The sequence below is a fragment of the Vidua chalybeata genome, chromosome 3 (genome assembly GCF_026979565.1).
Source record: "Vidua chalybeata isolate OUT-0048 chromosome 3, bVidCha1 merged haplotype, whole genome shotgun sequence".
In the NCBI taxonomy this organism is placed as follows: Eukaryota; Metazoa; Chordata; class Aves; order Passeriformes; family Viduidae; genus Vidua; species Vidua chalybeata.
The window spans coordinates 23,312,843-23,457,021 of record NC_071532.1 but is presented as its reverse complement, the minus strand read 5'-3'; the positions used below and the strand labels follow the sequence as shown (position 1 = coordinate 23,457,021).

General features: G+C 41.0%; 2 protein-coding genes across 3 annotated transcripts; both read left to right on the top strand.

Moving 5' to 3' along the window:
• The first annotated feature begins 31,442 nt into the window (after positions 1 to 31,442).
• On the top strand, positions 31,443 to 52,422 carry RRP15 (ribosomal RNA processing 15 homolog). The gene is made up of 5 exons (XM_053937513.1): positions 31,443 to 31,548; positions 34,774 to 35,048; positions 36,823 to 36,920; positions 37,740 to 37,941; positions 51,824 to 52,422. Exons 1-5 carry the CDS (start codon positions 31,482 to 31,484, stop codon positions 51,974 to 51,976), a joined length of 795 nt encoding a protein of 264 aa, XP_053793488.1. The 5' UTR covers positions 31,443 to 31,481; the 3' UTR covers positions 51,977 to 52,422.
• A 13,166-nt stretch (positions 52,423 to 65,588) lies between these two features.
• On the top strand, positions 65,589 to 125,479 carry TGFB2 (transforming growth factor beta 2). 2 transcript variants are annotated; one of them, XM_053937510.1, is made up of 8 exons: positions 65,589 to 65,939; positions 102,477 to 102,640; positions 117,165 to 117,297; positions 117,416 to 117,526; positions 119,262 to 119,436; positions 120,019 to 120,172; positions 121,689 to 121,733; positions 121,966 to 125,479. In XM_053937510.1, exons 1-8 carry the CDS (start codon positions 65,597 to 65,599, stop codon positions 122,122 to 122,124), a joined length of 1,284 nt encoding a protein of 427 aa, XP_053793485.1. In that variant the 5' UTR covers positions 65,589 to 65,596; the 3' UTR covers positions 122,125 to 125,479. The 2 variants fall into 2 exon arrangements, with proteins under 2 accessions (XP_053793485.1, XP_053793487.1); XM_053937512.1 differs by lacking the exon at positions 121,689 to 121,733.
• Positions 125,480 to 144,179: the final 18,700 nt, after the last annotated feature.

Genomic DNA, 144,179 nt, shown 5'->3' with positions numbered 1-144,179 from the left:
AACATGGCTGACATGGTAATGGGAGTGCTGATACTGGAGACTTCATCACTGCATCTCTCTTTCTATTTTTTTAGCTTGCCAAGAGCATGACTAAAAGCTTTCCTCTATCAGAGTAGCAAAATCAGATGATCCTGGCATTTACTGATGAGGAAGCATATGAGGCTACACACAATCAGCCCCAAAATAAACAAAAAATAATTTTGCACCCTTCATGACAGATTCATTTATTTTATCATATCTTCCCAAATTTGGTCTATAACCTAAAGACAGGCAATGTTTAAATATTCAAAAAATGAAGTTCAGGCTACCCTGGCACAATTCTGCTGATCTTTCAGCAACATAATCAAGAGAAGAATGTAGTCTATGAGGTACTCATATTTTTAGAATTAAATAGTTGTTGCCTTAAAATAAATATGATGCCATTTGATGCACTTTATCCAGAGAGTAGAAATATAATAGTGCTCCAAATCAAAACACAGGAGCTAAGAATAAAATTTAAAAAAACACATTTAAAACATACTGTACTTAGTTAAAATAACAGCTAAATGTCAGTTTATCCTTCTGTATAGGAATATCTTTAATGTGAAAAACACTACAAAAATATTTTGTCTTTAGTATAGGGAACTATAGTAACTGTATTTCGTGAAAGGAGAAAAAAAAATTTTAATTAACAGCTGGAAATTGCTTATTAACCTCAAAATAAATTAATTTCTTTATCTGTCCCAGCCCATGTCACTGAGATGGCAATAGTAATTAAAAAACAGATAAACTGTTAAAAAAGTCCATAACAATGCACACAGGCAACCTGAGTTCTTAAGTGTGCAGCGATAGAGATATTAAAAACCATCACACTGATAAGATTCTGCTTTAAAGATGAGACCTCATATGCCAACTTTCAACAGAGAGTGATTTCTTAAAGTCAAGCCATAAACCCTAAAACTGGGATTTCATGGCGACACTATAATTTATAATACTTCTGCAGTTTTCAATTATTCAGATGCTCATGGCCCAACAAATTGAATAATGAATGGAGTAATGAATTGAACCCTGACAAGATGATAACAGAAAATATTATAAGTAGTCAATACACAGTGGAAACCACTTACAGAAAGATCCCTCAAAGAAACTACTTGTTTGAAGGACACATTTTCTCTTGAAATCCAAAAGACTTGCAGGAAAATGTGTGCAGGAGTTGCCATTAACAAAAACTCACTGAAGGCATAAACCTGCAGAACTGTAGTATATTTCTAGTGACCGAACTGTGAATCATAATCATAAATAGACCAGTTATATTTTCTGTGGATGTAGGTTATGCATTTCATTATTGCTTTTTTTTTCCTCCCTGTAATGCCACAGAGAGAGAAAAAGAATGGCCATATAAATTCTTAAACACTTTAGCTGCAGGCTTAGCCTTGGAGGTGTGATGATATTCCACAGATGCTAAAGCACACAGGTCTTAACAGCATTTAATACATTTGCATCCACACTGCAAGCCAGAAACATAAATAATAAAAATGATAAATATACTGTTCAGAAATGGCAAAGGTAATGCACATTTGTATCTCTCAGCTAGTATTTAAAGGAGAAGTGCAGGCAGCCAGAAAATGCCATGTTAAAAAAAAAAAAAATTACACAGCTTTAAAAAAAATATATAAAATCAACCCAACAAAAAACCCCCAACCAAAAACCAGATTCAAACAATGCAATATTCTGCATTAGCAAAGGGATAGGTAGCTTATCCCACATACTGAAATTTTATGAGATACTGACAGTTTCAAATGAATGCAAAAAACTGCACCCAAACTTCATGCCAAAAATCAAAATAAACCTTTTATGGAAGACTGGAAAATACTGGGCTAACTATACGAGAAAAAAATACTGACTTCATTTAGAGTAGGTCCAAACACAAGGCCAGTTATTTGTGGCATGTTTTCCTTGAATCCATGCTTGGTCTTCAGTGCTGGGTCAACTCTTTTACTGGGTTCACCCCAAAGGCCCAAATAGCTGTAAACAGTGTAAAGGCTGGAAATAAACTTAACAGCTCCAGACCCTTTGTGACTGTACTTGTGTACTACAAAAGTTGATTTAGCAAAGACAACTAGAAGGTTTCAGAACCCTCTGAGCATAGCTGATTGGGTTAAAAAAAATAAGAAAATAAAAAGGAAAATGAGAAGCCTGGATGTTTTATATTCAATACTCAAATATTATAGTGGGGAAAGAAGTGTCCTTATTTCTGTCAAGTGCCTATTTCCAGCATTCTGAAGAAAAACCCCATAACCCAGGAACCAGTAGCCAGGTGGCAGAGCACCTCCAGGTGTTCTGTTCCTGTATGGACACCTCTAATGTGCAATGACAGTTCACCAAAAAGCTGCATCAGTTGGGAAAAACAGATCTATGCCTCAATCCCCACCATGGACAGAGCTCCCACCATGTGCGGTTGCCAGCTCACAACCCTCTGAGAAGCTCCCACGTCCTCACATTTGTATGAACTCACCCTGGACCACCTTGGCAGTGGGATAAGGCTGGGTTACAGTACTCACTCAGCCCAGACCACACATGCAAACCCATCCCTGCTTACTGACTTAAAAGGAGGAGTTAATTAGCTCTCAACACCTAGGAGGTCCTGTTTTAGGTCATGGAGAAATTTGGATCTCTGCTGTAATGCTCTAAATCCACAATTAACTACATGGATGGAAGAAATAAGCACATATAAATATGTAAACTGTGTGCATATGATTTTTTCTTTATTGTTTTCCTCTCATAATAGAGGGAAAATTGGTTCTATCTGGAAGTTTGGACTAGGGCTTTTCATTTCTCACTGAAAAGGCAAGCCTGTCTTAAGAATGGATGGGCTTTGAAAATGAGATGCTGTGACAAAATCACAGTAATTACACTTAAAAAATCACATTTTTATTTCAGCATTTTCAGCACCCTGTTGATACTAAGTGACCTTCAATCATACTATAAACATTAAATTGCACCCTTTGCCTTTCCATTTTTCTTCTAAATTTGTTTTTTAATAGGTCTGCCACTGTTCTTTTTCCATGAGCATTTTTTTTTCTAGTATTTAACTCATCAGCTGTGGCAGCTTGCATTGCTTATCAAATCAAATATCCCATTATTGAAATCATTATCTAGTCATAAAAACACATTGATTTGTGTTTACTGTTAATATTTTACAGCTTAAAGCACATTTTCCTCACCAGAAGCATGAGTTGGTGTTCAATTCTGTTGTCCTTGCTCATCCTGAGTTGCTGCAATGAAGCCAATGGAATGGCAAGACTTAGTGTAGCACAGTGGTATGATTCTTAACCAAAGACAGAAACTTTTGAAGAACTTCATTTGAATTATTACTGTCATTCTTAAGCTCAACTGCTACTGAAGGCAGACACGGCCTAGTAACTAGTTTTATACAGGCTCAAATTGTGCTCACCTTCCTTCATTTCCCTTCCCCACAAAGCAGCTGTGAACTGGAAAGACATGCAGATCTCTTGCAAAGGATAGGGGAAAGCTCTTTGCAAAAATTCTGATCTGGAAATAGTCTGTCTCACTTTAAAATGAGCCTCCTGAACAGATATTCAGCTGTTCTCAAAGGGATGCTTCAGTAAAGACATCTAAATTTCAGCCTGGTACCACCAGTATAATTTTGGTGTGCTGGAGCCCTGCTCCCACAAGGTGGGGACTTTAAGGAAAGATTTAAAGTCAGGGATGTAACATTTGGAAAATGTCAGCCAGCTACTGAGAAAAGAGAGAAAAATCACTGAAAATATGTATTTCTGAAGCAATTTCACTGCTAGAATTTTTTTACAGTAGCATTTTCTTCAGCTTGGACCTGTGATATTCTTTAGAATCTTTGGCTTTTTTTTAATAGATTGCTTTTCTCCCAGAGGAAAAGCAACTCTAAATCTTCATAAGTGGTTTGTATTCCTCACCCTTTGTCTGGTGCCTTTAAGAAATTAATTTCCTTCATGGAAAAAACATCAGTCCTATGTGGAGGGTGAAGAGCCCTGGGCAAGGCTCTTGTCTTTATTTACTCTGAGACACTGGAGTACTTCCCCTACAGAGACAGGCTGAGAAAGTTGGGGCTGTTCAGCCTGGAGAAGAGAAGGTTGTGTGGAAACCTCATAGCAGCCTTCCGATATCTGAAGGGGCTACAGGGAAGCTGGAGAGGGACTCTTCAACTGTAGAGAGAGGACAAGATGGCTTCAAACAGAGACAGGAAACTTAGTTTAGATATACAAAAGAAATTCTTCATTGTGAGGGCAGTCAAAATTGGAACAAGTTGCCCAGGGAGGTTGTGGATGCCCCATCCCTGGAACCAGGACCAGGCTGGATGGAGCTCTGAGCAACCTGGTCTAGTGGAAGGTGTCCCTGCCCATGGCAGCAGGCTCAGAACTAGATGTTGTTTAGGGTCCCTCCCAGCCCAGCCCACTCTATGATTCTGTCTGTATAGCCTGTGGTGTCTGAGCTTCCATTAAACAGTTTGGGTTAGAAATGACTCAAAATTTTAATATAACGGTAATCCCACACATTAGAAGTAATATGAAAGACACTAAACAAGGGTGATATTTTAATTCTGTTAAGATTAGTGCTCCAATATTCCACAAACATGTTGGGCTCTCTAGACAAAAGACATCTTGTAATTGTAAAATTCCTATTTTATTATAGTTCCAGTTAGTTCTGTACAATAAATCTTTATCACAAAACCTCAGCTCCTGTTAGGCCTAGCACAGCTCGCTGCTGGTGTTTCAGGACACACATCCTGGAGCAACATCAGAGTGGTCCAGTGGTTCTCACCTCCCTACACACCACAGAGAAACATTTATGCTAGTAGCTTATGCAGATGTTAATATATGGGTTATCAGCATAAATCCACTGTTCAGTATAGGAAAAACCTCTAATTCACCTACCAGGTTTCTAAAAGCTTTCTAAACTCCAGCAGCTCTGGCTTCTCCAAGACCTAAAACATTAGATGAGTCCAACAAATCAGACAGGGGCAGCCCTGCTGCCAAATCCTAGCTATGTGAATTCCATATTTCTCACTTGCCTGAGTGCCTAATCCAGCTAGTTTAGACATACATTGCACTCCTCTTCTCAGCTGGCCCCAGGGTGCTGCACCATGGAGCTCGGCATGACTGTGCTGACAAAACAAATACCTCCTTTTCTTTTTTGATGGGGAAGTACTGCAAAGCACGTAGGTATCATCATGAAATGAAAAGGCTTGTTAAAATCAGATGTTATTTAGCACCCCTTTCAACATGTTGACTTTCAAATTTCAGTGAGGAGAGTTATCAATAGCTGTGCTGAGAAAGGAGGGTTTTGCTGCAAGTACTGAAGAAGGATACGCGCCCTTGCTCAGAGCCAAACACTGAGGCAACACCAGTGGTGACTCCAGAGATGAGCAGGGGACTCTAAGGAGCTCACTTTGGTTGAGCTCACCCTTGCTTTGATCTCTGTTTAATCATCCCTATTAACTATTTTTCTTTTACTTCAAGAGCTCCTGAAGATAATCCAAAGGGTGTAGGTCATGTTGCTATTCACTGAACACACACCCATTGATACTCACACAAGAGAAACAACAAAATCAGTAACAGCAACGAACTTTGGGTGCAAAACAAATGGAAACACGGGTTACAATTTGACATGAGGTAAAGATTCACTCCTTCTTCTACAGATCCACTCTCAACCCAAGTATGTTCCTTATCGTATGCCTCTCTCTTCCAACAGTCTTCCATACTTACTGTGAATAACAGTTCCTGCAGCCTTCAAAACAACAATGATTGTGTGGCAAACCAAATTTACTTATGCAAAAATATTAGGATTTTGGGGGCTTTTTTGGTTTAGTTTTGGGGGGATAGACACAAAAAGACACTTTTTGTAAATACTAAATGTGTCTCTAAATAGATTGTTTTTAGCTGCCTACATACCTAATATGATTCAGCAGACCAGGCGTCAACTTCTTGGCCAGACCAGACCTTGGGGTCCTTGCCCCTCAGTGGTGAGAAGATATGCCACTGTCCCAAAAGTAGTGTACTCCCCTGGAAGTTCCCTAACCTTCATTCAAGCTTAAATGTCAAATAAACCCGCTACTGGTATTTTGCACAACTATTACTATCATCACCATCTAACAACCTGATATATGTAATTTATCACAAATTTTAAACATTTCTGTAGGAAGTTCTGCTTTATGTTATTGACACATCACTGGTAAAACTTGTTGCTTTCATGGCAGAATTAAAAAATGAAAACTCCAGAAACAAAAAGGCAAGCATTATTTAAAACTGCAAAAATTATTAAAAATATTGCGTTAATGTATATCTAATAGTTAAAGAAAAATGAAATGCTAAACTATGTTTTATTAAACCATAGCTTCTATGATATCTTCCATAAGATTGTCTCATGCTTCATTTTACTAACTCTGAAAATACTGCTGAAAACAGCTAATAAAATAGGAAGCAGTTTGGGTTTTTAAAATCATCCTTCATAGTTAAATTTACTAATCCAGTTAAAACTGCTTCACTTCAAAGCCTAATGTGTAAAACATTTTTATCTCACATGCTAAGAAAGACCAAGTTGAAGAACACTTTTGACTTATAGTCAAACTTGATCTACTAAACACACAGTGTTTAGTAAACACTAAACACTACTAAACACTCAGTGACAGCCTGGTTTGGAACAGATTTCTTTATTTTTGGAAATCTAGTGTCACTCAAAAATTACTTTAACAGTGTGTACATACCAAGTCAAAAAATATTTTAACAGTGTGTACATACCAAGTCAAATGTATATATACAGTCCTGCTGGACTCAGTGGGATTCAATGTATTTAAACCACTGCACCTATGGAGCATTTTGCTGGATGAGAGCTGTACAACAATATCAACATCTGGATTAAAGAATAAGCACCCATAAAATTCATAACTATATCAAAATTTTAGCATGGTTCTAAGTGCTTTAAGCACTTAGATAACATTATGGACAATCACTTATATAACATACTTGGACAATCACGTATGGGGAACACATACATGGCATTTAGGAGTAAATGTGGTTGGAATCTAGATGACTGGGAAGGGGACATGGAAATCTGATGAACAACAAACAGTGTTAATTTTGGAGACAAAACCAAAAGGAAATGTGAGTGCCTCCAGCTTCACTGAACACCACGTGCTGAATGTGAACACCGCAGAATTCTCTTTTCTCTCTGCAAATGGACTATCAAGACAGGGAAAACATCCTTGTCTTAAAAGTCTTAAAAGTCACTCTCCTAGAGCTGAAAGCTCTCTGTGTGGCAGAGCAAGTATTTTGCCCTTTGCTCTTTACCCATCATTTCACACACCTGTGTCTGTCAAGACCTTCTCTTGTCATGGAGACAAAGCCCAGATCTGAAGGACTCCAACCTGAAGAGAGAAGACCCCCGTGATTTCTGTGGGACTGGGTTCTGAACACTTAACATCCTCCCTCACTGCTCTCCAGGAGGTCAGGCTTCTGGAGAAGTCAACACAACATGCAGCCGCGTTTGCACATTTGAGAGGTATTTTTTTAATAGTAAAATAAACAAGGAAGGTGGGGGAAAGCAGAGCAAAAGCTTCCTCTCTGATCATTAGTGTAAACCCACTTCTTGGCACACTATGGGAAATTAGTAGCTTTTAAGAAAGGGCTTTTAATTGCTTAATCTAAGTAATGTGGACAATGGCATACGTGTTTTATTTTAGGGTCTATCTAGCCCACTCAGAAAATGTAATGGACCTAATTTTCATTTAGTATAGGTCTGTGCAGTTCCTAAAACATCTAAATGGCTATTAATTTAATCAGGTAATTTAACTATAGCTCTAGAAAAGGCCACCAGCTAGTTGTCACGCAATGATTATGAGGATGACATTTCTATCCCATGATGCCAGAGGCAGACTTTGATACATCATTTTCTTTTTGAAGGTTAAACTCAGATAACCTGCCTTTGGCATTTAATTAGCTACATATTAAACACTCTTTTAATAATAAAATGATTAAAAATTTTATTGCTTCTCAAATGAGGCCCTTTTAGATAGATTTAATGACTTGGTTAGAGCACTGTAGTTTGTGAACCAAACCTTAGTTAGACCAGTATATAGTATAATGATATGCTTTACAGCTTGCAAAATCTGTATTTTATTCAAATGACTGCCATAATCATTTTGGGTAAAACTTATAATGCATTCTTCTGTATTTTTAAGTCTAACTGTTAAATGTCATTGAAAAGTAACTGAGAACCAACTGATTTCAGGATTTAAAGAAATGATCAAATTCAGGTAGCTACATTAAGCTGCAGCAGGATTAATGTACTGTATTTTATACAGAAATTGTTTATCCTTTTAAAAATCATTTTTTCACAGTTCAGTATCTCTAAATAAAAACACCTCATGTTCACCTAGCAATGATAAAAAAAGCATGAAGTGGATGACAGTCTTCACTCTTTATTTGGTATAAAAATGTAAGCAATTTAATGAAAACTGACACCAAAAAAAGATAATATTTTTCCATTCCTGCATGGTAATAACAGTGTCATGACTGCAAAATAGCTGTAAAGATAATAATTCCATGGGCTGTGCCCACAGAGCAAATAGCACTATAAGGCAAAGCAAGTACATGGCATTTAAGAATATATATGTTTTATGTCTGTGTGCATATAGATTTCTCTCTATACTTAAACCAAAAAAGCACCTTATCTACAGATTAAGGTAATTATTAAAGCTCAAATTTTTGCAGCCAGAAGTTTGGCCTGCCAAAATCTCATCACCTTCACAGCCAGAACTAGGTCATCTCCTCACAGGCAGTTAGTTACTGGCAGAGACACATAATGTAGGAGTCAGCCTACCATCCAGTCCCCTTAAAAGTGGTCCCTCAGGGAAGAAGTACATTGTCAGGACAGCTGGATAAAGAGGGAAGTTCATCTCCAAGTCTGTCAACCTAGCACTTTTCATGGGCATAAAAATGAAGGAGAAAAAAACAAGAGCAAACCCAATGAAGAACTGAAAAGTGATATCTTTTAAGTTGTACTGCCTTGTTTCCAAGTCTTTGAAAGATTTCTCTGCTGGAAAAAACAGTCTGTCCTCAACATCTACTCAACTCCTTTGTAACAAAGCTGGAGTCTTTATAAACCTGCACTTTAGTAGCAGGAAGGACAGATTATTTCCTTCCCCAGGTTCTATTTGAGAAAGGAAAAGTGGGAGGCAATCAGGATTGTGGTTATGCCCTTTTAATTTTCAAATGCCTTCATCCCTAACCAGATGTAAATTAGGATAATCTACAAGTTACTATCCTTAAGACTAAGCTGAGATGCCACTGGAAGAAGAAATCTACTTCTCCCTGTTCTTCCCATGTTTCCTGTAGCAGAGCAGGCACGCACCAGTGTCCTTCTCACCACTGACACCCACACAGTTTAACACCTCGGTTTGACACAAGACACCACAAATCTATAGATCAGGGCAGGTGTTTGTGCCAGGGCCACGAGCACGTCACCAGTGCCCTGAGCAGCCTCTCAGGCAGTGGATACCTGTATTCTGCCTCCGTGGTACATTGGCCTGGCATGTCCCTGGAATTTGTAACCACCAGCCTACCTGGGCTGTTGGCTGACCCTGGTTGCTGCTGTTGGACTCGATCTGCTCCTCTTGTTCAGGTACTGTGGGGCTGAGAAATTTCTGCCTGAGCTTTTCTCTCTCTGTTACCATTTCCTTTGGTGTCATCAGCCCTTGGGAAGCAGCCTGCTTCTGCTGCTTCCAGGCAGGTTGCTGGTCAGTACAAAATGTTGGGCTTTAGTTTTGTGGCTTGTTGGGGTTTTTTAGTAGGTTTTAGTAGTGGGTTTTGTTTTGGTTTGTTTTCTTTACGCCTGGCCAGTCTGACTCCTGGAAACTGTTGAGAGTTCCTGTCGATGGTTTCATGCTGATGTATGGACATTCGTAACATGCACCCTCAGAGCTTTTGTAGGCTAGACCTTATTTCAATGTTTAAGATGCCTGCATGCCAAAGTATATGAAATCTGTAAAAGTGTAAGAAGTGCTCTGCACCTCACTTGGTGCTGGCAGCACCTAACCCATGAGATGAGATAAAACTTTAAAGTGTTGTCCTGATAACCCAAAAGTAGTACCATATACTGCATTTACATTTTATAACCTAGACAAAAGTGTTGCCTCAGAGGACCACCACAGAAATGTCTCTAGTAGATTGTAGTGATCAAAGAAAAAAGACCAGATTATCTGCTCTTGGGCATCTTTACAAAGGCAAATGGAGAACATGTGAAATACCACCATTTCACTTCACCCACATGTTAGTAAAATGATGTTAAGCCACTGGGAAACAGAGCCATGTACCAAGAAGTAAAGGTTTTGGAAGCTATTTCTTCTCATACATAGCAGATGTTGCTTCAAGAGACAGTTTATCACTGGGGAGATGACACTCACATTGTTGCCTTTGCACCACCCTTTTGTGAAGTGTGGAAGAAAACATCTCTCAGTTTGTCTTCAAGCAGGTACTGATTCCCTCTCCAGAAGAGTGATAGTAGGGAAGAAGACAGGCCAAGGATTTTCTGAAGTACCAGATCTACAATCATGTCAGGACCAAAAAAATAAAGTAGTCTTTTTAGTCACTTTTTTCCGTATAATCCGTTTTAAGCATGTCTTCCAACACTGCTATTCTTTCCAAGATGACTTTAGTTATCTTGCGTCTTTGTTGTGGAAGTTGAACCTTTCTTTTCAAACTGCCTAACTCTGCAAGCTATTGTTACTTGAAAGCAGAGCAATAAAACAAGCAGCAAATCTGCCTTAAAATACAAATTCCCTCTTCCAGTCATGCATGTGCCTGCTCTGGGATCATGCCCACCTTCTGCAAAAATTCCTAGGCATATCAGCTTCCATATTCTCATTTTTCTTTGTGAATAATGGCTATCTCTTTTCTTATGTCACACTTCTGTGCCCAGCTATTCCGTTTCTGCTTTTTCACACAGGAAAAAGATATGATCTTAACATCACGGGGTGATGCTCCAGCGTATTATTGTGCTATGCATCTATGCTGCAGGTGAACTAATGAGTGAAGAAGGTTCAGGCAATACTGTCTCCTTTTACTCCTGTTTTGAAACTATGCAGAATTTTCACTCTTTGAGTTCTACAAAAGGACTTTCTAATGTAGTGGATTACATGACCAAGGACAAAATCGATGCTGAAATACAAATTTTTAGCCCTTCTGTGCCTCTTGCAGTGCCCATCAGGACTAGTCAACATGAAAACAGGTCAGAAGCTGTCCTCCAGCAATGCCACCAAGCTTGGCTAAAAGCCTGAGTGCAGGAAACTGCCTCCCTGCAGTGATGGTCATGTTTCACCCAATTTATTCAAATATATCTGTTATAGGTAAGCCAAAGGATTGTATTAAGGGTGCCATATTAATCATTAAGCCAAGGTAGCCACTTGTTGCAATGAAATAAAACTTTTTGCTTTCTCCTGGGCATGTGATCCCACTCTCCCCTACACCCTACAGAGTCTGTTCATAACACCAATAAGCATCTAACTTGGCAAGGAGGAAGTTTTCTGATTGCACAATCAGCAGAGCTGGCTCACTCGGGGATCTGACAAACCCCAGAGCTGGCCTAAGGGAACAAAACTGTGACTGGGACCAGGATGGTCTCCTTCAACAACAGTGAGCCTTTTGCTGTCATCAAATTATATCCTAAATAGGAAATGAAACACAAAAACCCTTCTCCAACACTCCTTCAATAGAAAGGTAAAACACAGCTGTAATTTGTTGAGAAAAGGCAGTGATCCAACTTTGTAAAAACCGTAGGGTAGTCACCTAACAAGACTGTAAGCATTCCAGCATCATCACATGATACTTGGTGACACAAAGAGAATTGGACCTGCACCTTATACTTTAACTCCAAGCTGCCTGCATAGTAGCAAATACAAAGTGGATCTGAAAACAAAGTACACTGCACTCAGAAACTGCAAGAATTTCAAATATTCAAAACCACATTTCTAATTATTATTTAAAACCACCCACAAAAACAAAACCCAAAGCTCTGCATGTGAAGTTATAAGCTCATCCCGTGATTAAGAACTGGCAAACTAAATATTTGTAAGAGCAAGGACACTAAGAGCACTGTGCCAGCAATGATCAGAAGTACAGCACTTGAGGATGATGAGATGTTTCCATACAAAAGCTTGATTCAAAATATAATGGGGTAAATGAATCTTTCCTTTGACTTCAATGGCCTTTTTGTGAGGAGTGAAGTGTCTGAATTTAAGAGGCAGTTTTTTTGCTAAGATAATTAGAAACAGAAAATAAAGCTATTAGGATTCAAAGTTTACCTCCAAAAACCATATGAATTTGGAAAAAAAAAATCTTTGAAATCCAAGGATTGATACCCCATCATTTGCAGAAGTTTATCTGGGTTTGTATCTCATTTTCTATGGATAGAAGTATCCGCTTCCTACTCTTACAACACTTACCAGATTTATATCCGCTTATGTTTTTTCTTTAGGAAAAAGGAAAGTAGAAAGTAGAAGGTGGTGAATGCCACAATGAACTTGATACACTTGATACACTTATGAACAAGAAGTCCAGTGAAACTATACATATAGTTTTAGCCTTCATTTGGTACCTAAATAAATAGAAAACACACAACTATAAAGAAAATTAAACAATTAAGAAGACTTTTATATTCAGAAAGATACATGGTTTGACCAATAAAATTTTGACATAATTGTTTTAAAAATATTTATTGTTTAAAAAGTTAAAGTCACACTACTAGTTTAGCATCACTTTTTGTGATTTGATATACCAGAAGTCAAGAAAAGATAGTACAAATACATTTTTACATTTCAGTATTCTTCAGCTCTGAAACTAACAGTAAATTTTAGTGGTTTTCAATGTCTGGGCTTTTTTAGATACATTTTGGCAAGTTGTTATGCAATTTGCATTGCTTTTTCTTTTAGAGAATGGTTTTGTGGCCAGAGCTAGAAAGCTGCTGACTGATAGTTCTGAGCTCAGAAGACAAATACGGGTTTGGAGTTCCACATATTTATAGCATGTAATGCTTCTGGCAGAATGAAAACAAACCCAAGAAAGCATAAGGTTGTTAAGTCTTTGTCATGTTTTAACCCCAGCCAGCACTCAAATCCCACACAGTTGCTCGCTCACTCCCCCACCAGTGGGATCAGGGAGAAAATTAGAAGGGTAAAAGCTGGAAAATCCATGGGTTGAGATAAAGACAGTTTAAGAGGGAAAGCAAAGAAAACACAGGCAAAGAAAAAGCAAGGAATGAATTCACTGCTTCCCACGGGCAGGTAGGTGTTTACCATGTCCAGGAAAGAAGGGCATACCCCATCACTCTCCAAAATCACCTGAAAAACAGAGCATCCCTTTTATATGAAGTTCTGTCTCAGCCCCTGGTGGCCATAACAGCTTCTATGAGTTAAAGGATCACCGTGAAAATAGGAATCAGGATGTGTTTTCTTGGCATGACTCTATTTAACCCCAAAATTACTTTTTCTCTTCAAACTGGGTGGATGGATTCTATTGTATACTACTTTATTTCCAAATGAAAACTAGTTTATCCATAAGGATTCATATTTAAGTTCATATTACTTTTTCTATTCTGTGTATGAACTCAGAATTATGTGTACAATTTGTTCCTGAACCTAAAGCCTCGTGACCAGAGACAATGGAACAATATACTTTGCTCCATTCCACCATATGCTTTGGCCTGTGCCAGAAAATACCTGATCCTTTTGTTTTATTCCTGGCTTAGTGTTCAAAATAGTAAAGAATTGATCACTTGTAAGTGTTTTAAATTATTAGGTATATTTTGATCAGACATTTGTCTCATACAAAATGATGAAAGACCAAAGTTGACTGCCTTTGTGGCAATAATGGCCCAGGAGCATCAAGGAAGTGATTCACTTTCTGCTGATAACCCCATTGACCAGTCTTAACATCTCTTTACCTCCAACAGTAACTCCAAAGAGGAAAGCTTCCCATACAGGTTACACATTCTCACTAGGAGTCGACTGAGTTCAGCTGCTGTGCCCAGCCACACATACAAGATGCAACACTGCATCTTTACTAAAACTTCTTTGCCTGTAGGAGTCCCTGTTGCAGAAGAAAAGTTCAGTGTGTCCAGTGGAAGGGAGAATTTGCTCCACCAAGGAATAAATTACTGGTGCAGAAGGCCAAAACAGAAATTGCTGCATTTATATATATATATATATATATATATATATATATATATATATAGACTTCCCACAGACATGTACAGTTCTTCCTATGTAGGGTAACATCAAGGATTCTGGCTTTTAGAAAACCAAGTAAAATTCAGCTCTGCCTGAAAACTACTACCTGGAAAGCACAGGAGCTTTGCCTTCCTTATGTGAAGTGCATGAAACACTACTCCCTGCCCACACAACCCCAAACGCCAAAGCTGTTGTTTCTCTGCACATTTGCTGCTTTGCTGTCTCCCCTCAAGGGCAGAATCTCAGGGGTTCCATGTAATTTGTATGAAAATGTAATGCTTTCCAGCTCTTTCATTTATGTTATGCAAAGTCAGGATTCTCCTCTCCAGAATTTAAAGCATACCCAGTGAAACTTGACAGGTAAGGGAGGGTAGGTGGAGAAAGGTCTTAGAGGTCTGCAAAAGTGAATATAATTTACAACGCCTAAACCCATAAAACCTCATTAAATATGTAGAGGCAGCACACCTAGCAGGAGAGGAAACTGGGTAGGGCTGGCCTCAAGCACAGAGGATGCGCTCCACAGAGACTCCCCGGTGACCTTCAGTGGGGAGAGGACTGTGAGTCAGGAGCTTTCCTGCACACTTTCCTGCTCAAATCTTGTGGGATGGATGCTCTCTAGCAAGGCAAGCTGCTGGGAGACCTCTCCATTCACCCTCTGCCTGTGTCAGCAGTGGGTGAAGAGTGGGATCTGTGTGTATATTTGTCCATTGTGCCACTCCTTTGCTGGCAGGGATTGCTGGGGTGAACGACAAATCATTACCTATGGCACTACATTTAAAACCATTTCTGTGAAGTGCCCATGATTTTTTTGCAGTTTCTGCTGTAGATCTGCTTACGTAGTGTTTTGAGCATATAGGTAGGGCGCAGGAAATGTAGCTGTCCTGTGAACTGTGCTCCACCACAGCCCAAGAAAGCCCATCATTGGGCAGAACTTACCCTTGTCTCTCATTGAATTCTTCCCTAAGTCCTCTCAAACCAATTATAAAAAGAGCATTATTAAAATGCTAAGTCCAGGAAATGTTCAATATTAACAAATAAATTTTTCAGACAATTGCTGGTTTGGCACTTTCCCAAGCATGTCACACTCAGTCTACAGATGGAGCCCATTTCCACAGTCTCAGTAGGAACAGAGGGTCTTTAAAGACCCACACAGACAAGTACAGAGCCAGATGCTATACTTCATGTGTTAAATCATATGTCCATTGGTCAAAAAAAAGATAACTATTTCCAAAGATTTTTAAATGCCCAGTGTTCTCTAAAAGGAGGGCTAAACACATAATTTACTATGACACCAACTGAAATCCATCCTTCTCCTTCTGGTTCCTAACCTTCTTTTTTCCCCTCTCTCTCCTTTCTGTTTCAGTAAAAAAAAAAAAAAAACCAAAAACAAAGAAACCCCAAACTATTCCATCTTAAGCATGGCACTCAGCCTCTCAGATTTACTACGAATATGAAAACCAAATGCTCAAAAGAAATGTACCTGGCTCTATGCAGGTCTCTAAAACACAAGATGCAGTGAAAGAGCTGTCACAAATCTTACTGCAAGTATAAAAAGACTCTGGGGTTTTTCCTTCGCATGCTTCACATCTAATCAATTTACAGCCTGACAGTATTCCTAGAAAACCTTCTTTCTCACTGTATAAAGGCCTGGTATTCAAGCATTTTTGAGTGATAATTCAATAGGATTAAATTACACTCATGTGACAGCTCAACCTCACTAATGAGGTACATTTCAGTAAACTGTTGACAGAACTGTCTGGAAGGCTTCTTTAATTTACCAACATGTAACAACATGGGAAAAGCATTAGTCAACTAGATGAAGATGAATAAGCACTGGGGTCTGGGGGCATTTTGCATTAACACATGACAATCTAAAAGTGTTTTTGTCATTTGCTCTTTTTAGCCCAAGGCAGCCACTGAATAACTGGTACCTGTTAGTGTGATTGACTTACCAAAGCAACAGAAGGGATTATATTTACAAATATCTGTATAGAAAACAAGCCAGAGAAATGTCTTTCTTCTTAAAAGATAACAGTTGTTCTGTGGGAAGATGTCTTACAGCTACAGCCAGGCTGAAAGAACATTTAAAACTCCTCAGCCTGCCAGCGTGCTACATCCATTATTTCATTTCAGAGGTTCTTTTAAGACTATAATTTTTTAAGCTTGTTTAAAATACATCATTCCATAGTGCTGTTGACTAGCAATAGTACATACAACTTTTACTAAGCAGAATATGTAAAAGGAAGCGTAAAGGAAGCAGAGACAAACTCTGTGGCTTCAAGTGACACAAAACTCTTCCTGTGCACCAGTTTCTGCACATAAACTGCTACTAGCAGCCTTCAATAGAAGCTGGGGGGTACTTAACGAACTGATGACATCATTAAACTAAGGAGAGACTTAGGGAGACTAAAATGCAAATGAAAGCAAAGACAAAATGCCAGTAATTTTAAATGTGCAGCTTCCTGTAGACGTAAATCAGTGCAGGTGATTTTAAAGATGTGAATGAAAAGTATCTTTCCCGATGCATTCAACTAATGTATCTGCTGCATTTATAAAACTAGGAAAGTTAAATACTTGCAAATAGCATAAGAATTAAGCAAAGTACATTGCAGTATGACTGATGGGAAGTGGTCCACTGAAGGAAAAGTCTGCCTTTCCATTTATTCAAGTTGCATATTCAGAGTGTGTGTGTGTGTGTTTGTGTGTATTTTATTCTGTTCTTCTTTGGTATCACCTGGTGCAATGCTCACAGTTCTGTGAGTTTATATCTTTAACAGGGACTGTCTGTTTCAAAAGAATGAAAACTTTTCTTGATAGAGGGGAGGAAAAAGACAACTGAACCAGAACACAAGTCTTCCAGTGTAGTGGAAACAAGAAAAGCATCCTAAAATAAGACTGTGGTAGAGGACAGAGGGGCAGCAGGAGATCTTGTAGGCTTACCAAAAGAGAAAAATTCAAAGACTGAATTCACTTGAATGGGGATCAGACACCCAAACCACACAGCTGTCTGGTTATATTAGATTTGAACAATATGAAAAGAAGAGAAACAAAAGAGGCGTAAATGAATCTTGCCATGAGTAAAGTTGATGAGGTTAAGTGATAGATAACCATTGAGCCTTTTAAAAGATTCATCTTTTCCCACTTGGATTTGTGCTAGTCTGCACAAATCTGAGGGCTACAATAGCCTTAATTTTTTCCATCTGTACTGGCTCTACTACCTGAAGTCACCACTTCTTTCATATGTTCCTTATTAAAACCAGACTTTATCTCACTAAGGTAACCCTATTGTCTGTGACCACAAAATGAAAAATCCCAAGTTCTAACACCAGTGAACAGCCCTCCCCAGTCTCTTCAGCATTACAAACTGGTAAATATGACTGATGAGAACAAAAAGGCCTACGTGGGTAACACCTGGGGAGTGGCATACTTGCTGTGGTCTCATGCTGAGTGTCCCTGTCACCTCCCAGTCACTGACACACCGACACCCCTGGCTCTATACAGCAGCAGGTACACAGAACAACTCAGGCACAATATTAAGGACAACCTTAAAAGTGTAGAGTAACCCACATTTTGATAGCTTCACACAAGTTACTTCCTACAAGAATAAAAGTACTGAAGGTCTGGTGCTGGCAGCTGCTTCTGTCCTCCTCTGCAGGCAATCCTCTGCACTCCTTCCCCTGTGACCCTCTTTCTTTCCAGCGGTGGTGCTGGTGTTTTGTATGGGCTGTGCTCTCTTTCACAGCAAGTAGTGGGGAGCCAAGAACTTTTGACTGCATTTGCAAAACTGTTTTAAAAATGTATGGAGAAATGTCTCAAATGACAAATATCCAGAAGAAGGAAGAGGAGAGGGGGAAAGTGATTCTCATGTATAAAAGAACTTGCTTAAAATTGTTTCTGAAGAACCTTGCACCTTGCAATCCCAGTGATGGCTGATTGAAAGCACTGATGCCACAAAAGTAGAGTAGAAAAACAGATGCGTGCTGTGCCAATAACGTATCTTTTTTAACAGTCTGAGTCTCTGGGGCTAAAAAGGGCTGGTTTGTCTCTTCCTTTTTTTCCTCAACTCAGATGCAAGCGTATTTATTATGCAGCAAGCTGAAACCTTTTTGTCACAAAAAGTTAACTTTTTTCCATTGAGTTTTACAATTTCTTGGAAAGGGGAAATACACTGTTTTCATTACTGCAGTGCCAGAGTAGCTCACAGTCCTGGTGCATTCATCATCACAGAATTACTTGAAGGACACTATCACCTACTCTTTGTGCATGGCAGAACCTGAGCTCAGAAGCTGGTGCATTCAAATTCAGTGACTTGCCCAACATTACATAAATATCTCTGCCACAACGAGGACCTGAACTTGGGCCACCCAAGGCTGTCTATATGGAAAAATCAGCAATTCATAGTTTTCTTTTTGGACAAACCAGCTTCTGAAAATACCTAATTCCCTTCTCAGTTGCTTCTTAGGTCTACCAAGTGCCTATAGCTACCACATGACACCTTGAATAAACCTTAGGATGATATTATCAGGCTTATTAATAAGTCTATTGATGGCTTTAAGTGCTTTTCCTGTTCTGCTATTTTATTATTAATAATTTTTAACTATGGTGTAATCAGTAAGTGAGACTGAAAAGGCTGGTGTGTATTGGTGAGCCAGGGAAAGGCTAAGAGCCCTAGCATCCAAAATACCAAGTGAAGTAATTGTCTAGCTTGTTGAAAACACAGTGATTTTTTTTTTTTTTAAGCACAAAACCTTCCTAGCTAGTCACCAGTATCCTTAGGAATAATTTCAACTGGTTTCCAGGGGAAACAGGCAGGAATCTTGTAAATTCATTCCTGCCCTGACCCCATACAGAAAAGAACTACAATTGTAAGGAGAGGTTCTCTTTCAGAGACTAGAGGTCATAGGTTTCCTTCCTCTTCCCTTCTAGCAAAAATACTTGGAATTAGTAGGACTTAAGAAACTAGTCTGATCCTCTGCAATGAAAAGCATCTTTTTTCATATCCATCTCATGTGTTGCCAAAAATACGTAAAAAGAAGGGAAAGTTAAAACACTCACTGCACTCTCATTTACTTTTGAATGACAGAAGGCAGCTGCAGAGCATACATGAATCTAAACCACTTCCCTTCCTTGATGAGGCATTATTTAGGGACATCCATGGGTTATGAACTATGTTGTGTTTTACCTCACATCTCATGACTTTCTCAGATACAACAGATGCTTCTAGGGAAGTGAGTGTAGCTGAATAGCACAAAGATCTAAATCCATGTAGGATTTAGGACTTACAGAGTGTAAGTACAGAGAACCACAGAATATTCTGAGCTGGAAGGGATCCACAAGAATCATCAAGTCTAACTCTTAAGTGAATGGTCCACAGTAGGATCAAACGTACAACCTTAGCACTATTAGCTCTAAGCAACCACATGACAGGCATCCAGCAGAGGATTCACCACTGGGTCAAATTGACACTTCTCTGGCACGTGAGCAGCATGATTAAGTTTGTACTCAATACAGGGGAAGAAAATGGTCAGGGCAGAATTTGAAATAGGACACTGGGGTGCCAGAAAATCTGGTTTTGAGTGCTTCTTCCCTGACAGCACCAACAAGCACACAGCCTGAGCTTGCTGGCCCTGCTCAGCCTCTCCAGCTCCCTCAGCAAACTCCACAGGGCACACAGAGCAGAGCTCAACAGCCTCCCTTGCTCCATCCTAGAAGGGAAGGACAGCAAGGCATCTTCTTGACAGTTTTATTGTGCAGTTCTAGAGCTGGATCTTGGGGCTATTTTCTCTCTGTTGAAACATACATGGGTTATTGATTTACTATATGCCCATCACTGTCTTGATTCTTTTGTTCAGTCAAGAGTGCCACAAGTCAGTGTCCTTTTTTCAGGACTGTAACACAAGCACTTTACAGGTGGCAATGTCTTCAGGCAGCGATATCTGCAAATCCTGCACTTTCTAGTCCACAGGCAGTGCAGGCAACTCCATCCTGTCCTCCTTGGTTCCAGTTCCTGGAACTCAAATCCTATCTTTGCTGACCAAGGGTAACCTCTGGGGCAGAGATGATGGGCTGGGCTGGAGTTGCAGTACCTGCACATGAGTCAGCGGTCCAGGGTGGCTCCTGCCTGCAGGTGTGGGCCTGAACAGCAGTGGAGCAATGACCACAGGTAACACCCACCTGGAGGCATCTCACAGCCAACAAACAACTGAGCAAATAGCTCAGGTCCCATCTTGTCCTTCAAAACATGTCCTTATTCATGTTTGTGCAGCACCACCTAACATAAGACAGAGAAGAGGCATCATCCCAAAAAAATGATAACTGTTCTAATAGGTACAGCACCTGTCCCAAAAAATCCACATTGCTTGTTTGCCATCCATGGCCTTGAGTTGCCCCAAGAGAGTAGCTGGGCGGGCAGAGTATGGATGTCCTGCTCCATCTTTCAGCTCAGGGAGAAAAGCACACTCTGAGCTGCTACTGCTGCTATCACTCTGCTCCTGCAGCTTGGAGCACTGACAATTCCAGGTCTGCTGCCCTTATCTGCTACAAGATCTGCCAGCCAAAAGATGACACACACGTCTTGTTATGACAAATTGCTTAATTACAAGTTTGGTAATATGTAATACTTTGTATTTGCAGCTATCGTTAAAGCTGAAGAAAATGAAAAAAACATCCATTACCCTGAGAAAAAAGTCTACTCTTACCATAAATTTCTGATAAAGAAATGAAGTAGGTTCAAGTTTAATCACACCAGCAGTAAATCAAATATCAAATTTAAAACAACGAATTACAACGAGCCTCCTCACAGTCACTTAGCATTGATAAATTAGTAATGTAATATTAAATTATTCATATCTTTTTTTTTTCCTTAGGACTATAATGATATACTGTACACAGCACTGATAATTTACTTAGGCTGAGTCCATTCATTTAATTATGCTGCTAAACTTGGTAGGCCAATTGGTCATCATGAGAGTTTCCAGGCAAGCTAATCACAAATATATAGAACATGTCCCTTATTGTCCCCAGCGGCTAAGTGCTAAAATGCTATTTAGTGCTCAGAAGGTTAATGTCCTGCTTATGTAAATTGTCCAATTTAACATTCAGCAGCAGTATCATAAATTCTGGCTCCAGGATTTCATTAAACGTATGTTCAAACTAGTTGACCTTAAAGGTTAACAAGCACAAGTTAAACAGGACAATTATTTAACTCGCTTCTTATCAAGAGACTGAAGCGCTCTAGCCATTTAATAGTTATGCATACTTCACAATTAGAATTCTTAAAAGGTCTCTGATAAAGCAGCAGGTCATGAATTTTCATAAGGATGTCAGATAATAACTATTTATCTGCACTTGTTTTTCTTTCTTATAAACTTAAACTTTGATCTTAACATTCAATTAGAAATGATTCCACAGAGAAAGACTAGGTGACTCAAGGAGCTTGTCTTCACATTAATTTGAATCTAAATTAAACTTTAAAAACATTGCATCCATATTGTCTCCTACAGAAATTAATTCAGAAGTTAGTGACCTATTCTTCATGCAAAAACCACTTCAGCCTTTCAGCATTAGGCAATCGAAAACCACTGAATGCCAAATTATTACATCAGGTTAACAACCGCATTTTAATGCAAATCATACGAAGAAAACTCTCCCTATACATCATAAAATAATTTGTATCATACACAATTAACTTGCCTCGTGCTGTGTTAACCAAAGATGAAGACAGATTAGCCGAGATCATTTCTTTTTTACACTGCCCTATTTCTCATACAGTCTCTTTTCCAGAGGCTTTGGTGAAATATGAACAGCAGCAGCCCCTGGAAGTGGCTGCCACAGCCACCGCTACCTATGGCAGCAGTGATGCATTGAGAGCAGCTCCTCTGCTGACATTTCAAATCCCAAACACAACTTCTAAATGCAACAGGATCAAGTCATAGCTTCAGGGATACATTAAAACAGTAAACATACATGAGAAATCTCTGGAGCTGACAGTAACTATATTCCAAGGAAGTCATAAGAAACCTCTTTTATTTTTTTCCAAGCTCAAAGGTACAAGGTGATTTCACTTTCAGATAAAATAGAAACTACAGTTTTATATTTATAAATCATGCAATTGCTACAGTATTTTAGAAAGAAAGGAAATGCAAGAGAAATTTAATGGTTATTTGAGAGAAAAAAAGTATTTTCCTTTTTCAATATGATCATGCTTTCACCTAGCTCAAGGATCTTTTGAGAACAAAATTTTGTTCCTGAGGGTGTCTGCTGAAAATAGGATCGCAGGATATTTTAGAGCTAGGGCCTAATTTTTTTTCAGTAAATGCATATAAAAAAATGCAGGTCAGGGGGAGTAAGTCCATGAAGATGGGAAATTGGCTACCCATTTTCCAGTATTCTATTTTAAAAGTTTTCTATCCTAAAAGAGATCAGAAAGCCACACTCTTTGGCAGTCAGGACAAATAGTCAAGAATAAAGTTATGTCATCTAAGCCTTGAGGGGAAGGGACTAAGACTGAGAGTGCTGCTACTTGCAGTACATTTAAACAGCCCAAGGAAGTGCAATATATTCTAATTTTGTGAAATTAGCAGATTACTTTGGCTTGCTTTGCCAGAGTTTTGTTTCCTAAAAGCACTGTAATTTAATGATGGCAAAGCAGTACATGATGAATACTCATTTGTCTTTCTAAAGGTTATTGAAAACCTTGCAGAAAGAAAAGAATTTTCTAGCATCCTGAAAGTGACAGCTTTTTATGACCTCATGTGTGGTTCCTTTTCCAAACTTCATCTTTTGCATTCTGGCTTCAAATTCTTCCTGAAAGAGGACATAAATAAAAATGAATGGCTAATGGACTAAAAACACTTATGATCAGGTTTTCATAACGAACATTATTAATGGCTTCCTTTGCACATGCACTGACATATAGTGCAATACTCATTTCTAAAGTAAGATTTAGAGCCCTATTTGCAATAAAAAGCTAACAGATGCAAATAAAAAATGAGAGATTCCATTACACAGCTACACACAATGGATTTCTATTAAAGATAAACAGAAACATTTTCTTCTAAAGGCAGAAAGAGCTTCATTAGAAACTCACACATGTATGTAGGATTCACATTTGTCTTCTCAGACATGGGTGTTTATTTTATTGCTATCAACAGTACTGAATTCTTGGGTCTGGTTTTGAGTAGCAATGGACACACACATCCTATTTTGGCTCTTCCTAGAGTTGAATCTTCACACCTCAAAAATCAGGTTGACAGTACACAGATCATCTCCAAATGATGCAAAAAAAACCACCAAACCCACCGAAAAAACACCAAGCCACCCCTCCCCCCCCGCTAAAAAAAAATCACAAAACCAACTCCAAATAAGTGTATATCCTTCTGCCAGACTTCTAGTCTTCCTCCCACATCACACCACCACCACCTATTTCTTTTTAAAGGGCAATAATGAGACAGAAATTAAATCCAGAAAAGAAGACGGACAACTTGAAGTTACTATTATATAAAACTCATCAGTCTGTCCAATTATTGGTTAAGATCACCACAAATCCTCTGCTCTGGCTCTTCACAAATCCAAGATTTAGGTAAATATTTTTGCTCCTATTTAGAAAGGCAAGTAGTTTTTCCTGCTGCCACCATGGGACCCCAGGCAGCCCCATTCCTGCAGAACAAATGAAGATCCTGCCAGCATGGGGAGGTTCACTCAGGCAAGGAGGCTGAACAGCCCCACAAGCTTGATTTACTCCACAGTACTTACTCTCACAGCAGACCCAAGAACATTTACAGAACTCACTGTTTTTGAATTTAAAAGTAAAGCTTATTTCTCTGACTTCAAGTTCTTTCAATAATTTCCATAGATCCATTCCAAACATCCAAACTCATTGCATCAAAAGAAATTCAGGGAATTCATCTGCAATAATTATTTCTGTTGGAGCTGCAGTAAAAAAAAAAGCTATTTGAGTGTAGTTTATGTCAGCATTCAGATGAAAACTGAAAGAGTACTTCTATAACAGGTTTGTCCATTAGCAAGTCCATCATTAAGGTACATCCCTAGAAGCGTATAGGCAAGAAAACAAACTTAACAAACAATGACTAGTAATTATGGTTTTGCACTGGCAATAAAAATACAGTATGTAATTCTATTTTGCCTGGACACAGTGAGGGATCTGCTACTGAATTTGGGGAACCAGGAATGCACTTGTCTTTTACTAAAGCTGAAAGACTCTTAAAACACTTTGAAAAAGAATCCCAATGTCAATTGGGAGGGTGCCTGTTGTTAGAACACAGGAAAACTTGATGAAGACAGATTGGATGATGAATCTCTCCAGCAAGTTTCTTAACAGAATGGGCTTCTGACTTGACAGAGCCACCTCTTCTGTTAACTTTAATTCAACCTGTCTAAACTCTCATTCACTGAAGAGTTTAGGTCCCTCTAAATATGCCCCAGGCCTGGTAAGACTCTTGATAGATCTCACCTCATTTAAATGAATCTTAACTATTATTGTTGGCCAAGTTCTCATTCAGCTGAAGGAGTATTAACTGAATTCACTGATTCGTAGATGATTTTCACTGTGAGAAGAAGGAAGTGGAGAAGGGGGAGGAATTGATTTTTAGGAATAAATTACTTTGCAGCAATACATCTGAATGCAAAGTTTAGTTCCATACATTCAAAGTGCTCTTGTGACCTTATGTCTAGGAAAGTTCAGGTTCCTAAAAGCGTACCATTACTTGAAAATCTGAGAGTATAACAGGAGACCAGTTGTAAACCAATTCCCATAGTGTTTCAGTTGTCAGGAGGAAAAAAAAATAGAACTTAATAATTGTACAGAATATTTGCTAATATGAGAATTATGGTTTTTCATCAGCAATTGGGTGCAAGTAGGGCACCCCACTAACAGCTCTTCTGCCTGCAACCTTGTGTATTCAGGCTTCATCAAGGTAATTACACATAGGCTTAGTAAGCACATTTTAAGAACACATGGAAATATTTTATATGCTGAAAGGTCACAGGTATAGAAGCCTTGCTGAAGAGGGGCTTAGAAGTTTTTTGAAGCTGGATTTTTTTTGGTTGTTTGAGGTTTTTTTTTACTGACTGGTGTAGGATAACATGCATCAGATGGTATTGAAGGGAGGTGTATCAAAATCTGATATTAAATGAAGTGCAAGAATTCATGCACTTATTGATCTTGTGCAAACAAGTTTGAAACAAAGGTCAAGTCCAGCTAAAACCCAGAATTTTTCTGTTTTAGGGGTTAAAAAAATAAATAATGAAAATTTTAAGATAGTTTAACATGATTTTTCTTTGGCTCTTACACCATTATATGAGGGTATTATCTCATCCTCCTAAATTATCCCAGTACAGATTTTGCTTTGTAGTTACAATACTATTTTTGGCTAACCCTTCTGCATCTCTATTTTATAATGACTTTTATGGCCAATGTGAAATCACTGCAGTGAGGCTTCAAGTGGTTTTGTGAAGACTGTTATAATAATAAACAAAGTAGATCTGGAAATTTTTACTATTTGAGGTAGTAATTAAGTATAATTTACAAATATTTAGGTGACAAATAGATAAACCTTTCAAATAAAAAAATATATAAACTTCCCTGAGATTATTCTGTAGTAGGAAATTACTCATAATTAGTCACCTTACAGAATTATCTTTCTCTTTTGTTGCTTTATTACTTGTGTCCCTGCATAACCCTCAGTGCATACAAGCTAAGTCACTTTTCTGGCACCCTTGTCCCACTTGGAGGTTTAATAGCGACTTGGCCATTAGGCATTTGGATTTTCTTCTACTACAGACAGGCTCAAGCCACAATCTCTTCTGATTCCCAGGGAGCAGGAGACAACTTTCTGAGCTTACCTAAGTTTTTCTGATTTTTCATACATACAAGTTTGTTCTCTTTACAAATGATTACTGAGAAATCTTAAAAATTATCAGCCGTGATGAACATAGCTGAAAATAATTTAAATGTAAAAAACTCCATCCCTGAAGCCTTAAAGATTTGGATACAATATTCATTTACCATCTCGCTCTCCCACATGCCCTCCTTGACAAGCCCTTAAACATTTAAAATCTATTCAGAACATAAACCCACATTTTTGGGGATAAGCTCTTTTTCTCAGCTGCTCATTGCAGCTTCAGCCAACTCCTGTGATGCAGGTATTGATAAAATGGAAAAAATCTGATACGAATTCCTAAAATTCCAGTTGGTTTGTGTTTTGAACTTGATTATGTCAGGTAATGCATCACTACCATAATCCATTCCTGTGAAATATTAGGAACAAGAATGATTATTGAGGGTGAATAAATGAATGAATGGAGCTGGGGAAGAAAAAACACAGAAAAATTTAAGATTTAGGTACATATTAGGTAAATTAAGTCCTTTTATCTCTTTTTCATTTTCTTGTATTGTTGAGGGAGAAAATAATAATTGCTCCTCAACATGACACATAAACTTACATATCTGTCAAACCAGGAAGCTGTTTTTCAAATGGCACTGCAGTATTGGCTGAAAGCTGATATATAATAATCAACAATCACACACAGAATAGATTGTGTCAAATAATAGGGATAGTTTCAAATTCAAGCACTTTAATTTTGGAAAACACAGATTTAAGATTATCCATCATCAGTTTATGCATACACAGGGTGCAAACCTATTGCGATCAGTGGCAAGATTTCATCATTTCTTTTTAGAATCATTTCTCAGTCCATGATCCTGAGCTTGGGGTTTTTTAATGTACACAAGACATTTTGTCTTTTCTGTTTTTCATTGCTGAGGTAGCTAACAGTTGCCCAAGCACTCAGCTAAGTCCACAAACATGTTTATGTTTAAAACTACAGGCATAAAGGTTTGCAAATGTTATATTTACCACACTGTGTCTCCTTCCTAAAAACATTAAGATTTACTGCACTGGTGTTTGTGAGGCTCAGGGATCAAATGAATTCACATGGAAAGAAATAGAAAGTTTCCATCTGACCTTGCTGGGAGCTAGACTAGAACTTCCATGAGGTAAAAACATTTGCAGAGGACCAGGTAGTACTTTATTATGATTTATTAAATGTCAGTTTATATGAGTTTTATTGAATATGAGATTAAAGCACTAGTTATTATATGACAGCACGGTGTTCTGTGATTTACTCATGAACTGCTCTTTTTTTCTTCATCTGCAAATACCCTGCAGAGTGGAGGGAAAAACATGGCATCAGCTAAACCAAAGAATTGGAAATGAGAACAAACACGTTTAAATCTTGGGGCACTGAAGAGTTTTATCATGCTCATCTCCTATCTGGGGTTATTTATCTCTCTTAATGCAGGAATCAGACTATGAATATGACCTACAAAAGTGGCAAAGATTTTAAACTTTATTTACTGGCTTGGAATTCAGTCTTCATTGAAACAGAAAGGGCAATTATTTGGGGGATATGTACGAGTCAAGGCAATTTGTTCAAAAAAAGGGAAGAGGAAGAGAGTGGTAGCAGCCATAGGAGAAAGCTGGAAAAGAAAAAACAGCTGGAAAGATCTGAAACACCTAATGTTCAGCTGGGATAATATGGGCTCAGATCTTAGGAAGCTGAGGATAATGGCACATGAACACATGAGGGTTGCTACAATTCTCCATTTTCATGGATGCCAGTAAGAATTTCTAATACAGATCAAGGGGCTACATTTGTAATTATCACTTTTTTTTTTTTTCAGTTCTATTCTATTGAAATATAAGCATGGAGAACTTGATCCAAAGGCTGGAGACAGTAGGTATCTATATTTACGTCCACACCCATGCAATTAAGCCAAAACTGGAGTCCTATCTTAAAGGCTTTTGATGGCCTGCACCGAGGGTATTGAGAGGCTCCACTCTGGGATGAAGATCACAGCTGAGAAGTACAGCCTGGCTGAACTTTTTTAGGAAGGCTAATCCTGTCTGTCTAGGCAAGAGTTCCTTTGCACAGAACGAGGCAAGTCTGTGAAGACTTTCCCACAAGAACTAAGGGTAGTGCCAAACTTTTACTGCCTTGCTTAAGCACAAGATAAGTTACTCTGTCCTTATTCTCCTTTATACAAACCCACTGCACATTTCCCCGTGAGTCTGTGCCTTTTGTGTTGAAGAACATCTGCAAACTTCCTTCCTAGAGACAAACTGACAACAGACTTAGGCAGACGTTGGTCACTTTGTTGCTGGGATCCACAAATTCATTGTACCTCTAGAACACACCAGGACACAGGAATTATACAACTCCAGAGAGAAACCAAAGGGAAGTTTTGTCTTTATTTGTTGTCTCTTAAAAAGACAGACCATGAAAGCTGGGGTTATTCAGCCTGGAAACGAGAAGGCTCCGGGGAGACCTCTCAGTACCTGAAACGGCTTAGAAGAGAGCTGGAAAGGAACTTTTCATAAGGGTGTGTGGTGATAGGACAAGGGATAGTGGCTTCAAACTGACACAGGGCAGGTTTAGATGAGATATTGGGAAGACATTCTCTACTGCGAGGGTGGTGAGGCACCAGCACAGGATTCCCATAGAAGTTGTGGATGCTCCATCCCTGGAAGTGCACAAGGCCAGGCTGGATGGAGCTCGCAGGAACCAGGTCCAGTGAAAGGTGTCCCTGCCCATGGCAGGGATCTGGAACTGGATGACTTTTAAGATCCTTCCGAACCAAACCATTCTATGATTCTATGAATTTGCTGCTGCTATTTCTGTAATGAGGAATACACAGAAACTGCTTCAACTGAGCTTTATCCCACTATTGTTGATATTTAAACTTTCAGCCAAAAAAACCCCAAAAAAACCCTAACATATTTAAAATCTCAGGGAAAAAAAAAAAAAGTTAGGATTGCAAATTCCTGCACCATCCTTTTTACACTTTTGGATTGGCTTTTTTCCTGATGTTGGCCCTGGTGCACACACAGATAAAAGTTTTGTGCACTGTTTAATTAGCCAAGGTTCAACTATAGACCTGTACACACAGCTTGTGCCTCTGCTGCTCTTCAGCCACAGTTCTTACTGATAAACTGGGATGTAACTGCTGCTTTGTCTGGTTTGGAAAGATTCTGTAGTCTGGTTACATCTCCAGCATTCCTCAGACCACAATTTCAACACAGAAAACATTCGGACCAGAGTGATGGGAGACAATGACAGTCATTTGAAATGAGGTTTGGCAACAGATTTTCTGACAAATGCTCTGGGATAATGCTCACGGAGAGAATTGTGCTCCCGGAGATGTGACTTGTTAATTCAGTCTGAGGGAAGAAGATTCAGAGCCGTCATTTATTGGAACTTAATCTGAAGATTTTGACATACTTCCAAGACAAATAGGCTACCACGAGTGAGACATGTTCAATAAGGTGTGTATTGTAGGAAATGAGGGCTGTAATTGCCATGCTGAGAGGGCTTGTTGTCTATGCAGTTTAATGACCTTCCCCTCGCAGTGTCCCTTCCGACACAATGTGATTCAGAGATGAATCATGGAAAGGGTCTTTATCATCACACAGCAGACTTGACCGAATGGTTACTGCTTATTATTGGTGGGCAGCATAGGATTTGAGCCTCACAGAGTAAAACATTAGGAATTACATCTCCTGTAATACTTGGGCCTCTTCATTAAACATCATGGGGGTGTTTGTAGTTTCCTTGCTACTCTGCAAATCACTGCAGTGGCCCAAGTTTTTCAGCACAAGTTTTCTCTTTGCTTCTAACAGTGAGTTAGACTGAAATTTGTACCAGATAGCTCCACTCAGCAGCACAGATTACAACAGAAACAAGAAGTCCAATCCTGTTTGCCCTTAGCACTTAACCAAGACATACTTACTTAGTCTTTTTAATATTTCTTTGTGAAACAATTTCCCCAGTCATGTCAGAATATCTGTCACCATTTTCTGACCTCTCTCCAGCTTCTAATTTTCCGACCTGATACTGAGGCAGGAAAAGAAATTTGCTATTTTGGCTGCAATCCAAATCATTGAGGAAAAAAATGTGAAATGACAGACGTGCAAAGACATAGGTCACTTATTGTACAGGGCTGCAACAACTGAAGAAATACTTACAAAAATATAGGGTGTAGAAATTAAACAACCTTTATAAGATTTTAAAACCTGAAAAATACTGAAGACTATACTACATGTAACAATTTCCCCCTGTACTACCTATATTCATAAATGTACTTTGCAATGTCCCTGGTTATTTCTACTGGACTACTTTTGGGCTCCAAGGAATCCTGGAGCTTCTGTCCCCCAGCACATTTTATTGCTACAAGAACAACAGTTCTTGATAATTAATTTTTGTGGGTTTTTTTAGTTTAGAGCGCTTTTATGTAAGAAGTTGCCTAAGAGTTTGTGGCATTCAGTTCTGGCATTCTAGGTGGTGCTGTTTTCAGAATGTGCTTCTTACAGATGCACCAAATGGAGTGATTGGATGGTTGGCAGTGTTACAATCCAGCCTCAAAATCAGAGTGCCTGTTTAGTGGTTGTGAAGTGACAGAAAATTAGTGTTATTGAGACTTCTCTTAGCTAACATAGAGGAAATTTTGTTTTCCTATAGGTAGTGGATGGTTTGCTCTTCCAACCAGCCAGTGCTAACAGCAAATACCACCACTAAGAGAAAGCGATTTCAGTACATCAACGGGAGTTTGCAAGCATTTCCAGCCCACTCCTTTTGGGTCTTAAAGCTATGTTTGAAAGCGTGGCTAAGTTTTCTCTGGTTTCTCTAAACTTTTCTGGGTTCACCAGCACTGTGGTGGAGCCTTCAAATTCCTCTTCGCACCAGGGCTCCTCTATATATACACATACATACAGCACTAATTTATGTTTATCGTTGCCACGTCCATCCGCAGCGGCTCCCCAGGGTGGAAGCGAACAATCAGCCTGAGCTTCGCTGTGCTGGAGCGGGTCCCAGGGTACTTTCCACGCTCCAGGTGAGCGCAGCTCTCCCGGCACAGGGAGCCCCGCGAGGCTCCGATCGGGGCCTGCCTGGGGCTGACCCCAGCACGGCGCCTCCAAAGGCTGGAACAAAGGCTCTGCGCAGGGTAGGGCGGGACAGCAGGCAGGGTCCGGGGGGCTGGAGGGTCGCTGCCAGCCGTGTTTGCTCTATTCCCGGGCCCATTTCTGCCCGCCCGGAGCCCCGGCCCCGCCCCGGAAGCGCCGCTCGCCTGCCCGGAACCTGTGAAGCCGGAACGCAGCTTGGCGGCGCGGGCGCCGGGCCGGAGCGCGGCACTGGGTGGACCGTGGGGAAGATGGCGGCGGCCGTGGCGGGCCCACGTGGGCGCGGGGCCGCGGACACGGACACAGACACGGACAGCGGTAACGGCAGCGGGAGCGGGGTGGGGCCCTCTCTTCTTCTGAAGCATCGCTGGCCGCCGCTATAGGCCGTCTCTGACCTTGGAGGCCTTTCCTGTCTGCCCCGTCCGAGCCCGCCGGTGGGTCCTTGGCCCTTCATCTCCCCCGCTCCGGACCCTGGGCCGAGGCCGGCGGCGGTCGGCGTGGGGAACGGGAGCTCAGGCCCCGGCCCGGCCACCTGCTGAGGCCGCTGCCCAGCGGCGTGTCCCGTGGCTGCCATTCCCGCGGTGCCTGGTGGCTGCTCCTGCCCGCCCTGCGCTGGCCCTTGGGCTTTTCCCACTCAGCCCGCGAAATACCGCCGGCAGCTCCTTCATTCCCTAGGCCCACCAAAACAGCTTTCGCTGCCCTCTTTCTTGGGAGACCGAGGGGAGCGACTGTGCAGAGCTGCACGAGTTCCGTGTCTGTGCGAGCCAGGATCTGCTTCTCCCCGAAGGAAACCCCTGGGCCGCGCTCGTTCCAGTGATTAACCCTTAACGCGCTGTTCTGCACTCGTTCTCGCCTCCTTGCGCGTTGTGAAGGTGTACGTAACCAGTTGTGATCCCTTCTTCATTCTATTCTGTGACTGGATTTCTTCTTTCCTTTGTTCTGGGAGGAGTCAGGGTTGTGGCCATTTGGAGCTGTGGCTCCAGCATTGGTTCTGTTCGGTTTGAGCGTCAAAATTGAATCCAAAGGGGAGCGTTGTGTGGGAGCTTCTTTCAGAGCTCATTGCTGAATGTTGGCTGTGTTTTAACAGTGTGTCGACACCTTGATCACTGAGCGAGTTTAAAAGAGTGAAATAGAGAGATGTGGATGTGTATTTCACAACATACATACACACACACAGAAACAATTAGAACTTTTTATATTGAATTTATGCCAGATATCAGCCTTTTCTATTCAGAATAGGGCCCCGGGTCCTACTTCTGATTAAGTTAATCTGGTTTAAATTATTTTGAAATACCTCTTCTTTATCTCATGCTGTTGATTGGTACTCTGGTGTACTAAAGAATAAATTATGGCTGGTAGTGGAAACCTTGTTAATTTTTCTGTAACTGTTGAAAGCAAAATGTTGTTGGTAATATTCTCCTATTTTATTGGCAGAAGATGTTATGTAAAGGAAATTATACATGTTTTAACAAATTTCATTTTTATAAGTCTGATCTGTTTTTAATGGCTAACTGCAAAAGTTGGTCCTAAGCAGCGTGGGGGATTCAGGCTTGGACTTTTGGTAGTTGTTAGCTTTTGTGTGTGTGAAAAAAAAAGTCACAAGCAGGGGTTGACTCCTTGTTTAAAAGCTAAATAGCAACATCCTAGCATGGACAAGGCCCGGGGTGAAAACTTGACCTTATTTTACTTGTAGGAACAAGGATGTGGTTCCTACATGTAAAACGTTACAGGCAGTGGTTTGAATTTATTTTTTATTGGAAACTCAGAATATGGATACAAACATCTAGAAGGATATTAAGGGATGAAAAGGATACCTTTAAGTAGTTACTGAATGTGTTGAGAAAACTTGCCACTTATAAGTTTCCAATTTATAGTAAGGGCTGTTGGAAAGCATCCCCCTAATTTATTTTAAGTGGAGCATGACATAGCACTGTGTCTGCCTTGGTGGTAGTAAAAGTCATACTTTTTAGTATTCAGTAATTATTTCTCTTCCACATTTGTTTTGTAACCACTGCCTCTCACTTCTTTCCATCAGGATAACTGAATGCTCCCCAAGCCTCTAAACATGCCTGGGCAGTAGCGGTTTTGTTTTAAATTGGTCAGTGCCACTGTTTCGCTGCTATGTTGTTTGTTAGGTTTTTTCTGGTTTAAACAGGCACATGGAGAAGGCAGAATAATGAATTAGTGTGGCAGCAGAGTATATGTGTATGGTTGCTTAGTAATTAAATAGACAGTTGATTAATGGGGAATATCGTTAATAGCTGCCTGCATGGTTTTATGGAGAACAGATCTTGTGAAGCACTCTGGGCTTCATTCTCTTAATGGTTTGGGTGATAAAGGTACTTCATGGGATATAGGAGTGCTTACAAAGTGAAGCACTTGGCCCAGTAGTACTGTGATTTAACATTTAAATTTTCCTTTTTAAGGAGTTTGAGAGTGGTAGATGGATGAAAGTGAGTCACGTGGGGAATCTGGGACTGGGTGGGATCAGAAACCAGCTTCCTTCTGTTCAGCACTTGATTTTGCAGCCTTGAAAGTTGTATATAAGATAATTAATTTAAAATTTAATGTGGCACAAATATTACTGGAATAGTAGTTAATGGTGGCAGGACCTTGTGTATGCTCTGCTTTTGATTACATGGTGAAGTGAAATAACCCAGAAGCCCATTTCATTCTAGTTAATCACCTGCACTGTTAAAGACTTCTATTGTTGCGGTTTGACTCACTGAACAGAGTAATGAGGACTAACTCTTCATGTATTTGTTGTGCCATCAATTTGGCTGTTTTCAGCTGTCTTAATTCCAAACTTTGGTATTGTAACTTCAGTTCCTTCTTTTATTTTGAAGGGCTCATAGGGGTAACAAAGTTTGACTTTGGGGGTGTTTTATTTGTATAACTGGAGCAGTTACTTATCCAGAAACTTCAGTGCCTCTGGTTTCTTTTGAGCCTGACTACTGTCTTGATGCTGTCTCCAACAGAGCAGTCTCCCCTGGGTTCATTATGCTTAGGTAATTGTATTTTTGCTGGCAGTGTTCTCTCTGAGCAGGTTTTGCTGTCATGTAAGAAATGCCCCCCAGCTTCAGTTTCATTCCTGTGGCTGTTTGCAGTCAAACACCAGATGTCACTGTTGCAGTTTCTCTGTGAGTGTGTATGTACATATGCACACATATTTGTGTGGATAGGCATTTATAAGTTACACTTTTTAAACTGGAAAATAGACACATTTTCCCCCCACAATTACCGGCCCTAAACATAAAAATATTCAATAATATAATAATAAATATCCAAGGCCTCACCTCTTTCAATCCCTTTAAATCATCACTGAGGTGAGTAAGAACTTGCACTGCATAGTTTCTAATAAATTCAATATAATGGTGTGTGCCTGCTTGAGGAATTAATTGTAGCAGCACATTTACAGGAATACCTCTCTCTGAACTTGGGTAACATTTACATGTGAAGCAAATGGCACTAGTGAATGATTCTTACTAGAAGCAATTCCTGATACTTCTTCTTGCTTATTTTTTATTTTTTTCTTATCCCTAGGTTCTGAGTTAAGCTCAGAACTTCCAGAAGACAGCTACTCTTCGGGAGGTGAAGCCCTGGATGGTGATGATGAAGATGAAGCAGCAGCCCCTGGCAACGTGGCTGAAGAGGCAACAAGCTCCAAAGATGGCCCAAGTTCGGGATGGGCAGACGCCATGGCAAAAGTGCTCAACAAAAAGATTCCACAGAATAAGTCCACCATCTTGGCCAAGAATAAAAGCCTGGAGAAGGAGAGAGAGAAAAAAAAACAGGAGAGGCAAGAAAAGAAGATGAGGGTGAGAAAAAGATGCAGTATTCCATGTGCAGTGACTGTCAGATGGGCTACATGCAAGATAGTCTCAGAGCACTGTCCCAGATTTCTGCTGAGGCTGTCTCAGTTTTGGAGTCTTTCCTTCACAGTGATCTTGAGTAGCTTAATTTATTTTACTTTCCAGCCATGCTGTGTAAGGTTTTTTTCCTTTACTGCTTCTTCTGGGTCATCAGGCAGGCTGAACTTTGGCAGCAGGAGTGTTCCAGTCTGTCAGCTTAAGGTGTTTTCTTTTTTGAGGGGGTGAAAGCAGCTACTTTAAGTTTGATTTTCTAATTGGCATTGTTAATTTGGGGTGATATTCACTTTGTTGGCATTACAAATTGAAATCATTCTCTACGACAGAAAGCGAGAGGGAGAAAGAGAAGAAAACTGCTTCCATTTAAATTGTGCTGTGACTTCCAAAATCAAGGCCTCTAGGTTGAGATTGCAGTAATCATTGATGTGGTTGTGCATTGTTGTTTGCTCCCCATGTCAGTGCCCTAAATTGCTTCTGGTTCTGAAACTGATGTGAAGAAACCAAACCATGTTGGCAAGTAAGTCATTTGTTTGTGCCTTCAGTGGAACTTTTAATTCCAGGCTCTGATTGATTTACCTTCAGGCTAGAAATACATTAATAGTTCTAATGTCTCATCGTACCAGTTCTGTTTCTGTGGGATAACCAGGTTATTCACCTGACAATTTGGGACATGCTGCAGTTGGGCCATGGCTTGCCTTTTAAATACAGAGAGCTTCAGTACAGCATCTGCACAGTTGTGGTTGTTCTAAATACCTGCTGTCATCCAGTAAATATGTGAGAATACTGGAAAACAGAGATGGGCCACAGGTCCCTAAGGTGGCTTGTTTACTTAAGAGAAACTTGAAAGCAATTTGCTTTTCATTGATTTCTTGCTGATGAAAGGTAGGATAGGGCAGGTCTTTTGATCAAAGGCCAAAATATGGTCATAAACTCAGAAATTCGTAGTAGTCTGCCTGGAATTACAAAGATAAGGACTCTGAAATTCCATTAGAGACTTCTTGCATAAAACAGATTTAATGGAACATCACTAGGCCTAAAACACTGTTAAATTGTTCAGAGGGGAAGAAAAACTTACTCCTAGAGCGGAGGTCATGAAATACAGTGGTCTCCTATTGCAGCAGAAACAAAGCTGATGGTTTTGTGTCTGCTGGTAGGAAAAGGGGATCAATTTGGTTTTAAAATGGAGAGCCTCCAAAAAAATAGACAAAAAGCAATGCTGTATATGACTTGTTGTCTGGTGGACACTTGGTGCTCTTCCTTTGTTAGAGTTCTGCCTGTTGCACTCTTTGCTGAGTGTCACTTTGGTCACAAAGCCATACCGGGACCAGTTCTGTAGGGGGAAGTCAAATTCCCAAGGCTCAAAATGTGACATGCCAGTCTTGATGGAGCCAGGATTTTACTGTGTATAAATTTCTCTGTGATCAGCTTGTGAAGTCTTGGATTTGACGGTGGTTTTTGAATAATTTCCTTGCTCAAGGCAGTCAGTGTGAAAGCATCTTTTTCCTAGGCTGTTGTTACTGGAAGCAGATGACTCTCTGAGATTTCAGTGTGGCCCCTGTTGTGTCAATACAAGAGACTTGTCCAGCCCTGTATTGGAGCTCCTCTTACTTTCAACCAAACTGAACTTTGCAGATACTTTTTTTCCTCCTGCTACATACTCTATCAGATCATGCTGCATTCTCAAATGTCCATGTTGTTTCACATAACAATATTTATAATGCAGCTCGATAAAAAGCGGGAATGGGAAATGATGTGCCGAGTGAAGCCAGATGTTGTCAAAGACCGAGAGAAGGAAAGAAATCTTCAGAGAATTGCCACAAGGTAAAAGTTTTTCTGAATACTTTCCTTAAATATATGTGTATCAAAAAGAGGAGGAAAAGGCCTGTGCAGGTAATCTGTTTCCAATCAGATTGAACTCTTTAAGAAGTGACTAGCAGGAGCCGAGAGATTTATAGACAGGTCTGCATTGTACAGTATCAAGTTCAACAAAAGATTTCAGAAGCTTTATGAAAGAGTAAAAATTTAGATGGGAATCTAATGTTTGCTTAGCAGAAGTGCTTTGTTGGATCCCCTCATTTTGTTAATTTAATGCCTTAAAAATGCAGAACAGTTGTTTCTACTGTTCTGGTGTGTTTGCTTCTCCACAGAGGATTCACCAGATCCACGGCTGTGAAGTTCAGCTGCCTGTTCACATTGTGTAGTTTGGTGTCACAGAACTAGTTGAACATTTTAATGTGCTGCCTTACTCATTCCTCTGCCCTATCCCCCTTCAACTGCCACTAAGAAACTTGCCTGAGTAATTGAATAACTGATTTTAGGACAAATAACATTCTCCCAAGGGTGAAACATGCTCAAGGATGAAGCTGATCTTGGTGCCGTGTTACCAGGCTTACTTCAGAGTCTGAATAGTAGATTTGTTTGTTACGGGTTCTTAGCAATAAGTATGGAGGAGGAGTAAAAATTCAAAGTCCTTTATGTTGTAGTAAATGTTACTTCTTAACCAAATCGAGTTCCAGGTAACCATTTTGGGGAGTTAGAAGCCATCTGGCATCTGCACTGATTAGCTTTAGTAGGGGGTTCATTTTTGTAAAAGGAACTTGAGCTAAAAGATTTGCTTTGTTGTCTTTTTCCCTGTCCCAGAGGTGTTGTACAATTATTCAATGCTGTCAGGACGCACCAGAAGAAAATGGAAGAGGAGGTGAAGAAAGCTGGGAGCTCTGAGAGGAAGCGTGCTAAACTGATGTCTTCTGTTTCAAAGAGAGATTTCATCGATGTTCTAAGAAACATGGAAGGGGCTAAAGGAGTCAAGAATCCTGCTGGAAAGACCACTAAAAGTAAACAGGTAGGCTGCATCTATGAGAAAAAAAACACTTACAAGGTACCTTCTCAATATAATGACTCTCTGTTAATGTGCCTGCTCTTCATAAACGTCTGACCCAAATGGCCAGGATGTTTTAAGACTTGTGGAAGGGAACAAGTAGCTTTTAGCCTGTTTTCCCTGTCTTTTGACTATCAAAGTACAAAACACTGGAAGCTCTTCTGATAAGACATGGAGACTTTTATGCAAATAACTTGGTTTAGATGTGTTTAAAAAAAGATTATGAACCACTAGATTTTATCTTGTATTTTACACCAGGCATGGAACAAACTGCTAAATTATGGTGGGTTGTGACATTTGGAATTTAGCCAATAATAGTTAGCTCCTTGAAATTGTTAAAGACCTGGAGGCTGTTCATCTTACATGGTGTATTCGATTGTACTACTTTTGTGTCCCCACAGTTTGGTCATGTCAAACTTGCTTCCTTTGGGTGATTATGGTGTCTGAAACTGAAGGACTTGCCATACAAAATGAATACCACAATAGAATGAAACACAGACATATTAAACCTTATATGTAGGCTTTTCTTTCCCCGATTCTCTGTGTGCATTGGGCCTGGTATGGCTTCCTTGCTCTTGTGCTGTTTTGGAAAGAAATACATTCCACTTTTTCCAAGCATGTTTGAGACACAGTGTAGTTGGATTTGTCCAACTCTCCATCAGTTCTTTCAGCTCACCAAGTAGCTCAGGGTTGAAAACAAGTTGCTCAGACACACTCTTTCTCGTATTTCAGAAGCTGCATGTTTTTGAAGCGTATTTGTGTTCAGGTTTGAACTCTGTGCTTGGTGGTGGGTGGAATACTGCAGTTGGCGCAGACACACTGCAGTTAACTAAGTGCTTTTCCGTGCCAGGAAGAAATACTTTAATCAGTTGGGAGACAACAGTTTGTCATATGTTTTTTGTTTGTGTGCACTTGGGGAACATGCTGAAACACTGCCTGGCATGGAGTGTTCATACAATTTTCATGCAAGTGCAATATTAAAGTATTTTTTAAATTCTTTGGATAATGAGAACAATTTAGCTTGGTGCTGACACTTTATTTCTCCTTAAATAATTCCAGCTTGCTTATTTGGGTGGGGGTGCATGTGTATGTGTGTGGCTCTCTTTTTTTGGTTCATTTGTTTGTTTCTCCTCCCTTGGAATTGCAGAATATTGGAACAATGGCAGTGCCAACTGCTATTGTAGTCAGCATTGAATCAATATCTGAGCAAGAACTAGGACTTTTGTTTTGTGTCACATTGTAGCAGGGCAATTTTTTAATTACTAGGTCAGAAAACACAGATTGCAAATGTTTCTATACTAAAAAAAAAGTTTTATTTTGGCAGCATCAGTACTAGCACATTTCCATTCAAGACCTCTGGAGATGCTTTAGATGCTGGCTTGTTAGTCTTGGGTTTGAGTATCAATGCAGGTGCTGCTTTCACACTGCCTGTGCACAAAAGCTGGGGTGGGGATCAGGGTTTTTGGTTGGGTTTTTTAATTGCATGTCTGCCTAGACAGACCACCCCCCCTTCCTCTCTCCCTTATTTCAGTGACTCTTCAGCCTTTGCTTCAGTGACTCTCCATTCAATTTAATACTGAACCAAACTCTTCAATAACTCTTTTTCAAGCTGTTCCTCATCTGCTTTATTTTCTCTTGAGAACATATCTTACTCATTTAGCAAGCTCTCCTCCTGGTAGTTGTTGAGGCTTGAGGTTGAGGCCAAAATCTGCTCTTCATTCTCTTTCTCAGAATTACACAAATATTTAGCCACTGAAGAGTTCTGCTGGCCTCCACTGTTATATCTCTGCTTCTTGGTTTTTGAGAGTGTTTCAGAGGGTAGGAAGCCTGGATGAGGCTTTTCAGTAGTAAATTCCTTGCAGCGGGTTTTCAGCAGATTGTTTGTGCCATCTGAAAGCTTTTGTTTGTTTGTTCTGTGGGTTTGTTTTTAGCAGTCGAGAGTATAGAGTGTATTCATTTTTAAAAAAGGTGTGGGGGGGAAATACATTTATTTATCTCAGCAAAAACAATGGAAGAGATGCCAATCCCAAAATCCAGGCACTCTGCCATCAATTAAAAGGCAGTCCAGAACAATAAAAACACTACTCCACCCACATAAAACAAGCAGTCAGCAAGAAAAATAGCAGAAAAAAGTTTTACCAGTGAAAGCAAACCTTTTTTGACTCAAGCCTTGTGCTGTGACATGGGACTTGACTGTATTTTGAGAATGGGTGAAAGCATTTTCTTGCTCTGCAGGAGTTCTTGAATGCGAAATTTGCTTTGTATTTTTAAAAGTTTGACAATTTCTTTCAAGTGTCATTTCAAGTGTCAGGGGTTGTTGAAAAAACCCTTTATAAAGCTCTGTTGATTGACTATTTAGCCAAGTATATTTATGTGTGAAAAAATAGAAATTAAACGCTCTGTAAAGGCCACCTGCAGCAGTATGATTTCAAAGTAGCATGACCACTTTTTAAATTTTGTTCTGTATTTCCATCAGCTTCATATGTTCCTGGGAAAGGCAGGTAATGTGTGCCCCACTAGAACATTGTTCACAGTCTTGTTTACTTTTAGCCATTGGCCTAAATGTTACTTGGCATGTACCTACCAACATAACTATGAAGGAAAGACTGTAAGGCTGTGTAAGTTTTCCTGTGCCCTTCTTGTGAAATTGTAGCCCTTCTTGGAGTTCTGTGTGCCCAGCTGGGAGTAATTATTTTTCTGAGCTGGAGCCAAAAGCTTTGCCTTTCATATCATTTGCTGTTTATCAAAGTATTTCTTAATCCTTGCTGAGCCAGCTGACTTGTGTAATATTTTTTCCTGATTTTTTTCCAAGTTACTGTGCATGATGCTTGCCTCTGGGTAAGATCATCTAATTTCTCTCCCCTCACCACCTTGTCTGAAGACTTGCAATGTGGGAGAAAAATGTAGTCATTAAAAAAAAATTAAAATCCCACTTGTTTGTGTTCAGATGGGCTTTTTAAAGTTTTGGGTGGGTTTTTCTAGGAATCTTTTACTGGCAGATATGAGAGGTTTCAATTTGTTCAATACAATCCTTACACACCAGCTTTTCATTTCAAGATGTGTTGGTCATATCTTCCTGTAAGACACTACAAGAAACTTTATTAAACTATAGGTTTAGAAAGGGTACGTATCAGAAGAGCTGTGTTTTTTCAGGCCTGGAGGCTGAAGGAATTTTTATATCTATAGAATGAATACAGAAGTTGGTAGTGGCAGTAAAGGATTCCTTGTAGGAACCTTTTGTTTTCTTTAGGTCCTTAATACAGGGTGCTCTTAGGAAGTACCCTTGCTTCCAGGGTTGAGTGCAGTTTCTGTTCTCTTAGAGTTGCACAGATGTCTTGGCTGATGCAGGTCTTGAAATCTTAATTGTAAGAAAACAAGGAAATTATGAGGAAATTCAGTTACTCTTGTCGCTTGCTGTGTGTCAGTGACAATTGCATCTTGACTTACCTCTTGTGATCTGTGCTGGTCCCTGTCAAGCATTTTACTGTGTGGTAAAACATTTTTTTAGTGACACATAAACAGCTGGCATGAAAGTTACAGATACTCTTTATGACAAGCATAAGCTGCACTCATTGACCTTACATTTTTTATTAGGACTTTGTAGCATGATTTTGCTTCAACTTGTAAGCTTTCTTAAACCAGATCTGTTGCAGAGCATTTCAGTAGTGAAAGTAAGAGCAGGATTTCCTGGTCTACTTAAGTAACCATGATCCAAATTCTGCAAGGTAATCTCTCTGTAAGCTAGGCTGACTACATGACCCGGAGGTACAATTTGCTTCCTGTGTTGTGATGGCATCTGGAAAAAATTGGTGTGTTGGTCTCAAAATGGTACCTATTCTAAAATAAATTATTGATGGGAAGGAAGATGAGTGGAGAAGAATATAAGTGCTATTTCATAGCAGCTATTGCTCATATGGGACTTAAAGTGCTTTTCCAGAAAAGTTCCTTCTACCTCAAGCATATTTTATAAATGCTCCAAGTATCTGGTAACTAATTTGTAAGGACAGTGATTAGAGTCAGACTTACTATAGATGTTTTCTTCTGTTCAAAAGACTTTCATTTAAGCTGTAGTTTGAAGGTTGTTCAAGGGCAGGAGGAATACTATGCTTCTGACTTTGACCACTGTTCTTGCTGGCCACTGTTCTTGCTGGGATACAAGGAGTGCCATGGGGGCTTTCATTTTTTAAGCTAAATGAGGGTATAAATTGTGCTTTCCAGCTTAAAAGTCTCATTAGTTTAGAAACTGAGAGTGACTGCCTTCTTTTCCTTGCAGCTTCTTGAGTACTGACCATCAGCTTGGTCTGTTTCTTTCCACTGCTTCTGCAGTGTAGAAATAGGCAGGGTGAAAAAAAATTGTTTTCATTCATGTACCTCTTTGGAGTGACAGTAGTCTGAACAGTTGCTTCAGCCTGCATTAGGAAATTGTTTCTGAAGTGTAGATGAAGGCAGAGATGACTTCTGGAAATTTGGTAAGGTGTATCAACACCACTTTTAATCTTAACAGGAAACTTCCTTAGGTGACAATGGCATTGCAGAGTAGCAGAAGTTTATTACTACAGCTGTTGTGTGCTGGTTTTACAGACCTAATTGAAGGAGTAACCAGGCATGCATGTATTCCAGCAGATTTGAGGGGGCAGCCAAGTATTAATTTAGTTCAGCTGTAGCCAGAGTAGATGTATTCTCCCAGTTTTAATAAATGTCTTCCCATCACATGCACAAAAACTTTTAATTTAGATTCCTTTGGATCCTGCATTTTTATCTGTTTTTCCTAACTGTATGTACATTCTCTTGAAGGTCACCCCATATATGTTTGGAGCTGATGCTTTTAATGAAGTCTTTTGGTTTTGCACCAGCAAGTTGCTGACAACTAATTGTATGCTGTATTCTTAGGAATATCCTTAGGGATAAATGCAGTGCAGCCTACCACCAGTATGCTATATCCTGTATTACTTATGTTCTTTAACGTAAAGGGTTGTTGTGCAGTACTAGAGGTTGTTGAATGGTGATGTTTTTACTTTAAATCTGTTTAAAAGTTGTATTAACTTACAGAATTTGGGTCATCAACAGGATTGGGTTGTCAAGTTCAGTTCCCTGACTGTTGTCATAGCAGGTAATGCACATCTGTGTTAACATGGGAATGTAGGACTTTGTCCAACATTTAAATGTCATTTAATGACATTTAATATTTAAATGTCAATTTAAATTTGTCAGTGTTTCAGTATTTAAATTTGATTGACTAGATGTCAAGAACTTGACACACTGTAAATTCAACTCCATATAAGACAATTTAGGGTCATGTGAAGGGCAGTATTTTACTAGCTTACCCTTTTTCCTGTGGTTTTATACTCAGATATCCCTTCCTGTCCTCTTTATCAGATATTTGATCAGAAATCAGGAAGGAAAAAGGCTGTGATTTTGCATTTTGTTCCCATCTACCTCTTTTTTTATCCTCTTCCTGTTCTGTGTTCCTGACAGGTTCTTTCCCCCTGCGTCTGAGGGCCAGGCAAGTATCCTGTGCCTAATGCAGGAGCAGCCCTGACAGCTGTTCCCACAGAAAAGCCAGTTCCCTGTGTGTCATCATGAGTCACTCCCAGTTCAGCTGAATGCTGCCTGCTAAGATGCAGATAGTGTGTGATCAGTGAGGACAGATATCTTAAGAGAATTTGGATGCTAAATGCCTATTGCATCTTCTGAGGTGATGACCTGAGGTTTGGGGAGGGCCATCTTGCAGATGTTTATAACTTGTCCAGATCCAGGCAAATGATCATGGAGATAGCAAAAGATATGTTGCCAGCTCCAAAACACATCCTTGACTGATTTTTAAGTTTAAGAAGAACGAATGATGCAAGGTTTTAACGGGTTCCTGTAGAAAATGTCTTTTTCTTCCTTAGAGCTGAAGACAAAATATTTTAAGTTTGTCTTTCTGTGAAAAGGAATGAAGTGGTTATATTTGAAACACTGCAAAATCCTTCAGCATGAAGCAGTTGAAGTTTGGCAATTTTTTAAGTGAATATAAACAGGGACTTGTGATTGAAATGTCAGGCAATGCTGAGACAGTTCCATCTGTCATATTTGAGAGTAACTTGCCTTGCTATTTGTTTATTAGTGCATAGGACACTATGATGTGTTTTGTTTTCCCAGAAGATGTTGCAAGGCTTTTTTTTTTCAGTAAAACTACGTCTAAAACAACCACACATGAAAAACTTGTGGCATACATCTTCTTTTGATCTTCCTGTGATTATACAAAGCACAAAGAGTCAAATCCTATTAGACTTTTATCTGGTAAATCAAGTTGGAAGCCTTATAAAAGCAGCTCTCTTGGCTTTGTTCATAACTCTTATAGGCAGGGCAGTGTACTTAGAGAAAAATACATCTAAACATTTCATAAAGTTTTATAGAAAAATGTTCTCTTGAAGTAAGAAGGTTTGGGTGGAGCTTGTCTATCTGAATAAATTTGTTTCCCCCATCTGAGCATTTGCTATTGGAAATTACCATGAAAAGTGATTCCTTTACTTTGAAGTTTTATTAAGGTATAAAATGTTGTGATTTCCAGTGTGTGTGTGTTATAAATGACCTCTGTGGGTACGTACTCATCTGTTTATCTTGGTCAGTGGACTTCAGGAGTGGTGGATCAAACTGTTTTCAGCTTGCAATGGTTAGAGGGTTGATGAGTTCAGTAAATTTTTTTTCCGTACTATGGGAAATCCTGGCCAGTTTTTAATGAATGTTTCTGAAATTTACTGAAAGATTAGCAAATGTACTTTTTAAAACCTGGTTAGTATTATGAATTATACTAAAACTGCCTCTTGGAAAGGTCTGATGTCTTTTTGGTTTGCTACTGAACTTTGGACAGTGGTTTTGCAGGTGGTCTGTGTCATTTCTTCTCCACCTGCAGCTGTTGGAAAAGCCCATACAGAAACATAGACAGAGATGTGAAGGTCAGAAATGCAGAGAAAGGGTAGCCAGATGTTTTAAGATAAGGGATTGGGATCCTGCGTGGTTTACATCTTCCTTCATCAGGTTTAAATTGCTTTTAGAAAGCACCCTGGGAGTGTTGAGGGGTATGGTCTGTTCCTTAATGAGCTTGCCACTCATACATGGCAATGTGAGGGTAAATTACAGGAATATAAAATCAGAGAAATTTGGACTTGGAGACCTCTATGATATGTCACAAAAACCATTGAAGTCAAAGTAAGGGCAATGACTGTAGGGAGGTGAAATCAGACAAGATGCTTAGCAGACATGAAAACATCATTATTTCACATTTAATAATAAAATTACATAAAGGTTAGTTCCTTGTAGACTCTCTTTTGGTTTTTTAAATTCCTCACCCTCCTACCTCAAAGTATTGTGGATCCTTACACTTCTTCTGGGATGCAAATTGGAAATCCTGGCTCTGGAAGAGGAAGCTTTTTACTCGCCCCACTTTCTTCTCATCAGCTGTTCTGTGAGATGATTTCTCAAGTGCTGGAAGGGATAGGCATGGTCATTACTGTAGCCTTTATTGTTTGAGACAACCTTTTGGGACTCACCCCATTATACCTCTTGCTGAATCGTAATGAAAAACAGTGGATGATTTTAGCATTGTTTGTTGGAAATAATTTGAGTGATATTCATATTATTCAAAAAATTGCAAGCTGCTAATTTATTGTTAAAAATCAGAAATACTCCAAACAGTTGCAGGTCCGCAGGTCTTACTGGGCCAGCAGGCAAGCTTTTATAACAACTTGCAGAAAATTTTAGGTACCCAGCTGAGATAGTGCATAAGTGTCTTTCATAAATGGGTGACATGTGAGAAAAATCTGTTGTGACTGGAAAATATGACTAAAGTAAACTGTTGAAATACATGAGGATGTGACTTCTGAGGGATAGCACAGAGGAGGCCTTAATCTTGACTGCATACTTTTTTTACTAGGCACTCTTGCTGTATCTGTGTATTTTCCAGGTACAGCTTGGTGGTTCAGGAGCTGTGCAGCTTGCTCCTGGTGTAGCATGCCCATGCTATACGTCATGCTCATTAAAGCATGGGAAGGGAGTCTTGATGCCAGTATGGCCAAACAGGTCTTGCAGCAGCATGTGGTGGAATTCCTTGTGCAGCACAGGGGTTTCTGAGATGGCTGCTGTTGATGGCTAGAGTACAGCACAGGCTGAGGAGTTCCAGAGCGTCCTGTGTGCAGAAGGGCCCTGTTTTAAGCTTGAATTCTTTAAATATTTTTGCTTTTCCTGACAGAAATGATAATTTATGAGGTTTCTGGTGAACCAAGCCTGAGGAAATCTGTTCTCTCATAAACATTTTCTGAGATTCTTCTTTGCAACTGAGCATTTAATAATGATGCTTCTGAATGTTCTTCTTTGCTTAGGCCCACGTTTATATTTGTTTTTAGAAATTCTGTAATTGAGTTCTGACCCCTCCAAAGCTGTGCCACGTTTAAGCCTCTACATGCCAACCCAAAGCATTCCTTCTCATTCACACATCTCCAGTTGTAGTAAACCCTAAAGGAGGATGTGAGGATAGGGAGATACCTCGTGCAGGTCGTTAAGCTCTGGGTGGTCTTCTGGCTGTGCTCAAAAGGAAAAATCACCATTTGTTGTGCTTGTAGTAATAATTCCAGTGTGTTACTTTCAGAGAAGTTTGAACAGGAACAGCAGGTCTCAAAACACTCTGTAAAAAAATTTCATTCTTATATTTATTTACTAGAATTGCCAGAGCAGATTGTGGTGTATATGAGAAAGCTTGTGATCTGAGTAAATCCCCTGTGCCACTGTTGATACCCACACAGTGTAGTGTCACTTCAAGTAAACCAAGGCAGTTTAGTTCAGTCACTCTAATTTCTCATTCAGAGAGAGAATGCAGATGGGTATTGAATAACTCTCACCCTAAGGAATAAATCATTGTGCAGAATTATACTGCAGCAGAATAGATTTCTGTTGTGCAGCTCACATGTTATGCAAGCTTGAAAATGCTTCCCAGAGTGAGTTGCTGTGAGAATTTAAGTCAGAAGTTCAAGATAATAGCAGTGCAGGTTGTATTCTCAGTTTGCACATTTGTGGGGTTTTGGCTGTTTGGGATCAGGCTTACGTAGAAACCTTTCTTAGAGTCAAGATCTTGCTGCAATTCAAATCAGATGCAGTTGCAGGCAGCAATAATGATCAAACCCAAGTATGATTTTCCTGTTAAAAATCATTACGTTTTGTTTTCTGCTTCCATTTCTACTTTAGATACTTTGGCTGCAGTTTTTTTCATTTCTTCTCAGCCTGAAGGAAATTTATTTTTTTAGTCTGTGAGCTTGCATATTGATGAAAATGAACTTAGGAGAAATGATTATTCGGGTGTTCTTTGCTTTTCATTCCCTCCCCCTCTTCTGCCAAGTGGGGGTTTTATTATTATTATTATTATTATTGTTATTTTAAATTGAGATTTAACACAGCTCAGTGTATGCCTGTGCTGTTTGACTGGGGTTTTTTGAGCTCAGTTTACACGGACTTGCTTGGGGATGAGAACCAGAATAGAAGCAGGCATTCAGAGCAAGATGCAGGCTGACAGGGAGAATGTGTTCTGGCAGTCACGCTTTTTAACTTCTTCATCATGACAAAAGCTTTGCTGTGTCTCAAGGTCTTAAATGCTTGTATTGAGCAAAACAGAGGAACCTGGGGAGGCAGTTCAGATTAATTAGACACGTTAGAATTGTTTTCTCAGTGCTTAAAGTTGTTGCTTGGAGAGATATTTACATAAGAAATTCTTTCCTTGACAGGTACAAATAAACATTTACTGTAGGTGATGGTAAAGAGAGATGCCCTGCAAGCTCTGGCATTTCATCTTATACACAGAGCAAAGGCGTGGGGGTCCAGTGTGCTGGTTGTAATCTCTAGGTCTGAAAAATGGTCCTGTGTTAAAACCCTGGAATGCCTGTCTTCTTCTGGACACAGCTCTCAGGGAATCTCTACAGTGCTGTAGGTGTGTTTGTTGCTTTGCAGATGCAGAAGCTGGAGTTGCTCAAGTGACCCAAGCTGGTGGACAGTGGAGTGAAATGCTGTCTTTTGTCTGATTTCAGGGCATATCTTTTAATGTCATTACTTACCAGTTAGCACTATAGATTTTGGTCTGCTTGAGTGTAAGGTTCTGAAAAGCTCGGGCAGATATCATCCTGCTTCAGAGGGGCTGAGAGGATTGATCCCACGCCTCGGTGTCAGTGCTGTCGGCTGCAGCTCCAGTGTTGAGTTTGGCAGGTCTCAGTTGAATATACTGTCTTGTCATTTACCAAGAGAAAATTTAGTAGCTTCAGTTTTTTGTGGTGGAAAATAAATTAACAAAAACATGGAGATTTCTGACTTGATCTTACAGCTGCTGCTGTTACCACAAGGCTTTCATAGACCAATTCCTTTAAAAGCATCCAGGAGGCAGTTCTAGCCTGGATCCTGCGAGGGCCAGCCGCTTGTTCTAAGTGACAGGACTAAGCTTTGTTGGAGCTTAGTTTGGAGCTCTTTTTGGTGGTTTTATTAGGACTTGGCCAAGAATTTCAGTTCATCTTGTCCTGGTGCAGATTTTAGGGAGTATGTCTTCAAAGCAGAATTAGTTTAGGAAGTATGTCCCCACTACTGAGCCCTACTTGTGAGAGACTTTAGCTAATGCTGTGATAGCCTAGCAAGTAGGCAAGGTTTTTTGGTTTCTTTTAATTTATATGAACTCTTTTCAACTGGACTATAAGTCCAGCAGAGCAAGTATCAGCTTTAGAGTAACCACAGTGCATGCTTTGGTCTGCCTTATTTCAGCTCATGATAACAAGTTCATCCCCAGCAATTAGTAAAACAACTGTGACTCCTGAGGTATTTTACTAATTGCTGCCTCTCGGACTTTTTGAAAAAGGTTGCCACACCCTTCTGGCAAAGAAACCCCAATTCCAATGTATAAAAGAGGAGAGGAAAAAAAGCAACACGAGAATTTTTCACTCCTTGCCTTACTGAAGGATTCACATTATGTATCATTACACTCTGTTGTTTATATAGCCCGCTTTGTTTTCATTTGGGGATGTTCAAAGGGGACTTCAGTGTTGCAGTGAGATGTGCATGAACAGCTGACTGAGAGTTCAAAAGCATTTGTGTAGATTGAAAGTTGGTTTATTTTCCACGTGCCAAGAATCAGTTTTGTTTTATTTAGATGAAACTAGATTACGGCATTGAAAACCCAACTGTATTAACATTCTTACATAAAGCAAGTTGGGAAGTGATGTTACAGTTCAACTAATTGTTAATTATACAAATATTCTCACTGCATATTTTCTTAAGACTTTGGGAATGTTTTGTGATGCAGTAGATTTGAAGAGTTTTTATTCTGAGGGGAAAATAAGTAGTAAATGAGTTAGGAATGAAGATACTAAATAAGGCATTTTCTTCACTTGGAGGCATGCTTAAAATTGATTAAATATTTGCTTTCAAGCATTTAATCTTCATCTTTGAGGCATGAACATGCTACCTCTGTCATTTCTCCTTTGGGCTTGATGTAAAACTCTATTCAGGCCTTTGTGGTGCCTTACATAAAGGGTAATGCTATAGAGGATCAGCATCCCTCTTTTGTTAAAGTCCCACTTTTGTCCTGTTGTTCCCTTGACATAGCCAGAAAGAAGCTAATGGTTGCTGAATAGTAGCTTGTGATGAATTTGAGGATTGAGCTTTTCAAACTCTGAGCCTGCAACTGTCATTGCTGATAATAATCTACTCCTTCTGTGCTGTTTATAAACCAAAACAAAATAAGAAAAAAAAAATCCCTGTTCTGCACATCTGGAAAAAAAAAAAAGGAATTCTGTTGGGTTTATTATTGAAAACAAAAAATGTAGATTGTTTTGTAAGAAATATGGGATGTTTCCTTCTAAGTATTTCAGATTCAACTTTCTTGAATTTCACTGCTCAAATATTGATTTATCAAAGATCTGGGATTAAAAAAGAAAGAATTTGTCGATTTTTGTGATTTTTTTTAACTATTCTCTACTCTGCAAAGGCAAACATGTTCAACTGCAATACAGTTAAAAAGGAGGAAAAAATAGTTACCCCCTCCTTGCATCCCAGAACAGACTACCTGTGTTTGCACTGTCATAATACAGATGAATCTCATGTGAAAATTTTAAGGTCTGCCTAGGGGCCTACTTTATCTGTAGCTCTTTAATTCCAGGTAATCGATTGCCCCTTCAGAGGTGATTTTAGGTTTACTGGGTGTAAGACTTGAAGTAAACAGCTGCAAGAGTGGTGAGTGGTTAGGAGGCACTACCCATGGGAAAAGGGGAATTGTTGGATGGGAGTAGCCATTAATGAGAGCATCTGTGAAGGCACAAAAGCAAACCCTAAACCAAAACCCAGTGTAAACATCTTGAGGAACAGCTGTAGAGTTTCTCTTTATTTGAGCTGGGCCCTGGCAAATCCCTTTTGGGAAGAAAAGTGTTAAGACTTACCCTGTTTTTGTGAGGGCAGTGTTTGATGAAGAACTGCAGAAGTCACACATAGCATTTCTGCTTTGATTACCTATTAAAAAACACATACCTTGTTTGGCAGATGTTTTGCACTCAGATAACTTCTGATGGTGTGATAGGACATGTTTACAGTAATGGACTCGCATTCTTCTCTTTTCTCATGCAATCAAATTCTATATGCTGCTCTATCCCAAATCTTGATTCTCACAGGTTTCAGCTTAAACATGCAGTGCTTTCACATTCCTAGATTCATGGCAGAGAAAAGGTGTGGACAGATGTCTAAGGTGATCATACATTTACTGCAGGTTTTGCATCCAGTAGGCAAATCTTGTCCACAGAGGATGCTGAGGTCCCTTCTTTGGAGCAGGGGAGTGGGGAAAGCTCCCTGGGGTGCCAGTGTTAACTTTATTTTCAAAGACCCTGCAGAGCTAAAAGACTGTTTTCAGTGCCCCTACTTCCACTTCGGTAGGACAATTTTTTGCTTGCCTGCTGGACACTGAGCCATGCTGTTCGTCAGAAATGTTTTGTTGCTAAGGCATAAACACTGAAATAAATCGTTCCTCAGTACATGGAGCAACTTTCGGTATTTTCCTGCGGAAAGGATGCAAGCATAGCTTCCAGCTGCTGTTTGAAAGTGTTGCCACAGGATGGGGCTGTTGCACTGCCCAAACGGGATCTGTCACCTCCGGGAACCGCGAGTAAGCGCTGCTTCCAGCGCTAAGCTGAAACCGCACTCCCGGCCCTTCTCTCTTTGTTATTCGCCAGCCCACGCAGTGGGCCTCGCGTTTATTCACTTCCAAGAGGTAGGAAATTTGGAGTAAGGTGTTGTTGGCTTACTAAGAGTAGCTCAACTTTGTTTCTTTTAGAGGCAGCTTTGTACCATATGACAAGCCCAGGTAGTGAGGTAATAATTCACATAAAGGGGATTTGGTTCACGTATCACCAAATATGTTAAATATTAAATTTGGGGGGGGGGGTTAAGCCTTTATTAAATCCATATTTGTGTTTTAGAAATGTGCCAAGAAGTGTTCTAATGAAGCAGCACCTGGGGGTTAATAAATGATATCATGAATCCATTCTGATTGCCAAGAAAGATTTTAATAAAGGAAGCCATGCCCGGGGTTGACTGTTTCATCCATGAGGAATAATCGTTTTGTTTCCATATTTCTTTTGGAAATTTATTGGTTGGTTAAAACAAGTTTGCATTTTAGCATCAAGTCATTTTTGGTGGTTCTGCATGTTTCTGTACCATTTGTACAAAGACTTGGCCTTCAGTTTGCTGATTGTAGGAGATGTTATTTTGATTGCATGGAGACCTTGCATCTTTTACTACCTTTCACATTTATCTCATTCCTCTGGTCTTTCTTCTCTTCCTGTCAAACATTCAGGGTGAAGTGAAGTCTGAAGAGGGGCCAGAATGGAATATACTGCGTGATGACTTCATGATGGGAGCATCTATGAAGGACTGGGACAAGGAAAGTGATGGAGAGGGCAACAGTGAAGAAGGAGGTGGTCTGAAACAAGAAGATGACAGTGAATGAAACTGAAAACCATTCAAGATAATGTTTTATCTTCTTAAGTTTGTTTGGATAAAAAGTCAGCATTCTATGAATGTACAACACTTGGAGGATACCTCTTTTAAAAAAGGAAAAAAAAAAGACTTACACAACCTTGGAGTGTTTTCTCCTCCATGTCAAACTTTTATTTAATATAGCTCCATTTGCTATACTGAAATCCTGAAATATTTTCCAAAACAAGTATAATTTTCAACATATTTCCAAAGCATTTTGTGCAGTCAAAATAGTGGCACTTGCCCAATGAAAGATAGATTTTGCCAAGGTCATTAAAAGTTTACACATTAGTCATGGCAATTGATGTGTTAGTGTGCCTGCATTTCCAAATCACTGCTGCACTTTGAAAAGTTGTTGCAATTTGCAGTAGAAATGGCTTACAATAAACACAGAAATGCTGTCACCTTGTAAAGTTATTGGACTCCTATAGAGTCTTTACTACTTTGGTCAGAAAAGATTCTGTAGATAATGAAGGAAAGTAACCATTAATGTGATAGTTCTGGTCGTGGAACATTATTTTGATTGGAGACAGCTCTGGAAACAGAATTGTAAAGGCAGAGACTTGACCCTACTGATAGGGTTTAGTATTTACATATATTTATACATATTTTTTTTTCCATTGCAAGTCTGAGATTGTATAAGCTAAGAGTCTGGTAGGAGAGGAATGGACAGTCATTGCCATTGGTTTCACTGGGGAGAGAGAGCATTTCTAAAAATACCACAGAAAATGGTGTTCAGTGTTGCTTCATTTGTAATTGTGGTGTTCTGGCCTTTTTCAGTGAGGAGCCAGAGCTCCGAGATTCATCCTGTGGGTTTAGTCAGCTCTTATGCTAATTCCTCAGGTGTGCAAAGGGTCAAACCAGAGCCCTTCCTCTTAGTGTAGGCCATAACAGTAAAAAATTTGGAAGTCATCTGTCAGGATAACACAATTGCCTTTGTTTAATCTATAGCAATTTCTCCTCAGTAGTTGTTGGCTGCAGAGGTGCAGAAGCTAATACACACAATAATAAAATATTTTATGTAAGCATATGCATACAGAAGGAATTGTGTGGTGATAAGGGTGTTCTAAATGAGAGGCTGGTGTTGAATTCTGCTGCCTTTGCTGTTCCAGACTGACTGTCTGATGCTGTGTCATTTGTTTAACTTTGCTATCACATTTCCCCATTTGCTATGTGAAGAAAAAAGCCTTGGGGCCCATTAATTGATAGTTAAAATACACGGTACTGTTCTGTCCATTTCTACAGATGCCTTACAGACAAACCTTTCTTTGTACCTGCTTAAAGGCAAGATATGATTAGGAGCAACTTTGAAATTTTCAGTCTTCAGCATGGAAATGTGCAGTCGGATTTCGATTTTCCTAACAAAGGCATTGTTTGAACTTCGTGTGTACTGCAGGATAAAAAATACGAGTACAAAATGGCAGAGAAACCCATCCCAACAACTGGCAATCATTGTCTTATGCCTAGCCTGGTCATCTGGTATATATTGTAGCTTAATTCTTCCAGGAGAACTCCAAGCTAACAGCAGAAATGTTTAGATTTTCAAACTGTTTTGAGTGTTAAACATATTAGATATCTGAGGAGACATTCATTTGTGGCCTGATATTTATTATCACAAATGAAGGCATACACCCAAAATACCAAGTGGCAAAACCACAGAAGTTTGACGTATGGTTATCCCGGCTTCTGAAGGCTTGACATCCGTACAGCTGTGCACTGGGAGTCGCCATCTCATTAGTGCAGTGCAGAAACGTGCTGCAATGGGGCTTGAGTCCATGAAGCAGCATAACATTCTAACCTGACACTGCTCTCTCTCTACAGAGTTCAGCTGCTTTCTGTGGAAAAATTACATCAGCACCCTTAAATCTACAGTTTTTGAACTAGAGAACTAGTTGTTCTCTAGTTTCATATCAGTAGTTTCTTTCCATAATCAAACTTCTGGAAAATAATCTTAAGTTTTCCTTAGGAACTGTGACATCATGAGGTGATTATTAAAATTTCAGAATGCTTTCCAGATACTTTTAGAATACTTGGGTGTTTATTTGTGCATTTTTGGAGTAATATTTTGAATGAAGCACTGAATTGTCTCTTGTGTGCTTAAGAAAAATGTGGAATCTGTCAATATTGCTAAAGGTATTTTGAGCTTCCATTTCATTTAGAGTGTATAGCCTATATGGGGAGAGCACTTCTTGCCTTTTAAAAAGCATAGTACTTATATTTTTATGTATAATGAGTAGTTATTTAAATTTTATACTGTTCCTTGTCTTTGCCTTGTCCCTTCTTGTGCTATATGCCGAGAAGCTCCGAGAGTTGCTAAAATTGCTAACTACCTATTTTGATTTTAGGCTGCTTTATTTCACAAATTCTGTTTTTGTTGACTAGAAGTTCAAAAGATCTTCTTTGGCCCAGGCATCTTCTAGTCTCTTCTCTGGGCTGCCCCACCCTCTTTTTCAGTAATGTTCTTCCTCTTCAACAGCTACCAAGAACAACCTTCAGCAGCTTTTCCCAGCAGAGTGCTTGCTCTGTTTTTCCTGCTCCCATGAATATCTCTGCTCAAGCAAAGTTGTGCTGCTGCCCTTCATTCCAGAGAGCATGAATCATCCCAACTTTGTATATTTCTGTACCTATCTATATAAAGCCAATAAGGATGGGGTGGTTCCAGTTTTGTTAGGCTTCAAGCCAACTCCAGAGTATGTAAAGTTTAATATTCTATGGGTTGCACGCAAAGCAGGAGTTTTGTTTAATAAGAGAAGGCACAGGGTCAGCTCTTCCCCATGTCTTTTGTCCCCTGGTCTAATTTCTCTTCACATTAATTGTGCTAACTCTTTTTCAGCAAGGAAAGCATGAGTTGGCCTATGGAAAAAAATAACTGTCTTGACCCTGCTTTTCTTCAGCCTTCTGGTAGGGAAACACTTTGGGAGTGGTGATGGAATATCCTCGTTGTGTCTGATGCCACTATACCACAGCATCTCTGCTGAAACCTGGAGGGAAGAGCTCCCACTTCTGCAGCTGTGAGACAGATTCTCCTGCGTTCACAAGCTGAGCAGAACAAAAGAGCTGGAAGCTGCTTCCTAGTGAAGATAGGGCTTTTTTTGTCTGATTTGTTTTAAAGAGAGAAATTAATTGTTTGGAGGCCATAAAAGTTTTTTGACTATCTGATGCTTCCAGAAGAAGGTGATCTGTAGAGCTGCATCTGTTCAGAGCTGGCTCAGTAGCTGTCTCCAGGGAGGAAGGCAGAAGTCATCTGGCACAAAACACTCTGCACAACTGAAAATGACAAGCTTCTCATTCTTATGAAATGAGTCCTGGCACAGTTAATAAACACACAGAGCAGTCATCAGTGTTGTTCACTTCCAATCCCTGCAAATTGCTCAATGATTTCTTCAAGACTTGCTGAGGTAAGGAGTGAGAGGGCCAGGAGAAGGCTTGAGGTAGTGGAGGCTCAGGATCATGTTACACAGATTGGGTCCTTGTGCTAAATAAGATGTTAAACTCGGGAGTCTAAGACCTCAGACACTGGAGAGTGAAGAAGTTCTTGATTAACAGATGGTGGAAGACTGTACATTTCATTTATTGCTGTTCTAAAGCAGGGGCTTCTAACCCCTTGCAGCATGTAAACCTCCAACGTTTCACCTCTGTAAGTGATCTAGCAGATAAGGGCTTTTTCTTAACCATTCTTCTTCAGACTTTTAGCAATGGCTGATCCTTCTTAGACAAAGCATTTGTTTTCTAATGCATCTTTTTCAATTGCTTTTCTATCTTAAGGGACATGTTAAAAATGAAACTCCAGTCAAACTGAATACCTTCAACACGAAAGGTCCTTTTGTTTGTGTAATGCTCCATCCCTTGAAATTACTTATTTTTGCTTAAATCCATGTGTTTAACCTGTTGGATACAAAATTGTTAAATTAATTAGGGTACTTTCATCAAGCTTTTGGATGTGAAGTCATGAGCACAAGTAGTTTCCAAGAGGCACTTTGGAAGGTTATTTTAGCAATACTCATAAAAAGCATTATTTCTTCACAATACTACAGTTGGTTCAATAGCCCATTCTCTCATGCCAGTGCATGAACTTTTGGAGCATCATTTTCCAACATTTTTCTCGTGTTTCTTCACTCTGTTTTCAGTAAATGTGGTGATGTTAATTGTGAACTGCTAACCAGGATCAGACTTGCATTGAGGTTTTCATACCAATAGGATTTCTTACAGACATAGTGTTCTCAGAAGTAGCTGAATAATTAATAGAAACAGTTCACTTACAAGAATGGTTAAGCTGGTTGCATTTCTTATTGGAAACTTCATGCCATAATTAAGAAATGGTTAAATATCAAACCTGCTGATGTTATTAGTTCTTAAGATCAAAGTGTTGTAGGTGTATGTGATCATAAGTAGAAGGTATCAGGAGGTTGTTTAACTTAATTTTAAAATCTGAAGTACTTAAAGATTCAACTAGCCGCTTATGAGCCCATTATAAAGTGCATTATGAATATAATTGTGGAGACTGTGACTTAAGGCCTATGGCTATTCAATCACTCTATTGCTTTGAACTTTGCTTTTCTATCCTGATAAAGGAGGACATTCTCATCTTGTTCACAACAGAAAAGCTTAAAACTGTTGCTTGATTCAAGCAACAAGATAGTGACAGGCTTTCCTGATTATGTGGATTTTGCATTGACTTTCAGGTTGAGTACAGTTTATCTCAAGAGGATTTTCTTTGGTTTTTAAGTGATCCATAAATTGCAAGTTTTGTGGGCAGTGAAGCAGCCTTTAAATTAGGGTACCCTATATCCAGCGACAAGGGCTGGCCTGTGTCCATTTCAGGAAGGGTGCCTGAGGTCAGGCAGCTGAATGAAAACTGTCACTGGAGAGCTGGGCCCCTGAGCTGTTGGTAATTGAGCCGTGTCCATACCTGCCCATAGCACCTTCCCAGTCACACCTCACAGGGCTGCTTGGAGGAGAAGGGCAATCAAACACACATTGCCAGTCTTTGCACCACAGGCGACTCTGCATCTTCACTTATAACCCCAATGAGTTTCCAGAGAGGTTCACATTGCACAGTACTGCAATATTGCTGCAATAGTGTGGTTTTAGACAAAAGGTAACAACAGTTACCTGTGTGGTTTTGTATATGGTGGATTTTTTAGAGGAGTAACATATGTAACAGTACCTGCTGAAATTTGGGACATCTTTATGAAAGAAATACTCCTTAATTAAGAAAATACTTCATAAAATTCTCAAGTGCCTCTTTATGACTAACAGAAAAAGAGTGAAGATTTTTCAGAACCTCCAGACAAGATCCTCAATTTAAGGATGCATTACTCAGCCAAAACAATGTATTAGACCCAAATATAAATATACTTCCAGTGTGAACATTGATCAAATTGGGAGGATGATACATAGATACTCTTTGTTGTGGATTGTGTTAGAAAGGGACCAGTCAGCCCTTGCAAGATGCTGAACATCTTTCTGATGTTGTAGCACTGCAACCAGCAGGTCAGACCAGGATTGCAAGTGCCACTGCTGTTCTTTCCATCTGCTATGTTTTGCCTTTTTTTTTTTTTTTTTTTTTAACTGCTGGACTGATATTTTAATTTTTAAAAATTTTTTTCATTGCCTAGAATTAAAGAAGTGGAACACATCTTATGTGAAAAGATAGTTCCAGTAAGAAGCGAAATATGTGTCTATGTCAGTATTGTGCCTCCCAAACACAATTCTTACTCACTTCAGTTGCTGCTGAAGCACATTGCTGGACTATCTGTCTCATGGTGAATTAATTGCTTTTAATTTCGTAGGACTTCAGTGATGGGCTTGTGGACTCAGGTCCTTTTGTGAGACACTACTGGGACTGATGCATATTTGCAGCCAATTTGTAGGCATTTTTACACTCTTGATTTAATTGTTGAAAAGGTGGATGTTCAAATGACACTGGAATTTGTGAGAGGAGGATTTCAGCTGTCAGTCTTCCCCCCATGATGGGGAAGTTTAGAGACTGGTCCATAGAGCCCAGCTGAAACCAGGTGAGTAGGTTACTTTAATTGTAATCCCATCTAAAAGATCATTGATTCAAGAGAGGAAAATATTGAACATCTTTGCCACTCCACAGAGGTAGCCTGTTCAAGATCCAGCTCTAAAATAATCTAGATATGGATCAAAAGTACTAATACAGAAATAGATCTTTCTGTTCTAATTCTAGATGGAGTCACCAAGCTCAAGCCATCTGTCTGGGAGGATGTAGTTTGATCAGCCAATCAGGAATACTGCATTCATTGATTTCAGTACCCAGGCATAGAAGATGGATTAAAAAATGAGTAAGGCAAAGAGGCAAAGACCTTTGCACTTATCTGAAGAGTGCAGCACAAAAGCTTGGTACTGCAAGAGATCTGGTTTGGTTGTAGGATTGGTTTTGTTTCATGAAGTAATAAGAAACAGTGCATTGCTTTCTGTAAGCTGTCTAGGATGTTCTTGAACATGTGTTGCTTAAAAACCAGTAGGAAAAAAACATTTCTGAAGCTGTGTTAGCTTATTAGAGCTTTTCATCTGTGTAGACTGCATAGGCAGCTTGTGAAGAAGTCAGGATGCCAGACTCAGAGCTATTTGATTTTTTAGCTGCAGAATATGATTTAAATATGGCATTATTGGCTGGCCCATTTTTGAAGTTGCTTCCAATTAATCTTGCTATACACAAAACAACAGCACAATCTGGGTGCACATTCTGACTTGAGTTACTCGGTTTTAATTTGTTGAATAAACTCCAGTGGATGCTCTGTTAGGAATCCAATATTTACAGATACCATTTGTGTATTACTTAATAAGGTATAACCCAAATCATCACCATGCAGTTCAGAAATAGAAGGCAACAGCTGTAATTCTGAGAAGGAGATGCAGGTCACAAGTTCAAACCTTGAGATTAAAGGGATGACTTTTACCCTACTGTCTTTACTTTGTCATGCTTGCTATAAGTAGATGTCAAGGCCCTCTGGTTTATAAACCACTGAGCTTATATTTCTCTGTCTTATTTTAATTATTTTTATTTTTAGTTAGTGAATCTGATCATTTGCCTCTGCTGATATTTAAGTCTTACCGACTTAAGTGGAAACAGGATTTCCTGTGGTGATTAAAACCACAGGTGCTAGGATTAAGAAAGGCCTTTTCTTCAGTGGCATATAGACTAAAATGGAATGATACATAGAAGATTAGTGTGGCATCCTCAAGGCTGACAAGCAGTTTTAGGAAAGTACATGAGGGGATCAAACTCTAGGAGGTGTAACCATGGGGAAATTTCTCTGGCAAAGTTTTTAAGAAGACTTGAATCTGAACTTTTTCAAAGCTGAAAATGAGCTGATGGAAGCAGAAACGTCTTTGGATGCAGCAGTGATGTGCGCAGCCTTTATGGGAAATGTGTATGTTTTTAGGACACGGGGTTTAGGCTATTGATGCTTCCCTAGACCGCTAATGTCTCACTGTGCTCTGTGGAGAGAGGGTGCAACTTTACTGGAGAGAAGCCATGTAAAATGTGAAGAATAACATAGTACTGAAATACAGACTAATGGTGATGTTCCTTTCTGTTCCCTTTTTCCTCTTTTCCATAAGAATTTTTTTTCCCCTTCAGATTTTAGTCATTCTGACTTGAGGTCCTGTCTAAAGTTCCTGTGTTGTTGTTTTGGGGTTTTTTTGGTGGTGTTTGGTAACAGTTTTTTTGGGGTTGATTGCATTCTGGATGTCTTTTATGAAGCTGCAGTTTTAAACAGACTATATACTGCTGTGTGGACATTACAGCTTAGTGTTTTTTCTTGATGGTGGGGGACAATGCCATTCAATAAGTTTGCAGAGATGACAACTGAATGGCATTTTCGATCAGATCCTGTTGACTACTTGTGACTGTTTCCTCTGAAGTTATTAAATCTATTTGTAGGAACGAGAACTTTTTTAATGTATATATTTATATATGAATACATATATTTATAAATAGACAAAAATGTGTGTGTGTCTATAAATAAATATAAAAATAAAAGTTCTTATTCCTGTTTTATATTTGTTCTATATATATTTAAAAGAAGTTCTGGTTCACACAAATAAATTAGCTTTTATATATATATATATATATATATATATATATATATCAGAAGCATACCTTTGATTTGCAAGTTGACAAGTAGTTACATATGTATATATGGGTAGCAGTCTTGCGTGTCAAACAGCATGTTCTATAAAATAGCCTTTATCTTCTGGAACATGAGTGCTGCAGGAATGGGCTGTGGTTGTGTGAAATGCAATCCTGGGCCAGTGGGGCTGCTTGTGTTAGTAAGGTCAGCAGGGTTTGCTCTCAAATTCATCCAGGCGTTACAGCGCACACTAATGAAATGTGCAGCACAGAGGTATGGACTTCTACTTCACTAAGGATAATAAACAGTAAAATCTAAGGTTTTATTATAGTATATATTACAATTTTCCATTATTTGTCATCTCCTCTTTGCCTCGCCTTTATTAGGTGCCACCTTGGCTCTCTGAGCTGAACCTTTATACATGTATTTTTATAAAAAGGAGAATTTAAAAGTTTTTTTTCCCTAGCACCCTGCATCAGAATGACTGAGATTCTACACGACCACAGTTACGGCTGCAGATTTCTGTGCGTGCCACAAAGAATTAATTGTGCAATCATCCTACACTCGTCATCAGTGTGAGAATTTACAAAAGTCACCTCTTAACTTTTAAAAGTTATTCCTCTTCCAACAATGTTCTTTAGTTTATGAAATGTGACCAGCCACCTTACTTAATGGCCTGGTCGTCAGCAGTTTTAGAAAGATTATTGCCTTTGTATTTTGCACAGCGCATTTGCGTATAACCAAAACAATCTAAAAAGAAACCACAAATTGTAAAATCCTGACCACGTAATTTTTAACTTAATAGGAAACGTGAAACCTTTACATTTAGTGAAGTAACTTTCCAGGTGTCCCTGTTTTTCTAATAAACAGTCAGTGTTTATTAAAAAAAAAATGAATATGTAAAAAAGACAGTATTGTATTGAATTAAAAGTGCCAAAACAGATAAGTTCTGTTCTTTCCCCATATGCACACTAAGGACCCATTCCCACTTTTTGGGTTACAAAGCTTCCACTGACAGCAGCCCCACAAGGACAAGGCCATTTCATAGAGGCACAGGGAAGAGATAAATGTAAGCTGAGTTAACCTTCGGTGTCTGATAATCCCAGCAGCTTTTGAAACTAACAGGTAGTCATCAATAAAAGCTATTGTGGAATGAATACAAACAAAAAAGCTTAGCAAGATAAAATACAAAGCCATAATTGGGATAACAGTCACGAAAATTAACAGTAGGATGTAGAAGTTGAATTACCTCTGTAAAAGGTCATGTTATAGTTCAATTCTGTGATATAAAACTTCATCGAGCATTGTTAGTGCCTGCAGTTTGGTTCTGCCATTTCTGACAAGTTTTGATAGTCTCTTCCATGTGTTCCTCACTTTAGCAAGGTAAAACATGACACCTGTTTAAGTCTAGTTTGCAAGATTTCTGTGGCAAAAATAGCCTCCTTAAATGTGCAAGGGGGAGATTTTAGAACTAAGACCAGATCTATCATGATGTATATGTTCCAGGTATTTTCCATTTAGATTATATAATGGAAAGTCGATGTTTATGAATGTGGATGTGTATTTCATTGATTTGGCTAGCAGGTAGGTGTCCCTTCCTGGAGTAAACTGGAGCAGCTGAGGCATGTGTGGTGGGCTTCTGCAGCTGCTGGGGATTTAGCCCAAGTGGCCAGGGCTTTTGGAATGGAGTATGCATGCCCGGGACGTTCTGCACAGCAAAAACATCACCATGGTGACGTTGGGAAGTTTTAGGGAATCCAGCTTTGCTGCAGTCATAAGGCAAAATGGAGACGTGCACCTGGGTAAGCCTGACATCTTATACCACACTAAAAGGGTCAGAAGAGAAGCAAAAGGTTTTTCTCAGATGAGGAAAAAAACAGGATTTATCTTAATTATTTTCTTTTTTTTTTCGTAGATGGTCTAAAAGACACTGAGGAATCATTGCCAAATGAGAAGAAATCTCAGTAACTTTAAAAATCTAGTTGGACTGGTTTGCTGTCAGCCTGGCTGGATCTCTGGCAGCTTACAAGGAGGGCTTCTCTGGAGCTTGGACTTCCTGCAGCTCAGTGGGCAGCGTGGCCAGCTGGGCACTGAACACATGGGGGTTGATGGCCTCCAGCATCCCTGAGGCTTCAGGGTTTGTGGAAGACACTGCAAAGTTTGGGTTGGTTGGATTTTTGTTTTCTCCCCCACCAATAATAAACTTTCAAGGATCAAAACTCTTTCTAATCTGGCAGGTTGTGTCTGCAGAGGAATCCTGAAATTAGGGGGTGAGTTCCCTGCTTGAGGAGGGTGTCCAGCACTGTCCCAATCACTGCTCTGAAGCCCTCGAGGTGAGTGGCACGCAGAGCCAAGTGTTACAGGGCTGCAGTTGCTGTATAAGGAATTCCTTCATGGTTTCAGCTGTAGCTTTTGGAGGAAATAATTTAATAACCCTTTTCTTTAGAAGTATTTGCGGTTGAGGTACCTCATGTAACAGAGCTGATTCCTCAGCTGGCTAGCAGTGGAGCTGTGAGATGTAACAGCTCGAGGAACTGCCCCCTTGGTTTTGTACAGGTGTGCTGCAGAAGTGAAACCAGCTGAGCCTACATGTTGAGCTTGCTTGTTTATTTGAGTAATTTTGGAAACGTTGCCATTCCTGACACTGCAGCTGTGTTTTTGAGGTCAGTAGGAGCAGGACATTGACATGTACAGCAGTAAAAGAGTGATGTTGTGGCAGAGAGGTTTAATCTGGCCTTGCAGGAATTCATGGATTTAAGTGGAAAGCACTATTAACTCTTGCATCATGAGGATGCAATCTTGGTTGCGTGTAGGGCTACACATACTCACATGCTGGTAAAGAATGAAGTTTACTTTTAGAGTCTGTGTGTGTACACATACCTGTCAAAAATATATTTTCATAGCTCCTCCATCTCTCAGAGAACATCATCATTGCTGGTACCCACAGCAGTCCGAGGTTAGCTGGCCGTGTTGGCACAAAATTCCCTGGCAGCAGAGCCCTGCCAAGGCAAACAGCGTGTGGCAGCTCCATGCTGCTGGGTGCCTCCATCACCCCAGCACACAGCCACAGCTGCTCACAGGAAGCACTTTTACTCGCTGGGAAGGAAAAACTCACATTTAATTTGGGGACTGGCATTCTCCAGCTTTGGAAAATGTTTGAAAATTTTGCAGAAAGATCGTTCCTGAGGTGTGGTCAGCTGGAGGAAGCCTTTGGTGGTGTTTGGCTGGTTTGTGTCTTACATGATTCTCAGTGTGCTTCCAGGTCCCAGTCATGCTACCTCCTTTTTCCTGTATGTGTCTACCTGTAATACCACTGGCAATGGCTGAGCTGTTCTTGGGAACACCTCTGGCCCTTTGAGTACCTCTTGTACATCTTTCTTCATCTCTCAAAACAGAGGTTCTTCAAAAACAGCCTTGCCCCACTTAGGATGATGTTATTGGAAAGTTCTGGCAAGTAAAACCTGTGATAACTTAATTCAGAAGGGAATGTAGAGCTAAAATGGGTGAGAGTAAAGAGAAACGCTACTTGATCAACTTTTTAAAGTTAATGTACAGTGGTGATAAATGAACTGTAAAGGAAAAGCTTTATGGCATTAAGTTGAGGGATGCCTAGTAGACTGTGGAGTGATTTCCCTGGGGCAGAGTAGGGTATGGATGGAGGCTGTGATGTTTGTTGGCCAAAAGAGGCAGCGGAAAAACTGAATTACAGGCATAGCCAGAGCATTTGGGGCTTGAGAGTTTCTGTCAAGTGCAGATGAGGATGTATTTGCACGCTTCTGACAGGAGAGGAGACCGCGGCAAAGGAGCAAATCCTCCTCATCTGTCGTCTCTCCCTCCTTGGCCGGTAGTACCGATTACCAAGGTATCCGGAGGACAGCGAGAATTGCCCAAAACACACTTGGAAGTGAAACTGAGGGGCAGTGCCGAGAAGCGTTCTGTGGCAGAGCAGCGGGCAGAGCTGCCCCGCAACCTTGAACAGGAACGCGTCTGAGTGGTGTCCAAGAGGCGTGTTATTCTTCCTCTAACGCCAGAGTGCTATTTGGCCCAATTACTTTAATAATAGGTGCAAGAAGCACTAAAGCCTTTATTTAAAAAAAGAAGTAAAATAAAAGCCCGGCAGGACTTGCTTTTTCTTCTCGGCTCCGGGCTGCCTCGCCTCTCCTTGCCCCGGGCTGAAGCACCTCGGCAGCGGCCGTGCTGCGGCGAGTCCCTCGCCGGTGGCGCGGAGGGGAATAAATAGCCGGGCGGCGGCGCGGAGCCCTCCGCTCCCGCAGCCCCTCCACGTCACTTCGCAGCGAGCCGAGCACGTGGGGCGGGGAGATCGTATAAATCTCCCTCTCCCTGCGCGGCCGTGATGTTATCTGCTGGCACCCGTCCCCTCCGCGCAGGGAGAGCTGAGGGGCCGGGGGCGGCAGGCGGGGGGCGCCGGGCGGAGCGCTAGAGCCGCCGGGGACGGGGCCAGCCCCAGCCCCGCGGGGGAGGCCGGCGGGCGGGGAGAGCGGCGCTGCGCTGCGGCCAGCCCCGGGCGGCCGGCTCCGCGCCTGCGACCCGCGGGAGGCTGCCGGGGCGCGGCGGCGCTGCCTCGCTGACTGCGGCGCAGGGTTGGCGTTTCGGAAGGAGGAGGAAGAGGAGGGAGCTGGGAAGAGCTGTGCGGCGCGCAGCGGCCCGGGCGGGGGTGGGTCGGTGCATGCGGCGCGGGGCGCACGCAGCAGCCTGCGGGACGCGGCCGGACGGGGGATCGCCGCTCGCCGCGGGCGCCGGGCGCCGCCGCGGGGCCGGAGCCGCCGCCTGCCGCTGCGCTGCGCCCGGGCCGGGCGTGGGGGCCGGGGCTCGGCGCCGCCGGGCGCACACGTGCGCGGCTCTCGGTGCCCCCCGCGCCGCCGCGGGGGCTGAGCGCCGCCGGCCGCGGGGCGGTGCCGCTGCCCGCCGGGAGCCGTCGGGCGCCGCGGGCGCACGGCGGGGCTCAGCGCCGCGCCGGCACCCTCTCTCTGCCGGCTGCAGCAGCGCCCTGTGATACCCATCACTGCGCCTTCTCGCCCTCCGTCTTTTTTTTTGGCTTTTTTTCTTCCCCGTTTCTCCCCCCCCCCCCCTTCAGATTTTTGTTTTACAGCGCGCTGAGAGCAGCCTCTCTGCCATTTACTTGATTTGCAGGTTTATTGTATCTATTTGGGGGCTTTTTTCCTCCTCGTTTTTTGCTGTCCGGCTCACTCCACACCCGAATTTTATCTAGGTGTAGCAACTTGCTTTTTATTTTTTTTTTCCTTATTATTATTACTGGTGTTTTTTTCAGTAGCGCCTCCCGTGCGTTTTCCGATTGCGAGGCGCCCTCGCAGCCCGGTTTTTAAGAGCATTTTGTCTGCAAATCTCCCCTTTGTTTGCACAGATCCCTTTTTTTATTTTTTGATTTTTTTTTTTTGTTGTCGTTCGTTGTTAAAGTCACTTTTTTTTTTTTTTTTTTGTGTGGGGGGCGCTGTATTTAAACACTTAAAATGCACTGCTATCTCCTGAGCGTGCTCCTCACCGTGGATCTGGCCACCGTGGCTCTCAGCCTGTCTACCTGCAGCACCCTCGACATGGATCAGTTTATGCGCAAGAGGATCGAGGCAATCCGGGGGCAGATCTTGAGCAAACTGAAGCTCACCAGCCCCCCGGACGAGTACCCCGAGCCCGAGGAGGTGCCCCCGGAGGTCATCTCCATCTACAACAGCACCAGGGACCTGCTGCAGGAAAAAGCCAACCACAGAGCCGCCACTTGCGAGAGGGAGAGGAGCGACGAGGAGTATTATGCCAAAGAAGTTTACAAAATAGACATGCAGCCTTTTTACCCCGAAAGTAAGTCCTCTGTGTTTGTGCATGTGTGCGTAATTTCACCCCCGAGGCTTAGCGGTGCTCAGCACCTTTAAATAGCACCCCCAAGCATTGTACTCTGCCTTCCTTGCTCGGCTCGCTTGTCATCCTCAGCATCGCTTAGGTGGAGGCTTCTAGGGTTTAATTTAGGTGACGGGGTATCCATATGACTGGGTGAGTATGTTGTGGGCGATCACCTGTTGCCCCAGACTCGCGAGGTTTCCAGACCCCTCTGAAGTGACCCAGGGATTCCTCAGGGTGCCTCTGTGCCACCACCACGTACCTGAGCAGAGCTCCCCTCGCCCGGGATCCCACTTCCTCCCCAGCACCGGGTGTAGCTCCCCGGCAGCCCCGTGTATAGCCTCCAGAAAGAGCCAATATCTTTCCACTGCTCTTGTTTCCCTTGGAGTGTCTGGAAAGGGCAGGTTTCCATCTCTCCATAACTGAAAAGAAAGGGAGGTCTTAAAAAAAAAAAAAAAAAAAGTTGCCAGCTCGTCTTGTATGTGTCCCTTTAGAACATTGTCCCGCGCACTGCTATTCGCATTGGTGCTCAGAGAGGACACAGACGTCCTCCCTCCTCTTCCCACTTTAACTAGCCTCCCCTTTCGGTTCGTGGGCACTTTTCATTTCAGGTACAGAAATACTTTTCCCTTCTGGGTAGCCTCGGTTCTTGGAACCTGTCTCAGCCCGTCTGCCTTTTGCTGTTTTTAACGACCTTCTGGTGATCCATGCCACGTTTTGCGCAAAAAAAAAAAAAAAAAAAAAAAGGGTATAAATGCTCTGTGCTTACCAAATCCACTTAGAGTGATTAATAATCGTAACGACATGCCTTTTTGTTTTGGTAGTGAAGCTTAAGTGCATAGAAAAAAAAAAAAGAAAAAGCACAGCACTGCCTTAAAAGAATCTAGATCATCATCATACCGAGGAAAGTGAAATACCAGAAGCAGAAAATAACTTCACCGTTCGCATAACCAAACCCTAGTCCCTAGTCATTTCATTTAGCTTGCTTCCCTCCCCCACCACTTGATGCCCTACATAGTTGCTGTCTGTTTCTCAAAAGTACATAGCTCTTGCTTAAATAGATAATTCAGCCATCTTGGTAATTTTATCCTAGAGTTTCTAATTGTATTTTCCCCTTATTTATTTTTAGTTTAGCAAGTTGTAGCTTTGGGGCTTGCTCTGTCTTGCATGGGATAGTCCTAGGATGCCAGCCAAAGTATCTGAACCCCACGCTCCGTGCAGCTGCCTCCCTTTCTTCCTTTAGTCTTAAATGACAACATCAGGTACAGGACATCCTGGCAGTCAGAGGCATTTTATTATTGTAATTATGGCACCATCCTTAATAGCCATGATAAATACACTCCACCCTTGCTACCCTTGGGGAAGAAATACTTTTTTTAAAAAAAACCCACATATTTGGAGCCAAAGGGGTATGAGCAGAGCGGTTCAGTGTAATTCATACCCGTAGCAAGAACACAGAAGTCATGCTTGATTTCCACGCTGATGTACTGTGTTATTTTGCTGGTGGTTTTGGTAGAAGTCAGCATTTCCTTTTGAGACCTGTTAGATCATACCCAGGGCAGAGGACCACCTATGGGCAAAGGTTAGGAAGACCTATGGCAGTGCCTTGGCTTGGGGAGTTGGCCCTGTAGCAGAAAGTCTCTGAGAACTATAAAGTGCATCTGTCCTGGGCACATCTGTCCTCTCTCCTTGCTTCAGCAAACTGCAAAGAACCAATAGTCCAAAATGCAGCTGCATACTTCCCAGAAAGTTAAAATATCTGTGGTGTGTGACTTGGATGGTATTGACAGAAGAGTATCTATTTTTAAAACGTTGTCAGGGGCCAGATTTGGTCTGAAGTATCGATAGAGGCTTTGGAGGAGTGAGGGAGATTGCAGGTATCTACCAACAGAGTGCATCAGACGTTTGGGATCCGAGGGCCAGCTCGCAGCACATCCAACACTACTGTGCGAGGGCTGTCGCTAACATCAGAGTAAGTAGGTTAACTGTTTTTCCACTGCTCTCTAGTTATGCTGGATGGAGCGAACCTTTCCAAAAAGGACAGTAAGGAAGAAATCACTCCACCATATTTTAAAGGGAGAAATTGAAAGCACAGCTCTGGCGGCCACAGACACTTTCTCCTAGGCATTTCAGAGTGGATTTTTTTAACTCTACAGCGTCTGCTGTGCTGGAGAGAGGCAGGAGGGAGAAGGGGATCAGTGTGAATGCACTGGAGGTCAAAAGCTGCTGGAAGGCAGGCATGGGAAAGATCAGTGGTTCAGTTTTTACCCCAAGTTGTTAACGTTCAGAAACTGACTACAACCCAAGTATTACAAGTATGCTCTAATTATACTCATAGTCAGCAATATATCACTACAGATCACTGATAGGTCTTTGTGGGGCATTTTGTAAAGTTCAGACTAAATATTTTTAGCAATGAGGAGATTTAAAAGGAAAACTATAAGAGATATTGTATATACCCTAAGGCATATTTTGTCTTAAATATTATCCTTGGCCAACTGTACTGTATAAATACAGTAAATATGAATAGAACTGGCAAGATGCCAATCTCCTGGGATGAATTTTAGTCAAGAAGGTATTTATGGGATATAAATAATACTGTGTCAACATTTAAAGAAGGGATCTGATTAGTTTTTAAATTATTCATATTAATCTTTTCACATGCTGTTAATTTAAGGCTCAAACTAAAGTTGTGCTAAGGTTTACTGATAGTTTGCACTGAGGAATTAAGGGGGCATCTGGCTTGAGAGTCCACTTGAGGTTAAGGACATATCGAGATCTAGGTGGAAATTCAGTGAGTCAGGGACTGCCTGACCCAAAGGAAACAGATGCGAAAGAAAAAATACTAGAGTTGTTTGGAAAAAAACAGAGAGCTTTTGTCTGTCAAGCATTCCTTGTGCTCAGGACAGTATGCATGTGTATGAGTCTAAATCTCTCCTAAGTCCAGGTGGCAGTCAGAATTTCAGGTTTTTCAGAGCAGTTTGAAGAGGAAGGTTGGATAAGGTGTTCTCTGAGCACAACATCAGAGAGTTCTTGGGAATTTTGTGCCTAGGCAAAGTTACCTGAGTAAATGCTTAAAACTGGTTACTGTGAATGCTGGATCACATTAGAAGCTTGTTACTTACCAGTTGTTTGTTGAATATCTAGGGCCTGATACTTAAGCTAGGTGATGATTGCCATTGCACTCAGAGTAAACAGAAATTTAATGCCAAAACAATTAAGGATTGTGAATTGTAATGCTAATGAACAACGGGCAAACTTGAGAAAAACAGGCAACACATATATTTGGAGGTAAAGGCCTATTCTGTCATCTTCATTGAAAGCAGCTTTTACCACAGCCAGTGAACTGGTTTGCAATGATAGCTTAAGGCCAGTGCAGGTAAATTTTTAAGTTTTCTGCATTCTTGAAGATAGGTTTATAAGTACTCATTAGCCTAAGAAAGCACAGTTCTTCTGGGTTTGCGCCTGGTTTTTCATGAGTTTTAAGCTACCTTAGTGTGAAGGAGCCTCCATGGGTTCCATCCTGCACTGGTGGTTAGGATTAGTCTTCTCAGGAGCTCTGTCCCATGAATATTGCTTTACATAGGCCATCCTTCTGCTGAATATTTGCCCCATGAAAGACAACATTATAAGCTGGCAGGGCACAATGACATGCTTCTGCTTTATCAACAAGGACTCATTTTACCAGCAATTACACATATGTGGGTTCCTTGTCTTCAGGGTACCAGAACTGCTCCTGCAGACAGCTCCCAGCACTGACTGCATCATTACCGCAATGTTAATAGCTCACCTGTGTTTGCATTTAGCACAACACAGAGTCTAATCTGACAGGTTTTCCCGTGTTATTAATTATATGGAAACAGACTCAGAAGGAACAACTTATTTTAAAACTTTCTAGCTATGCTGGACCTATGTTGTGCTCTGGAGAACCTCTTGGAGAAGGTGGTGTTTGCCAGGCATACTCTCTGCATTACAGACAGCACCTGAAGCAATGTGAAGGCTTTCCCAAGGAGGGACATGGCGAGAACAGTTTCTTATTCTTTTAGGAATGACACTTAATGCAGTCTTCATAGGTGGAATACCCCAGGAAATTGCAAATGGCTTTAGAAAGGCACAGGGTAATTTTCTAGACAGTAGTCCTCTACATACTGAGAGGGATAATAAAATAACATGCTCTGGTGCACTAATGAAGGGCAGCACCACATGTGCTTCCTGCCTGGCTTCTGAATCACCAGCCACTTTTACTGTTAGCAGGGTGCCAAGCTGGGAAGCGGGGGGGAGGGTCCAAGAGCCAGTCTGGAATGATACATGGTTCTTGATTTCCTTCCAGATTATGAAGCCTACAGAAAAGCTAAATACCCATGACTCCCCTCTTTAATACTGCGTGGTCAGATGAACTACAAGACGGGGCTATATTCCCAAGTCTTTTCCATAACCCTTCTGGAATATCTCTCTTGTGTCTGTTTGAAAGAGGCACTTTTCACTGTAGTTTGGTGAGTGGGAAGGTTTGACAGAATCGTGGGATCATTTTGGCTATAAAAGACTTAATGTCATCTAAGTACAAGTGTTAACCTATCACTGTGAAGTTCACCACTAAGCCTTGTCCCTATGTGCCACATCTATACTTCTGAATGCCTCCAAGGATGGTGACTCAACCACTTCCTGGGCAGCCTGTTCCCATGCTCAAAAGCCCATGTGGTGAATATGCAGCAGTGCCCCAGATGCTCCCCACCCTCCAGCCGTTGACAGTGTGAATGTTTTATAGTCCCAGAGACCTTTCTGGAAATGTGCCCTTGTCTTCTACTTGTGGCTGGAGATGTGCAGGGAGTGCCAGAGCTAGTGCTGCTCTTGCTGGCTGTACTTGCAGGAGTAGTGTGAGTAGGTGATTGAGTGAGGAAAGCAGAGCATCATCTTCATTAGATACTGGTTTTAGCCTTGCTCCTCTTTGATACTCTGCATGAGAGCTGTAGTGGCCATCAGGATGGCTGTGTTACTTTGAAGTTACTACTTCCAGCATTTTGCTGTCAGCTTGAGATTCCTGTCTGCACCAGCACTGAGGAAAAGGATGAATGAGAGAACTGGCTGTCATTCTCAGTGAGCTTCTTCAGCACAGCCCTGAAACACGGACAGAGCTTCACACACATGAACAGGCTCATTAGCATTAAGGCTCTGTGTATGCCTAATTAGCTTCCTGAGTTGGGGCCCAATTTATGGTGCATTTGTAGGGATGAACAAAGCCAGACAATTCAAATCCCTCTCACTGTGTTGAAATCTGTCACTGGGGCATGGGAGCTCTGTGAGAAGGAAATGCTTTACAGCATGTTTTAGAGGGGAAAGAAGAAACTCTTCAGTGATCCTGAAGAAGGCTGACCCTGTTGGGCAGCTGCTTCCTTTGCCTTTGCACTGATGTGCTATACTGCTTCTGTATTACAGATAAAGATAGGAACCCCAGGGTATGGTGACAAAACGAGTCATGAGTGAAGACACACAAACATTTTCATTCCTGTTGTGAAACCACGTGCAGCAGGTTTTCAAGCAGGCAGCTTTTAGCTTGAGGATGATACACTCCCCAGGTATTATTTAATGTAATAATGTGTTACGGATGTTTCTGCTGGTTTGTTTAGATAAAAGGATTGGCTTGGTCATTTGTTTAGGAAAAGCTCGCACCATGGCTTACACCACAGGCTGTTGCTTGCTTCCCCTTCAGTTTGTTCTGTGGATAGTCAGTGCCTAGCTCCAGCATCACTCTTAGTTGGCTTCCTGTAGTAGTCAATCTGAAGCAGAAATGTTTCTTCTTAAAACATCTCCCCTGTGCTTGTCCTTGCTGTCTGTGCCGTGTTAAGTGATTGCAGCTGGGCACCCGACTGTACAAAACATACAGCTGCAAGGTATAGAGGAGAAACTGAAAGATTTGTCAGTAACAAGACAATAAAATGTTGGGGGAAAAAGCCCTTAGTGTCAAGGGTTGTGTTTTATCTCCTTCCAGTGTGACCAGTGGTGTTTGGATTTATGAATTACTCATGAGGCTGTTCACTGCTGTGGTTCTCTTAGCTTGAATGGAACGGGACTGGCTTTGCAGAAATGAAGTACTAGACCTGGCTTTGTTAGACCTGTCTGGTCTTTATAGGTTTTTACATGTTTTTGGTGCCATGCAAGTTGGTCCACAGTAGAGAAGTTGCTTCTTTGGATAAAAGAGCATTCTTTAAAACAACCAGGTTTTCCAAAGGGAACATGGCAGTTCATGCCACTGGGAAAGCTTCTGGCTCCTTGTGTTGGAGGGTTTGTTGGATGAGTTAAGGCAGTTGTGCAGAGAGACTGTTCGCTCACTGAAGAGACAGGCTCTGCTGAAGTATATCTTGTGGTGTTGTTTGGGCTCTCTGGCATCCATGTTTGGCTTCCAGGAGATGCTGGACCTCACAGGCACCCCTGCAGCAGATTTGTGGTGGAGAGTATGGAGAGGATCTTCAGTGTATGTCTCTCTTGTTCTGGTTTTCATTTGGACAGTGACTGAGGAATGCTTCTCATTTCAAGTGTGATGCTCATTGACATATTCAGGGTCTTCATAGTAGAGCTGAGCTTTTCCCCTCTGAATCCCCCTTAGGGAGGGAGTCTCTTTTTTTGTTATATAATACTGAGTACAGTGTGCTGCTGACTTCAGGTTATTAAAAATAACTGTATAAATTATAAAACATAAGTTGACCTCATAGCCAACCCTGCTTTGAGCTGGAGGTTGGACTTCCAACATGAATTAACATGTAATCCTTGAAATACTACATTTTAATACAAGGAAAACAGTGCATTGTATTTCAGCTTCCACAGGGTGGTCTTGATTCAAGTGTTACCACGTTTCTAAAGATATGCTATTTTCTGCCAGTCTTGGATTTGTCTCTCTGCTGTAGCTTTCTTGCACCAAACTCTTCCTGTTCTTCTCTCCTGCTGCACACAGTTTTATTTTGCTTTTCTTGCTTGAATGTTGCTTTTCAAATAAGCATGGTAAGTTGCATGAAAATAGACTACTGTATTGCACTTCAGCAAAAGCTGTGGCATAGTTTTAGGCAAACTGAGGAGGGGCAGGGAAGGAAAATGTTGTGATACTGACCTTTCACTTTGCTTGTTTGGCTCCTTCCCATCATATCTAACCCACACTGCACTGACAAATACCGCATCTGTCTTGACAGGCAAGTTCACAAATAACCATTCATTCATAACTTGGAGCTGCTGTAAGACTCCTTATGGATTGCTTAATCTGACAGTTGTGCATTTGAGCAGAGACTTTGAAGCAGACTTTGCAGAATGACCATGAGTTCAGTCTGACTTTGTGAAAGCTAAGAGGGAGGTCTCGCGTGAAAGAGGATACTGTACTCGAGGGTGCGTTGCGTGTGTGCATGCGTGCACACACGTGCGTGCATACATTTTAAAGTATTAAAACATCTGTTGTTGCCAAAGCCCAAATTGGAATGTTCTGGGAAAGATAATTTAATTTTTAGCTTCTGGATTCATTTCAGTGATGGTAATTTCAACACTTCCTGGGAAGAGTCTATCGGTGGTTATGTGCATCAAATGCAGCAGTAAATCTGTCATTCTTTCCATTTCAGTTTTTCAGGCTTACAACTTCGTTATTTTTCCCTGTTTGGCTGGTGTTAGTATCCAATGTTTTCCCTGGCTTCATCTCTTTTAAACCCCTGCTTTGAATTTTAAAAGGCAAGCTAAGCCTGTTGAAGTTTCTTCTCTTACTTGTTTTTGTTTACTTACAGTATTTGCAATTCAGCAGCTAGCTCAGCTGAAATAGTGACGGTAATATATCTTTACCATAGTGATGATTGAAAGATAGGAATCAGAACATGTTGGTTTTTATTCCTTGGGGTGGAAAAAAAACCAATCCACAAAATCCCCCAACCCTGTGGGTGAACTTGGTAATCTCAAGGCTGAAAAACTAATAAGTGTAAGCAGCACTGACTCTTTTGAAGTGGTCAGAGAGCACCTCGCAATCACTTATTTGATGAAGGCTTCTGCAAGATAATACTTATTAATCCTGAGCCCACAGTTGTGTTTGCAGCTGATCTCCAGTACCCCAAATGGACAGAGCAGTCCTTGCTTATTTGAATGGGCATAGTCCAGTATGTATAAAATTACTTCTTTTGGGCAAACAGTCATAAAGATCTCTTGGGCTGCCAAGATGTACACTTAGAAGAACACCTGCAAAACTTTACATCTTCCAAAGAGCATGTAAAAACAATGCTGCAAATTCAGCCTCTTCTGATGCAGCAGTGGGTTGAAACAATGGCACAAGTGGCGATCAGAGCCTGGTGTTCACTAGAGCCTAGGGCAGGCTGCTGCTCCTTGTCCCATCTCTGCTTGGTCTCATGGGTGGCCCAGACTAGCAAAGCTGAGAGACATGTCTGCTCTCCCTGACTCTGGAGGGGCAGCTCTGCCCTTTGCATCATAGTTGCCGGCCTTTGTGCTTTGAGGCTTTGGTGCAGGAATTGATCCAGCTGACTGGAGAATAGTTAAACAGAGCACTTAATGAATCCCTAGTAAGCAAGATTTGTGGATGCCAGGGTTCAGGTCCACTGGCAGTTCATTTCTGCCTTCAAATGCCTGCAAGGGATATAAGGGATATTTGCCTTCAGGGAAGCATAAATGATATATTGTATTCTCCAGCATGATAGGACATTGTAAACAGTCTGGAGATGTGTTGGATTTCTGCAGATCATTGATGTTCTCATTCTCGCCCAATCTCCAAGAGATCCAACCCAGTTTTCTTGGCTGTTGCAGTTGGCTCTGGGCCTCCCTGGCAGAGCAAGGGCTTGTATGTCTTGTGCCAATCACTGCTTTATGCTCAGATTTTTCTTGATGCACGCTTTGGAAGTGAAGTAGCCACATTTCAACACTGAGGTTTGCTGAAAGATGTCTGTAGGTTTCGCTTGTCGTGCTTGTTGCGTGTTTATCCAGCCCATGATGGCAGGCTATTGCAGCAGACACACATCTCTAGGTCTGTGAGGGGGGAACAAGTTCCAGCTTTCTTGAAAATCAATCTGCTGTTCTGATCTGGTGGTGTGATAGGAACTGAGAGGCTCCCTGCCAGGATATACAGTATGCAAAGCAAGGGAGCTAAGTGAGCAGCTTTGGCCCAGTTTGGATGGACTCGGAACAATTGTTGGGGGCCTGACCTTTCTTTGAATCTGGATTCCCCCGTTCCAGCTTGCATTTCTCCCTGATGCTAGGAGCCATGTATTTGGAAGTTTCACATTCCCCTTGCTAATCAGGGAAGAAAAGAGCCCCAAAAGAATCTAGAAAAAGAGATATTTATGAAGGTGGCCATAGTCTGAGTTACAACAATATCATGTGTCTGAAGGAACTTGCCTCCTTCCAAGCTGCAGTCCCATTATTTACCACACTGTATTGGGAAACCTGATTTTCTCTGGCTAGAAGTGTATTTGTTGAGGTGGAGTCTGGAAAGGAATCTGCCTCATGCACACTTGCCACCACTGGGCCAGCTATACATGTGATACAGTCAAACCTTTCCATTTCTCTGCCTTTTGAGAGTATGTTCCGCAGATTAAGGGCCCTGGTCCAAAGCCTGCTGGAAGTCTTTCCACTGGCTGCAGAAGTCTTTGGTCAGGTATTAAGTGTCATTCCTTTGTTTCAGGGAGTGGCCACATCTCCAGTATATATTGGGGTGTATTACTGTAATGTGGTGCTTTCCTCTTTATTGAGTTTCCACTGGAGACATTCTTCTGTGAAAGGCCCTGAAAAACAAAGACCATGCTGGAAAATAAACACCTTAGTTAGCTTTATTGGTGGACTACATTTGTTGGCAGATGTCATCTGGGATCAGCATATGGTGGCAATATGGCAAGAACTGCAGAATGCAGAGAAGGAGGAATGAGTTAAAGTCCTGTACTTCTTAGGTATTCCACATCTTCCCCAGTCTAAAATAAATGACCATCTGACTGCAAAGGTCTTGGCAAATAAACATGCCATAATATGTCTTTATCATCCTCCCTACAGCAAGTTTTTGTCTAGAAGTTCATAGCTCCACATCCAGAGGCTTCTTAGAAATATTTGCAAAATCAGACCTCAGTGCCCGGAGCAGGGAAGAATCCAAAGGTTTTGACTAAGAATGTGGCAAATCTCTGTGCAGTGGACTGTAAAGAAAGGTCAGGACTAAGCCAACAAGGTGTTTTTGTGTTATCAATAAAATCTTTAAAGTCAATTCTGCATAGAGCGGGAGCCAGGAGGACCATTTCTGAAAGTCAGTTTGCTGCATTATATATTCTGAGTTTACAAGCTGGAAAGCCAAGAAGTTTGGGAACAGGACTTGTGCTTATAGCATGAAGGTACATGTGGTTTTACATAAAGCCTCTCTCACTTGATGTGTCTCTAAGCTCACAAAATAACGAGTTAACTTCTGAGATACGTTTTTTTGTATGGATGAAGAGCTGGAGCAATTTAATTTGAGTCAGTAAAGTCACTCCAGATTTTTTCCTGTGATGTTGAAACTGGATTCTGTGCAGCAATTGTTTAGGCAAGAAGAACAGTCATTGAGGCCAGGGCTGTAAGCAGCACCTAAAGGAGTGGTTTCTTTGGCCTTTGAGAATCCCAGCCTTTTGTTCAGATGAAGACTGAGGCAGTTAAATCTGCTTTGCTGATAAGAAATGTCCCGATTGCTGTTTTGTATCATATTTGTACTACTACTGTATACTTCTCAAAGCCTGAAAGGACTCAACATCCAGCACGGGTTGTTGGGGTTTTGTGTGTTTCCTTTTTTTCAAAAAAGCAAAGCAAAAAGCTTGGTTTGTATTCCATCTATGTGGTACTTCCTGTGTCCTGGTGGGATGAGATTTCATTTGATTCAGGATACGAAACCAAATGGTTTGGTTCTTGTTTAATATAAGGCAATATTTTAATGTCACAGGATATAAAGTGCCTTAACTTAAGGACAGCCAGACCTGCAGGCAGCTTTCTAATTGAACCTGTATGTTGGCCAGCAACTGAAGGGGATGCTCATCTCAGCAAGGATGAGATGTTCTTCTCAGGATGTAATGTTTCCAGGTCTTTTCACACTCATTGCTAATCAACAGCTGATATCATACTTCAGAAAGGATGAGACTGATACTGCTCTAGGGAACTTTGAGTTATGATAGAATGGACAGGTTAAAAAAGCTGGAGGCACTCATTATGGTCTTCTGATCTCTCTACCTGCATATTCCAGGCCATTGAGTTTTGAATTAATTCCTTTTTGAAAGGAAGTTCACAGCACACTTCGTAAATTATTCCAGTGATTAATTACATGGGCTATGAATGGGTAAGGATTTAATGGTTTAAGCTTCAAGTTCTAGCATTTGAATCTGGTTTAAACCTTCACTTGCTATTTTGAAGACCCATTGTCAGATCTGTGGGCTTTCTCTAGGTACCCACAGGAAATGGAAGTTTTGGAGAGAGGAATAGATCTGGCTAAGAGTAAGCAGATGTGGCTGTTGGAAGACACTGCCGTAAGCAGCTAGGAGCTTGGCATGGGCTGCTTTATCCAGTTTCAGGTGTCTTTCAGATCTGTAGAATGTGATCAAACCACATCTCTTTAAAGTTAAATATGCTGTAATCCATGAGATACTTCTTAGCCTTTTCAGTTATTCTCATGGTTCCCCTCTGAAACTCCTCAGCTTTATTCACGTTCTGCTGAGACTGTGGACAACAGTATTGGACACAGTATTGCAGAAGCGGCTGTGCCATTATCAAGTTACATCATGTTGCAAACTCCTTTAATTCAATACACAGTTCATGCAGCTGACTTTGGCAGTAACTTTGCCAGGAGCTTTATAAGAAGAAATTAAAATTCATGCTTGGGTAATTATCCACCAGGGTCTCTCCCAAGTTCTTTTCAGAAGTACTGACTATCAGATGGAGTCTCCTACTTAGTAAGTATGGTCCAGTTTCTCTGTCCTACAGCTATATTACTACACTGAAAAACATGTACATGTTGATAATTCAGGATTTAAGTCACTCTCTTTTTGGTGCATCTTCTTTATTATTTAACACCCATATTGTTATTGAATCTGCAGTTGATCAGTAATGGTTTGGTTTCCTTCCAGATGATGGATAAAAATATTAGGGAGTAGAGTACAGTAAAATGGGACCTTTGTAGATGCTTTCCTCTCAATAATGGTTTGCTGTCTACCACTGTATTTTAAGTCTCATAAAAATGCAAGGCTTTGATTAATTTACTGTCTGGCCCTGTTTGTGTCCTGTTGTTCCTGTTTCCTAATGAAGCCATTATGTAGCACCAGCTTAAATGTCTTGCAGCTATCCAAGTACATTATATTAAAACAGTTGTCTTACCTACCCGTGTCACTCACTAAGGTACAGACCAGTGGGATCTCTTTTCCTGGAGCTGCTGTGGATTATACTCCCTTAGTTCCCTCTGAGCTCATTCTCATTCCCACACTTCACATATTTTTTCTGGGATCAGTACAAGGCTGACTGTGTAAGTGCAATATCACGGATTGCGTGTTTAGGATTGTGTATGAACATTTATATTCTGCTTCAAATCTTTAAGGTATTTTTTGATGTTTAGAATTTATTGAAAGCTAGTTTTAATAATTTCCATTCTTCCCTGGACAGCTCTTTAAAACGTCCTTATGCAAGTTATCCATGCTTACTTGTTTTACAGTGTTGTTTTAAGACCTTCTAAGTTGCTGCTGAAATAAAAAAAAATCTGATCATTTTATACTTGCCTAGCTTTTGTATCTACAGAAGTAAATTTTATATTTCTGTACTACTATTTCAACAGTTTTTATGTAATGGAGGAACATCACTGTTAAGCATTAAGGAAAATCACTGCTAAGCTAAAGTAAATCTCATATCTAAGTTTCTTGGCCATGGAACTGGTCTTCCCATTTGTTTTTTCTCATCTGTTATCTGCATTTCTTGTTTTCTGATGTTATAGCAGTTGTCAGCAGCTATTAGTTTTAGTTTTAAGGTTTTTCGTTAATATATAATTGTATTTTTAAATTTTATCTTCTTAGGGTGGCATTCTTATGGTTTCACTATGGGTCCCTGACAGTTTTTTAACCTGAGTGGTCTTTGTTGATTGTGTGTCATTTCTACTTGTCCAGCAAGCTAAGTGTCAGTCCATTATCCTGTCCTGTTTTCTCTGTAAGCACTTCTGTCCAGTTGATTCAGTTCATCATTGTATCATCTTTGTATGACCGTCTCCTTCATAATACTAAACCCATATGTTTAGTTCTTTGGGACTTCCTGATTTTGTGCAGAACCTGAGTTAGTATCTTCTACCTGAGATTTGAATCTTGCCTGTCAAGCGCCTTGCTTCCATCTTAAAAATAAATCAGTACTTATGTCTGGCTCTTTGAAGTTGCTTAGTTGTTGAAGTGCCAGCAACCTAAAATCAGGGTTCTGTAGAAACCAGCTCATCAGAAAGACACCATATTTCCTCAGGAACCAGGTGTAAAGACTGCCAGAGTTTGGTGGCCCTCATGCTGGCAAAAGCACGAGGACAGGTGCCAGCCACCACTGCAAACTGCAGAGTGGGTGGTGATGGGTTATCTGGGGCTTGTACCATTGGCAGCACTTCCCTCTGAGAAGCAAGGGGCCAGACACTCCAGCTGTGAGGTTAGTTCTCTTGCCAGAAACCATAATTTTGGAAGGCAAATAATATTTTTGGGTTTCTTTTCCGTGTTCAATAGCACAAGACATGGGAGACCTCCAAATCACTGACTCAGTTGGTGACTCCATGTGCAAAGTAGTTAGTGGGTGTGTTCTTCCTACCCCACCCAGAGGTCTGAGCCTTTAACCTAAAAAGAAATTTCACTTGTACTAAAAATAGTGTAGGGGGCATAATGATCTGAAGTCATCCTAGTAATTGTGACTTAGTAAAAGGACCTTGGCATTTGGGTTATCTGTACTTAAATAATAGGAGTTGATATGCTCATTAGCACTAAATTGGAGCTAACTCTAGCATGTATCTTCATGGAGCAATCTGGGTTGTTTCCTTTTTTTACAAGTTACTGTATCAAAAGAGACTGACCAGTTACTCTGCATTAATCCTCTCTGAGTTAGCCATGATTCCATGGTAGCAGGATTTGTGGCTAGCTGAACACGAAGCTCTGAAGATGAGTTTCTCCAGGTTTTGTTTTACTGTTCTGTCCTGTCTGTGCTGCAAATTCTAATCATTCCATGTCCATCTCTATAGCTGTTTCTGGGCTCAGTGAGCAGACACATTTCCCATGGAGTAAATTTTAGGGATCTTCAGAAGTGGCCTGGGAGCTTCCTGGGCCAGCTGCAGTGAAGAAGCAGAGGAAGGAGTTGAAAACTGAGCACCTTTGCATGGGCAGACAGGTGTGTGTTCCCTGCTTGCAGGCAGCCAGTGGCACTGCTAGTGGCTGCAGAGGTTTCCTGAGAGAGGCTTAAAATCTCCGTGCTTTTCTGTTCCTGATTTGCACTGCACCAGGGTGTAAATCATTTTAATTGTAATTACTGTTACAAAACAGGAAAGATTGAACAATTTTAATGTGGTTTAAAACTTTCACTTCCCTCTGTCTCTAGCATTCATCTGTTGTCTGCTGTCTTTATCTTAATCATTTAAAGATGTGTTGCCTGTGCTTTGAGTTTGTGAATCTTGACTTCTCTGCAATGAAAAAAGAAAAAACGTAGGTTTTTAGGTTTTTTTTTGCTTTTCCTTCTTCATGATACTTTTACTTCTTGTAAGTAAAAATAATTCTTTTTTTCTTTTTTTTTTTTTTTTTTTTCTCCACAGAGTGAAAGGGTTGGACAATCCAATCTGCTTTTCTTGAAAATAACTTGCTTTCATTTCCTCCTCCAGCCAGGGAATAGTTTGGAAAGGCTGTTCTCTGGACCCTTGGCCGAGCAGGAGAAGGCAGCCAGCTGTGCTGCTTGCCAGGGGAACAGGAGCGCTTCCTGGCAGAGGTGGGGCGAGAGGAATGGAGCCTGTGCCGTGGGACTTGCTTTCATCTCCTCCACTCTCTGCAAGGCAGTCCTGAAATTTCCTGACCACTGTTCGATCTTCCAGTTAGAACAGCTAACTAGTGAGGCCCACTTGTATGGAAAAAAAAGCTATAAAGGAAGAAAATGCAGCTTGCTCTTACAAACAGCAATAGATTAAAAATACTAATAAGGGAAGATGGGTGCTCCCATGTGTCACTATTCACCTGGTGTGAGTGCCTGTTTTGTATAGTCATTCACATGTATTTCTTCTGTTAAAAATAAGTCTATGGTTTATCCTATTCCATTTTATTATTTTATTTAGCATATTTAGGTTTGGATGTGGATGTGCTGGAATGTTCTGATTCCCTTTTTTTTTTTTTTTTTTTTTTTTTTCTTCCAAATTCCTTAGTGCACTTGGATTTGTGGGCTTGCTTTTGGAGCAGAGTATCTCAGCCCTGTTGCTGAGGTGAAATATTGGGCAGGAGTGCACTGCATTCTGGCTTTGGACTCCTGCAGACAAGCTGCTGTCAGCAACACTGCAAATGCTTTACTTCTTGGAGTATTCTCTGAAGTGAAATGTTGCAGGTTTCCTGGTAAAATCTCATTAAACTTAATTCCTTGGTCTTCATTGCTGGGGCCTTTATCAGAAATACACAAGCAAGAAGGCCTCTCTTTTAAGCCTCTGGGAAAAAGTTTGGAAGTATCTATCCCCTTTTATGGTTTCATCACAGACATGTTTCAGAAGAGGTCCCAGTGTGAAAATTACTCCCATGGAGAAGCCTTTCTTTTATTTGCCTCCAAGTCTGACTCGCCTAAATCTGTAACTGTTTGCTTGCCTTCTTCCTAAGGCACTTCAGTGATAGCTGGAGATGCCATGGATCCTCAGGCCACCTTTTTAAGTGATACATTCCTCTATATCTGTGCTGGTTTAGCTTTTACCATGAACCTTAAGTGAAGTCAGCAAACAGTGAGAGGTTTGTGGTTTGGCTTGAAGTCACAACTGACCTACCAGTGGTGACAAAGCTCCTCACCTGAGGAGCTGATTCTGCACTTGCACCAAAAGTGATGCAAAATTTTTAAGCTGTACGAAACCTCAGCATTATAGGGAGACTTTGCTGATGCTCCCATGTGTTTTCAAAGGTGGAAGAAACAATTTGAGGCTTTGTGTTACATGCTTTTGTGAAAGTCTGGTTATGGCGAGGTGAGCTTTACAAACTTCTACTTTGTGTAAAAATTTGTGTCCTTGACTGGAATTTGGAAACCCCATGAGAGCTTGGGATCCCTTCTGCCTTAGAGATTTTGTTACAAATACAAAAATATCCATCTTACTTTTAGCATTGTGAAGCAGTGGTTGTGTTTTTGGGTATTGACAGCTAAGCAGGTGGGCATGAGCACTCTTAGTTTAGGGGCATTGGCGGATACTCTATGTTGTTTGTAACCTTTTCATTGCTTTTGACAAGGAGCTTTAAACTTCTGTTGGTACCACCAAAGGAAAAAAATCTACGTGAAAGCAGTCTTGTTCTTCTATGCCGGAAAAAGTGAAAAATAGAGAAAGAAGTTCACTATGGATGTTACTTTTTTTTTTTTCCCTTTGGTGTTATTGAGAGGTGCTAAGTAAAACATCTATGGGTAGGAACGGTCCAGCTGGGGAGGCTGTAACTGCCCATGTTTAGTGAGTCAGGGCTCTCCACAGCTCCTGTAACAGAGATCCTTTTCTTTGCTCCCATTCTGGTCCTTCTAGTGCATCAGCCAACTTTCACCCCATATTGCAGCTGCTGACAGAGAGGTTTTCTGATGTGTGGAGCCAAGGGCCAACCACAATTTGTCCATATATTTACAGGGATCATTTCACTCCTCTAGAAGCGCAGCCAAGTATTTCTTGATAGAAACATGCTGCATCCATCTAACAACACTATCCAATTGAGGCAAAGTGGAGAATGCTGTAATACTTGTATTACAGTAGTTGCTGAAGTCCCAGTGAGAGATCAGGGCCCTGGTGCGTGAGGCACTGCTGATCTCACAGTGCTTTTCCCAGCCCTACAGACCTTCCCATTTAAGCTGACAAGTCAGATATTGATGCTCTGTGGTATTATCAGTTACGCTGCAAAAGGCACGCGTGCTTGAAACCAGAGATTTTCATGTGATCTTAAATATTTCTTCATGTGAGAGTGTTCATCATCTCATCCAGATTGCTTATCTAGGAAGTGATCGCACATGAGAAATGGAGAAACTTCGTGTGTTCATTCGCTGCTACTGGTCATTTTTTTGTTTTGGTTTGGAGTGGTTTTTTTTTTTTTCAGGGCCAGACATTAATCTTGGCCTTACAGCCCCAATAACTATTATTTCTCATCAGCAGCATGGTGAGTCTGAAAAGAGAAATTAGAGTCAAGAGGATATTTTCCCAGAAGATTACAGCAGTTATAATGGAGGTCAAACTTTTGGCTTCAGCTATTGGACTGTTTCACTTTAAACTTGAAATGCACATCAATGAAAGGAGCAAGTTCAAAGTTTAGCATGAGATAATGCCAGAGACTAAGGAGAAAAAAAAGCATATCATAGTAATTTTACAAAAATTCACCATCACTCTTCACACTGAATATAACTTTTCAAGCAATATAACAAGGAATCCCAAGATAATGAATCACCAGTGGAGGAAAATGTCATGCAACATAGCGTCCTAGTTTGGGGAATTCACAATCAGGCAATAGAATATCAGTTAAAATTATTTACTTTGTTGTTTTAAGCACAAGCTTGGTTTTAATACCAGAGGGAATTTACTCATTATACTTGCATTATTATACATGTCAATTATCCTGGTATAAACTCTTTTAACACAAGGCTTATCTCTTTAACTTAAGGATCTGTCATGATTTATTAGTTAGTTCCAGGATAGTTGCAGCGGGCTTCCAAGTGCATTACCCAGGAAACAGAATGCTTTGAAGAAACATTGTTAAATTTTTAAGTTAGCTGTTCTCTATGTGTGTAATTGGTGTCCTGTAAAAGTCTTTCCCACAGGAAGGGGTTTAGAAGCCTGCCACTCACTCTGGATGCAGTGGGAGCTTTCTGTGCATGCCCTTGTTGTCTAAAGGTTTTCAAGAACTCATCTTCCCTCCTGCAGCTCAGAGCTACTCAGGATTGGTCCCTCATGAACATGGAAAATGGATCATCCACCTGCTTTCTGTGGCAGCTGTTTAGGTAGCTGGGGGCTGTTTTTATGTAACACCCTCAGTAGTCTCTTCTTGGCTGAGCAGCCCAACTCATTAGTCCATGTTTGATGGCTCGGTAGTAATCTCATTCCTCTGCAGCACCGAGGTGGGTGGAGGTTCTATTCTAGCTAGGAGCCACTGATAAATGCTGGCTCGGGGCAGTTTACCAGTCCTGCAGCCTACCTACTGTCTGTTTTTGTTTAGACCCCATTTCCCTCACTTGCTAACAGGCTTGTCAGTGTCCAAAGTTACTGAAGTCAAGATAAATGTCACCTGTGGTTTCTCCTCTAGTTGTAAAAGTCTGTTATCCAGTCCTGAAGGCACTTCAGGTTGTTTGGAGACTAATTGCTTCTGACAAAGCCATGTGAGCAGTTATTCAACTCCTTATTTTCTTCCAGGTGCTAACAAATTGTTTGTTTGAATATTTTTCCACTCTCATTCTGTCTTTAATTTCTCACTACCCCTTATTTCCCTCACCCCCCCTTTTATTTTATTTTATTTATTTTAATAGTTAGCATAGATTGCTCCATTCCAATCGTCTGGTGCTTGACAATGTATTTAAAATTATCTTTTCCTAATTGTAAGAGTAGTGTGGCAGGTATTTTCAGAAGGTTAGGTAACTGTAGAAAAATGTGCAGGTGTCCGTAGTCCCTTGCACGCAAGGCTGTGTACTAGAGCTGCATTGCTTGTATAAGAAAGGTAGAAAAAAGAGGGATTGAATGTGTGTGTCAGAGAGACTGTGCATGGATCTCTGCCTCTGATAATGGTCTGTGTCTGGGGTTTTTTTGCACTGTGCTGTGGCCCTGGTTCATCAGCTGATCTTTTAATTGGTTTGTTGCCTGCCATGTACTTGGAGAAGCAAAACAAAGTTTGGGAGTCCTGTTGGAATAGATTGTAAACAGCCAGCTGTGTTGCTAGTTGTATGTTAAAGTCACTTGTCAAATTTGAACAGTCCTGATGATACCTATTTTTGATTTTCAAACCAACCTGAGGAATGATGAGTAGTATTTGTAGTTTGTACAGTAGTATTCTGTAGTGTCTTTTACTCAAGTGCCTACAGGAAGCTATCAGCTAAGAAGAATAGAGCTCAGCTGTGACTCTTCTCATCTCACATTATTATTATTTTGATTCCTTTTTTCAGATGGAATTAGGATTTGTTGGCCTTTCAAAAAAATGGAAGCTATGAAAAGAATGGAGAAAACAACTTCTAAGCATTTTCTCTCAGGCCTCTCTTTTGAAATAACTGAATAAGAAGTAGCTTTTTCATACTCTTTTCAAGAAATCAAAATAAGGCTGTATCATCTTTCTGACTCAGTGTACAATGTTGGCTAGGTTTGCTATCCCAGAGCATACAATTGATATTTACGAGAAAAATAATCTTCTACATTCTTTGGGCCTTTGTTCTTTGGGTAGGGACTACTCGAGTTTCATGCTAGCACAGTACTCTGCCCTGGTCTCCAGGACAGTGGTATTTCTTCTCTTTGATTAGGAGAGATTTTCAAGCATTATTTTTTTTCCAGTGGCCTGTATTTGATGCCATGGATTATGCTACTTTGCACATGAGTTTATCCTTTTTTACATTTCCTCTCTTCTTTTTTGTTTCAAGTCTCAGTGTCTCCCTTGCTGTATCCAGGTGCCCTTCCCTCCACCCTTGGGGTAGCTGGCAAGGAAGAAGGAGGCAGTATGTATTTGCAGTGCTTTAGGCAAGTGGTGCCACAGATTAACTGGAGATGTGGTCTATCATACGTAGGTGCTATTCACCTAATCCTTAGATTAGCACTTCCACAATTTATTTCCAAAATGAACTATTGAGTCTTTGTTTTCTTTCATTACACCCTGGAGCCATTGGATCTCCTTGCTTAGCTCTGACTTCTCTCCATTTTGACTCTATCCTATTGGAAAGATATATGTGCAGCGCTGAAGGGAAATACTTTGTAGGTGTGTGTGATCCCAGTTAATTTCTGTAGTAAAAGACCTCACTTTTCCTTGCAATCTGAGGACACATTACTTTTGCTGCAGTGATGCACTGAGAGCTTGTTTATCTGCAGTACACCACCAACCCTTGTCTTGCCATGTCCTTGCAGTTGAATAATATTTTTAATTTTTTTTTGCAGTAGTTTTAATATTTATGATTATTTTGTGCATTCTAGTAATATTTTTGTTTACGTAAAATAACCTATTGTTGTGTAAATTTGAAAATGGCAAAAAAATTGTTCTTTGTTGCTTGACATGACTATCAGGTGGTTAGCTGGTGGGCCACACTTCTCATTTGTACCTGTGATCCTCAGGTGCTGGTAGTACATGCAAGAGTACAGAGCCAGGACAAAGGTGTCACCTCATTATTGATGTAATTCATGGGCATTTTGAAGACAAATTCCTTCTGAAGTTTCACCTCTGAAATACGGAGCTTTTCCTTTTGATGGAGGGTCAGCCTTGAGTTCAGGAAAGCTAGAATAGTCCTGAAGCATTCTAAGTTTGTATAGATAGGTGTGATATTCCACTGTCACCTGTTCTTTTGTATCAGTATGGAGGAGAACTCTGCCTCCAGGGTATGCAACCAGTACTTCAGACAAAACACCCAACTCAACAACAAACTGTTCGGGCAGTTCCCTGTTTCACAGCCACTTCCCAGTGCTTGTTCCCTCTGAATATGATACTTAAACTTAATTATGTGTAATTTGTGTCAGTGTCTGTGTTCTGGAGCCCTGCTTCTGCAGGCACAAGTCAGCTGAATACCTGCAGAGCCCCACCAGTAGGAAGTATGACTAATAATGCATGTAGAGCAGAAAATTTAAAACTTGCATGGTGTTCATGCTCCTTTGGACTAAAGTGTTTTCAAATCACTCTTTAGCTTATTACAAGAAGCTGCTGAGGCATTCCTAGTCTGTTTTGATCCTTAAGAAATGCAGACACTGACCCTGCAGTTGCTATCCATATTCATTATCGCAGTCATGGTGTTGTATGATGCAATTTGTGGAGCTCTTTCACTGAATGTGATCTCTGTCTGGAGTCTGCGTTAGTTTTGGATTCTTCTGAATCATAAATGGTCAGAACATCTTTTTCTAATATTTAGTTGGATGTCATTTTGTTAGTCTGAAACATACTCTTTTATATTTTTTGTTTCTTCGTGTGCATATAAGTGTGTCTGTTTGTATGCATGCCTCTTTCTCCGGAGAATTTTGTCTCAAACGTTTATGCATGCCCAAAAAAGCAGAAACTAAAGTTGCTTGGCAATGTAAAGCAAATTTTAGGGGGTATTACTGTAAAAATTTAACAGAAAATAGGTGAAACTTCAGGTGGAGGGAGGGAGTTGAAATTAATTGAGCAAAACCTGTCATTAAAATAGGAGCCAATAAGCAATCTGTTGTTGAGCTGGGGTGTAGTTCCGTTGTCTTGGTGGTACCGCGGACCTGCCGGAGGTGTGTGTCCCTACCCCTGTCACTCTGGTAGCTCTGGTGCCCAGCTGTCCCACACCACAGCTCTGTTATCATGGTGTCTCCTCCGGGGTGAGAGAAAGCTCACAAGGACAAAGGAATCAGGAACTCCTTCGTGGTGATGTCTGTCCAAAAGCCAGTTCTCTGCAGATGGATTTCAGGCAGGTGGCGGCACGCGGAGTGATTGATATTTGTAGTATTTCGGGGAAAGATGTTTATCTTGCCCTTTGGAAAATCCAACTGGATCAATCTGCCTGTTTTATTTGGACACAGGAAAGCCAGTCTAGCCTTGTAAACCTGAACACTCAGCTATGAATAGCACAGACAAGAGCTGAGTGCCCACTATGATATGAACTTCTGCCATTTCCTTGTGTGTTAACCTGTCACAAGGAGGGGCCACACTATGAAATGACATTTTCTTGCCTGTAATGCCCCATGTACCTTGTGCAATGCAAAAAGAGAGTCCATACCTGCAGCAGCCCTTGCAGTGAACCATACCCCTGCCCATTCTCCTTATTCCCAACTCTCCCAATTTTCTTCCATCTCAGACACTAAAAAGTTAAAATATAAAAACTACATATATTGTAACAAAAAAACCTTAATCCTTTTTCAATCTGTATGTGATTTTACTCCAGACAAGGCAACTTTCCAGATTCACATAAACCAACATTTGAAATGGGATGGTTTTAAGACTCAGAAGACTGTCTAGGACATCTTACTATGTTAACTTGAAATGATTCAGAAAAAAAAATCAGTTTTTAATTTTTTTTCCTTCTTTTTTGTTTCCTTTTTTTTTCCTTGCTTTTCTGGCAATAAATTTTAAAAAATTTTTAGATTTTTTTTTAATTGTATCACTGTTCAGGAGTGATAAGGGGGGGCTCTCACTTGCTCAGAAAGGCCATTGTTTACTCACTCTTCCTGTGCTTGGACCAGTAGAGACTGGAGGCCACAGTTTAGATCAGACTGGAAAGAGGTGGGTTTGCTTAAACAGTAGACTGTTGGAATAAAATATTTTTAGTCATAAGTAGCTGGAATGTTTCCAGCTTTGAATTAAAAAAAGATCAAGTTGGAACAAGAGGGTCTGAGAAGCTATGGTCTTCCCCACAGCTTGCTACTAGTCGGAAATTATGGCATAAACGTCTGTGATGAATATTGGTGTCTTTTCAGATTCAGAGTACTTCGTTTCTACTTCAAATTTTGAGAGGCATTTTGGTCCAAGGCTTCTGAGGATTAGGTTAGCAAGGCACAACTTTCTGCCTCAAGGTGAAGCAGACCTGTAGCCTGTTAGTAATTAGTCAAGTTACGCCATTCAGAGCTTGTACCTGTTGGGTTGGCCAGCCATTGCATTCCCATGGGAGAGAAGCTAGGAATGCTGTCTCTTTCTAACTTGGGCTGACACAAAGCATCTAATCCATACAGTTAATTAGTAGAAGCAAATGTTAAATTCAGAAGAGCTCTTCCAGCCTTAGGGGGTCTTGCAGTTCTGAACAGAGCACTTGGAAGTTAGCATTAGTCAAGACTGAGCCTGTATGGACACAGCCCTAGGTTAGAAGGTGAGAAATGTTTGGAGTTTATCCTTGCCAAGCTATGCAACTTGGTGCCAATCAATAAGACTTGATTATAAAGAGGATTTGGACTTAGTTGTTGCTTTGTGACTGTTCTTATTCTTCAATATCAGCTGGCTCTCATTGCTATTTTGTAAATTCAGTTATGGAATGACAGAAGTTTGCCCATGTTGGTTCTTGCTGTTGTGCAGTTCATAATGTGACATGCAAGGATCCTGTAGGACAAAGCATGACAAGCCAGCCATTTTCTTCTTTCTCTTGTCTGTAATTTGTGAAGGATGATAACAAAAAATGTAAATGTATCTTTCCAGATGGAAAGGTCTCTTTGAGATGCTGCTCTTTTCAGGGACTCCAAAAAGGCATGTAGCACTCTTATCTTCTGTTAATGCCATTTCTTAGAAGGCATTTCTTAGAGGGCATTTCACTTAACTATGGTTTTGGTTTTTAAGAGGTTTGTACAGTTGTGAGATTCAGTATCTTTATTTGAATTGAATAAAGCCAGTCAAATACTGTTTGGCACTATGCAACAAGGTACATATGAGACGCTAAGAAGAGACTCTGCTGAGCTCTAGATGCTTCACATTCCAGACCTGTTACCTTGCAAGTGCAATATTTACTGAATTTCATTTCAGCTGGAGATGAAGAGCACACCTGTGAAGGAAAATGGAGTTGGGGGGACTTTAGGCTTGCAGAAGAAAAGCTTGACTGAACTGGTAGAGCATGCTAAATTCTCCCTGGATAATTGACTTACATGAAGACGTGTAAAGAGCAATTACTCATAGGCAGTTTGTTCATGCTAAAATCAACATGCACTGCAGTAAAACAAGAAAAAGAAGGAAGGAAAAAAGAAAGGCTTACTTTACCTGTGAATGAAAAGCACCAAGCTTTTGTGTTTGCAAACATGAACGGATTCTTGAAAGGGCACAAGAATGGTTCCAACACTTCTGCTCCTCTGCATGCTTTTATTGATTCCCAGATGGCTTTATCAACGCAGAGGACCTCTGTAGAAGGGGGGTCATGGTCCATGGTTCAATTGGTTCTTGAAATCTTGTTTAGAAACAGAGTAAATGAGCAAAGCTGAAAAACTGGAAGTCATAGACATTTTTAATGGGTGCAAATAATAAAATCCAAAGCCTGAGTGTAAGTGAGGAAGCTTTGCAAAATCACTCTGATATTGTGTGTTTCAGTCCCACAGGAGTGCTGCTGGAGAATTATTTCAGACTTTTGTCTACCAAACTAAGTATCAAGGAGAAATTGGATCTAGTTCAGTTGGACTTTATTGGATTATGCCTTCATGGTATTGTAGCTGAAAAAAAAAAGGCTGTGATTCCAAATATGATGTGTAACAATTGTGCAAATTCTTTAATCCTGTTTTCCATTCATTTATGTAGTAATTAAAACCATAAACCTGGAAACTATTGTCACAGGCAACTTTCATTTGCAGAGACCTATTTAATTTCCTATGGTTTATGACTGTATAGTCAATTTTACTCTCTTTTTCTTCCAGAAGAGGGTGAAACCTGATGGTGTTACCTTCATTATCAGGCTGCGCCTTGGCTTTGTTTCTTACAAGTTGTTCAGAACATGACAGTGTAATTTTGGGGGGAAAAGAGGTTTATTTTGTTTTGTTCTCCTTAGAGAGCACCACAAAATGCACTAATGAAAGAATAATCATAAGCTTAAAGAGGAAGGAAAGTTTTAAGGGACTAATTGAAGAGGGAAAATGCCTGAGTGGTTTAAAGGAATTAAGTGGTGGGAGAGCTCCAAGTGAGATGAGGCAGCAAAAGTAAAAGAGCTACCACCAACTGTGATGAATGACAGATGTGCACCTAAAAAACGTGGTTGTGGGGCTGCACAAATATGCAGATAGGAGGAGGAAAAGGAGAGTTCACAGTTTCAAAGGTACATTGCCTTACGTGCAACTGCAGCCTTAGGTAACAGGACTTGGAGCTCCAGACCTTTGGCAAACGGACACTGCTCTTTCTAGGTCCATCTTAAAAGGAAAAGTAGCTTAGGACAACTTGATTTATGGTGTAGTCTTACTCAGTAGTCATCTGTGACTGAGCAAAGACTGCTGCCCTGCTGGGTTCTGTGGGATGCACTGTTTAATTTAATCTCTGTGCAAGGGACCTGCCTTGACCAACTTCTGTCAGTTGAAACTGTACTCTCTTCCCATGTTAAAACCAAAGAAAGTCTGAGGAGACTGGATGACTCTATCTAGCCTGGAATCTAATGCAGGCTGGGGTGGCCTGGAGAGTGTTAGTAGGAGGTGACTGTTCACAGGCCAGCCTGAGAAGAGTGGAATGAACAATCTCTGCAGAAGGTGGATGCTCATTTTCACCTCTCTCACCAGGAGTGTGAACTACAAAGCCACCAAAAGCATAGGCAGGAAAGCTATTACCTACTCCTGCTCCTGCTCAGGGGAGGCCTTTTCAAAACACAGACTGGGTAGGTTGGGAAAGCTGTAACAAAAATCACATTCCAAGTGTGAGCTGCATGGAGGATTTGGTCCTGTAGGCTCTCCTCAGTCTAAGGAGCATCACAAGGACTGGGTTCAACCTGTGCTCCCTCACTGCTACAGGCTCTGAGGCAGGAAATCCTTTAAGCATGTGGCTGCATAAAAAGCTCACAGGGTGACTTTAAGAAGATTCTGTTTAGAGGGAAGCCTGTGCCTGTGCTCTTTCTCTGAAGCAGAGTGGTGGGCTTCTTGCCCTGTTACTGTGTTAAATATTCAAACTGGTTTTACCACTTATATCACATACGTTGGATTCCAGCTGATCGAATCGCCCTGCAATGTATAAGAGGAGAAATAAAACGTTGGATTTGAGATCAAGAGAAGTGATACTTGGATTATTCTGTGCTAAGGTAGAGAGGCACATAAACACAGCAGCTTAAACTGAATTGTGAAATAGCCTGAGAATGTCTTTTTGCTGCCATTTCCTTGATTTCAACACTACTGAGTTTGTCATGTATGACGGCTTTGTGGTTGTTGTGACACTGTTGGAGAAAATTGGATTTGGGGAAAGTTTTCTTAGTTCTTTAAATAATTCAGAATGTTTTCCAGTTCTGTTTTTTTCTCTCCAGTGCAGCTTTGTTCTGCAGCAGTAAATTTTTTGTAAAGTAGATTTTTGTATAGTTGCATTGCCCTGGCACAGTATAATCCTTAGGACATATCCAAGAGATTTCCTGCCATCCCTGTGGATTTCATAACAAAGCTTGTGATTAGAAGCCCTTCTACGCAGAAGATTAAAATGGAGATGGCATTCATGGGCTTAAAAGGCAGCTCAAGTCATCCAGCACTAAAGGCACAGGTCAGAGCCTGTGAGGAGCGTGTTTGCTGTCAGCATGCAACAGCCTGATTTTATAGACAGAGACAGATGGTGGGTGACCACAGCTCACCTTAAAGGAAGTACTGAGTCCATCTCCTTAGAGAGGTTAGCCTTGTACACCCTGGTTCCTTAGTACTGACAGGATTTGCCTGTGCTTCTGTCCAATGATTAGGATTAAACACGATCCTTCTCACTGGAGCTGCTTTTAGGGGTCCCCAAAAGACCACCCCTGTCCCCACCTCTGGGAGCACCTGACTGGGCTGGCCTTGTAGGACCAATGTCCCATGGCTCTTGCGAGCATCCTGACGCTGTGGCCTGGTTGACTTCTTTGCCTCGGGCACTGCTGAGAGAGTGCAGCTTTCTTACCTTACCATGGATGGCAGGTCCCCCAGGGCAGCAGGATGCTGCTGCCCTTGGCCTCATGCCTGTGGAAACCCTGGAGCTGAAGGAGGGGAGAGATGCAGAGTGTGCCGAGCTGTGTGCAGGCATGCCAAGCTCCTCTCGTAGACTGACAGGGAAGATAGATTTATAACAGAAGTAATTTTTTGTATGAATGTGAGGGTTTCAATAAAACTATGTCTGAAAAAAGCATATTTTTAAAATATAGTTCATTAGTAAAATGGCACTGTAGTAACATGGTGAAGTCAGTTTGAATCCTCCTGGCTGGGCTGTGAGTGCAAGTGAAATTCATCAGAAAGGTGTCAGGAAGAGGAAGGATTTAAAAAAATAATAAACCTATATAGACTTTCTCAAACACACACACATAAATCTAAGCTTACACCTAATCTGCCATTGAGAAGGTAAAATGCTTTTCTTAGATAAAAATTATTCAAGGTGACTCGGGTTTGGGGGGGAGGTTGGAGCATCGATGGCTGCCAGGGGGTTTCAGGCACTGCAGTGAGCATCCCAATGTCTGTGTAAAGCAGTGGGATACACAGCAGTGCAGCTGGGCTTGTGATCATGTCTGCCTCTTCAGCCTGCCAGCGGAGAGGTCTCTTGTTACAGAAGGTACCACTTCAGTAGCATGCAAGCAGGGAGGAGTTTAGGAAATGGAAGAGAAAAAAGGTCTTTGTTACAGGGAAGATTCTTGGTCAGTCCTGTGAATGGCAGAAGGTTGGTTTGCTCTGTTTTCACTTGCTGAGGTCATAAAACCTCAGCTGAACTGTGCCAGCAAGTCAAGTCTCACTCTGCCTGTGAGAAAGGTTTGTGTTCCCTGGTGAGCTTTTTCTTTTTGCCCCACCTTTTTTTTTTTTTTTTTTTTTTTTTTTAAGATGAGATAGGCAATTGTACTTGCAATTCTTCCTTATGATTCCTAGCTGAAAGAGGAGCAGCCTTTCATGGAGAGAGATGAAAGACACTAGGAATATTTTTCTTACATTCCAGTGTAAGTAGAATAGCGAAGTACATACCTGAGACGTTTCCAAACACAACACACATCTATTTACATATTTGATTTCAGTGGTGATACATGATAACCTGGGATTTCATTCAAAGGATCCTGATGGGGATTTGAAAGGAGTTCTTCTTCCCTGAATGTTCACAAAATAATTGCTGAAAGCTGAAGGGCCTTTTGTTGGCAGATAAATTCACAGAGAGGCTGGAGACAGTTTCCTTGTGCTGAAAATCTTCTCTATGCTTGCAGTTGCAGGGGTAAATTCCTGGCCCTTTTGAAAGTGTTGGGAATGTTTGGTCGGTGACTTCACTGGGACCAAAACTTTACTCAGGTTTTGGAGAGGCTTTGGTATCTTTGTAACTTGTTCTAATGCCTGTTGACAGACACAGCAGCTTTCCTGTTAGCTTGTCATGCACCTTCCCTGCAGAATGGTCATGTGCTTGCTGTGCTGGCACCCAGTGCAGGAATGAGGGACACATCTGAAGATGTGTTTTTCTCTCTCACGATTGAAATTGCACTGTTGGAAACACAGCAGTGAGATTAGAGGGGGTTTATGTGTGAGAGAGCAAGTGGTTGTGCTGTACCCTTACTCCATATGTTTTAACCTGGCTGCAAGATTAAGACTTCTTTGTTGAGAAACAAAGATAGCAGTAGGGTTTGTGTTTACATTCCCACTCTGGCTGCTTTGCATGACAGGTGATGTGTAAAGGGGACTTTGAGAAGAGGAGAATTGAGGTCAGACCTTTCAGACTTCCTAAAATGCCTGGAGGTTTATATATGTGAAAGACAGTCTGGAATGGAAAACTCAGCATTTGCTGCTCTCCAAAATAATCCCAAGTAATTAAGTTACCCCAATTAAACATTGCTCAAATGGCTCAAAATTTAGACCCGAGAACAGCGCTCATGTGGTGTTTCAGTGTTGTTCGCATTACCCAGCCCCTGTGTTTCAGCATGGACAAGGGAAAACAAGCCAACAGCCTGGAAAGCTTTGAAGGCAGGCAGAGAGAGCAGGGTCTGGTGAGTTCACATGGTGGAATTTCTCTTCAGGAAATTCCCATTCAAGCAGTCATAAAGGCAGGGGCAGAAAGTGTCTGTTGAGCACCGTGCAGGTGCTCATGTCAGGTGCTGGTTTATCCATTCCCATCTACTCCAGCTTTTGCAAATAGGGAAAAGAAATACCAGGCCTGGGGCAGTACTGTGTGTGCTATTTTGTGTCCAGAGGGTCTGTCCCCTAGGAGCGATTCCATGCTCCTTTTTAAGAAATAGGATATTTGGGAGTGGTCACACCAAACATGCCTGGGTTGGAGTTCTGGTTTTGTGTTCCTGAAAGGGACCAGACAGTGTCCCCTTTCATCTTAGCCAGTGGTTTCAGTGATTTTAACAAGCTTTTGATTCTCCTCCAGCTTCAGAAATTTGGATCCAGGCAGTTGATTCGAGAGGCTCAGTGTTTGTTCAGATTCTTCTAAAATTTAATACTCAGAGAATTTTGCTTTATGGCAGAAGTGGTCTTCTGGGCAGCCTTTGCTTTCTTCACAGTGGTGGAAGTAAAGTGAATTTTCCTAAAGGAATTCACTCAACAAAACACATTCTCAGAACAGGAGACTTGTAAAGGACCAGGACTGTGTCTTGTACTTGAATCAGGACTACTCTGTGGTGCTAAAGTAGTTACAAGTTTTTTCAATTTCTGTGCTGGTTTACCTTACCATACATCTGTAGATGCAAACTCATACATGCTTTCTGTAGTCCTTAGTTCCAGGTGTCTTCCTGTGTGTTCCACAGGTGTCACCTTTTTGCTCTAGACATCCCACACAAACAACTGATTTCCTCCAAAGTAAATTGTGTAGCTTGTCTGGAAGGCCTGTGTATGTTTTCCTTCAGTATTTTTCTCCCGTTGCTGGAACATACTCAGATTTTCTAATCTTCCCTGCAATGAGCAGTGATGGGGGACAGGGGTTTTTCTGTGGCAGGCTGCACCCACCTGAACTCTCCCTCCCCTTGCAGCAGGAGTGTGTGAGCAGTACCTCCCTGTCATTCACAGGATTCTGGACACTTTGTCTGATGCTTTTCATCTCAGATACAGCAGAATGCTCCTGCAGCTTTTCTCTTTGGTATTAAATTTGGCCTTTTGGGTGATGGAATAGCTGGGAACGTTTTCCAAAAGGGTTCCATTTGGTGCATCTGCTGTAGCCCAGACTCTTGGTGTTGCACCTCATAGGAGGTAAACAAACATGTGTGATGTTGGCCTGGTTTTTATTTCCTTATAGAACCCATAAGAAAGGGAGGGGAGAAGAAGCCATCATTGATTGTTCAGGATAGATATTTTCTCTTCCTTCTTTCTGGCTGGTGTGAGTAATACGGATTTTTTCATGCTAAATACTGTTTTGGACTGAGTGTACAAAGACTAGTAGCTTGAAAATAATTGTGAAAGGGTGGCAGAGAGAGAAGGTCCAGTGGAAAAAAGGATCTCAATGAAGGTTTTTTGGCTGATAAGATTCACTTAAATCAGACAATTCAGTGATATAGCAAAATTACAGCTCTTCTTACAATGGTCTGCATACCAAATTAACATCCAAAGCACTCAGTTTCAGCTCCAGCATTTAAACACACTTGAGGTTAAACTTGCAACACGATCTGACCCAGCCCAGGGAGAACTTCAGAAAAAAAAAAAAATTATAATGTGTTGAATTGTTACAGTCTTAAAACAGCAAAACAGCAATGGTAGCTTTTCTAGCAAGGTTTGTTGCCCACTGTAAGACTCAAATCCAGCTCCAGTGTGCTAATAGGGATGAAGTGAAAGAAATTAAAGGAGCATGTAATAAGATACCCTTTTCTTTGCATCTTTACGGTGACCCACAAAGCCAGGACTTAAACCTGTTTTGTACAAGAATTCTATGCAGCAGCTTTGCTACACCACTAACAATTACTTGAGTTTATTTTGCTTCTTGTCTTTGTGAAAACTTTAAACCTAAACTTAAACTTAATCCTGTGATTCTTCAGGGGATAATTACAATCAGAATCCTTACTATGCCAGTTGCATTTTGACCCAAGGACAACTGCAGGATGTTTTTCACCATTACAGAATTTGAAAGTACAAAAGACAATTAAAAAGTGTTGTCAGAGATCCATTAAACTTCAGAGCAATAGGAGTACCATTAGGGAATTATTTGGGGAACTGGAAACCTGGCTACCAGATCTGTTTGCTGTTGAGGTCATTGCTTTGGCTAGTCATCTTTTGATTCAGGCTTTGTGAAGCAATGAGGAAGTAGCAGCAGAACCAGAAGGCTCTTGTGAGATTTTAAGTAAGGAACACATAATTTCATAAATGCATCCTCCAAAAATTCCCTCTTTGCCTCATTGTGCCTATTTTTCAATCCAGTATGTCCTGGGGTTGTTTACTTTTCATATATTGTCACAGATCTTAAATGTGTTTCTGAAGAGGAATGGCAAGTGGTTCAACTGTGAAAAATATGTCACAAAATCTGGTAATTAAGTAATTATTCTTTCTGAGCCTACTCTGTTCCCAGTGGGTTTTTTCTGACTTTCAGTGCACAGTCCCTCCTCAGTAGCAAGTGGTTGATGACAGAGAAAGGTAATACCTCAGAGGCACCTTTGTAGATAAAAACTAGAATATCTTACACTTATTTCTGTACTGTCTGACTTTGAAGCCTTGCTGCAAGAGCCTGGAAGTGATGCCTGAGGAAGAATGGCACAAGTGCCATCCAAGAGCACTGATCAGCTAATGGATGTGCTCATAGCTTAATGTCATAATGGGACAGAGGTTCAGAGCTAATGGAAAGGTGATGTATGACTGATTTACCCTTGAGGTCCAGTCCAATTCCTGGATATGACCTGTGGCTTCCATTACTTGGTCCCCTTTGATTGCAGAGAGGCAGTTTCCAGCAGGATTTTGCAGTTACATCAGGGTCAGGAGGGGTGAGCAGAATGATTATTACGGGCTTTGAGAGCCCAGATGTATTAAACAAGCTCCTAATTTCTTGGAGAGATTTTTCCCTGGAAAAGAGGAGAGGATTTGTGACTGAAGTGTGCCTGACAGGAAGGAGGGGATCCTGCTGGAAAGATGTGCTGTCACAGCTGACAAGATGTTCATCCTTCCAGTGCATGCTGCTTCACTTACCGTGTCTGCATGTCTGTGGAGGCAGCCTGACCTAGCTCCTGGCAGGGACTCCAAAGCTGAGCAGGGAGAGAAATTCACACAGAGGGAGAAACGATGTCACATTATGCTGCTTGTTAGGAAAAAAACCATCAAATTTGCTATCAGTGAGCTGAAATCCAAACAGCCTAAATGGTCCTAATAGTTAGAGAGGTTAGGGAAGCTTGCCAGAGCGTGGAAAGCATAACAACTGCATTTAATAACAATCAAGCTACTCTTATAAATATTTGCATGTGCTGCTTCAAAGCCTACTACACGGTCATTCATGTACTGCAGTTAGAAAGATGAGGAGGGGAAAAAAAAGAGAGCGAGAAGAAAAGGGCACTCCATGTTTTGTAGCTGCCATAATAAAGAATGGGCAAAGCACCAGAAAGAAAAGAAAAAGGAAAAGAAACCCTCCAAAGTTTAATAAACACAAAAGGGAATAAAAATAAATCTTTGGAGCATTTATTACAAGCCCTTGATGGAAGGATTAGATTGAAGTTCTCAGCCTTTCCAGTGTGGGTGTATGTGTGAAGGCGGCCTGTCTGGCCTCTTCCAACAAGAAAAGAAAAGTTGTTTACATTTCCTAACTTGGGCTGTGCATGTAATTGATTTCTTTTTGTTTCAATAACAGAAACGAAAATTCAGAGGGGAAAAAAAGCCTCATTTGGATACAATTGAATTTAAGTCTTTTTCCTCGCCAGAATGAAAGCTCAACTCTCAGAAGAGCTGTGTCAAACAGAGTGTTTTGTTTCTCCTAAAATGTCAGTACATGCAGTACTTGTGAGGAAAGCAGTGGAAATGCAGGGCTCAGTTCATCAAACACAACTGCTCAAGGCAGAAGTGTCATCCTTTTATGCAGTTTATTCCTGTTTTGGGGAATATCTTCAGCATGAAACAAACTTCTTATCCCAGCTTTCAGTTTCAGGGTGCTTGACTGCACCTTGCTCTCCTCCCAGGTGCTCCTGGGCACCTGTGTGCTGTTTTGGATGGTTGGTCAGAGAGTGTGTCCAGTCTCTCCCATTGACAGTGTTCCAGCCTGGGGCAATACTGCAGAGCACATTGGGATGGGTCTCCTGCACCCCTCCCATTGGAGCTTTTCTGCTTTGTCAGAGCAGGGCTGCTTTCTGTCCAGGCTGCTGGCACAGAAGCCTGGAGGGTGCTGGACATTGAACAAAGTCTGTAAGAGGCACAGAAACCACAGTGTCCTTATGCACATAATCAGTCACATACCAGAGTACATTTTAACCTGGCAGTTCGGACTGTCCCATGTAAAGCAGCTGATGAAGTTTCAGCTTGTTCAAGACAGAAAAAAAAAGACAAAAAGAAAAAGAGTAAACTTGTGATGCTCGGTTGTTTAGCATCCTAAAAGGAGGAGGTGGATGGATGCTGCCTTCACCTTCTCCAGCTGTGTTGTGTAACTCATCTCAACTGTGATGATTATGATTGTGATTATTACAGCTGGAAGTCTTCAGGTTTTTTTGAGGGTTGATTTAATGAGTAATTTTAAAATTATAAAACCGGAACCTTTCACTGTGTTTACTATTCTCTCTCCCACTAAAACAAAAGAAATCTATGTTTTCCTAGCTACAGGAAGCATATTGATTTAATTCCACTCATTAATGATAATAGTTCAAAGAATACTTCAGGAGTCTAGTCTGCAGCAGGGTAACTGAAATTGCAGACTAGCTTGGTCAGAGTCATCCTGGTGTCTGCTGGAGTCATGGGGCCAAAACCAGAGGGGAGTGCAGAGGTATCCAACTGAATCTGAATTGATAAAATGTCAGGTTTAGGTGGAGTCACAAAGAGAGATAAATTGCAGCATCTGAGATCACTTAAAGGCTAATCAAAAAGCCTGTAGACTCCATGGGGTTCTTACCGTTCCTTTAAAGAGAGTTGCAAGTCTCATTTCTCAGTCTTCATGTTGATTAATTTTCACTTAAACCCCAATTTTGCAGTCAGCCATTCCTTCTTTTTTTATCTGTCCATGAATAATGCCTTTTCCTCACTTGACTTCCTGTGGATACTGTCACAAATGATAGAGTAAAGAAATCAAATTTCTCACATGAAGTTTTATATATAGAGATGTAAAACTATCTTACAAGAGAAATGAAACTTCTGTAAGAGAGGAATTCCTGCTTACTCATAGAGGATGTCCCATGCCTGCCTTCCAGTGGAAGGTAAATACTTGTTTGCAGTGTACACAAATGCACATATGCCAACATAAAAACAGGCACACTGGAAGAGTATTCATTCTCTGTCTTCCTTAGATATGAAAGAGAGAAAAAATATAAATGCAGGAATGGCTCAGGAATATCCACTCAGATACATATTCAGAGATTTGTAATATACAGTATCTAAAACAAAGAAACTGGAAAGAAGGCCTACAAATATAGCACAAGAAAGTTCTAGGAATAAGAAGCTAAATATAAACCAAGCTGACAGTTAAATAGGACTTTTCAATCTAAAATAAAGTCAAGATGGACAGGGTTTGTCTGTGCCAGGGCAAGTGAATGGCTGCTAGTTTGGCTTGTCCACAGTGAACAAAATGCTAGGTTGATGCCTCAAACAAATGACAGGGAAGGACAACTTACAACTCATCCTGGAAGCATCAATCTTATATATACATATTATTATGCCAAATTATATTCCTAGTAGGGTTAGGTTTGGCTGAAGAGCAAGTAGTAGTCTCGGAGTTTCCTACAGCAGGAAAAATAAACTAAAGATACTATTTCTCTCTTAAAGGAGGATGTAATCTCCAAACCAAGTAGCTTTTATAAGAATTTGCAAAATGTACCAAGGTCATAGTGGCGTACAGTTAAGTATTTCTCAGAAGCCCTTCCTTTGGTATTTTGAGAGACTCTGGCACTGATGTGTTGCTGATGGGAGAGAGGAACAGCTTTGATGTAGGAGTAATTTGCATCCGTTTGCCTTTGAGTTCTGACTGTGAGATTGTAGCAGTTTCCTGTCAATAAGCATGGTATCCAGGAATAGTGACTGTGATGCCTGGGGGGTTATTGTGCAGATGTGAAAATCTGAGGAACTTTTTTTATTTAATTAAATGGAATCATAAGGAAGTCTGGGGTTTCATTTTCATAGTTGTACCTGTTTGATCATACTGAGGGTTTGCTTTGGAAAGTACTCTTTTAGATTATTTTTTTGAAGTGCTTTGGGAACTTGTCATCTCTCACTTATAATGCATCTACAATTGAGGCTGAGATTATTTCTTTATCATCAAAGATTTTCTCATAGCTACATTTATTAAGTAGTCAGTTTGAACTTACTCAAAGAGCTACAACAGGTGGGTTATTAAATGTGTAACTGTGAGAGCACCTGTGCTTCCTCAGCTGAAAATATCTCCCCAGCCCCCAAATATAATTTTCCTTTATCTTTTTTTTATTTATCCACTTCAGTTTTTACATTGTAAGAAAAGAGAGAGCTGTTCCCTTCATTTGAACTGATATTTTTATCAGGCCTTAAAGTAATTTCATCTCCTCTCTGGAGAGTGTGAGCTTGTCTCCTTCCACACTCTTCCCCTGTCTTCTCTCCAACAAGTTTGGGTGTCAGGCAGGAGTGCTGCAGGCAAAGCTCTCCTAGTGCTGCTGCTCTGGACAGTGTGAAGGGGCCTCAGATGATGACTGATCCTGGTTTGTGCAAAACTGCCTTGCTGCTTACCCTTAGTCAGGGTTTACCACTGGTGAAGGAGAAACACTGTTTTGAAACCTAAACTTAGATGTCTGACACTGCTTTTGAAGACTTGAGCCCATTTTCTGGGCTTTTTTTCTGGTTTTACCAAATTTATAGTAAGGGGTGTTACATTTATGGCTTTTACTACTTCCAAAGGGTCAAAATTCATGTAATACTGTTCACAGTGTCTACTGCCTGCTTGCCTTTTCGCCTTGTTTTTCCTTCCTCTTCTCTTACAGCCCTCATCACTGTAATCAGAATGACTATTTCTGTTCCGAAAATACCCTTTAATAACTAGGTATAGAATAAAATCTGAAGCTGGCTAATTCATGCTCCATATTCTGAGGGGAAGTGGATTTCAAAAAACATATAGAGCAGATGAGCTGCTGTTACTTGTTGTCTTAGCAGATCCCTGTGAACTCTCTGTGAGCCTGAAGGCATTTATCATGTACCAACTGATATGTTTTTTTTCTCTGTTCTTAAGTATTCAGGATTTTCCGCCAGTAGGTTGAAAGAGGGGAAGTTTAAATGCATGACCTGAAATAGAGTTGAAAGTAGTTTTTAATCTATATTAATATGGCAGTCTTATAAAAAACATGTGGGGTAGATTTTCTTAATTTTTATTAAATTGTTAATAGTACTAAATTGACCATTGGAAACTGAACCACACTTCAGGTATTCCCCTGTCTGAGGCTGTCTTGTATTAAAACATTTGAAGGAACACTATATTTTATCACCAAGAAAAGTAATAAAATCCCACTGCTTTCTTGCAGACGCCATCCCGCCGAGCTATTACAGCCTTTACTTCCGAATTGTCAGGTTTGACGTCTCAGCAATGGAGAAGAACGCCTCCAACTTGGTGAAGGCTGAGTTCAGGGTCTTCCGCCTGCAGAACACCAAGGCCCGCGTCTCGGAGCAGCGGATAGAGCTCTACCAGGTATGGAGGTACCTCCCACCCCTCAGCTCCCCGCCTTGCTGCTGCACCCATCCAGCAGGCAGAACAAACCGTGGGGATGAGCAGTGGGGTCCCCTCTCTGCAAAGCAACCTCTTACTTCATTACCTTCCTTAGAAAGGACTTCACTTGAAATCATGCAAATCTGAAATGTGCTTTTTGTAGCAGTTAACCCTCAGGACTCTAGAGTTTTGAGCCAGCAGTGTGCCCAGGTGGCCCACAGGGCCAATGACATCCTGGCTTGTATCAGCAATAGTGTGGCCAGCAGGACCGGGACAGTGATTTTCCCTGTCTATTCAGCCCTGGTGAGGTTGCAACTCAAATCCTGTGTCCAGTTTTGGGCTCTTCGCTGCAAGAAAGACATTGAGGTGCTGGAGCATGTCCAGAGAAGGGCAACAAAGCTGGGCAAGGGTTTAGAGAGGGAGTCTTAGGAGGAATGGCTGAGGGATCTGGGGGTGTTTGGCTAGGAGAAAAGGAGGCTCAGGGGTGGCTTATCACTCTACAACTCCCCGAAAGGAAGGTGTAGCCAGGTTGGGATTGGCTTCTCCTGTGCAACCAGCAACAGGACATGAGGAAATGGGCTTGAGCTGCAGCACGGGAGGTTTGGGTTGGACATCAGGGAAATGACTGGACATGGCACTTAGTGCCATGGTCCAGTTGACATGGTGGTGTTTGGTCAAAGGTTGGACTCTGTGATCTTGGAGATCTTTTCCAACCTTAGTGACTCTGTGATTCTGTGTTTCACAGCACATAAAAGAAAGTGAGAGAATAAGACATCAAAAAAGTTATTCCCAGGATCTCTGTCTCCAAACACCTGACCTGAACAGTAGTTTACATAGAGGTCAGATTCCTCTATCTGGCCCATGTTCAGGAGAAGCTTTTTAAGACTTCCTTGTAGAAATGGAATTAAAACTGAATTGCAAAGCTAAGGAGTTTCAAACCTGGCTTCTGTATAGTAGTCTGGGGATTGAGGCAAGGGAGTGGACAATTCAGGGATTGTGGAGTAAGAAAATGCCCCATGACTCACTCCTGAATGTTGACAAGATTTATGTCATTTAATCTTTAAGGACTTTGGAGCCTTTAACCTCATTTAACATAGAGTCTGTGCATTTGTGCAAATACTGTCTAGAGCATATTTCATCTAAAGCATAGTTCTCCTCACTGAGAAACACAACAACTAAAAGGGGCCCAGCTCCCAGAAGTTTTATACTGAGTAAAACTTGTGGTTGTTCCAGCAACCTGTGACATGTTCTGCTGAAAATCCTGATGGATAGAATACCACCTTGTGAAAGTGTGTGGAGACCCTCTTTAACTCTGTTCTTGCTGCCTGCTTTAGCTGTGCTTGAGCACTGTCCTGGGCTTACAGCACTTTGGAGTCCAGCTCAGATCCAGTGGGTGCAAATTTGAGTCTTCTCCCTCACTTTGAATGTTCACCATTTCCTGCCTGGTCTGGTCAAGTGAAAGCCAAACTTGAAGTAGAGAGAGGGGACACTTTGGGTTCACAGGCTCACTGCAGTGACAGTAAAAGCCAGTCATGGAGGCCGACAGCAGGAAAAGTGCATTGTTCTGTTTAGATGTTGTTTAAATGTAGGAAAAGATTAATTCCCATTTGAATGTGGTTCAGGTCCACAGGTGGTCAGTGGCAGCTGTGACCTGACTGCCATCCTTTCTAAGAACAGGATGGCAGAAAAGTTGAGCAGATAATGTGTTATTTGTTAAAAGGGAAAGCTAAGAACCTCTCTTGAGAATCACTGGTGTTGCCTGTATAGAACAGCCATCCCAGAGAAATACACTATGAGTCCCAGTGATGCTGCCACAGCAGCCTGCTGAAACAATTGTATATTCTGGCTTGACCTCACTGCTCAGACACCCTACAAGGAGTCGATAGCATCTCTGGGCTTTCTGTTGTTCTATTTTTGAGAGCTGTTAGTCAGCCACCTGAAAAGAATACAGCTGTGGTTGCCTGAGCTCAATTCATTGCTTTTCTGTGTTTGAGGAACATGGGACACAAAGAGTTCAGCAGAGATATGGAAGAAAGGGCCTTTGCTTGGCTGGGATTTTGCCTTGTGATGAGAAACAGCTGGGGCTTACTTGAAAGAGCCTGACTCCAGCAGGCCTGTGCCCATGGAAATGACTGACAACTGCATCCAGGGCAGGTACTTGGGTCCCTGGATAAATATATGGCTGGTGACTAAGGCAGTTTCTTTTTTAGGCTGGGTGGAGCAAACTAAGTGAAGTGTTAGGTGAGTAATGAGTGCAGCTTATTGTAGGATTAGATCTTTTCTCCACCAAGTAACAGGCAAGCCAAAGGCAGCGTGCCCTGTGTGTTTGTGCCAGGCATATTTTAGGCATGTTACTTTGTTCCTTTGCTTGTAGAGAGGCACGCTGTCTCTGGATCATTTCCCTTTGGTCATGTTTGTTTCTTGCAATCCTGTATGCAGCTCTTCCTAAAACCTTGTATGGGGGTATTACAGCTCTGTGGTGGGCAGTCTGAACTGCATGGGCTCCTTGGCAGGAGCTCTTCTGCCAGGAGCATGAGAGTCCCTAAATGTTGCTGCAGTTGGATGATGCTGCAGTTGCTGCAACTGATCTCCATCACAGCACATGAGGTTAGGATGCAGTGTTTAGCAGGAAAAGCAAAAGCAGGGAGAAATTGGAGACAAGGGACCCAAGATGCTTTTGGGTCCCTTCCAACTTGAGATAGTCTATGATTCTGTGGTGTATCGTAGAACAGTGCTATAGAAAGCATTCTAAAACTTACTATATGAATTCCAGATATTAGAAAGAAGAAAATCTACGCAGATGAAGGTGAAGAGGTATGGATAGAAGGCATTGGTGCCCCTGTGGTGCTAGAGGAGCTTTGGGGCTGTGTATTAATGTATTGAGAATGCAACTAGAGTTGTCTAGTGGTGAACATGGTACAAGCATGGAAGGTAAAAGGGGAGAGTCAGGAAGATCCTCTTTTCAGTGGAAGTGGGAGAGGCAGCTGTCTTCTGTAAGGGCTGAAGACTTAGTCATATATCTGACTCCAGCATGAAAAGCCATGCATGGAGAGTGAGCCTTGCAGAGGAGATTGCCGGTGGAGTTGGCATGAGCAGCTGCCGCTCCTCCTCTGTGCATGAGCTTTGCTTCCTGTCTTGTGATATACATGCTGGGCTTGCCAGGGCTGTTGTGCCCAGAAGGAACAGTGTGGTTTTTCATCTTGCATAAGCAACATTTAATTATTAGGTTGTTTTTTTTTTTTCTCCTCCAACCAAGTTTCAGGTTGGAGGAGAAAGCCTAGTGTTTTGCTTTGTTGTGGAGTTCTTCTTGATGAGGGTTTTTGAAATTCCTCTCATACCTGCAGTTTCAAGGAATGGTTGTTCCTTTGTCCCCTTGTCTTTCTCAGGAGAAAAGGGGCAGAAGGCAGAAGCCTTCTGGGGAGAATCAGAGCTCTCTTGTGGCTCACTGAGATAGTCCCTGAACACGTGCACATCTTCTAATTGCCCTCCAAGAGCTTTCTAATTTAGTCCAGTGGCAGTTTAGTAGTAGCATATATACCACTGATGCAGAAGGGACGTTATTCTAAAGAACTATTTTAGGAACAGCTAGAGACAGATGTGAAGGGTAAATTGAAAAAATAAGCAAGCAGAATATAAATATTTTGTTTCTCTGCCTGATTCTTTCTTTGTGTGGTCCTGTGACCTTACAGATCTACCCCTTAAAATGAAAGAAGAAATGCAAAACTGCACCTTTTCAGCTAAGCTTTCCTCAGGCTGTACTTGGCTCCCTTTTCCAAACCACATCAGAAAGGGACTTTGTGTTTTCCTACAGCCCTTGTTTGCACTGACTCCAGGAAGGCAGTCTGGGGCTGCTTGGCACAGTGAGCCAGGGCTGTGGCCCCTTGTTCCTGGCCCCTGGCGCTGCAGCAGCAGGAGGACCCTGTTCCCACCTCAGAGCCTGAGTTGGAGCAGAAAGCGCCCATCATATTTATGCTGGGAGTGAGTGGTTATGAATCTTCTTACCAGGTTTTCTGCCATCTGGATTTCTCCAGGCAGTGAATCCTAGAGATTAATTCTCATGGAGGTGCCCTGCATGCATCCACAGAGCCAATGGGCAAGTAGTAATCCCTGTGTGCAGAAAATGTCTGTTTTCATGCAGAACATTTCTCTTGATATTTAAGGATTAGTCAGTACCATCGGTGTTCATGTACAGATGGGAAGTACAGTGCACATACTAAGTAATCTTAGGATGGAAAATAATAAAACTCACAGAAGTAGAAATTAAGATACTTTTATAAGGCTGGTACGAAAGCTTCTGTCTCTTCTTGGCTCTGGTTAAGTGAAGCTGCAGAGAATTAAATTCTTTAAAGGCACTACCTTTTCTGTTGTTTCTTCTGCCCAAAAGGGAGGCTTAATCTGAAGGTTATACTACTGATCATCAGCATGTTGGAGAGTGGGAAGCCGAAGTGAAGGAAGGAAGCGGCGTGACCTCGGACAAGGCGCGCTTCTCCCGTCCTTTCACTGTGCCATGCTCGCTCAATGCGCTTCCCAGTGTGCACCAAGACTTCACAAAATATTAAGAGGATAAAGTGCTTTTGGGGAAGGGAGGAGGAATAATATTAAATAAACAAGTTTTAGCATCCTCCAGTGGCCTTTGCTATGTTTTTAAAGATTTATGCCAAATGCAGGCTTTATTGGAATTTGATCAGATAAAGCTCAGTTGTTATGGGAATGTCTTTGTTCATCAGTTTTCTTGCCGGCTTTGAAGACTTCATCACATCTTTCTTTTATTAAGGTGCTTCTGTATTTATGAATAAAGTCCCTGCACCCTTCAAAAAAAGCCTTGTCTTTTATGAATAAGCATTCCAAAAAACAAATAGGTACCACTGCAAAGAAGAACTAGTGGAAACCCTTACAGGGTAAAAAGACATCGTTCGGAGAGTGCTGTGGTATTGGGTTTAAGGTATTTTTATTATGTACAGGCAGTCAAACAATAACAAGTAATAATTACTTCCTGTGGAAGCGGTGCCATGTTTTGTTAACACATCATAAAGCATCACAAAAAGTGCAGCTGAAGCGCTGTGTTTTATTGTCATTGTTATCTGAGGCTGCTGTGGGTGGGATTATCTGAGAGGCTGTGATGGGAGAGATGTACCCACAGCATGGATCAGAACGAGGGTTGGGGCAAATGAACAATGCCAGGTTAAAGCTGGGGGGGACACATCAGATTGCAGTGAAGAATTTGAAGCAAACAGGAGCAGACCTTTGGTGTTTCTATTTTGGGGAGGGCCCAGTCCATGTCCAGAGCTCCCATGGAGCTTGCTCAGGGTCTAGGAAGAACTGTCTGTTCCCTAGGTGGTGGTAATGCTCACTTCCTCCAGGGTCTCTCTCCCTGCTTGGAGGTATGAGGAGGAAGATGCTGTGGAACATGCTACCCCATTATGAGTCAGATTTAAATTTAAACCACAGTCGGTTGTTCAAATACTTCCAATTCAGACAGTGTTTTGTCTTGTTTTTCAGTTGGGGAATATGTTTAGAGTGAGCTACTATAGATTTGGGCCAAATCTCTGTGGTGCAAATCTGAGGCAATTTTACACTGACTGCAGCAGAGATCCTTCAGGCTGATCTCCGTGTAATCAGGAGCAGAGGGGCCTTGCTCTCTTTTCTTGCCAAAAAGTGCCGTCTCTAATGCCACGGAAGAAAATACCATGAAGCAGGATCTGTGGCTGTGAGCTGGCGCAGGATGTCTGTATTACAGATATCACCTGGGGCGCTTGGTTATAATTGACTGCCATCGCTGTGACCCACATCTAAAGTAGTGCATTTGGATCTCACAGTTTATGTATTGCTATCCTGAAACCAGACTCTTGCATTCTGAAGGTTTATGGGGTTATGTTGAATGGCATAAAAACAGTGTTCTCTGAAGTGCCAAACTCAGTATAAGATGTGGATGTAATAACTTTCTACTTTACCAAACTCCTTCGCTTTCCCCCAGCAACAGCTCAGGACCAGCTCAGAGGAAGTTGTTTGCAGTATATTTCAGTTGAATTGATGTTTTCTCCTTATTCCAGAATCCCCTTTTTCTGGTTCCAAATACTGTATGCCCTACAAAAAGATGTCAGTACACTGGAGACCATATCTAGAGTACCTTTGGCAAATACTCTGTGAGGGTGAGGGGGAAGTATTTATGGCTGCATCATCTTCACTGTAATTTGGGAGCATATCTCGGATTCACCTGCCTCTTGCCAGGAATAGAGCAGTTACTGAAGACAACTTGGAGGAATATATAATATTTCCATCAGCTCCTGGCAAGGGCCAGTGTGTACTTCTCAGCTGGACACTGCCATGTGTAGAAATGCGGGCCACAGATGGCTGTATTGCCATTTGTGGTGCCTGTACGTTATTGGAGGCGTGGGAATGCAGGCCATGGGTCTGAAAACATCAGCTAGGTTTGGGTCCCTGCTCTTTGGGCTAGCATTTGTTGGGGTAGCCAAGCCTACATGACGCTGGGACACGAGCAAGTTTGAACCAAGCAGCTTGGCGTGGTAGTCACTGGGCTAAGGAACATCAGGTTGGCCATGTGCTAGAGAGTCTGTTGGAGGGGGAAAGGTGGTGTTCCTGTTTGGGGGAGGTGTAGGAAACAATGTGAAGTTTTGTTGGAGAGAAGCCTACGTGAAGAAGAATAGGTGATGGGAGAAAATGGAGGAGGATGGGAGTGGTTTGGGTGGTGGGAGGAGAAAATTACAAGGAGAGCTGTGAGATATAGGGAACAAGACAGGCTAGTGGAAGGGAAGAAAAGAGGGACTTGTGGAAGAAGACAACATCTTGGAGAAACTACTGTGTCCAAATACTCATTTAGCCAAGAAAGCTGCATGCCAAAATGTTGTAGTAAAATGCACATGAAGATGAGATATGACTGTCAGGGACAGGACCCAGGAAGAGAAAAGGGCTTAGGAGACCTGTGCATAAAGGGGAGATGAACACAGGAGTACCCTGCAGGATCTGGGAGATTTGGCTAGAAGACAGGAGAACCCACTCTGTTTCTGTTGACTTTGGCTCCTCTTTGTTGATACTTTAATAAAACATAATGTGCCTTTGGCAAGTTAAAGCTAAAGGCTAGATAAGTTTACGGGATTTTTTTGTTTTGCTTCATTTTATGTAAAATCTTTCTTTGGAGCTATCTTAAAATCTCCCAAATGGCAGGAAATTGCCCTCAATATTTCAGAATCTTGCAGGAGAAGGACCCCAGACCCTCGGTTCTTGTTTATTGCTTAAACAATGCAGAGTCTTCCTGCCTGCTGGAACATAAATCAGGCTGGACAGCCTCAGGGCTCTGTCCCCAACTTGCACTGCACATGTATCTTCAGTATCAGGAGGAAGGCCCTGCTTGGGGAACAAATGGAGAGGAAATCCCTTCCCAGGATCCATTCTCTTCCCAGAGCTCATCCCCTCACCGCAGGGTGATGCAACAAGCCAGTCACAGTTATTCCATGACACACTTGACTTCCTTTCTGACCTGCTTAAGTGCTCATCTCTTTGCCTGCCTCACACTTCACCTTCTTTTACCTTTAAGTGAGCATCAGCCAGCACTGTAAGAGAATCCTTCTGCAGCTGTAGCCCATCCAGATACAAAAGCGGTTGGGTTATGTGTGCAATATGTTCTTTTTATTTGCAAGTTTGCATGAAGAACGTGTCTGGCAAGTTCTGAGCAGATGGATCAGAGACCTATGGTTTTTTTACAAACTTTGGCAAGTACTCCATACCTTTCTTTGTATTTTGGCAGGAACTCTGCATCTCATATAGTAGATTCTGCCCTCAGTTTTAGCCTGATTCAGAGACCATTGCAAGTAATGGAAAGACTTCATTGATAAGCAGGGAGACTATAAAGCCCTTTTAACTCCATTTCACTGAAGACAGAGTCTGAATTACTCCTTTGCAGGAGTGGCTACAAGAAGAGCTTAAAAACTCACACTGAGATTTTTTTAAAAAGCTGGTCTCTTGCACTTAGAAGCAGCTCAGATTTTGATAGCCAGTAGATTCCCAATTATCTGGCAAAAGGTACTATATGGAAGCTTTGCACTTTACACCATATGTTTTCACATATAATGAGTAATAAACTGGAGAGGTTTGCAGCAGAATCAAGGATTTGCTTTTCCTTGTGTCCAAAATAGGATCAAAGGCCTCAGATTAAACCAGGGAATGAGAAAGGATTGATAATTAGCATGGCCATTTGTTAACTGTAAGTTCCAGAAAGAGCGGGCTGAAGTCCCTGAGAGCTGTCCGAGGAGACCTTTGAAATCTGGAACCAGGCCATGAGTGAATCTTTCAGTAGGGTGAATAGTATGTAAGAATTTGGAAACTCCCAGCAGCTGCATATGCAGACCTTGGGACTCTGGTCATTCCAGTGTAAAGAGTTAGGCTGGAGTCTCCTGCAGTTTCTTCTAGTTCAGGAAAGGTCATCCTAAATGGCGGTTTTCAGCCATGGTGTGCATAGCTGAACTTATCTTTGCTCTCATGTTAACCAGCATAAGCACCTCATTTACCACTAGATCTCATTGTTTGGGCTTAGTTACTTTAAGCTTACAAGCACATGTCAGGTTATTTCCATTATTTTTAAAAGGGCTGTGAAGTTCCAATGGAAATCATGGATAATGTCTGATAAGTAAGAGAAAGAGCAAGTGAGCCTGCCAAGATGTTGTAGTACACAAGAACATCACAGGAGTCTGAAATGACAGAGAAGGGAAGGGAAGGAAGGAAGTTATCAGGAGGCCAACAGCATCTGGAGGGAGGAGATCAGACAGTCCAGAATGAATGGAGAGGAAAGACAGATTAATAGCAGGTTTTCACAAGATAATGCCGTATTTACTGCTGTTCAGTGACTGCAGAACCCACACTGGCTGATAGCAGTGACCATTTCAAGTTCCGAGGCAATGCAGGAAATAGGATAGATATTTTTAAGTGGCCATATGATCTTATTACTATGTTTGGAAAGTTCATCAACTTGTTTTAAGAAGCTGTAAGTCACCAAAAATATTTCCAAAGAATTGGTGACCATAATTCCCAAACCCAGCTATAAAATGCTCTTGCTTTTCTTGGCTGCAGCAGATGTATGTCATTGATGCATCAGCCTGTGTATCATCACTGCTGAACCGCGTTCATTTTTTTGTTTGTTTGCTTGCTGAGGAGGCGGTGAATTTATTAGCCAAAACTACTCCACTGTAAATTATACTTAATTGTAATTTTCCCATTCTTCTGCATCTGATTGTGGTGACAATAGAAGACTAGAAGTAGTTATTGGGCAGAATACCAAATCTGAAGTGAACTAAACAAGTTGCTGTTCTGGGGCTCTAGTTATTTGAAAGAACCAGTGTATCTTCATGTCAAATTTTTTCCTTTTAGCTCTGTAATGAGTCACGAAGACGGGCTGTTCTGGCGTCTGCTGTCAGTGGTTATTGTCTAGAATACATACACTAATGTGTTGATTCAGTTATCCCCTGCTTTAGCTGCCTAAATATATGAGCGGGGGAGTAGGCGAAGGAAACTTTGAGCAAAATAATTATGTTTGTTTTAACAGTCGTGGGTTTAGTAGTTTTTTTGAGTTTGTTTTTGAACCAGTTTAATTACACTGACGCTGAGTGCTGCTGCTCTGCTCATGTCAGCTTCTGATATGCCCCATTCTTTAAAGAAGTCATGTTTCTGCTAATTTTGCAAGCATTCTGCTTTGTTTGTTATCATGAATTATGTCGTGTCCTCAGTGTACTTTACAGTTTATGAAATACAGACTAAGATAATCCTTATCCTTACTTTTATACTCAGAACTGTGTGATAGTTTCTTGAGGGTATAAATATGTGTGCCTATAAATAAACAGTTTCATCCTCCAGTATTTGAATGAAGATTTCAGCTACTTGATACTTAAATTTTTTAAAAATGTATCTGTTAATGCCTTCCAGTTAGTCTGAAAAATAAGGAAAGCAAGTGACAGAAGCAATTTACAAATCAGTGTTTTCTGGAAACTCCTAATCCTTCTGAAACCGGTTTGTGACAAAACTAAAATTTTTCACTGCTGAATGCCCTGTTCGTAGTGATTTGGGATATGCTTTCAAGATAACATCATGGGTCAGCCTCCTCTAATGGATGAAGAGGAGCAGAGACAAATCCCTGCCAGCCAAGCAGAGGTTCTCCCCCAGAACACTGAGCAGAATGAAGAGTAGATTTCAACAGGATTTGTAAAATACCAGAAACCTGGCAGGCCCTTTGAGGGTGGCATGTGAGTGCTGTCACCACCAGGATCCCTGTCTGGGCTTCCTAAACATATGGAGCTGTACAAAAAAGAGCAATGCTTTGTTTGCATCTGGCTTCTTCGTGAGCCATTTCCTGCAATTAACTGCATTATTCATTTATTCATGTGTTTGTTTCACCTTGATCTGCTGGCAGTAGCTGTACATATGCCATATCTAGAAACTCCTCATAGGTATTTGTAAGTTCATTTTTTCACCAGGTGTTTTCAAGAAGCCTCAGAATTGAAAAAAAAGGTGTATGAGAGGTAGGTTAGCAGTGGGTGTAGAAAAAGGTAGGTTGAAGGCAGTGTGCAAGACACTGGTCAAGAGAAGATTAAGAAATGTTTTAGTTGGTGGTTTTCCTGTGAAAGGGAGGAATCACATTCAAAAATGGGGTAGAAAAAACCTGAAATTGTTCTTAGAATTTAGGGCATTGCTACTGAATGAAAATTAATCTGTATACTGGTCTAGACGTCTGGTGGATCACCTTTCGGTAACACTTCTTCTAATTCAGCTCATCCCCACAGCATGTGATTGTATGTGTACATTCCCTGTGTAATCATTTGTTATAACAGGCAGTGGAAGCAAGACCAAGAGAGCAGATATCCCTGGACAGACATCCCCATGTCCAGAACCCGCATTTGTTGGCTTTGAGCTGTCTCTGGGGTGTGTGCAGGTGTGTATGCTCACAGCTGTACGTGTGCAGCCATCGTGCATCACCATGCTTGTACCTGTGGGTGTTGGGATGTGTCCCTCCTCAGCGAGGGAGGTGGGGCTGCCTGTGTGGAAACTCTGTCTCCTGCTCATGCAAATGATGGGATCTGTGTCTGCATGTAGTGGGTGATGCACAGGATTCCCCCACTGGAAAACCTTAGCCTTCCACATCATAGCTTGTAGTCAGACCAAACTCCTTCTACCTCTTTAAGAGGGAGCGTTTGGGTAAGGTGCCAGAAGGAAGTAAAAACAGAATTAAAAGGGAAGTTTAACTCAGTTGACTTTCTCTTCTGTGAATTTTTTTTTCCTTGCCTTCTGTTAATACTTCTAGTGCACGGAAAACTTTCGCACAAAGGCTTTCGTTTAGCTCCTGCAGGTACAAGCTGTGCAGCAGCAGTTCTGATAATGGTGTTTGATGTGGTTGTGATGGGCTAAGCACAAAGGTGAAGTGGTGTTTATAGGTAAGGCAAGGCAATGTTTATAGGTGAAGGTAATATCTCTTCTAAGACCAATCGGTGTGGTTGGAAGAAGTAGACAAGCTTTCAAGCACAAAAGCTGCAAGGCACAGAAAAGGCTTTTATTCTTTTTTGAAACTAAATTAGTTGGTCTAGTAGGAAGAAAGGATTGGAAATGGTGAAAGAGAAGTTTTTCACTGAGGATATAGGCTTGAGAGTGTATTGGAAGAAAAAGGTGTGTTGTTGATGGGGAAGGCTAAAACCAGAAATGTAGGGCAAAGCAAAAAGAAGCAAACCAAAGTGGGAAATGGCAGAGAGATCCTAAAATGCTTATTTCATGTAGTGATTTCTGGAAGACTCATTTGAAGAATATATTGTAGCTGTAAACATTTCTGAGAGATTCCTACAAAAAGGCCCCGTTTTTTACCCCCATATAGAGTGCAATTGCTTCAGTGTGGATGGAAATAAAAAGCAGTGTAGGAAAAGAAACTTAATCAGATTAATTTATGGGAGAAAATGGACTCTGAGGATCCAGTCTAGGATTTTATTTTCCATTAGCTTTTCACACTTGGAACAATGTAGGAGAAAAAGAAGGGAAAATTGAAATGGTGAGGCTAGAAGATCATTCTTGCTTACAAGTACTCAGGTTGTTAAGATTATACATCACCCTAACACTATAAAGATACTTAACCCAAGAGGAGATTGAAGTTAATTTCACTAAGTGTAACACTCTTCTCACTTAACAGCCTTTTGCTTAAGAACTGCCAGTGCCTGTTTAACCCATGGCATCAGTTGTGGAAATTATCTCATACTTAGTTTGTGACTTTTTACCTCGTTCTTTATAATTTTCTTCCTGAACATACTGCGTAAACAACATGGAGAGAAACTATACTCTCAGACATTGTAGGTACCACAGGATGGATAATATCCAGCTCTTTTAATCTGTGGTATCCATCCTGTCCCACAGTGTCATACAGCTCAGAAACATTTTCTTGTCATTCAGCTCAACAGTGGGGATGGATTTTCCTTGGACCACTGGATACATGCAGTGATGATTTCTTGTACTTTCACAAATGCCTTTTATTCCAGGTGCACACTGACAGGCCTTGACTCTGTCTTTTGGTAGCAATTGGGATAAAGACTGGAATAAATACATTTCTTTTTGATACCAAGGCACAGCTGTGTCTTCAGAATATGTCTAAGACCAATTATAGTTAACATCAGGAGATTGCTTTTGGCACATTACTTACTTTTAGTTCTTACATCACTGCCAAAACTGAGGTATGCAGTTTCTGGAGTCTTTGGAAAGATATGACTGTGCAGAAAGGAAGAGAAATGAGCCAAGTTCTTGTGTCCCATTTGCCTCACACCCCCCACCCTCCAGCCCAAACACATCCTTGCAGAATGACAGCTGCATTACATCCTCAGAAACACTTGACCTGATAAAGACCAAAGGGAAGGCAAAGTTATATTTGTACTTCTCTGGGACTTTCCCAGCATTGATTACTGATTCTCTCATCCCTCTGGCACTTCTGAGCAGTGGTAGTCCCCTTGCTGCTGCCAGACTCTCTGTAAACAGTTGTTCAGGCACTTTGTTTGAAGGTTACCTCATAAAAAGGAGTCCCAATGTTCACTGTTGGAGTGCCCTTAGCTTCTATTGGGGACCTCAGCATTGCCTACCAAGGGCCCTTAGTAATCTTCTGGACTTGAACCAACATCTTATCATGGCTTTTTGCTAAATGTGTTGATCAGAAAGAAGACAAAGAGCTTGTCATGTTGCTGTTCTTTTCATAAGACAAATGTTATTGTAGGAGCCACAGTGTTGGCCTATGAGAGATCCACTGCTGCCTTGCAATAAACAGGGAGACTCTACATGCTGACTCTACATGCTGGACAGAATCGGAGCTTTTCAAGCCTGTTTAATTATGAAAAGCCTGATTTTATCATGATGACATAGTTTCACACCTCTTTTGAAATATTTTTCTTTACACGTATTATGCGGTTTCACCATGATTTTATTACAGCAGTGCTTGCTAGATGTCAGGTTGTTCTGGGCTGAGAAAATAGGAAGAAACAATGAGATGTTGTCAGTTACTCATTTGGATATGGACTTGGGTGCTTAAAGAAAGGAAAAACCCGAAACAAAATATGAAGTCGCACGGCTGGCATGCCAAAAGTTACAAAGTGATGTTATCGTGTGGTGTCTTGATTGGAGTTGACTTAATGTTGCATGGCATTCCAGCTCCCTGCGTCACAAACCTATCAACAGAGTAACAATCAGAAATCCAGAGACCAGAGTTCTGGTTAACAGCCAGAAGTCCAATTGTTTTTGTCCTAGAGTTAGGATAAATAATAGCAGTCCATGCTTGTATATGGGAAGGCACTCACTGAATTGTTTGCCTGGAATGAGGAGGACTTTGGACACTTGAAAATCTGGTCATGCAGGGCCTGGGTTTCTTCTGTTCAGGTATTTTTTATTGCTTGGTCAGTAGAAGCTTTGCTGAAACATTTGACAAAAATACAAATACATCCTATATCAAAGTTTGGATGGAAGCAGCCTCACCTGTTTAATGTATGATTAGTACCTGAAATCAGAGGGAAGGCTAAAAGCATGAATAAAGCAGTACCATAGGTTAGTTATAGGAGAGCAATGTAATATCTTCAGTGTAGAGACTACATTGTACAGCCTGGACTTTGGCATCTTATGCTCTAGCCAGTGTAACTATTACTGAAGAAGGTAAAATAGCTTCTTTTGATGATTACTGTGATCTCTTCAGCAGCACTTCTATTACAGGATAAGTTTTCAGGGCAGTTCTTTCTGTGTAATTTCTCTCACTAAGGAGTATGTGATGGTGTGTTTTGCTTGGGAGCCTAAGCTGATTTCATTAGGGTGTTTTTATATTGTTCTCCTTACACATCCTAAGAAGATTCTTTCTGAAAATGTGCATGAATGCTCATCTGCTGCATAGAGGTTTCAACTGTAATAGCTTCTTGTGCTATTTTCCAATGTTAGTGGTCCATTTTAAAAACAACCAGGTAAATATTAACCTGTAGGCAATCTTATTTGCTGTTTCTTGCAGGTTTTAAAATCTAAAGAATTATCATCACCAGGACAGCGCTATATCGACAGCAAAGTAGTTAAAACAAGAGCTGAAGGAGAATGGTTGTCTTTTGATGTCACTGAGGCTGTACATGAATGGCTCCATCACAGAGGTGACAAAAAGTGCTCTTTGCCTTCACTCCTGCCCCAGCTGCTTCTCCATTAAATCAGGAGTATTTCAGAGTCATTCCACGTGTAAAAACCAACTCCACTCACTTTTATGTTTTGCAGACAGGAATCTTGGATTTAAGATAAGCTTACATTGTCCATGCTGTACCTTTGTGCCTTCCAATAATTACATCATCCCAAATAAAAGTGAGGAACTTGAAGCAAGATTTGCAGGTAATTAAAGAAAAAAACTCCAACTTTTTAAAATGTTGTGGTATGTACTAATGGAGGATGGAAACAAAAAGCTATTTCTGCCTCCTAAATGGCATTCAGCTGATTGAAAACTTGCTAATTTGAGAATTGTGATTCTCAGCTGGTAGGAAATGGTACTAAAGTTGCAAGGGTAAAACTATATCACCTGAAAAATTCTAAAATCACAAGGCATGAAAAAGCTGTCTCATTACATGCATGCAGCTTTGGTGTCTTCAAGAGTCTGTGTTACAGTTTGCAGCATGCTCACAGGATATACATACAATTTTGGATTTAGTGAAGACTCTTGCACAGTTTGTCATACACTATTGGATAGTAAGGAGAAAATAGCTCAATATTTTCAAAATAAATGTTTTGCTCTCCATCTTAGTACTGTATTAAGTCAGACTTCGTTGAAAAGATTGGAATGAGTGGGCATTAAAAAATAAAAAGATGTGTAGTGAGAATATATGTGCTCTTTATGGACAGCAGGCAAAATGATACGAAGTAAATATATCGAGGTTGTATAAGCTCTCTTGTGTTTTTAAGCCATTAAACTTTCAGTTTCACAAAGAAAAATTCTATTTAATTGACTGTACTACAGTTACCATCCACCAGCACACATGAATCTATAGCTATATTAGAACCAATTTTAACCTAAATTCTATTCCTGAAGTTCTCATTTATTGAACTGTATCATGATTTGCTTCACTTGTGATCCAAGTATTTGGCTATATTCCTTGTCAAGTATTAAGGTTTTCTAACCATTGTTTCACTGCATTGGAATTTTTTCCTGTAAGCAAATACATGTACTGTACATATGATTAAAGCCATTGTGTGTATTTAAAAAATGGTTAGTATGATGTTTGGTCACTAGAATTCCATATATTAAGAAAAGAATAGTGTGTTTTGTTCTGTTTAGATGGTAGTATCTGGTTGGGGAGGTTAATTTTCTAAAGGATCTTAACAAAAGGCATAATGTGAGTCCTATGAAAGGCCAATATCTTGAGTCTCTTGTCTGTGCTATTGCCACAGATGAGAAGCTAGTAAGGCAGTAGTGTTAAAAGAGAATACAGAATGTGAGGCCATAGATTGCCTCACATAGATTTCAAGAAGAAATACTTCAATCAGTGTCTTTTCCATGCCCATATAAAAGGAAGAGACTAGAGTAACTGATGTTCTGGGGAAAATTAGCAGATTTAAATTAAGTGGCAATGAAAGACAGGGCATTTACAAGTATCAGAAAGGAGCGAATGTGATGGAGGAAACGACTGCAATAGAAGTAAGAGTGGGAAATGAAGGTGAAATATCCAGAGCATCTTTAAGTGTGTTAAAAGGTTTTAAAAGGTACATAACTGTTAAAAGCTGGGAGTACTGCTCTGACTGAAGCAACAAGAGAATCACTGCTTGGGGCATTTGAAGCTAAGACATGCAAGATGCAGTGACTGAAATTACCTTCTCTGTTACTCATTTAAACATTTCTGGTAAATGTACTGAAATGCCATTAAACAGATGTGAATGTGGGAGGGTTGATACAATAGCTAACATGAGAACTGTATCTTAGGCATCTTGGGTTGAAATTTGCTCCCACTTCCCCAGTAAAAATGCCCAGCTGACACCATCATGACCCAGTTTCTGAGAGATTTTTTTAAGAGATGGTTTATTTAATTTGTGAAGAAAAAGCAACACAATGTTTATCACCAAAATGTATTTTTTGAAGGTATTGATGACTACACATATTCCAGTGGTGATGTGAAAGCTTTAAAGTCCAATAGGAAAAAATACAGTGGGAAGACCCCACATCTTCTGCTAATGTTGTTACCCTCCTACAGACTTGAGTCGCAACAGCCCAGTCGGCGGAAGAAGCGTGCTCTAGATGCTGCCTATTGTTTTAGGTAACTATGCCTGCACATCCAGTATTCTTACACAGTCCTACCAGCCTGGGAGGTGTCATGCAGTTGTTTATCATGTTTCTTTACAGTTGGCATTTATACAGAATGCAGACCCTCATTCTCAGACCTGGGCTCTGTGTGCAGCAGGTCTCTACCCAGTGGTCTCCAGTCCCACAGAGATAGGGGCAGATTGTTGTGACCTTAGACAGCAGAAGCTCAGTTCTATCTGGGATGATTCCCAGATCTATTAGTCCCATAGTTAGAGCCAAATTATCACCTTCACTTTGTTCACCTACTCACAGTCTCCTCTGTAGGACCTGGAGAAAAAGACTTGAGTAGTCCTCCAGGGAAGCCACTAGCTTTGTCTGTATGAGCAGGTCCTGCCATGTCCAAGCATCCTGCAAATAAGTGTAATTTCAGTTACAACATAAGCTACTATTGATCTGATTTAATTGAGAATTTTTGTGACTCAGACCTGCCTGCCTGTAAAGGATCATTCAGGGAGCAAGCAACTGGATTATTTTTATTCCCAGTGTTGTCTTTGTGTCACATCTCAGACCGATGTGTTTGTATTTTATTTCCCAGGAATGTGCAGGATAATTGCTGTCTGCGTCCACTTTATATTGACTTCAAGAGGGATCTTGGCTGGAAATGGATTCATGAGCCTAAAGGATACCATGCTAATTTCTGTGCAGGAGCCTGCCCATATTTATGGAGCTCAGATACTCAGCACAGCAGAGTAAGTAATGAATTTGCTAATTTTCAGCTTTTGTTTTATAACTGCAGGTTGAGCTATGTTTCTGGGAATGACATCAGCACCATTGTCCAGAGTTAGTATCAGTAACTAAGGATGATTAAATATGGCCCTATAGAGGGATTTACACATGGCCTCAAGCTAGTGTTGAAGCAGGAGAAATGTACTGGCCCAGAGATTTATTTTCTTTTATATGTTCATTGATACGAACACATGGTTGGATTGAATACTTCTTGTGAGTATGTAACCTTTGGAGGTGGCTTGGAAAAGGCCTTTCAATATTGACATGAGTGGAAGATGGCACAATGAGTTTAGTCAGCAAAGACACTGAGGGGGGCACTTTCAGAGTAACAGAAGGGCTGAGTTGTACCACCTGGTCATCACCTACTTTTATGACCTGCCATACTGATAGCTGTCCTCTTACTTCAAAAGACATATTCTTTCTTACACTTCAAAAATGTATATGGGAAGAAGGGATTTCGTGTATGGGATGTTGAAGAACTGAATGATAGTTGTCTGAGATGGGACTTTTTATTTTAGGGATTGGATGTGGTATTCTAGCCAACTGCCTTAGGATGAGTAGTATTCAGCTGTGAAGTGCTAATTTCCTCTCAGCTGTCACTAAGGGTGTCAAGACAGTAAATGCAAGAGACAGACATTTGCATCGTAGTTGTCACAAAGTAAGAATTTCACCCTCGGGTCCATTCTAACAATGATGTCTCCCCTTTTTCAAGCCTCCCTTAAAATGACAGATCAGTGTCAGCCAGCAGGGAGAACTCGCCATGTCCAAGGGACAACTTGAGTTCTTTTTGGTTGGTAAAATCATGATACCATGTTGTTCCTGAGCTTACAGAAAGCCCTTTGTAGCTGTCACTGTCTGTGACATTGTACTGTTAGCAATGTCATCAGGCAAAGGTATAAATAAGGTGAGTATGTTTCTGTGTTGGTGTGGAGTAATGGTGTACACATTTTGGAACTGGACTTGTTTTTAAAGGAAAGAGGAAGAGTAACTGTCATGGTCACAAATACGTGGTTTGGATAATTGCCCAAGGAGCCAGAAGTTGCCTAATAAAGTAGTTAGTGTTGCTGTCCTGAACAGATCTTCTGTCTCTCTAAGCTGCAAATGTTGTGTGGAAGTTCTAGGAAAAGGTCACTTGGTGTTTGGCTAAGGCATTAATGGCATCCCCAGGAGCACCTATGCATCATCAGTGGCTAACCCTACATACTTCCCTTGCAGAGAACCATTTATAGGAATCCAGGGTGACATAGGTGATAGCTCCATGCATCTGGCTCTCAGCAGGAGTAACTGCACCTTGAGTCCTGGTGCTTGCAGGGTGGCATTAATGGACTTAATTAGCATAGCCAGAGGGTAAAAGAAGAGGAGTGCATGTACTCTGAAGAGGTCTCTCTTCTCTTTGGTCACTTGTAAATCCAAAATCTGTAAATAGCAACCTGAAGAAACAGATAAAAACCTTTCCATTTCCTCTGTACTCATAATTAGGGTGTACCTGCTGATTCAAAGGGCAGCACTCGAAGCAGACTCCAGGTATGTACCTGCTTTGAGCCTTAAGACTGTATGGACAAAACGTTAGGAAATTCAAGCATATTGTGATCACTAGATTGAAGTGGAAAAGCATAAAAACTCCCTAAAATCCAGGTATCTTCATACCATTTTCAGTGGGCATTCTCTCAGGTGCTGTGGTAGGAAGTGATGCAGAAAACACTTCGCTCATTAGAGGTAGCTGCCTTAATCTCTCTTTTTTGGTTTCTCCTTCTAGGTACTCAGCTTGTATAACACCATAAATCCAGAAGCTTCAGCCTCTCCGTGCTGTGTGTCCCAGGATTTGGAGCCCCTCACCATCCTCTACTACATTGGAAAAACACCCAAAATCGAACAGCTTTCCAACATGATTGTAAAGTCTTGCAAGTGCAGCTAAAGGATATCCCTGAAACAGCATGACCTGTGTTTATAAAAAATAAAGATAACCAAGGGAAAAAAAAAAGAAAAAGAGAGTGAGAAGGAAAGAAAGAAAAATAAAAACCTGGGTTCATCAGTGTTAAAAGAAAAAAAAAGAAGAAAAAAAAAGTGGTACTAGTCTGAACTGTTTGAAAGTTTGTTTTGTTTTTTTTTTTTTAACTGGCATCTGAAGCAAAACATTGAAGGCTTTTTCCTACATTTCACCTACACATAGTGTGAGATAGACAAGAAGCAAAGTTAAAGAAAAAAAGAAACCTTTTAAAAAATAAACACTGGAAGAAATTTGTTAGTGTTACTATGTGAAAGGAAAAAAACAGGAAAATCCCATGAAGTGGAGTTGCTGTATCTGTCCCGTGCCTTACTTGATCTCTCTGTATTGTTATGCAATAGGCATCCTACCCATTCCTCTTAGATATAGAGTTAACAGTGCATTATTTATTTGTGTGTAAAAACTATCAAATGAACATTTCTGTATCACCATTGGAAAAATGAAAACCAGCCAATGTGGACAAAGTGGAGACCAAATAAGCTGCCAGAAATACATATAAAGCCTAAAGGAACACAAGCTCAAAAGAATCAGAAAATTAATGGTTAGTTTAGTTCAATTAAAATAGAAATCAGTTATTACATTACTGACAAACTCTGCCTTTAAAATACCTTATTTTTCATGCCAGCTGCCTAGAGAGGCTTCTTGTAAGGTCTCAAACCCTTGTTTTAAATACTGAATAATTTACTAATAAAGGACACTCTGTTTCAGTCTCAAAGACAAGTCTATAAGATTTTTTTTTTTACTGTAAATGATTTTAAATGTCAGTTTAGTAAACCAGTGAAATATTTAACATGTACTGGTCTAATCTTCAGACCTTAATATGTTGCTGTATAGCTATGCTATGGGAATTTTTTTGTTCTTTTGGTATATGTAACCATACCTAGAGTATTACAATAGGTGGGTAGTAAAAGCCAGCTTAATTGGAAACATATCTGTAGATCTCTATTTGTAAACTATTAAAAAATTACGTACTTTATGTGTAATGTGTAAATTTTCACCATATTTTTGTACTCTGTAATACTGTCAGCTCTCATGACTTTGAATTTGAATTTGGGGCTCTTTTTGATCACTCAGAATCATGTGTTTCCCTCTAGCTGGCCAGTATGAGTAGAGTCCCTATATTTTGACTTGCACTACAAATACATGTTTTATAATAATTGCTATATATGTGCTTTGTATATTGTTCATCATTATGACATAAGCTACCTGACTCCATTTGTTTTTCTGTTTTATAAAAGATGGATTAAAGCAATCTCCCCCCCTGCTCCTCCCCTCCTCCTCCAGCTGTCCCCATTCATAACGCTTGCATTGCGATGCGGTTCAGATTTCTGGGCTTTCCTATTTTCCCATTTTCTTTAGGCTGTAGTAGGCATTCAAACAGATGGGCAGGGAGCGAGGTGTGGAGAGAAGAGATGTCCCAGCCTGGCTGAGGCGAGGCAAACCCTTGCAGAGAATGACATCCACCACTGTGCAGGAGGCTGTAGGGAGCAACTGTCATGGCGATGCCCGTGCATGGCGGGAGCAGAGCGCACTCGGATGCGTCTGCCTGGCACATGGGAACACGGTCCAGCAGTTCCTCTGTGGGGCTGCTCCTGCTCCTACTGCAGGTAACAGGTTTGCCTTTGACAAACAGTGGCACAGCAGGGCCCTTTAGGCTGTTGGGGTATATGTAAGGATTGGCAGGACTGGACCCTTGATTTTTGCAAGTTTACCAATTTTTTTTCTCAATTGAGATCATGCTAAAGCTTCTTTTGAAAAACCGAGAAAGGAACGTGGGGGCTCCTAGGGTTTTGTTGTTTTTGTATTGTAGAGGGAGTAAAAAAAAAAAAATCACATTGCATACTTCATTAAAAAAAAAAAACCAACATAAATAAGAACAAAAAGAATTCTGAAGAAGACACAATCATTTCATTTCATGTGATGAATGCTTCTGCAGAGCAAAGCTGGAAACCTGCAGTGCAAGCATTCTACTTGGATGAAGGGGACATTTTCTGCCATTGTCCTGAGCAGTGTTGGGAGGACACTTCTGAGCTTGATGGTGTCAGTTCCAGTTTTAGGAAGTGCAGTTTCTTTGGTTTCAGCAGAATACTGGTGCAAAACTGAGGTACCATGGTGGCTTGCACAGGCTGCTCCTCAGGACTTCTGTGGAGCCTGTGCTCATTGCCTAGATGGGAACATAGCCCCAGAGGTGATGTAATCCCACCCACTGGCTCAGGAGGAGAAGGTATGTTAGACTTCTGATTTAGTGAGCTCAGGTGAACAGGTGAAGAATCTGTCCTGCTAACACTTGCTTGAGCCAGACTTATCTCCAGTGAGAAGATGCACTGAACTCAGTGAAACTCGTCAGGGTAATACATACTCTGGATTTTGCTGTATAACAGCAAAATTAGTTTTATCAGGTTCAGTATGAGAACTGTATTTTTGTTGGACAGGAGAAAGACAAGGGTGAGCACATTTTACAAAACTTAAAAATATTTTTACAGTTCTCTGATATAGGAATGCAGCTTTCAAACCAGTTTTGAAAAAGTGGGATGGGAGATGGCATAGTTGTCCAACTATACTCACTGTGTGCTGGATGCAGCTGAAAATTTGAACTTGGATTTGGAGATTTTCTCTAAGCATAGAACACTATTTCTGTAAGTCATTGCCCCAAAATCGACTTTTAAAACAATTTCTAGTGTTCCTCAAAATGCACTGATACTATTTGAAATTCTCTATTTTAAAGCTCCTACAATTTATTTTTTCTTGTTCATTAGGCGTGTATTTCCCTTTAATTACCAAGGGTGTTAGGCCTGATCCTACAATATGAAGAACTCATGGGTGAAATTCCCCTCTGCAGAGTAGGGTAACATGAGTCCTTAGCATCTCTCAGGTCCGATGTAAATACCCCTCAAATGATCTTCAGATGGGTCTGCAACAGCTCAAGGACTTCCTGCTACGGGGCCTTATTTTGGCGAGGTGATTGCCACGGCCTGAGCAAAGTCCCTGAGAACTGGTGGGAAATGTTCAGCATCTGGAAAGATCAGACCCGAGGGGCTGACTGGGGCTGAGGGGGAATCATAGCACTTAGCTGGGTGGGGTAGGACAGCACTTCTGATGTGTTTAGCATCAATACAACTGTATGGTTGGCATGGTTTAAAGGCAAAAAAAAAAGGAACTTAAAGGACAGCTGTGTTGTACTTTGGTGATTGATTACTCTGTATTTTAACGCATTGTATGTCTGTTTTTGTGGTGCTCTAGTGGTAAATAAATTATTTCAATTATATGCTGGTGTTGCTTTCGTATGGCAATATTCTTCTGGCACAGGCATTTCCTCAGCTCTGGAATGTTAAATCCCTGCAAAGCCTGATTTGCTGTGGGATTTTGGCATCTGTGACCCTGATGTGGTCTACTGCAGGCTGAGGTGAAGAACATCCATCCAGGGTGAGGGTGGATCATATCTGCTCTGGGGGTTGCTCTCCCCTCAGCCACTGTAGTGGATGTCTTGGTCTGTAGACTGCTGCCTCCGTTATACCAGTTTAACAGGAGCAGCCATGTGGCACATGGAAATGTTTTTTGACATAAAATAGGATTCTCTAGTTTGTTGTCTATTGCCATGCACTCTGCAATATGCAATTGCATTATCTAAGCAAATAAGGAGCCTGGAATTGCAGCTTTTCTTTATCAGGCTCTAGTCATTTAAATAAATAAAACTGATGGGAGGAAGGACTTCAGGACTGAATCGTTGCTTTTAAAAAGTTGATGGAATTATATATGAAAATTCTTCCAGACCTGGGACTGATGAGGAGACCAGGGACTGTTCTTCCTGGTGCCTTCTCTGGCATCTAAGGAGTGCATAGCATTTCTTGGCTTGAATGAAAGAGCATGTTTATGCCAGATTGTTTAGGGTTATTGCGATAAATTATAACAAATGGACTCTGTGGTCTGTCAATATGTTTAAGAATGTAACTTGGGATGAGCATTAAAAACAATTGTAGGGGCAATTCCACCATGGTTATGCTCCAGCCTTAATTGATTTCAGTGAGTTTATACAGGCATAAAACTTTAGCCCTTCAAAATTTTCCAGATGCCAATTTTATTCTGTCTATTTTTAGCTGCCCAGCTATGTGCTTTGACATGAATGTAATCTGCCAGCCTCATTCTTACCCAAAGAAGCCCTCACATAGCCTTGAGGTGAAAATACCTTGCAGCCCTGTCTGCTGTATTTGTGAAGTCAGTGAAGAACAGGAAGGTTTGAGGAGGAACGCTGATTGGAAATTATAGGTGAGAAAGTGGTCATAGTGCCTGTAACTAAAGAGGAACAGAGTGGAGGGAACGCTGTGTGCTAAAAGAGATTTTATAGCATGGGGCTGAAAAGATGGAAGAGCTGTCATGATAATGAGATTTGTGCAGAGTATTTTGATGCTGGGCTTGTCTTCATTTTGTTAACACAGCCTCTCCAGACTGTATCAGTGAAGCCCTTACTGTGCTTGAATCAAATTGTGGTTAATAAATGTGGAATATTCAATATAGGAAAAAACCCAAACCATGTAAATGTCTTGAAAACTGCTTTTTAGGCCAAAATCTGCCTCTTAGTTCAGACAGAACAGATTCTATGAGGAGCCATGAGTTCTGGAAGAAAATAAACCAAGAGGTTATGTAATTATATGTGGTTATAAAGTAGATGTGAAGTAATGTAGTTGGCTTGTCAGTGGGTATGGGTGTAACAGTAATTTCTTCATCTGTATAAAAATAAAATTAAATGGAACAGAAAGCTGATGAGAACTTCCAATCAAATTTGATATGCTCATTTAATGAAGTAACCTGCTGGAATCTAATACAGAACCTCTGGGGTATAAACCTTTCTTCAAACATATGGTGGTCCAAGAAACAAATATCTCCTATAAATGGGGTGTTTTAGTGCCAAGCCAAGATGATGGCAGGAGGAAGGGTCAGTGATTATTGATCTTTGAGTCTCAGCACTGTTTGCACATAATAGAGGCAGGTCCTGATTTCATGATTCACAAACTTATTCCAAAAATATTTGCTACAAGAAAAGGAACAAGATAAAAATGGCAAAGGGGACCAGAGTCTTCCTGTTCAATGAAGTACACCATGAGCTCTCACACACTGTTTGATCCGACTAATTAGAGATGGAGGCAACCAAAACGTTAACATATGAGTACACATTTGATCAAAAATTGATTGGCTGGGACTCTGAAGGAGGGTTCAAACCTGAATCACTTTTATGAAATTCCATTAGGTCCAATCTCTGCAACTGGTTTGAAACCAAGCCTTAATCACCGAAGTTGTTGCTGGGGTGTGTGAAGCTTTGAGCTCAATATGCCTGAAGTTCTTGCACTTGAGCTGCTCTGAGTGTGCCAGATGCAAGTCTCACAGTTCAGTCTTCTATTTTTTCTCCCATGATCAAAGGCACATAAATATAATTGCCACTCATAGGAATGGCAGTTGGAAACAGTCAAGATGTCCCTATGCATCAAGGTGTTTCCCAGAGAGCTGGGAGTGTTACAGGTCACCTCATTCTTCAGTGGTTTAAAGACCAGCATTGTGGGACTATGAGATGGGTTTTTGCCATCTGATGGAACCCACATGAAATGAATTGATGGCTTCATTCCAGTTCCTAGTGTAAACTTGTTGGCAGTCTCCAAGGATATGCAGACTAATTTCATCCATCAAATCAGAAAATATCTTTATCCAGAAAAAAAATGTCTTTTTTTTTCCCTTTGGAAAAATGTAAATACAAGACAAAATATGCAGCAGTTCATGGGCAAGTTATGCATTCCTCTGCAGTGTGTAACCTGTTCTCAAAGAGGTGGTCTGGATCAATTTGTGAACAGTTGGGAGGGAAAGCTGCATTTGGAGATACTCTGAAATATATTATTTCCTCTGCTTCTTCTATAAAATCCCCTCTTACCATAAGACACACATACACAAAAAAAAAAAAAAAAAAAAAAAAAAACCAGAAGATACCCAGCTATGATGTATAACAGCGAAGGTAAATCATTGCAGGTCCTGAATGTCAGATACAGCCAACTGATATACACAAGCTTGGGTCACAGAAAGAAGAGCATAAACACAACAGAAGGTTTTTGTCAGCTTAAGTATAGGCCCTACATAACAACACAGGAAAACTGGACTAGTTTTTGTTGTACTTTTTGCTTTGGACTGCTTCCATAGCACAACGGGCCATTCCCATTTCTCATGCTTTAAGAAAAGGGGTATCTTTAGGGAGGTAGGAATTTCCCTAGGAATAACTGAAAGTCACTGATACATTTTGAGATCATTAGCAGTCAGGAGACAATTTAAATGAGATGTTAACAAAACCTTAATTAACTTTTCCTGTAGCTAAACACCCCTTGCTGTTCTCCTGGCCTCTATCTCTTATTTTAGTGTTAAAAATTCTTCCCCTGCTTTGCGACAACAGATGGTGTCTATCAAATAGTCAAAATCTCAGCAAGTATCCCAAGGACTGAGGAGGAGATCTCAAGCATTAAACCCCCAGATTTCTCTAATTCCTGATCTCTTAAAGCAGTGCTGTAGCACACTAGATGATCTGCAGGCTGTGCACAAAGCAGGACCCCAAATGTACTCTCAACAGTGGGCTATCCATTTAAATGCAAAAATATTCTGGTTTGATCTCCACATTATACTCATAGACTCATTCAAACAACTCTCTCACTGATCAGACCTCCTCTCCCACTGTAAGCACTGTGAGCAATGTAGGAGGAATCCATGACTCTCACCCATGCCAGGGGAAATTTATCCTCAGATAAATATGTATATGCAAAAATATGTGTCATGGCTTGCAAAGAGGAAAATCCCATTGTCCTGGTTTTTAGCTCGAGCAAATTTCTTCTCAGTAGCTATTAAAGTGCTGTGTTTTGGGTTCAGAATGAGAATGGTGTTGATAACTCACAGATGCTCTGGGCTTTTTGTTAAGTCATGTTTATCCTAGGGCAAGGACGATTTTTTCACCTTGTCTCGTGCTCTGCCAGTGAGGAGGTAAGCAAAAGAAACGAGGAGGGATCACAGCTGAGACAGGTGACCTGAACTGACCAAAGGGATATTTCACACCACAGAACATCACTCCCAGTATATAAACTGGTGGGAGTTACCTTGAAGGGCCAGTCTGGGTTCAGGAAGGGGCTCTGGCATTGGTCAGCAGATGGTGAACAATTGTATTGTGCATTACTTGTCTTTTTGCTTTCATTGCCAGTATTATTACTTGCCATTATTATTGTATTTTACTTTATTTTCTATCATTAAACTGTTCTTATCTCAACATAGAGGTGTCACTTGGATTCTCCTCCCCATTCCATGGAGGTGAAGGGTGTTGAGTGAGCAGTTTTGTGGTGCCTCATCTCCAGCCGGGTTTAAACCCAGGACACGCTTGCAAGCAAGAATATACATAGTGAAAAAGGAAAGAATCAAGTCACGTTTGATCCGCTTCTGTGGATACATAGATTAAAGTACTGTATATAAATTTAAAGACCACTTTAAAATTTACATTGGGCTGCAATGTTTATTTTTTTTTTTTTTCTGTATTCATAAGCCACTCCCTCTATTTGCTAAGTAACTTTGCACTTTCTGGACAGCTTCACTACATGTATTCTTAGCAGTCTTGCTGGATGGCCCCAGGGAGGAAAAAAGGAAATTTCAGAGACTGATTCTCTTCTGGGTTACTCCACAATAACAGTTTGGGTTTGTAACTTGCGTTGCTGGATGCAGGAAATTACTTTTAGAGGCAGCAGGGTTGAACTGACTGGTCTGATTCCCAGCTCTCTTACTTCAGCTTTACTACAGCACAACTATTTCAACAGGGGACAAACCAGGCTTTAAAGTAATTTGTCTAAGAATAGTCAGGCTCAGTTTGCTATTTTACTAGAGCCTTCACACAAAGCATATGTGTTTGTGAAGTGTTTGAACACTGATTGCCACAGTAGCCTGCAAGAAGGCATTTCTATTACACATTTGAGCTTATACTTGAAATCTAGAAATATGATGAACATGGCAGTATTCTGGAGAAGGAAATTGATCTTATCATTTAGATCGGTATATTTTGCAAGGTGTTGCTTCCATTTTTCTCTCATCCAGCAGCACTGAAAATAACATTCTCTAATGCTAGAATCAATTATTATGCTGTATTTATTGCATGGGTGTAATATATAACTATTGCCTGGGGAAAACTATCCTTTTTTCTTGTTTATAGTGCTCTCAAATAGTTTTCAGTCTGACCTTTTGATATTGGAATCCGGCCCAGAGATAAATTTGTCTACACAGTTTTATCAGGCTTTGCTGAAATATCTTTGACTTCTGAGAGTAACAGGTAAGTGTATTTGCCTTACACTTTTCAATCACGCTCAGCTCAGCTTGAGAGCAGAATTCAGTCATTTGCACTCTAGATTGTTGGGGTCACAGTCAGATGAGTATATCAGCCTTCATTTCAAACATGAAAGCAGATTTCCAGTCTTCCTGGCTGTAAAAAAAACCCCATGAAACCATAAGCTGTGTCGAATTAACACAGCAACATCTACTTGAGTCTGTGGAATTACCAAAGCAGACCATGGAGCGAAGCTTTGTTCTTTGTAGCTTTTCAATGGAGAATATGCTCTTTTCAGAGGAAAGGCTTTTCCCCCATGCCTCTGGCATACAGCAACAACATCTCACAAGTGAAACATTTGTCATCTTTTTTCTTTGGAATTTAAGAATGAAAATGTCAGGATTTCAGGTTCTTGTTGTGGGAAAAAAAAAAAAAAAGGAGGAAAAAGAAATAGCTAATCATCTAAACTCTTTTCAGCCTCGACAGTATTCTTCCCAGGAAAAAAAAATATTGAAGCATGAACTGGTCCACCTGTGTAAGTGTCCTAATGAGAAGCCTCTCTGGGAACAGCCCTGCCCCTTCCTATGTGTATTAAGAGGGCAAACACCTCAGTGCCAATACTCTCCACCAGCTAATGGAAAGGGATGACAGACACCTTTTGAAACTGCCTTTAGCTGCACTTCTCTCTGGCAGTCAGGCCTTTATTCACTGCTGAGCAGTGGCTACTCGACAAGAGAATAAAGCTGTAATGGCCCTTAGAAATAAGGTAGATGCAGAAGACAAACTATGTTCAGACATGTCTTGGTGTTCAACCACTGTCTGACCTAAGAGGAAATGTAAATGTGAAAGAATCTCATTCAGCAAAAAAGTGACCACAAAGAACAAGAATTGTACCCTGCATCTCCAGAGACAAACGGGCAGGAGAAGGTTTTTTACCAAAGACCTGCTTAGGAAAGTGCAAGAGCAGTGACTCTCTCAAGGCACTACGAAAGATGATGACACATCCCTAGGCTGGCCAGGCACTGCGTGGGAGTAGCTTCATCACAGTCTAGTTTCAGCTTCCTCATGCACTTGGGTTGTTTGGTGGTATGTGTCTGTCACTGAATATTTATTCCTTTGAAATATTTTCAAGGATAATCTGCCACAGAATGTGTTTGTATAAAGGGATGAAAGTAGCAAATGTCCACATGAAAAATAAAGGTTAATCAGACACTTCTTATGTGAATCATCATTACACCCATACTTCCTGCTGGAATAATTAGATTTGTTTAGAACACTGTGCTTCTTTTGATTTATTCCAAATCTGTTGTAAAATACTGACTAGAGATTACATGCTGAGCATCTTTGTACTAAAATAATTCTTAATCCATACCAAAAATTTTCAATTTGCTTTAAGGGAACTGCTTCCAGAGGCTAAAGGACAAATCTGTTTCTTTTATCTCTTTATTCTGCAGCCTGTATCCTGATTTACTTGTATCAATGCCATGAGTTCATGGTGTTGATTTGCTTGTATCTTATGTTGACATCTCTTGAAAAAGTGTATGGCGTTGAAGTTTGTCCATCACTTTGCCATGGATAGTAAGGAGACACACATGACTTTGAGTAAAATATGTTGGCTTGAAGCTGAGTTCCTAAAAGTGAAAGAAACATCCCAAACTCCTAATCTTGGAGCCTGTTCTCCAAAGTGTTTTTTGGGTTCCCAGTCACAGTCATCCCTCTTCAAGTCTGCTTCCAGAAACTAAACAGAAGGTATCTTTCATGAGGGAAACAGAACAGGAAGGCCAGAAAGCTCTTTAGATCTGTTTATAGGCTTGGAAACCTAAATATATTTCTAGCTAAGGAATATTTACGTGAATACAACTAACCATATGCAATGATCAAGTACAGACAAATTCTTCCTGTCTCAAAAAAAAAAAAAAAAAAGAAGACTTCTCTGCAGAACCCATAGTGAAAAGGGCTGGTTAAAATGGGGACGTCCCTAGAGGTGTTCATGGCCAGGCTGGATGGGCCCAGGGCAACCTGATCTAGTGAGTGGCATCCCTGCCCATGGTGGGGAGGTTGGAACTCCAAAATCCTGAAGGTTCCTGCCAAACCAAACCATTTTGTGATTCTATGATTAGCTCCAAGTAAATAATGAAGTTGACACTGCTGAATAGCCATTGGATTTCCAGCATTCAATTAACATAAAATTTGATGCATTCACTCAGCCTTCAAATCCAGCATTATTTAACTGCTTAAATGAGAAATATTGTGTTTTAATGTTACTAGTTTAATGCAGCAAGCAAACAGAGATCAAAGTATCTTGAGAACTACATTTAATTATAATCGCCGCCACAAATGCCAGAGCAAGATGTGGCTCTGTCATAAAAGAAAACACAGTAAAACAATATTATGCAGTTTACGAATTCCATCAAACCACTGTACAAATAAACAATGCTACTGAATCACACAACAAATCATCTTACAATTAGGCCACACAAGACCATCTGGTTTGCAAACCAGCCTACAAGCCAAAGAGGAAAACTTTGAAGATAAATATTGCCATATGTGGAAGACCAGGAAAAATATTGCTTACTAGCACGGAGCATCATTTTGAAATGTAATTCTCCGTGGGAATTGAAGATTTCTTATGGGGGCTAATATGTTTTGCAAGAAACCTCACAAAATGAAAGCATAAGGTATTACAGATAGGCCCAGAGACTGCAAAGGAATGAAAGCCCTTTTAAAGCAGCTGGATTTAGCCTGTCTGCTGCTTGAGTACCTAAGTTTAATTGGAAGTTGTAACATTTTGTCTGTCCAGGACATTTGTCTAGTTGCATAAGGGAAACATCCTGTTCTTTCTCAGTCAAAAGTGTACTGATAATGGAAAAAAAGTAGAATTTGGTCTACATGAGCTTTAAATGGCTAAAGTAGCATTATTTTACCACTCCTTATTATACTGATAATCAGAGATTCTTAGCATTCTGATGGAACAGTTTTACAAAACTCAAGGTCTTCTAAGGATCAAGATTTACCAAAGCAAACAGATATTTGGAAAGTCTGTCTTCAAGACACATAATGGTTGTGCAGTTCAGGAGACTGGAATTCAGTATTCTTTAAAAACCAAGGCACTGTAAGACACTGAAAAACAGACACCAACAATCAGTAAAGATGACTGAAATCTTCTCTCAAAGATGTTGGCAAAGGAACATGCTTTTTCTAAAGTCAGAGATATGTTCCTCCTTAATACTGGTGATTCAGGGTCAGGTCCTGAAGCATAAGGGTCAGTAAAGGAAAATATTAAAAAAAGAAGCAAATCATAAAAAACACAAAATCAACATCAGCCACTTATCCATCTGAACAAATTTTGATTAAAATAAAAAATGCAGAAGTGTTTCATTTGTTTGAAATTTACAATCTCTGTGCTGTTCTGCTAGTTTGTTCCTAATTTGTTTTGCCTTATACCATGAAAGACCATGAACATTTGAAAGGGGTTTATCTTTCACTCTTGAAACAAACAAATATGAAAAAAAAAGTTAAAAGGGATAGTTTAGAACATTTATAGAATAATAAAATACACTTTAAACTGTATTAGTTTATATGCATTATATAGGGTATAAAATTGCTTGAAAGCTTATAATTGACATCTCTGGCTCATTAAATGTTTTCTTTCTGTCACAGGTATTTCTCATAAAGTTGATCAAAGGTTTGGATTCTCCAGAAAATGGCTCATATGTTAAGAATAGCTCAAAAGTGCTGAAGTCACATTTTTATTCTTGCAGTGTTACTAATGAAATCTGTACTCTTGATGCTGAGGTTTCAGAGATGGGCTTAAGCAAAGTTTTTACAAACTAAGAAAATATCTTTAAAAAGGCAGCCCCCACTCCCAGTTTTCAGCCTTACAGCAAATGTAACATCCCTACAACTGTCCTGATTTAAATCTTTTCCCAATCTGTGATGTCCAGTGCATCATCCTTTAAAGAGATGTTATAAAACTAATTGGGGTTTTAGAGGTTTTTTCTTTTTTTTTCACTAGGATGTGAAGTTACACACAACTGTGTCACATCTCAGGCTGTTCTGATGCACGCTCAGCTGGGTCTCTATTTGCTGCATTAGTTCAGTCCAGTGATTTCAGAGGAGGTCTGATTTAAGTCAGCACATGCCTCAATAAAACAGAAAGAGAAGCAAAAGTGGTTTTGGCCTGACTTTGGGTGGGTGTAGGTTTGGGGCACCAGATATATTCATATATCCATATATTCAGTGGATGCTGCATGTCACAGGGAACACTACTGTGCTTTATGTATATTACCAGCTCATAAGAGTATTTTGCTCTCTGAAGTTTCTCCTAAAGGTCCTTAGATCATAGGGTGGAAAAAACATGGCCTGCTCTAATCCAGCTGTAACAATTGAATCTTCTCAGGTTTGCTGGCTAGTGTCTTACATGGTTTGAGGTACAGTCCCTGCATTTTCAGGCTGTTTGCACTACATGGTCAATGCAGAATGGAAGATCCCTCCTTTTGGCACCACAGGGCAGCAGTTTTCATGGAGATTCAGAAGGTGATATGCAAAGGTCTGCCAGTTTACATCATACATTCATCCCAGTTTTGTCAGAGTTATGCTGGTGATTAAAATTGTGAGGAAGCAGGCTCTGCAGGTTTCAATTTGTGATCTTTGTGTTACTTACTGCTTTTTTATTTCAGACAACAGCAGTTGTTGTGCCAGCATTGACAGGAAGTCTAGACCTACACAGAGCAAGAGGAAGACCCGATCTTTGCCCTTTCACTGAGGCATAGATAGCTAAAGCTGTGGAGAAAACCAAGACAAGTTCTACCACTTAAAAGGATTTTCTCTCCAAATGACTATTGTCTCAGGCTTTGACAGGGCAGCTCCAACTTCTCCTGCTGGAGATGTGTTGGTGGCTAAGGCATCAGCACTACCCCAGAGAAGGCTTAAAACAACTGTGAGTCACAGAAAGGAGAGTTTTGGATGGCAAATTTCGAAAGGATGTGCTGGGTAGGGCAGGGAAGGGCAGGGAAGAGCAGGGAAGGGCAAGAAGAGTGCCCATGACTGGGACAAAAGGGCACTTATGGTCGCTTTATCTCTGTGTTTCTTGCTCTGTTGTCTGCCTGTCTCCTGGTATTTCCACCAGACCAAAGGTTGCAGCCCTTAGCGTGCAAACAAACAGTCAGAAATAAAAACACCTCCTCCCAAGTGCCTGGATTTTGTCTGAAATGTGAGCAGGAGATGCAGGAGATGAAATCTCCCTCATCCTTGCTGGGGCCTGTCTCTGCAGTTGATTTTGAACAGCACTGAGTCACGGCAAAAAACATCATGAACTCCCTGAAGCCAAAGAAATCCTTGCCAGCATCCCAAAGGGGATTCCCAGCCACCTCACTTATGTGCAGTGCCTCTGGCATCCAGTGGCTTGCCCAGATTTATATATTTATTTATTTGTTTTATTCACCTCTGTTTTGTCTGGAAAAGACTTATCTGTTTCTCCTCCCGGCTCAGGTCTTTCTTTCAGCTCCTGCCAAATCCAAGGGCCACTGGTTTTGTGAGCCTCTTTGGAGGAGAAGCCATCCCTCTCCCTTGTCAGGTTGGCCAGCTGCCAGCTCCTGGGAGGTGACCAGGACCTTCGAGGAGAGGGATACAGTACTGCAGCTGGAGGGAGAGACATCAGGTAGGAGATGTGGTATTTGGTACCCTGCAAAGGCTGTGGGGCTGAAGTACCACCCTGGGATATGGCTTTAGCCCTGGGCTGATCTTCCAGGAGCCCCTTCTCACTCAGGGGTGATGAGAAAGGCAAATTGGATAGGAAGAGGAGGAAAAGTGATGCTCAGTGGCACCAGGACATTTTGCCAGGCTATGAATGTGGCCTTTAGCACCTGGCATGTGTAGGCTTAGCACCGCCACAGAAAGCTTCTTTCCCCCTTGCCAGCAGTGCCATTCTGGCTGGGACAAGATTCTCAGCTGCTGCCACAGCCAGGCCACTGTCATCCATGGAAACACACCAGCTTGATTCATCTTGGTATTTTCATCTGTGCCTCACTTGGAGAACTGCCCAACTAACATCTCCAAGGAGAGGGGCCACCCCTGGCAGTCACACTGCACCAGGGGGAAGGAGTGGACAAGTTTTAGGGTGTCTCAGGTTGGCACGAGCCTGGTTGTACTCCCACCACAGGCTCAGACCCAGTGGGTGCAGGGGAGAGATCGTCAGCACCGCTGAGATCCAACGCCCTTCACGGCGGCTGCACACACAGCACTGTCCTGACATTAAATAAATAGTAAAAAAGAGATGGAGAGAGAGAGCGAAACGTACACCCTCCATTTCACACAGTGTCCAGAAAGCCTGGCTGTCAGCATCCCGCTGGACTCCCTCCAGACAGGTATTCATTACATAGATTTGACTTTTTAAATACGATAGAAATGAGAACTGCAAACTTAATATGTTTTTCTTCTTGGGAGATGAGGGGGCAGGAGGGAGGGGAATAGCATTTACCTCATAATTTCCCTTTCTCTTCCCCCCTCTGTGTAAGCCACATTATTCTTTCTGCAAAGGTACTTGGGGAAACTTGCTAAAATTTTCCCTCATGCTTGAAATTTACTTACCCTGGGTAACAGGAAATGTGGTGTCTTGTGATGTAGATTGTTATACCAGATGGTAATCTTAGCACATGCTATTTGTGTAGATCTGCGGTGCAAGTGAGTCATCATTCGTAGCTGACCTTCACTGCTGTGAAAATACTTCTTTCAATAATAACAACAACAATGACAATAACAATAACAAACAACATTTCGACAGGGTTCGCCTCTGCCTGGCACGAGGACAAGGGCCTGCTGTGCAGCCAGTGAAGGTGGGTCCTGGGCTCTCTGCAGAGCACAGTTACAATCCCTCTGGAGCAGGATCCAGGACTTGTTACGAGTCTTTCCATTGGCTCTGCTGAGCTCTGGATCAGGCCCAGGTTGTGTTGCATCACATTTCTTTACAGCCTCCTTACGTTCCCCTCTCTGCACTCCTCTGTTGACAGAAAGCACTTGCCCTTTTTCTGCCATAGAGGAAGAGGCTCAGCCCCATAAGCAGCCCTAAATAATGTGACCAGCTTGCTGCTCTTTCTAAAGTCCCTGCAGCATGCTGAATTTAGCAGAAAGAGAAAACTGTGAGATGCATCACCCCTGAATCGAAATTATGCTTGCAAATTCCTCAGCTTAAAAAAGAGAATTTTTACCTGAGACAGGTAACAAAACCCATTGATATTTCAATGTTTTTTCTGGAGCCTCCCACAACACCTGTGGCAGCTCAGCCTTTCTTATCCTTTTTTGTTGTCTGCACAGATAATTCTGAACACAGGTTCCTGCTTCAGCAAATCTGCAGATCTAAGCCCAGATCCTGCAAGGACTCTATTGGTGCAGGATTGAGCTCATAAATTGAAATTACAGTTGTTATTAGTAGTGCCACTGCAGTCCTGTAGAAATCCAGACATAGTATTTGATTCCAGCGTTTCCTGCAGCAATGAATTCCACTCTGGGAAGAAGCATTTCCTTTCATTTTCCTGAAGTTGTCCTTCTACTGTGGGATTTAAGACAAAGATTCATTTTTCTTTCCATTAGAATTAAAATACTGGATGCTTGCAGAAAGTGGTTTCTGGCTCTTTGTAAATATCAAAACCTCAGACCTTACTAGCTCTGATATCTTTCCAGAGCTATTCTTCCAGGCATTTCAGCATCTACTCCACTGTGTCCTAGGAAAGAGGGTGAGAGTTTCAGACCAGGGTACACATTCTGCTTAGAAAGTTGTTTGATAAAATAAATAAAGCATTTAAGTAAGGAGAGCCCAGAAGCCTATCATATGTCAAACTTTTCAAAACCAATTACAACTCACATCTGATAGAGTGAAAATCACACTAGCAATTAGATCAAGAATGGCTGATTAAATTCCTCAGGCTCCCCAAATCACAACGCCAGTATTTGTTTCAAAGACCTTATAATTACTGTATTTAAAAGGCTGCTATTCAATACTCTCCTCTAACTCTAAATTGCTCCTGATGTCAGCTTGAGTACATGAAATCTTGCCTATGGCATATGCTACGGGTGATCAGTGCACATGACCTTCATGGCAGCGTGCATATCATTTGCTTTGTACTAATCTTCTCTAAGATCAGAGGAGATGGATATTGTAGAAGAGGCAGTAGGTCTGACTAAAAGCCTATTAAATCAGTGGAAAAACTGGATATTAATGGACTTTAGATCAAGTCCTTTGTGACTGATTTTACTGTTTCACTGTTGCAATAAAAATGCTTCTTTTCTCATGCTGAACTGTACTTATCTCCCAACCAAGGGAGTACAAGTGACACATACATTCATCTTAACCTACTCCACATTTTTCAGCTGCCCATATGAGTGGACTGACCAAGCAGGAGCTAGCTGCAAAACAAAATTTTAAAAATTACTTTGAATTGCTGTGAAATAATGTATTTTTTCTGCTACCTGTCTTGTTCAGAAGAATGTTGTTTTTGTTACACTGTCCTGCTGGTAGCAAGGATAAAATTGTTTTAAAATTGAAGTCCATTTTCGTGCTCTCACATGCAGTATATGCAGCCCTTGTAAAAGACAGAAAAATTCCTGATGTTTGAAAAAGTTGTTTCTGGTGCCAAAGCAGACAGAAAATGTCTATGCTCCTGTAGAAAAGCAAGGGGAATAAAGCTGTTTCTAAGGGGATAAATGTCTCTCCTATTTCCTATTCCCTGTTACTTTGGTTACTGTTACTTTTAAACATTCCTAGCATTTTGCACATAATAAAAAAATGGCAAAATCCCTGTTCATTTCTAGACACTATATTCAAACCAAAGCTGCTTGTGTCAAAGAAAAGTGTAAAGACCAAACTCCATTCCATTCCAGTAGAGCAACCCATCCTAGGTGAAGCTCTTGCTACTCTGCTTTTTGAAGGAAGGAGATACAAAAAGAAAATAAAAACAAGAATAAAAATTGCACAAGAAGGAGGACTTGAAAAACATATTCATAAGACCCAGTGATCAGCCCATTATCTTTGGTCTTATGATCACCATCGACTGCATTTCTTCCTTCTGTGGTTTGGTCCAGGATGCAGGTCCCATGTATGGCCGTGCTATGATATAACAGAGGGCTCAGCTGTGGATAAATGTGACTGTCATAGCAGTTATTCCTTGCATCCAGCCATCATCACCTCTTCTCCTCTACTGCCACCCTTTCCCCCAAAACTGTTCTTCAGAGGAAGCAAACCAGCACTCAGCCCCTGTCCCCATTCCATTACCAGAGCCACAAGCCAGTGTGTCCATATCAGGACAAAGCACTTACCACTAGGAACATTTCCTGCTGGAAGCTTTCATAGCTGTCCTGCAGCTTGTGTTTCTTTCATTTATTTAGGGATCTATTTTCAGCTTGGTATCTATTCATGGTCTACCTAGGGCAGAACAAGAGTTTATTTGCCATCTGATATTTTTTTTCCATAAGCACTGCTCATCAGTGCCCCTAGGTTTGTGTTTCACAGAATAGACTGCATGGAATTTCATTTGTACTTTAATAACCTAGTAAAACGTCTGAGAGCTGCTACTATAGATTTGCTCCTCCTGAAAGAATTTTAGCTTTCATTAAATAGTAGCATCTGTGGCTTTTTTTTTTTTTTAATATAAAAAACTCATTATTTATTTTCCTCAAAGTGTTATGTAGAAAATACCCTGGCTGAAGTATCTACAAATATGGCATTCTCTGATGTTCCTAATTTGTCTGTCATTAGTAATATCCTTTAGTAACCTCTGGCTAAGGCATTTTTCAGATATGCAGTTCTTCTGGTATCTTATTTACTCAGGACAGTTTAATTCAGAGGCAACATCTGGATTTCCATGGAAGCCAGCCTTACAGCTTAGCTGACTGAGGTACCACAGAGGTCAAGAGAACTGCCTGTGGTGATACTTTAGCTGCTATTGAACTTAGGACCTTCCTGCCTCCAAAACACTGTGTTGTAACTGTCAGACTCTCTCATCAAAAATCATATTCCTGGGGATGATATTCTTTCCTTGGGGCCTGATTACATCCTTCCTTTTTCATGGTCATTTTTAGGCCAAATTTATCTGTTCATTCTATCAGCCCTGCAGCACTGTTTTAAGAAATATTGCTTTGCTCTGCATTTGCTTCCAAATCATATTTCAATGTTTTCTTCAGATGATAGACAAGGTTTGAAAGTGTTCTTTTGGCCCTTGTAAAATGATTTTCTATTCCCTGCATATTTCTAAGATGCACAGGTATTTCTTCATCTGTGATCATCTTGTGAAATCATGTCTTGTTCAGTGTTTTGAAGCCAGAAAAATCCATACAAAACAAAACTGTATTGTCTTCAGCTATTGTTTGTGTGTTAATTAGACATCTCTTTGAACAAACGGTGTGAACTCTTTAATAAACTTGTAATGAAAGAAATATTCAAAGCCTCAGTGATTAATGAGCAGATGTTAACAGGCAGTGCAAGCTTATGGGAAACCATTTCTAATAGTGATGTCAACAGAGAACAATTCACAGACATAATTACTAAAAAATTATCAGAGACTTCCTTGTCAAGTATTTTGTATGTTTATAAAGCTGTTGGTGACTCATTTTAAGCAGTCTGGGAGACTTATTTGATTTGGAATCGGGGTTTTATTATAGCTTAGATGTTATGTAATAGTTTACTCAGACTGAATGGTCAGCTATTCTTCCATTTCAGCCTAGTCCTTATGTGTGCACTGAGATTCCTTGTAATTCTTTCAGCAAATCATATCTAAATACTTTCCCATACTTTGGAAATACAGTTCTCATTAAAGCTGAGTAGCAGAACAGCCCTTTGTTTAATTACACATTAGATTGTCTGCCATCCACTATAAAGTTCAAATGCTGCAGTATTAGCCACCCTGTGCTGCTCAATTCCCCGTTCCTTGCGCAGCAGCTCTCTCTGACATGCAAGCAGCCTCAGTAAATTTTGTCTGTGTGTGTTTTAGAGGCAATCTCATAGCAGGCAGAGTGCTGCCATTTATATAAGGCAGGTGCAATCACTAATTTCTTAGGTTACAGCACAAACTGCAATTAATATTGCCTGTCCCTCCAGTGTCATTAATGCTGAAGCAAAATAATCTGGATGTAATTTTTGCACTGGCACTAAAATGACATTTCAGTGAATCCACAAGTTTCTTTTTCCAAGACATTCCAGTACAATCAGCTATAGAATTACCTTTTTCTTTGATTGCTTACTGCCATTCCTTCAGATGAACTCCAAAACCCAAACTTGGAATGTTGAAAAAGGCAAGTACAGCTGTCTTCCCTTCCTGGCTCATCGCCGGGAGACTTTGAGGATTTTATGTAGCCGAGATGTAGCTGGTATTTATAGAAAGCACTGAGATTTTTGGACGTTAATACAGAGTTGTTGTTTTGATTTCTGTGTATCATGGTAGTGACAAGCTGTGGCAGAAGAAAAATGCCCATCAACATCATATTTAGATTTGCACTACCAAATTGTGCTTGGTGTTGCCAATAAACCAAGGTAGTTTTGGGCCACTGCTCTGTGAACTCTCTGTAGCAGACTGTTGGTACCTCTTGCCTAATTTCATGTTTTCTGATCTGCAAATATTATTTAAATGAAATTAAAATCGTCAGCTGTGGTCAAGCCTGACACAATTTCCTGGAGAATTATTTTGCTGCACAAACACAAAAGCTTATCAGTACAAACAGGTTCTGTAAGCAACTCAGATCATAATTGTTTTGGGACGGAAATAGCCTATATTTTTAATATGCATAGCCAGCCAGCTGCTTTTGGTGCAGATGAGGCCCTAGTGCACATTCTCAGCCTGCAAGGAGCTTCAGAAAGATTTGTCAGAAAAAACACCTTCCTAGAGATGGCACTGGTGGTTTGGTACTCCAGATGTCAGAGTGCTCATCAGCACTCTGGAAGGGACTATTGCAACAGGGAGCAGCTATGTCAGAGTTTGACCCACTCCTACTCTGTATAGAAACTCTTCTGTGTCTTAGAGAAGAAATGCCTCAAGGAGTTTGGCTTCCAAGGGTCCCTAGAAGCCAGTAGGATCTGGGTGCCTAAAAACCACTTCACAAATGCTCTGGGAGCAAGACTGAGCAAAGGACTTTTGTGGCTGGAACTTCTAAGGAAACTGCAGCTTTCTAGGGGATGATGGAGGTATTTTTAATCAGGAAGCCAGTGGATGAAGTGTTGTTTTCAGATGTATTGACATTGATCTGAAATTGCTCCTCTGATATTGGGACACCTGATCTTTTATTTCTCGCTTGCTTTTTCAGCCTTTACTAGAGCCCATATGGCTCTGGTCCTGGGAAGATCCCCTGTCCTGGAGGAATTTTTTGACAGCAGATACAAAACTAGAGGGTTTCTAATCACCTTGGTGACCTCTCACTGCTGCAGCATTTAATCTGATTAAGTTTTAATCAGAGGGGTGGTTCGAAAACTGAGAATTGGAAAGAGCCATTTGCATCCCTCTCTTTCAAATTCTTTTGTCAGAACAGACAATGTGACACCCTGGACCACCTCATCCTCACGCTTCCTTGGCTCTGGGCTACACAGAGCTCTCTTGTGCCAAGGAAAGGGTTTCTGCCAAAACACTGCCATGCAGGTGCTGGCTCCCTTTTGCCTTCAGATAATTCATTCCAATCTGGTAATGCACCTACAGCCCTTTGGGCTTGTGTCTAACACCATACTTCTGCAAATATATCAATGTCAAATAGAGATAGGACAGCAGAGACAAGCTGCAGTTTTTTCTCTTTGTCACTGTTTCTGTAGCATTACTGGGGAGATATTTATCTGAACAACACCTGTCCTGGGAAACAGGATAGTGCCGGGATATTGACCTGCGAAAACAATTCAGTACAGAGAAACTGCCATACTTTTTCAGGATTCCTGTCAGCATGGAAGACTTGTGAGGCCTTATGGGGGCATCCAGAAGTGTGTGTTACCTAAAGAAGTACATTCAAAATTTGGATAAATAATGCAAAAATAAGACTTGGAGAGTCTCCTAATAAGGCTGGGAGACCTCCTGCCTTTCCTGCTGTGTTCACCTGAGGAGCTCCCTTTCCCAGGCTTCAGGCCACATGGGATGGCAAGATGGCCTTTCCAGCAGCCATGGCAAAACAGAAGCACATTGTGGGTCAAAGCATCTTTGCAGAGATCCCTCCTTGCCAGCCCTGAAATCTGCCAGAGCACAGATGAGTGGAAATTAAGCAGTGTGAAAATCTCCCTCACTAAGAGTGAGCCCTGGCCATGTGCTGTGGTGGGATGGGCACATTGGCTGGTTTGAGGTGAGTTACTGCAGGAGCTGAAGTGACCCAGCTGGGCAGCCCCAGGGACAGAACGTTCTCAACTCTGTGTCCTTCAATGGCAATATCATCTGAGATGGAAAATTTGAAAATGGACAAGAACATTTAAAGGGGTAAAACGTTATTTTAAGCACACAGTGTTTTCTAAACTATTTACGTATCTAAGCTATACTCATTTATGGCATGATCAAACAAAGTACCAAAACCTATATTTAAGCATGCAAGAACTCTAATCAACTTCCTATTACATGGTCAGCATTGAGTGTCATCATGAAATGCATTGCTCAATTCACGCTTTTAACTGGCTTTGGAAAGCCCATCTCTACACTGC

Excerpts from the sequence above, each read along its gene's own strand:
- TGFB2 (XM_053937510.1), top strand. The coding sequence starts at position 65,597 with ATGCACTGCTATCTCCTGAGCGTGCTCCTCACCGTGGATCTGGCCACC. Across the intron at positions 65,940-102,476 it reads GCAGCCTTTTTACCCCGAAA|ACGCCATCCCGCCGAGCTAT; the intron begins GTAAGTCCTCTG and ends GCTTTCTTGCAG. Across the intron at positions 102,641-117,164 it reads AGCGGATAGAGCTCTACCAG|GTTTTAAAATCTAAAGAATT; the intron begins GTATGGAGGTAC and ends TGTTTCTTGCAG.
- RRP15 (XM_053937513.1), top strand. The coding sequence starts at position 31,482 with ATGGCGGCGGCCGTGGCGGGCCCACGTGGGCGCGGGGCCGCGGACACG. Across the intron at positions 31,549-34,773 it reads GGACACAGACACGGACAGCG|GTTCTGAGTTAAGCTCAGAA; the intron begins GTAACGGCAGCG and ends TCTTATCCCTAG. Across the intron at positions 37,942-51,823 it reads AGACCACTAAAAGTAAACAG|GGTGAAGTGAAGTCTGAAGA; the intron begins GTAGGCTGCATC and ends TCAAACATTCAG.